Raw genomic sequence first — 144,179 nt, forward strand, 5'->3', positions numbered from 1 at the left:
GGGTCACTTTTGGGGGTTTCCACAGATTTGGTCCCACCGGGGCATTGCAAATGTAACAAGGCGCCACAAACCCTTTCAGCAAAATTTGAGCTCCAAAAGCCAAATGGTGCTCCTTCCCTTCTAAGCCATGTCATGGGTCCAAACAGCAGTTTATTGCCACATGTGGGGTATTGCTGTGCTCAGAAGAGGTTGCTTTTTCTCAATTATTTATTGTGAAAATGGAAAAATCCCAGCTAAACCGACATTTTATTAGAAAAAAAAGTTGATTTTCATTTTCACAGCCTAATTCTACTAAAATCAACAAAAAAAACTGTGGGATCAAAATGCTTACTATACCCCTCGATAAATTCCTTGAGGTTTTCCACTTTTTTGGTCCCAAAGGGGCTTTGCAAATGCGACATGGCACCCGAGAACCATTGCAGCAAAACTTGAGCTCCAAAAGCCAAATGGTGCTCCTTCCCTTCTGAGCTCTGCCGTGTGTCCAAGCAGCAGTTTATTACCGCATTATTGCTGGGCTATTGCCGTAATAGGGAAAAATTGCTTTTCAAATGTTGGGGTGTTTCTTGTCCATTATGCCTTGTAAAAATTGAACATTTCTACGTTTTATTGGAAAAAAATTTAGATTTTCATTTTCACGGCTTCATTCAACTAAATTCAACAAACAACCTGTTGGATCAATAAGCTCACTATACCCCTTGATAAATTCCTTGAGGGGTGTAGTTTGCCAAATGGTGTCTTTTTGGGAGTGTTTCCACTCTTTTGGCCCCAAAAGACCTCTCCAAACCTGACATGGTGCCTAAAATATATTCTAATAAAAAGAAGGCCCCAAACTCCTCTAGGTGCTCCTTTGCTTCTGAAGCCTGTGTTTCAGTCCATAAGCACACTAAGGCCACTTGTGGGATATCTGGGCAATAAATATTGGGTTGCGTTTCACTGGTAAAACCCTCTGTGTTACAGAAAAAAAAAGGATTAAATATTAATTTCTGCAAAAAAAAATAACATTTGTAAATTTCCCCCCTATATTGCTTTAATTCTTGTGAAACACCTAAAGGGTTAAGAAACTTTCTTAAACCTGTTTTGAATACATTGAGGGGTGCCGTTTTTAAAATGGGGTGATTTATGGGGGTTTATATTGTATGGACTCCTCAAAGCCACTTCACAACTGAACTGGTCCCTGAAAAAATAGCCTTTTGAAATGTTCTTGAATATGTGAGAAATTGCTGCTGAAGTTCTAAGCCTTGTAAGTTTTACGTCTCCAATTTCGCCTGAAAAGATGGCTCCAATATGTCTGCAAACATCTGCCCATTGCCTGCAATGGGTTTTACGATGTTCTGTGCAGACGAGGTGTAATTTTACGCGTCGCTGTCAAAAGATGGCGCGTAAAATTCCGCCTGCGTCAAAGAAGTGCAGGACACTTCTTGGGACGTATTTGGAGCCGTTTTTCATTGACTCCAATGAAGAACAGGTCCAATTACGTCCGTAAAAGACGCTGCGAAAAACGTGAGTACTTGCAATTACGTCTGAAATTCATGAGCTGTTTTTTGCGTATTTTGCGCTGTCGTGTGAACATAGCCTAACGTTCTAGAAAAAGAAAAGACCGTTCAAAAAAAACAAAACGATGCCAACATAAAGTAGACATATGGGCTATGTGAAATAGTAACTATTTTGTGTGGTATTACTATCTGTTTTACAAGCAGATGCATTTAAATTTAGAAAAGCGCTCATTTTTGCAAATTTTCTCTACATTTTGGTGTTTTTCACATATAAATATTGAACTTATCAGCCAAATTTTCACTATCATAAAGTACAATATGTCAGCCTTTAAAGAAAACTTCTTCTGTCTTTTAGATTGCATGTAATTTCCTGAGCTAATGAATTTCATGGCTAAGGCTTCATTCACATCTGCGTCAGGGTTCTGTTAGACCTCTCCGTCAGGGAAAGCAATGAACGGAAACCAAACGGAAACCATAGCTTTCTGTTTGCATTACCATTGATTTCAATGGTAATGCTGATTTCAATGGTAATGCTGATTTCAATGGTAATGCTTCCGTTGCTAATGGTTTAGTTCGACTCCGTTCCGTATGGTTTCCGATGTTTTTCCGGAATCAGTAGCGTAGTCGACTATTTATTCAGCTGAAAAAACGGTTGTGTGCATGGCCCTATAGGAATGAATGGGGCCGCAATTCTCCCGTGGATTTTCGGGGGAATTGCGTCCGCAAAGGGACGTTCGTGTGCATGGGGCCAATGGGGTGATTTGCGGTGAGATATTGGAGAACAAGGGGCCCTCATCTGTCTGTGGAAAATATGTGGGAGAACAATACTATTAACCTGCAGGAATCGGGGGCATTTATCCATTCTGAATTTTGTAGTGTCAGTGTGCGCTTCTAACATCCAGCTATCATATATCACATGATGATTTTGAAAGGATTTCCGTCAACACAATCCCGTCATTACCCGGCACTCCTGTGGAATGAAGCCCGTGATGTCCCTGCTGGGATGAGAATGGATTTTATGAATCACTTTGTTTATCATCCAGCCGGGTGAGAATGGCAGACGCCCGGCCAGCTCGTCCATGAGGGAGTGCTAGACGCCACAGATCTGCATATAAGGCAGGGATAGTGCGGCTGACGGGCGGCTCTGACTCGGGAGGCTGTCTCCATCGCTTCTTTCCTCCTCTTGCGGATTGGGGATAAACTGCAAGCAGGAGGGGCTGTGAGCAGCAACAGTAACACCCGGCTACCGGATCTCAGTAGCATGGCATCAAGGAGAATGGAGACCAAGCCAGTCATAACGTGTCTGAAGACCCTGCTCATCATCTACTCTTTCGTCTTCTGGGTGAGTAATACCCGCTCTCCGGTATATCGGAGGTGGCACTGCCAGTGCAGGTGCCCACTATGCCCTGTCAGGCGGCTGTAATAGTAATAATAACCTATAGATATATTCTGTGGCTATACCTCCCCTCCCCTCCTCAGCTGTCTTCCCTCCACTCCTTCTGCATTGCTCTAATGGTGTTTACTGCGCCAAATAACAGCCTGCCCATGCCAGGCTGGGGGCATGGGACAGCCACAGTGCCCTGTGGGGGAAATATGGGGCAAATCACTGCTGCTCACCCACCTGAAATGAGATTTATTAAAGACTGGATATCTTGCACTCTCTGCTATACATGGCTGTGCAAGGTTAACCCTTCTTGGTCGGAGAGGTGTAATGCTTTGCACCCACTCTTATGCCTTTAGAGCTGGCACACGTTACAGATTTTTTTTATGGAGAGAAATGCCATGACGGCATTGATTCTTGCACGGTTGTGCCGTTGTTGTTACAAGTATGGTGAATGAACAATCCTATCTGTGTAGTATCATTGCGCGGAAATCTGACAATTTTTATTGTTGTCGATTTAAAGGAAAATATATATATATATATATATATATATATATATATATATATATATTAGGGTTTTGTAACCAGTCCTAAAGCGACGTTATAGACCGCAGGCTTTTAATATGACATATTTTATCTATCATTTATATTATGTATGTTATATGTTTTATTGATTAAAATATAACTCTATGTCTGAACGCCTTTAATAATGGGGATCAGGCCCCTTCATTATATGGAGGCATGCCCCTATCTATCTATCTTATCTATCTATCTATCGATCGATCTATCTATGGCGTTGCTAGGGACACTGGATGTAATGAAGGAGACGGGAACTATAATGACGAGAGATAATCAACTACTGCAAAGGTTGGGCTTGTATCCGTGCTAGAAATGCAGTATTCCCAGCAATATACCGCTGCATGTCATAGATATATATATTTTATATGACAGGCTGGTGCTTAATGAGAGGATATAGTATGCGTACGGTGTGTCAGAATATTTCCATTATTTACAAGTCGCTGTATTTTAGATCAGGAAATGTTCTAATAATATAATGTTGCTTATATTGGTATTTATATTTACTTGCTGGTTATTGATATCAGGGGTTTGCTATCTGGGATTCTACTATGGACTTGTATATTATTCAGGGATACAAAATCATATATATATATATATATATATATATATATATACACGTCTGTTATAGTATTATAAGCTGTATGTCGTCTTTTGCTTCTAAAGGACATCTGATAACCATATAACGTCTTCAATATAAAGCTGTCCAGAGACTTTAGATTGAAATGTACAGACATTTTAGTAAACCTACACACATTGTCCGATGCCAGGTATGAAAATGCAACCCTGGAGGCAGAACAGCAAGTGACAATGGCATGTTTTATTATACCATCAAATTGTCTGTTTGTACAATAAACTTCAGATTGCAAACAAATTGCTCCCAAAAAGCCGGCACAGAAGATTAAATTTCAACCGATTATTTGTTGTACTGAGTAATGGGACAAAAAAATGCCCAACAGTCAGCAGACACTGCTGGAAATTCTTTCTAACTATCTTATGTCTGGTCATTCCAGTTAGGGTATGTTCACACGCTTTAAAAAAAAAAAAAAAAAAAAAAAAAAACCCATGAAAATACTGCATGTGAACATACCCTAAGAGACCAGTTGGAAATTCTCAGTGGTAGCTGGGTCCACTTCGACCACCAGTGACTGCGGCTGCCATTGACCTATTCGTTTTACTTGGGAGAGGAGAAGACAGACTATTAGGATATGTTGTGGTCTGCATGTTGGGGTCTCCCAGCTGTTGCACAACTACAACTCCATGTTATGACATGCTGGGAGTTGTAGTTTTGGAACAGCTGCAGAACCAGAGGTTGGAGACCACTGCATTATAGTTTGTGACCCGTCTTCCATTCCTCCTTGTGACGTCGACAGTGACTGACAAAAGACTGTCAGTTTTTACTAGCGAACGGACCTACACTGATGTGAATCTCCATCACGACTTTGATTGCTACGTTCTTGGAAGGAACACACAGCAGATCTGTTCTAGACATTTCTGCAACCATCACATTCATGTGAATGGGACTTTTAGAAATCCATGCGCATGCTGCATATATAACCCCATTAGCATGTATGGAATGGATTTCCCAGTCACAGAAATGTATGCAACAAATTTGCCGCTTTTGAATTTGCCATAAGGCCAGGATCACACACAGTCTTGATGTAGTTTTGGTGCAGTTTTTTTGAGCCAAAGCCAAAGTAGACACAAAAGGAAGGAAACTTTCCTTCCTTTTGGATCCACTTCTAGCAATAGCTAAAAAACTGCATCACAACTGCATGTGTGATCCTGGCCTTAGAGTTCTCTTATTTATGATCTGTCAGTGCAGTTTTTGCAATGTGCAATATTAAAATATAATTGTTACTACTAATCTACTAATTTTGAAGGGAATCTGGGAGAGCAGGGTAGTCACACCTGTGGTGATGATCAGGCAGGTTGCACGAACGAGAAATCTACGTGTTACTGTCCATGGCGCCGCAATCACAAGTACCGCTCTTTGCTTTGAGTGGCAGCTCTAGCAGTTTCCTGACTGGCTGTTAGAGCCGTCACTCAGAGCTGAGGGGAAGGTCTTTTGAGCGTTCAGTGCAGAGATCCTGGAACACTGAACATGAAGGTGCCGACCTCTGTGGCACTTGCAATCGGGGCATTAAAACGTAGGCTTGCTTCTCAGTCATGCAACCTGCATGATCATTACCAGAGGCAAGATTACGCTGCTCTCCCCGTCCTCCATATAGTTCTGTCAGCAGAATGTAAATCAGTATTCAGGTTATCCTGTGTGTTCAAGGCACTCGAGCCGCTGTGGGCCGAGACGTCAGTCCAGCAGACTCACCGATTCGGTTTACAGCGGCACTATGCTGCTTCTATGAAAAGTGTATACATAGAAGAAGTATCGCAAAAAGCAAAGAACATTTTTAAGAAGTGTTAACTTGAAAAATATTTTTAAACCTATTACACCTACATTTCATGGAGAAAAAAAAAGATACAAAGGTTAGCCTTTAATGATTTAAGAATAAATGAAAACCATTAAGATATTACTTAATACTCTTCTTGATGATATCTCCGTGCAATGTAAATCTGTTTTATATATTATCTGTTAAGGCTGTTTTACACGGGCAGATTTTTTTCCCATAACGAGCACCGATTGATGATATAACCAGTTGACCGGCGCTCATTAACAGGCCCTTTTACACGGGCTGATACTTTACTGTATGGAGACGAACAATTGTTATTATGATCGCAGGGTCCCCATCTGTTTACATCGTCGGCAGCACGTCCCCTGTTTACACAGGGAAATGTGCTGACCACGACGATTTTTATAGGCTGCATAAACCATGTGATCAGCCAACGAATAAGTGTTTGCTTGTTTGTCAGCTGATCGTTGCCGTGTTTACACAGGCTGATAAGGAACGAGCATTCGTAAGAATAAAGGGGTTGTATGGGCATGGGGCGGGTTTTCATACTGATTACCTATCCACTAGATAAGTGATTAGTATATGATCGGTGGGGGTCCGTCACCCAGGCCCCGCACCGATCAGCTTTTCCATTTGCCTCCGGCACTGGAACTATGCCGTGGTCCTTGCCAGAAGCAGAAGGCTCCGTACACAGTATAGTGCCCTCGCTGCAGTGTTGCAGCACAGCCGCTATACAGTGGTTAGAGCCACCTGCTTTCAGCACCGGAGGCAGCTGGAACAGCTGATTGGTCCGGGTGTCGGACCCCCACCGATCATATACTGATAACCTATCCTGTAGATAGGTCATCAGTATGAAAAATCTCCCCTTGTCTAGACAACCCCTTTTAGGAAGTCTCATTGAGAGGATAAGGATTATGTCCTTCAGCATTTTATATAAGACTATGGCGCCTAACTTATTCCGTAAAAGTTGCTGCCACTCTCGATTATAGTAAATGTATATAGGGCATGTGTTGCAATGTTCTTCACTATGAAATTCATTGTATGTAGTGAGTGGTTGCTGTGCACAGGTATTGCATCTTGAGGTCAGCGTGATGTGTTAATTGCATGTTGGCGCGCTGCCGTTTCTACCACTGCATGGTCCCTGTGGAATAGATGTGAACCTTCTATTAGATGTGTCAAATGCCAGGAGCTGATTTAGGAAGCTCTTCAACAAACAGGAAGTGGAAAGTGTGTCAAGTGGTAATTCTTTCAATTGTCTTCATCCTATTGTGTGCATTCATTTCTTTGCCAAATGTTCATTCATGGATTTGTTGACTCATTGGGGCTCTGTGGAAAGCACACTACAAAAACGCAGCACAAACTATGAGATCAAGATTTTGCTGCCAATGGCAGGAATTTTCTTTTGTTTTAGTAACAAAAAAGTTCCAACAAGATTGTTATGTGAATTAGGGCTATGTGTATCTGTGCTGTAGGATAGTAATTATTACTTATTATTAACGGTCATTGATCAGTAAATGAATAATCTATAATACTACTACAGTGCATAATTCTTTAAAATCCCATACAGGTTTGAGTTGGTTATTTTTGGTGACACCAATTAAGGCTTAAATGGACATTATCTATTCAAACAACGTATTCTGATCTAATAGTACACCTAATATAGATCAACTTTGTAATGTACTTACTGTTAAACTTCCGTTTTATTCATGCAAATTCTGTGTAAAATGACTGCCACTAGATGGCTCCCTTCCTGTAATCTGCTGTCCACCTCCTGTTGTGAAGCATTGGCCGTCCCTGGTTACAGAGTAGAAGTGACAGGCTGCAGAAGGTGGGGGGGGGGGGGGTGTCACTGCCTGGCTATAACAGTCTATGGAGAGGAGGGAGAGACGGAAAAACACATGCTGCACCTAAGGCCCCATGCACATGACCGTAGAATTTGTCTGCAAGTGTGGATCAGTTCACTTCTATTGACCACGGACACGTTCCTTTTTGTGGGAAGGTGTCCGGGCCTTTAGAAAGCCTCTGCAAAATACTTTGTACGGGAGCACAGGCTGAAAATGCGGGTGGCTGTCCGCAGTCGGCCATGCCCGCAATCACGGGCAGTGATTACGGGCATGGCCGTGTGCATGAGTCCTAAGTCTTTGAAGGGAAAAGTGATGAGCAGGGGGAGGAATCGGGAACAGAGAGAGAGACACTTGCTGGTAGGATTTCTACGACACCCCAGTGCTGGATTCTCAGCTACACTTCTCATTACTGCTGCATAATCTCCTCCGTGTGTGTATGTATGTGTATATATGTGTGTGTGTGTATATATGTATATATATATATATATATATATATAGCAGCAGCACTGAAAATGCAATTCCAAGATGGTCTCAGGTGCAAGCAGGTAATCCCGATCCAGGGGATATAGATCAATATTGAATAAAATAAAATAAAAATATATATATATATCATATATGGGTTCTGCTCTACAAAGTGTGCAGTGTATAGTATACATGATAGCCATTAGGCTCCGCCCACTAGCTTCTTACAACTGAGAATTCGAGAGAGAGCCTGCAGAGGTGAAAACTGTTAAATAATGCAGAATACAAGAAATACCAGAAATTAGAGTTATTCCTCATGTACACACATATGACAGCCTATTAAGAATAATTGGTCACGAGATTTTCAGAAGTTAAATACGCTTTAAGGCCATGAACTCTTAATTTAAAAAAAAAAGATATTAACAAGGTTAGTACCATGAATAGCCTTTGATATCATTTTCTAATCCAGTGTTAAAGTTTTGTTCGTAAGTCCCTAATACGGCATACGAGGGATCATAACACGATTTTTTTTTTTCTGTACAACTCAAACTTTATAATATGGCTATGTGCATGAGCCTTAAAACTGGCCATATTGATTGTTGGACCCTTATGATAGTTATTGAACATTTCTGATCCGACTTTTTCAATATTGAGTTTCCTAGGGTTTATTTTTCGATATTGGAACATCTTGCGATAAAGTGATCATGCTCTTCCTATAGGTGATACCGTAGGGGCCTGGGAAGTGGAGATATGTCTCTGATAAATCTACTCCAGTAAATGGACAGTCTGATGAGTGTTTTTCTGCTGTAAAACTGGAGTGAGAGACTCCTGAAAACTGTCCCATCTGACTTACGCCATGTGTATCAAATAACTGAGAGACATTTTGAAATCGCTTAAAGCAGAAATGAAGTCGGAATGATCTTCTGATGTGTCACAGATCAGATCCATGTCAGAATATTACATTGATAAATTCTGTGACTTTAAACCTACTCGTATTTACTGGTAAAACAACTGTATAGGGGTTAAACCCCTTAATAAATGCTCAGGGATTTCTGTTCCTGGAAATAAGGCACCGTATTCTGAGAAAAATGACATTTATATGAATAAACATTTGCTTTGAATGTTGTGATGTTTTTAGTAACAGAAAAATCTAATAATGTAGTATTCTGTGTTTGAATGTTGCTGGCTCTTCCTATTGTCCGTCTTCCTTCTCACTAGACCCCTGATGAAATCGGACATCCATAATATGAGGACATGATTTTCAGATCACCATAATGAAATGCAGGCTGGCATCATGGCCAAGCACTAGAACACTGACCTAACTACATAGAACAGTGCCAGTGTGGCATCTATTAGCACTAGACTAGGTCTTCCCCGGGTAATTATAGACCAGTAAGCTTAAAGAGGCTCTGTCACCAGATTTTGCAACCCCTATCTGCTATTGCAGCAGATCGGCGCTGCAATGTAGATTACAGTAACGTTTTTATTTTAAAAAAACCAGCATTTTTGGCCAAGTTATGACCATTTTTGTATTTATGCAAATGAGGCTTGCAAAAGTACAACTGGGCGTGTTTACAGTAAAAGTACAACTGGGCGTGTATTATGTGCGTACATCGGGGTGTTTTTACTTCTTTTACTAGCTGGGCGTTAGGAATGGGAGTGTATGATGCTGACAAATCAGCATCATCCACTTCTGTTCGTTAACACCCAGCTTCTGGCAGTGCAGACACACAGCGTGTTCTCGAGAGATCACGCTGTGACGTCACTCACTTCCTGCCCCAGTCGGCACCAGAGGCTACAGTTGATTCTGCATCAGCGTTTGCAGGTAAGTAGCTACATCGACTTACCTGCAAACGCCGATGCTGCTGCAGAATCAACTGTAGCCTCTGGTGCCGATGTGGCCGACACGATGCAGGACCTGGGGCAGGAAGTGAGTGACGACACAGCGTGATCTCTCGAGAACACGCTGTGTGTCTGCACTGCCAGAAGCTGGGCGTTCTGAAGAGAAGTGGATGATGCTTCTCGTCAGAACGCCCAGCTAGTAAAAGAAGTAAACACGCCCCGATGTACGCACATAATACACGCCCAGCTGGACTTTTGCTTTAAACACGCCCAGTTGGACTTTTGCAAGCCTCATTTACATAAATACAAAAATGGTCATAACTTGGCCAAAAATGCTAGTTTTTTAAAAATAAAACCGTTACTGTAATCTACATTGCAGCGCCGATCTGCTGCAATAGCAGATAGGGCTTGCAAAATCTGGTGACAGAGCCTCTTTAACATCCATCGTGGGGAAAATGTTTGAGGGGCTATTGAGGGACTATATACAGGATTATGTGACAAAAAATAGTATTATAAGTGACAGCCAGCACGGTTTTACTAAGGACAGAAGTTGTCAAACTAACCTAATCTGTTTTTATGAAGAGGTGAGCAGAAGTCTAGACAGAGGGGCCGCTGTGGATTTAGTGTTTTTGGACATTGCAAAGGCATTTGACACTGTCCCCCATAGACGCCTAATGGGTAAATTAAGGACTATAGGTTTAGAAAATATAGTTTGTAATTGGATTGAGAATTGGCTCAAGGACCGTATCCAGAGAGTTGTGGTAAATGATTCCTACTCTGAATGGTCCCCGGTAATAAGTGGTGTACCCCAGGGTTCAGTGCTGGGACCACCATTATTCAACTTATTTATTAATGATATAGAGGATGGGATTAATAACACTATTTCTATTTTTGCAGATGACACCAAGCTATGTAATATAGTTCAGTCTATGGAAGATGTTCGTGAATTGCAAGCAGATTTAAACAAACTAAGTGTTTGGGCGTCCAGTTGGCAGATGAAGTTTAATGTAGATAAATGTAAAGTTATGCATCTGGGTACCAGCAATCTGCATGCATCATATGTCCTAGGGGGAGCTACACTGGCGGATTCACTTGTTGAGAAGGATCTGGATGTACTTGTAAATAATAAACTAAATAACAGCATGCAATGTCAATCAGCTGCTTCAAAGGCCAGCAGGATATTGTCGTGTATTAAGAGGCATGGACTCGCGGGACAGGGATGTAATATTGCCACTTTACAAAGCATTAGTGAGGCCTCATCTAGAATATGCAGTTCAGTTCTGGGCTCCAGTTCATAGAAAGGATGCCCTGGAGTTGGAAAAAATACAAAGAAGAGCAACGAAGCTAATTAGGGACATGGAGAATTTAAGTTATGAGGAAAGATTAAAAGAATTAAACCTATTTAGTCTTGAAAAAAGACGACTAAGGGGGGACATGATTAATTTATATAAATATATTAATGGCACATACAAAAAATATGATGAAATCCTGTTCCATGTAAAACCCCCTCAAAAAACAAGGGGGCACTCCCTCCGTCTGGAGAAAAAAAGGTTCAAGCTGCAGAGGCGACAAGGCTTCTTTACTGTGAGAACTGTGAATCTATGGAATAGTCTACCGCAGGAGCTGGTCACAGCAGGGACAGTAGATGGCTTTAAAAAAGGGTTAGATAATTTCCTAGAACAAAAAAGTATTAGCTCCTATGTGTAGAGGTTTTTTCCTTCCCTTTTCCCGTCCCTTGGTTGAACTTGATGGACAGGTGTCTTTTTTCAGCCGTACTAACTATGTAACTACTGAAACATTAAATTGATGGGCAGGAGTTGTGGCATGAGGCTTTTGGCCAAATTTTCCAATTTATTCTATCTGGGTGGATATGACAAGGCAGGAAAATATTGAAAACCTTCTACTGGAGCTGGATATAATACTTGAAAATGAAGCCAAACTTGGAGTTGAATGCTATATAAGAATACATTATTAATACTTTTGAAAATCTTACAATGTCATAAAGGATTTGTGTGGTTTCGCGAACCTATTTTGGGGGGGTGTAATGGTGGGGGGGGGTAGGGAAACTGACAAGTGAGCCCTAATCTACCCGCCACTCTGTCCCTGCCTACTTGCAACGACCCGCCCTAGACGACGGGGTACAACTGGGCGGCGGTCCCTGCGCTCAGTAAGTGCATGACAAACACGACAAACAAACAAGGGAACACAAGCAAGGGAAATGGGCAGTTGCTCGCGGAAACACCGTGAGCAACAGAGTAGTGAACGAGCCGAGTCAAGCCAGGAGAGTGCGAGGTACAAAGCGAAAAGCAGAAGAGTAGTCGGTAAGCCAGGGTCTGTATGGAGCAGGATCAAAAAGTAGCAGGAGCTGTAGCTGGGCCAGGAAACCTCAAGGAAAGAATTCACAAGCACAGATGGACAGGAAGAGCAGGCTTAAATAGACCGAGGGCGGGAGCTAGCTGAGTCTGGCCAGGTTGCGATAGGCTCTCCCACTCCTAAGCCTGCCAGCCTGAGTGGAGGAAGCTGGTGTCTGTCTCAGGGATGTACACTCAGGTGTTGACTGATTAATTCTGGGAGTTAACCCTGAAGCAGTGCCTGGCAGATCCTTTACAGTACCCCCCCTTTTATGAGGGGCCACCGGACCCTTTCTAAGTGGACCTGGCTTACTGGGGAAACGCAGGTGGAACCTCCTGACCAATACCCCAGCGTGAACATCCCGGGCGGGTACCCAAGTCCTCTCCTCGGGCCCGTATCCTCTCCAATGGACCAGGTACTGGAGGGAGCCTTGGACCATCTTGCTGTCCACGATCCTGGCCACCTCAAATTCCACCCCCTCAGGGGTGAGGACGGGAACAGGAGGTTTCCTCGAGGGGGCCAAGGACGGGGAGCAGCGTTTCAGGAGGGAGGCATGAAACACGTTGTGTATACGAAAAGACGGGGGTAACTCCAGCCGGAAAGAGACAGGACTGAGGACCTCAATGACCTTATACGGCCCAATAAACCGGGGAGCAAACTTTTTGGACGGAACCTTGAGACGCAAGTTCCTGGATGACAACCACACCAGATCCCCGACCACAAACAGGGGGTTAGCAGAACGTCTTCTATCGGCCTGAGCCTTCTGTATGCTCTGGGACGCCTCTAGGTTCTTCTGAACCTGGGCCCAGACTGTGCACAGATCCCGATGAACGACCTCCACCTCGGGATTGTTGGAACAACCAGGTGAAACAGAGGAGAACCGTGGATTAAACCCAAAATTACAGAAAAAGGGAGAGACCCCTGACGAGTTACTGACCCGGTTATTAAGGGAAAATTCGGCGAGGGGAATGAAAGAAACCCAATCAAATTGACAGTCAGAGACAAAACATCTTAAGTATTGTTCTAGAGACTGATTAGTCCTCTCCGTTTGGCCATTGGTTTCAGGATGGAAGGCAGAGGAGAAGGACAGATCAATCCCCAACTTATTACAGAAGGCTCTCCAAAACAATGAAACAAATTGTACCCCTCTGTCAGAAACAATATTGACGGGGACCCCATGGAGACGCAGGATGTGTTTGATAAACAAGGTAGCCAACGTCTTGGCGTTGGGTAGTTTCTTGAGGGGCACAAAGTGGCACATTTTACTGAAGCGGTCTACCACCACCCACACCACCAAACGAGACCTGAAAGGGAAGCAATATCTTAGTACGTTTCATATTTACGGGAAATACCTGTGCGCCCAAGTGACCTCCCCGATGATCACTTAGACGCGGGAGCTCTCTGGCAGCATTCTTACGCTTGGGACAGTTGTTTACTTGATGCTTGACATCCCCACAGTAGAAGCAGAGACCATTCTTCCTGCGGAATTCTCTACGTTGTTGAGGGGACACGGAGGCCCCGAGTTGCATAGGTATTTCTGAGTCTTTAGGGGACAAACGAAGCAACGGGACTTCGGGAGGCATCATGGGGGAGTCGGAGGAAAAAACACATAAACGTTCACGTTGTCGTTCCCTGAGACGTCGGTCAAGTCGTACCACTAAAGCCATAACCTGGTCTAGGGAGTCAGAAGAGGGATAGCTAACTAGCAGGTCTTTCAGGGCGTTGGACAGACCCAACCTAAACTGGCACCTTAAGGCAGTGTCATTCCACCGAGAAGCTACGCACCACTTCCGAAAGTCAGAGCAATACTCCTCAACAGGTCTCTTACCCTGACGTAAGGTCACCAGCTGACTCTCGGCAAAGGCAGTTCTGTCAGTCTCGTCATAAATAAGTCCGAGGGCAGAAAAGAAACAATCAACGGAGGAAAGTTCAGGGGCGCCAGGAGCCAAGGAGAAGGCCCACTCTTGGGGCCCTTCCTGGAGCCGGGACATAATTATACCCACCCGCTGGCTCTCAGAACCTGAGGAGTGAGGCTTTAAGCGAAAGTAAAGCTTACAACTCTCCCGAAAGGAGAGAAAAGCCCTCCGGTCACCTGAGAACCGGTCGGGCAACTTGAGGTGGGGTTCAAGGGGTGCGGTGAGGGGAACTACCAAGGTAGCATCAGGCTGGTTGACCCTCTGAGCCAGGGCCTGGACCTGTAGGGAGAGACCCTGCATTTGCTGAGCCAGGGTTTCACGGGGTTCCATAATGGTGTCAGGGACCAGGGTAGACTAGGTATAGGGCTTGTGAATTTGTAATGGTGGGGGGGGGGTAGGGAAACGGACAAGTGAGCCCTAATCTACCCGCCACTCTGTCCCTGCCTACTTGCAACGACCCGCCCTAGACGACGGGGTACAACTGGGCGGCGGTCCCTGCGCTCAGTAAGTGCATGACAAACACGACAAACAAACAAGGGAACACAAGCAAGGGAAATGGGCAGTTGCTCGCGGAAACACCGTGAGCAACAGAGTAGTGAACGAGCCGAGTCAAGCCAGGAGAGTGCGAGGTACAAAGCGAAAAGCAGAAGAGTAGTCGGTAAGCCAGGGTCTGTATGGAGCAGGATCAAAAAGTAGCAGGAGCTGTAGCTGGGCCAGGAAACCTCAAGGAAAGAATTCACAAGCACAGATGGACAGGAAGAGCAGGCTTAAATAGACCGAGGGCGGGAGCTAGCTGAGTCTGGCCAGGTTGCGATAGGCTCTCCCACTCCTAAGCCTGCCAGCCTGAGTGGAGGAAGCTGGTGTCTGTCTCAGGGATGTACACTCAGGTGTTGACTGATTAATTCTGGGAGTTAACCCTGAAGCAGTGCCTGGCAGATCCTTTACAGGGGGGTTGAATAACCTCTATTCTGGCGTTCCATCGGAGCTTTCCATCAGAACGGAACCCTGACTAAACCACTGTAGTCGACTACGGTATTCATTCCGTCAAAACGACGGAACCTTTGCACAACTGAGACAAGCGGGAACCATGTGCACCGGATCCGTCACCTTTGAAATCAATGGTGATGCAAACTGAAACCCATGGTTTCTGTTTGTTTAGTCAGGGTTCCGTTCTGACGGAAAGTTCAGACGGGACGCCAGAACGGAGTCCTGACGTAGATGTGAACGAAGCCTAAGAGGAGCTGTTTGCTCAAACAGACATGTCTGGAAAGATTGCAGGTCCTGTTTCAGGTCCTAAAAGAGATGTCCATAAGGAAGGGCCCTTTTACATGGCCCAATTATTGGGCAAACAAGCTTTTACATTGCTCGTTCCGGATAATTACCCTGCGTAAACAGGGCAGCGATTAGCTGATGAACGAGCAAACGCTCATTCATCGGCTGATTGTATCATTTATGCAGCCGAAAATATTATAGCGTCGGCAGCACATCTCCCTGTGTAAACAGGGGGACGCGCTGCCGACATGATGATAATGTATGGGGATGAGTGATCCGAGTAATGAGCGCTCATCCCCATACTAGCTCCTTGTGAAAGTAGTAAATGAGCGCCGATCAACAAGCTGTCTCGTTGATCGGCGCTTGTTTAAACGGCCCACATCGGGCCATGCAAGAGAACCCTTAATGTATTATCCCAAATAGTTTAATGGGTAATAGGGGAATCTGCCTGCTTGGTATATCATAACTGTAAATTATTTAAACCCCCCCCAACTAGATTTCCTATCTGACATGTTTGACATCACCAGGGGGTGGGGGACACTGGGCACAAAGACCGTGGGTAGGACCCTTCTTTTCAGGGAAAGCAATCTAAAAATCTGTACTTGGTGAGGACTGGCTCCATCTTTGATTGGCTCCATCTTTGATAGACCCCCTGTGCAGCCGTTTCTCCCTGACAAGAAGTCTGTACATAGCTTTTAGGAGCTTTATGAGTTCTAGGCCATTTAAAGCAGGAGCATTGACTATGTGCCCAAAGGTTGATTTATTGAGCTGTAAAAATGTCACGTATATGTGTGTATAAATCCTTCCTATTTGATTGCTACCACAAGCTTTAGAAGCCATTTTCCACTAGTGCTGAGGAATATTGAAGGTTTTTCTATTGCAACTGTTCACTCCTTGTGTAAGCTGTATGAAGAAAATGAAAGCTGGAATTTGATTGGTTATCTTGGACACCAACGCTGCTTTTATTAGTCTTCATAACTGTTTATGTCCAACCTTCTATTGTTCCACAATAACCTTTGAGTTGTGCGCAATAGAGTTTTGGGTAAGATGCGTTTATTATTATTTTATTTTTTTTAATCACAAAAATAATATATATATTTTTAGTACTCTTCGAATTGAAGCTGATCCTTTCGTTCATTTAGCATATTGTTTCGGATAGAGTCCCAGTAATGACCATGAAAACTTCATAGCTTCAAACCTATTGAAGATAATTGGAGGGCCTTGTAAAATATCTTTTTCTTTAGCTAGAAGTCGAGTAATGTCATTTTCTCTTTGGAAAAATGAGTTGCATTAACAAAAGTTACTGCTTGACTTGTTTTTCATTCCCAGAAAACGCCATCTAACATGATTTTAATTAAGAAAACATCATCAAGCACTAAAAAGCAATATATACAAAGCCAATTGTGTTTAAAAATAATTACACAACAAAAAAGTTTTAACTCTACAGCAAAAAAAGCAAAAAAAATGTGGTGGTAATCCATTACAAAACATTAAACAATGTAAAGAAGTAAAAAAAACTAAAAAAAAAACTGACCCTATATAAAAAAAAGTCTACATATAAAAACATAATAGAAAGTAGTGAGGTATTCACAGGCCATAGCATATGTTCATGAAGCATAGATTTTTGGTGGAAAAGAAACTTAGGCTGGGATCCCAAGTGGCGTAAACGCTGCAAATTTTCCGCAATGGAATTTCCACAACGGAATTGTGTGTGGAAATTCTGCAGCATTACAGTAGCAGCAAAGTGAATGAGGTTTAGAAAAATCCCATGCCCACGCTGCGGAAAAAAAACGCACAAAAGTCGTGCGAAAAGTGTCCGTCAGTGCGTTTTTCAATTCCGCAGCATGTCAATTTATGCTGCATGTTCTGTGCGGAGATGCTGCGTGTTTGGCCCATAGACTTCAATGGGGAGCAGAAATTCCGCAACAGATTTATGTTTCGGTTTTTAGAGCGGAAACGCAGTAAAAACCTCCAGAAATCCGCTGGTGCACATATACTTTGCTATAACCAATGTTTAACACTAAATATGCAGGTAAAACCATTGCGGAAAACGCAGCATTATGAGCAGAAAAAATGCACTATTTGGTGCGGATTTTTGTGACCGATTTACCAGCGTTTTTCTAGATAGTCTGCTGCAGATTTTCTGTTGCAGAAAATCTGCAGCGTATCCTGTGTGTGGGAACGTACCCTTACAGGGTTTTTTCAGTTTTTCCAGGCTTTTTTTTTTTTTTAATCTATATTTTTTTTATTTAGCACGCTTATTCATAAATTATGGGCTTTCCCAATAGAAGTAAGTTACCAGTGCACGTCATTTTTTTTATTTTATTTTATGTGTAGCGTGTACATTGGGAATAGTCCTGAGGTACACGTTAAACGTGTCCATCGGGCACCATTAGCACAATGGAGGACAAAAGAGTGTCTCTTTGGCCTGTCAGGCTGGTATAAGTCGATATATCTTTTATTTGGGAGGATGAAATAACGTAGCAGATGACACTATTCCTTCTTGAGGGATCCTGCAGAAAAACATATATTGCGCAGTACACCACTGTATATAGCATCAGTCAGAGGTATACGTTAAACATTTACTTCGGGAATCTCCGGTCCTGGGGAAGCCCCTGATGTCACCGTCCATATATGGATAGTGATGTCAGGGAATTTCAACTACGAATTCCCCAGACAGAGAATCAGAAGCGCTCTGGCCGGGGACTCCGTGACAGGACAAGTGCCTGACGTCACTGTCTATCTATTGGAAGCTTTCCTTGGCACAGCGCTTCTAGTTGTGCTCTTCCTGTGGCGTTTGGGCAACGTTTCCAACTGTATGCTTACACCGTGGGATATGTCGCAACCTTCTGTTGGAAGTACACGTCGAGACTCCTCCCGAAGTATACCTGAGACAGAAGGAAAATATGTTTACAGGCCCTTATAAAAATAAAAAAAATGCTTTCCTAGCAGCGTCCACTGACCTACGTACTGCTGCATGTCAACATTGCAGCGGCGATCTCCCCTCCCTCACTGTGTGTGCACTGTCTAGGTGTACCGTTTATTGCACAGTTTGTCCCCGCTGTAGCCGGGACACATACTAAATGGGGGGTTATGTGACTAGAATAAATTCAACATTAGCTCCCCAAATGTAGCCCTTCCTTTTAAGCCTTAGTACACAGTAGGGATCTGTTTTTTTCTGTGTTTACCAATAAGAGGGATGGATCCCAGAAGAAGCAATGGTGGAAGACTTCCTAAAGGAAAGCTTCTGGAATCTGTTCGTGTTTTTGATGAAAAGGGCAGGAAGAATGTCTATAATACTAATGTAAAACTGGCCTTCCCTGTATAGTCAGTGCTGGTACTGTATGGGAGGGTAATCCTGACCAGACATTGAACTTCTGTAGTAAATTGGACATCAGCAGAAGATCTGGCCTGTTACACGCGCTCAAGGATTAGCGCTGCACAGCTCAGAGCACTGAGGATAACCACTCAATAAAACACTTAGGCAAATGGTCTTCTTAAATCCTCTAGATTTTCAACATCACTGAGCAGTGTCGCACTGTGGTTTCTAGGGCAACAATAACGTCTGGTGAAATATTTTGTATTGCAATATTCATAAGTGCGTGTCTAGCTCTGCTTTTCTTTTTCTATGGTGTGCAGAGTGAACTATATTAATGTATATCGGTGCAGGTAGGAGCTCGCGGCCTGGACTACCTAGATCAATGGTCCTCTACCGGAGTCATTGCAAAGATGGATCGTTATGTGATGATGGTACCGGCTCTATGTTACCGCTTGGAAACTCCTCAGACCCCGTGAACCAATATGTTGTAAAATATTCATTTGCTGGGTGAGCAGGGCTTCATTAAGGCTTTAGTTTCGGTATCCCAACCAGGAGAGCCACATTCCAGTAGAAGTGAAATGGAAGCGCCAAGCAACATTTGTGTGAATGAAGTCTTATAGCCTAGAATAGGTTTGAAGCCTCTGATGGCAAAGAATAAATGACTTAAAAAGATGAGGAATTAAAGCACATAGGTGCATGTAAATAAAAATAAATGTTATGTTGTTGACCATTTCTCATCTGCAAAAATGGTGCAATTTGTAGATGACGTGTGATAAATTAATAAAATTGTGGGCTGATGGGAATTTATTGCATGTACTGCCCTTTTAAAAAACCTTTCTACAGTGTCTGAATAGTCGTACGTGGCACATTTGTGACAATTGGATCACACCCCCAAACGAAAAACTTTAAAGCATGTGAAAATATGTCTTTATAACTATAGTGGTAGCGCCATATCTACTACAAAGGACAGCAACAGCTGTTAGAAGCTTTCTCCAAAAACTATTAGAAAGTTGCAAAATTTGTGTTTACCAAGGTGAACGTGATTGAAGGAACGGTAACTACATGGCCTCCCTGAAGTGCCACCAACTGCCATCTTGTCCCAAGGATTGTGTTTGCTTATGCATGGCTTTATTAAATGACCTCTCGTTTTTATCAGAAAATCTCAGTTAACTGGGAGATTAGATTATCAAAAAGATTTGATTAGCTCAGGCTGCGTGTGTACCCAGGCCGGCGAGGAACATATTTACTTAAGGCCCTATTACATCGGCCGATAACTTTGTTGATCGGCGCTCGTTTGCTCCTGTTACGCGAAGCTATGGATGTGGACGAGCGGTCGTTACTCCGATCGCTCATCCCCGTATGTTATTACCATGTCAGCAGCGCGTCTCCCTGTTTACACCGGGAGATGTGCTGCCGACAACGATAATATTTTAAGGGGGTTTTACACTGGGCGATTATCGGCCAGACAAGCGTTCATAGAACGTAAAATATTATCGTTGTCTGCAGCATATCTCCCTGTGTAAACAGGGAGACGCGCTGCCAACATGATAACGTATGGGGACAAGCAATTGGAGTAAAGACCGCTCGTCTCCATACATAGCTTCGTGTGATAGGAGCAAACAAGCGCCGATCAACGATGTCTTGTTTGTCGGTGCAATAGGGACTTTACTTTTTTAAAACGATATGAATGGGAGATGATCGAGCGTTTGCTCGTTCATCTGCTGATCGCTGCCCTGTTTACGCAGGGCAATTATCGGCAACGAGCGTTCTATGAACGCTTGTCTGCCCCATAATCACCCGGTGTAAAACCCCCTTAATTGCTCTGATGCAATGACTAGTGTCTTACACCAGGACCATGTGATGTGTTGTCACTTTAATTAACCCCTTCCCTTCATAAACAACTTTCAGATTTTAATTTTCGTTTTTTCCTCCCCACCTTCCAAAAGCCATAACGTCTTTATTTTTCCATCTATATAATCCTATAAGGGCTTGATTTTTGCAGGACGAGTTGTCGTTTTTCGTAGCACCATTTATTTTGCCGTATAATGTACTAGGAAACGGGGAAAAAAATTATATGTGGGGTAGAAAATGAAAAAAACAGTGATTTCTCCATGGTTCTTTGCGCAACATTTTTATGGAATTCACTGTGCAATTAAAATAACATGTTAACTTTATTCTGTGGGTCAATACGATTACGGCGATACCAAATATATATATATATATATATAGTTTTTTTTCTATATTTTACTATTTTTACAAGTAAAATCCTAAGTGTAAGAAAGAAAATTTATTTTGCGTCGCCAAATTCCGAGAGCCATAACTTTTTTTATTTTTCCATCGATTAAGTGGTATGAGGGCTTATTTTTTGCGGGATAATCTGTAGGTTTTACTAATACAATTTTGGTGTACATGCGACGGTTTCATCAGTTTTTATTTCATTTTTTGTGGAGGATTAGGTGACCAAAAAATAGAGATTCTGGCGTTTACAATTTATTTATTTTTTACGGCGTTCACCGTGCGGGTTAAATGATATATTGCAGACATTTACGGACGCGGCAATACCAATTATGTTTATTTTTTTACTATGCTCTAGGGGGAAAATGGGAAAAGGGGGGTTTTTTGAACTTATAATTAAAAAATTATTTTTTTACACAAAAAAAAACTTTAACTCATTATTACTTATTTATTATTTAGAGAGTCTCTCGAGTGGTATAGTGCCAAGGGACTGGCGCAGGGCAAATGTGGTGCCTATTTTCAAAAAGGGCACTAGGTCTTCGCCGGGTAATTATAGACCAGTAAGCTTAACATCAATTGTGGGGAAAATGTTTGAGGGGCTATTGAGGGACTATATACAGAATTATGTGACAATAAATAGTATTATAAGTGACAGCCAGCACGGTTTTACAAAGGACAGAAGCTGTCAAACTAACCTAATCTGTTTTTATGAAGAGGTAAGCAGAAGCCTAGACAGAGGGGCCGCTGTGGATATAGTGTTTTTGGACTTTGCAAAGGCATTTGACACTGTCCCCCATAGACGCCTAATGGGTAAATTAAGGACTATAGGTTTAGAAAATATAGTTTGTAATTGGATTGAGAATTGGCTCAAGGACCGTATCCAGAGAGTTGTGGTCAATGATTCCTACTCTGAATGGTCCCCAGTTATAAGTGGTGTACCCCAGGGTTCAGTGCTGGGACCACTATTATTCAACTTATTTATTAATGATATAGAGGATGGGATTAATAGCACTATTTCTATTTTTGCAGATGACACCAAGCTATGCAATATAGTTCAGACTATGGAAGATGTTTTTGAATTGCAGGCAGATTTAAACAAACTAAGTGTTTGGGCGTCCACTTGGCAAATGAAGTTTAATGTAGATAAATGTAAAGTTATGCATCTGGGTACGAAAAACCTGCAAGCATCATATGTCCTAGGGGGAGCTACACTGGGGGAGTCAATTGTTGAGAAGGATCTGGGTGTACTTGTAAATCATAAACTAAATTTCAGCATGCAGTGTCAATCAGCTGCTTCAAAGGCCAGCAAAATATTGTCGTGTATCAAAAGAGGCATGGACTCGCGGGACAGGGATGTAATATTACCACTTTACAAAGCATTAGTGAGGCCTCATCTAGAATATGCAGTTCAGTTCTGGGCTCCAGTTCATAGAAAGGATGCCCTGGAGTTGGAAAAAATACAAAGAAGAGCAACGAAGCTAATAAGGGGCATGGAGAATCTAAGTTATGAGGAAAGATTAAAAGAACTAAACCTATTTAGCCTTGAGAAAAGACGACTAAGGGGGGACATGATTAACTTATATAAATATATGAATGGCGCATACAAAAAATATGGTGAAATCCTGTTCCATGTAAAACCCCCTCAAAAAACAAGGGGGCACTCCCTCCGTCTGGAGAAAAAAAGGTTCAACCTGCAGAGGCGACAAGCCTTCTTTACTGTGAGAACTGTGAATCTATGGAATAGCCTACCGCAGGAGCTGGTCACAGCAGGGACAGTAGATGGCTTTAAAAAAGGCTTAGATAATTTCCTAGAACAAAAAAATATTAACTGCTATGTGTAGAAATTTTTTACTTCCCCTTTCCTATCCCACTTCCCCTTTCCCATCCCTTGGTTGAACTTGATGGACATGTGTCTTTTTTCAACCGTACAAACTATGTAATACTATGTACTTTTTTTTTTTTATTACTCCCCCTAGGGGACTTCAACCAGCGATCGTCAGATCGCTTGCACGATATACTGCAATACTAATGTATTGCAGTATATCGTGATTCTGACTGTCAACTATTTAGCCCTGCCGAAGGCAAGGCTTAATAGGTGTACAAAGATGGCGGACCTGGGGGCCTTCATTAGGCCCCCAGGCAGTCATAGCAACCATTGCCCCCTGCGATTGCGTTGCGGGGGGCACGATGAGCTGTTAGAGGGGGTCGCCCCCCTCTTTCTAATGATTTTAAATGCTGCGGTCGCTGTTGACCGCAGCATTTAACGAGTTAAACGAGCGGGATCGCGCTCGAGCACGATCCTGCTCGTTACTCTGAAGTGTGGGGAAGGGGTCATAAAGTGTCATATGTCGGGAAGGGGTTAAAGCTGGTGTGAACATGAGTATTTAACTATTTATATTAGGAAGGAACCATTAAAAAATGTTTCAGATTATAAGAGATCTGGGTGTCTATTTTTCTAGAAACAAGACAGCTGCTCATTGCCATTGACAAACACAACAAAAGGAGCCTTTGTAGGGTCCCGCAACCATCGTAGACCAGTACTAAATTGTGCATTTATGATCTGCCTAACTGCTGGACGTGACCCCATGACAGTCTGTCACAAGTTCAAGTTCCGTCACACTGTTATTGTCAGAAGTGCATAGGGAACCGCGGGCTTTAATTAAAGTCAGGCAAGACTATTATGTGGGCCCTCATGATTCTTCTATGGCTGAGAGGAATCCTTGCCAGCAGGGATGCAATATCTGCAAATGTGGTTTCTCTTTTTGGCCCATGACCAGCAGTTGGGGGGGGGGGGGGGGGCTGTTAGTTTACCTTAAATCAGGGTTCAGCAACCTGCCGCACTCCAGCTGTTGTAAATCTACAATTCCCAGCATGCCCTGACAGCCTTTGGCTCATATGATAAAGCCTTTGGCTGTCAGTGCATGCTGGGAGTTGTACCTTCACAACAGCTGGAGTGACAAAGGTTGGCTGGCACCTACCTGTAAAGGAGCACTCCAGATAAAATGAATAAAGTGTTTTATGCCTAGTGCAGGGCCACGTGGGTTGGAGCATTACTTATTTTTTGGTGTTCTTTGAATCCCTGGCTCAGTCAGTCATGCACCTCACCCTCTGGTATAACACCGTGCATAAGTTCTGAATGGAGAGATCCTTTAAATAAAGGGGACTGTTCCAGATGTAATAGTGTTGATAAACCTCAGGTAAGTAAACTTCTTTTGTGATCATAATGTTAAGATCTCTGTTTGCTGTCCATTGCTTGTGCCAGATCAGAACTGTTTTTTGCTTTCTCTGCTCTTCAGCAAAATTGTATGTATTATCACCTGTACGAATGTGTAACCCATACTAAAAATGGTGATGAGGCTTTGGAGTCCATTAATACAAATGTCAATACTCGCCGATGTATGGGGCCAAACCAGTGCCTATGGACCATAACTGATGTCATCCTTACTGATGAACTCCGGAAACTTTTCTATTTGTTATCTCTGATCACTAAATTGAAGACTTGGCTCTTTTTTTTTTTTTTTTCTTCTTGTTTGCAGTGCGTGTGAACAATGTAATGCTGCTGTAATATAGTCAGGCAGATGGTAAATACTCCATTGTATAACGGGGACAGAATGTATTTCAAAACTCCAGATCATAAAAGAAAGTAGAATGTATAAAGTGAGATGATGCAGTATTCTGTTGGCTAATGTTATTTAAAGGTTGGCAGCGCAGCTCATAAATATCCAATTTCTTCTCCTGCTCTAAAAAGTCAAGACGGAATGCACCGCTTTTTATTCACATCTATTCACATGAATCCTGCACGTCTCATTGTCTCTTATTAGAGGGCCTCTAATTCTCCTACACGCATTTAATAGGTTTTTTTTTAACCCCCAAAACAGTTAATTTATTATTTACAATAAAGCGTAAACCTGGGAAGCCACAGGAAAACAACATTTCCGTCGGCTTCCCTAACCGCCTGTATCTGCTGCGCCATATTCCAAATTGGATTGATCCAATAATAGATCAGGGATAAAAACAAATCCAATATAGCAAGGGCCCTACTGACAGGCACCCATTAAATATATGCATATGCCCACAGCCCAGTATTAGTATCTGCTTCTTACAAGGCTGTAGAAGTGCCAGAAAAATATAGTGACTATGGTAATTGGCAGTAGACTTCTTGAGTTTGCGGCATGTTCAAGGGAATGTCACTTTGAAAGATCTGATTTCTTGCACAGAGCTAAATCTAGGCCATGGATACATAACAGGATGATGTAAAGTCAAATACCCAGTGACCAGTTACCTAGGGGATTGAAACGCGTCACATTTTCCACCTGTCATTGTGCCCTATGACTTACATTAAGACAACCCTGTGTAGTCCCAATAAGATATTTTCTTTCAGAAGTTTTTTTTTTACTAAGATCTTATTTATTTTTTTTGTGAAAAAAAACAAAAAGCCCCCAACATCCTGCCAGAGGATCGTCACAAATGATCAGCGTGTTAGAATCCGCTATGTTCTATACAGCTGGGATCATTGCGATAGATAACTCTTGATATACAGATGACATTTAATATCCGAATGCAAGATACAATTTTATGAAGGTTATGTCCACACGTCCTGGTATGATTCGGTGCGGATCTTCCAGATTTTTGACAGATTTCTTCCGTGGATTCGCAAGGGGGTTAGCCCCATTGTAATTCTATGTTGCTAATCTTGGGCTTCTCCGCGTGGAATCCATGGTAAGGGTGTGTGCATACAAAATAAAAAATGTCTGAAAATACGATTTTCATATGTTTTTAAGCAAACGTGTTTTTTGCAACGTTCTTTACGGCTGTTTTTGGAGCTGTTTTTCTATAGTCAATGAAAAACGGATCAAGAAGTGACATGCACTTCTTTTTTGCGGGCGTTTTTTTACACTCTGTTTTTCGAAAATGAGGCATAAAAAGCGACCTGTCAGAACAGAACACCGTATTTCCCATTGAAATCAATGGGCAGATGTTTGGGGGCATTCTGTTTTCCGATTTTTTTACCGACTGTTTACGGCCCGAAAAACAGCCGAAAATAAGCCGTGTGAACATACCCTTATAATGAACATGCTGTAGGTTTTAAAATCCACTGTGCATTCATTTTTCCGCTCCGATGGTTATCTGAGCATGTTAATTGGGTATAAAATGACCAATTCACATACATTGCAGAATGTGATTGGATTCCACGTTTAAATCCTGTTTCCATCCTGAACGTTTTAACTGGTGTAGAAGGGTTAATACATTTTCTGGCATAGAAAAGTCACAAAAGGGCCCAAAAGTCATAGTTTTCTGCGGTGTTGCTATCAGTGTGTGAAGAGTGGGAGAAGAGGGTTGCATTGACAATCCAACACAATGGGCAGCACTTTGAACACATTTTATAAGTGGTCAGAAACTTGTAAATAACTCATGAAAGAATAAAGTAACGTTAAAACCAAGCACAGCATTGTTTTTCTTGTCAAATTCTCGATAAGTTTGATGTCACATGACCCTCTTCCCATTGAAAAAACGAAAGTTGGATACAAAATGGCCGACTTCAAAATGGCCGCCATGGTCAACACCCAGCTTGAAAAGTTTCCCCCTCCCATATACTAATGTGCCACAAACAGGAAGTTAATATCACCAACCATTCCCATTTTATTTAGGTGTATCCATATAAATGGCCCACCCTGTACTATTACATCAAATGCTTCTGAATGGTGAAAATCTATTCACGGCTATTGGGAGTCTCAAATTGTCCAGCACATAAGATGTGAAAAAATACAAAACTGTTTATTTAAGTCAAAATTAAAACAAGAAATTAAAAAATCATGGGAGAGAACGCCTACGCGTTTCAAAATTTTCAGTTCTTAATCATAGCTGCTCTCTGATGTATAGAGTCTGCTTTTATGGATCAGATATTGGGAAAAACAAGGAAGTGGGGGTGGTCAGAATTAACCCCTTCAAGTTGAATGGCTATTGGGTACAGTTTCTTTGCACATTTTTAGCAGCATACTAAACAGAATCACAGAAAAGGAGACAAAGTACAATGCAAACAAATGAATAAACCGTATAAGTGAAGCATTGTATTGTATTAGATGCATATGTACTCACCTCTTTAGATTAAAAGATACAAAAAATACAATCTATTTATCGGTCTCCTAGAAAGTTGTCTTTTCACAAATTAGTCCATTTATAAATCAGGTGCTTGGATAGTGAGGCAAAGGGTGAATGTGCTCCCAAATCAAGCAATTAACCCTTTATGGTACACAAACTTATTATTATATGGGCAATATAATTAAACTTTTTTTGAAACCACGTTTAAGGTATCTATGTGAATTGGAATAATAGGGAAAGGGAAGTTCATTAGATGAACGAATGTAAAACGCTATAGATGGTAATATTAGTTAGATTTGTGTCTAAGCAGGTCTCGCATCTATCTCTAGAACGGGGCCCCCTAAACCCCGTTTTAGCTTTCTGTGCTCTCCCAGCCACTTGATTACATGTGGAGTTACTGAAACAGCGTAACTCGCTGAGCTATGTTGTTTCCGTAACTCCCATAGAACTGAACAGTAGTTACGGAAACCGCGTAGCTCGCATGCTATGCTGCTTCCGTAACTGCCATTCACTACTATGGGAGTTAGGGAAACGGCGTAGTTACGCTGTTTCAGTGACGCCACATGTAACCAAGTAGCCGCTGGTTCAAGTCCCCTAGGGGAACTGATAAAATGTGTAAAAAAAAAAAAATGTTAGATACATTTTCAGGAGTGTAAAAAAAAAAAAATATATATTAAAAGTAAAAAAAAAAGCTTTTCCCAATTTTCCCCAAGCACAATGTAAAAAATAAAATAATTTGGTATCGCTGCGTCCGTAAAAGTCTGATCTATTACACTATACCATTATTTAACTCGCACGGTGAGTTTAAAAATGTAAAACATCAAAATAGTTTTGTGGTCACATTAGTGCTTAAAATATGAAATAACGAAAAAAGTGATCAAAAAAATCGTATGTACCAAGAAATGGTGCCAATAAAACTACAGCTTGTCCTGCAAAAATTAAGCCCTCACACCGCTCAATCGATGAAAAAAATATAAAAAAATGTTGGCTCTCAGAATGTGGTGAAACAGAATTAATTATTTTTTAACAAATTAATTTTTTTTCTATTTTCTGTTGTCTAAAACCTGGGCGCGTCTTATGGTCAGGTGCGTCTTATAGTCCGAAAAATACGGTACTTGTCTCTGGATCTTCTGTGCTTTATTCACATATAGGGATGTGTTTTCACAGTGTGGAGAAACGGTTTGGTATTTTTCTGTTTAATATATCTTTCCTAGGTGATTATACGCCCGTCACAACTTTCTTTCCAGAGGGTTGTATTCACACTTGCCATATAAAAACTAGTTAATCAACTCCCTAGCCTTATATTTCATTGGAAATAAATCGAACTAATATTACCATCTATAGCTTTTTACATTCGTTCATCTAATGAACTTCCCTTTCCCTATTATTCCAATTCACATAGATACCTTAAACGTGGTTTCAAAAAAAGTTTTAATTATATTGCCCATATAATAATAAGTTTGTGTACCATAAAGGGTTAATTGCTTGATTTGGGAGCACATTCACGCTTTGCCTCACTATCCAAGCAACTGATTTATAAATGGACTAATTTGTAAAAAGACAACTTTCTAGGAGACCGATAAATAGATTGTATTTTTTGTATCTTTTAATCTAAAGAGGTGAGTACATATGCATCTAATACAATACAATGCTTCACTTATACGGTTTATTCAATTGTTTGCATTGTACTTTGTCTCCTTTTCTGTGATTGTTTAGTATGCTGCTAAAAATGTGCAAAGAAACTGTGTACCCAATCAACTTGAAGGGGTTAATTCTAAGCACTCCCACTTCTTTGTTTTTCCCAATATCTGATCCATAAAAGCAGACTCTATACATCAGAGAGTAGCCATGACTAAGAACTGAAAAGTTTGAAACGCGTAGGCGTTCTCTCCATGATTTTTTAATTTCTTGTTTTAATTTTGACTTAAATAAACAGTTTTGTATTTTTTCACATCATATCGTGTGCTGGACCTTTTAACTTTTTTCCTTTGGATTTCTACCTACTCCCAACGTAGCTCTCTTGCCCGTGCACCGAATAATCATGGAATGTGGCATCTTTACTTCGAATGAGTGGTGAGCAGACCAATTTTTCTTGTATATTTTTTACTTACAGTCTCAAATTGTACGCCACCACTTAAAATGCTAAAACGGCATCACTTTTTATTTTTAAAAAATTTGAAAATTACTTAAATCCTATAGTCAGAAACATGCATGGCATGCTATAGAAAGAGTCCTTGCAGTTATAGGGATTGTGGAGAGGGGCCCAGATTAGGTGACGCCATTACTCTTGTGAACCTTAAGGGTATGTTCACACAGGCTATTTTCAGTCGTTTTTCGGTCCGTAAACGTCCCGAAAAATCCGAAGCAGAACGCCTACAAACATCTGCCCATTGATTTCAATGGGAAATACGGCGTTCTGTTTCGATGGGGCGTTTGTTTACGCCTCATTTTCAAAAAACGGCGCGTAAAAAGACGCTATTTTTCATTGACTCAATAGAAAAACAGCTCCAAAAACGACCGTAAAAAACACCACGAAAAAACGCTAGTTTGAATAAAAAACGTCTGAAAATCAGGAGCCGTTTTCCCTTGAAAACCGCTCCGTATTTTGTTAACCGTGTGAACCCTAAGGCTGGGTTCACACGACCTATTTTCAGACGTAAACGAGGCGTATTATGCCTCGTTTTACGTCTGAAAATACGGCTCCAATACGTCGGCAAACATCTGCCGATTCATTTGAATGGGTTTGCTGACGTACTGTGCCGACGACCTGTCATTTACTCGTTGTCGTTTGACAGCTGTCAAACGACGATGCGTAAATTGACTGCCTCGGCAAAGAAGTGCCGGACACTTCTTTGCAACGTAATTTGAGCCGTTCTTCATTGATGTCAATGAAGAGCAGCTCAAGATTACGGGCGTCAAAGACGCCTCGCCTAATGCGAGGGGGAGCTTTTACGTCTGAAACGACGCAGCTGTTTTCTCCTGAAAACAGTCTGTCTTTTCAGACGTAAAAGACAGTTCCCGTGTGCACATACCCTAACCGGTCTCCCGGCTCCACAGGAACTGCAGTGTTGCCTAACAACTGAGAGAGAATGGGCACAAACTTGCAACATGCCTTCCATTCCTGGGATACGGGGGTTGTGTTTGGGTGAACGAGCACCAGGCACAGGCCTCCTCTTCTGGTGCGAGGATAAACGCAACCATAACCACTTGTACTTTTGATATAATTACATTATTGGGGTGTTGTATAAATTGGCGTCGATTTTGTCTCCGCTAAGCTTTGCGCACATTGAAATGTTGCTGATGTTTTATGTCTACGTCCCACAGCAACTGACCGGTAAAGGTGTCTTAAGGTAAAGTTCCTAATCTAGTAAAGCACCTGCAGTGCCTCCTCCCCCAGTGTTACACAAGCGGCTGAGGGACCTGTCCCTGTGTCCTCCTTTATTAAAGACCAGATTAACCTTGACATCTTAGGCACAGAGAAAGCTGCTCTCAGATATCTCCTTGTATTTCTAAGCTTCTGAGTGGCCAGACAGGGAATGTTCTCGCACTTTCTATAGAAGTACCTGCTATATACTTCCAGAATGTCTCAGATGGTCCGTCAAGTTGTACTATAAATTCTCCTTGTTTATTTGAAGTCTATGGTATAACCTCACCGATTCCTTGGAGAAAGATATCATTTTGTTGGCAATGTTTACTAACGCAGCGGTTGTATTCCTGTTACTATATACCTTTACATTGCCATGGCAGCTCTCTCGTATAGTAAATCCTTGCACACATACACACTGAGGCATTTTGTAAGAATTTTTTAAAGGATTATTCTGGGTTACGCGATTAGTGGATTAGTACCCCCTTACTTGGGTGCTAGGCAAATTTTTGGGGGGCTTTTCCACTTCTCATAAACGGGTATATAGGTTTTGCTGACATCAGAATTGCCAGTATATAACATGAGTACAGTAATGTCTGTCAGACTGTTATGACTCGTCTCCCTGTATCCTATTTATGGACATCAGTGTTGCATAAGAAAAGTGTGGCTGCCTGTGTGGGGTTAATGGCAGATCTTGCTTAATTTATAATTGTTCATTCCATTTCATTGCAGGGAGGATGTTGCATAATCTGTTATGTTCTTTTTGTATGTGATTTTTATTGCTTGCTATTTTACATACACAGGAATAGACCTGCCAAACCCGGGCAGCAGGGCATGTGAGAACTGAGGGGAGCCGCCCATCGGACACTTCTCCCCTGCCCAAACTCAAAGGACCTGCCACTAACAGATGCAGTCTTCAGATAACGCAGCATAAACGTAACAGGTTCCCTTTAATTGATTAAATACTGACCAACTACAACTAGGGAGCGCATAGGAGCTTACTGAAGACGGATTTGTTGAGTTCAATGGGAGCAGTATGAATAAGGGCCTGTTCACATCACCGTTCATTTCCGTTCCAGAACACGCAAACGGTGATGTGAACAGTCCCGAAGTCTTCTTCAGTCAGTTTCCTATAGTGCCATCTGTAGATAGTAATATTTTTTATTATTTAAAGGCATTTTCTCATCAGAAATAAACCGTCTCAGATTAAGGCCTCATTTACACGAGCGTGTGCGTTTTGCGCACGCAAAAAAACGCAGCGTTTTGCATGCGCAAAAGGCACTTGACAGCTCCGTGTGTCATCAGTGTATGATGCGCGGCTGCGTGATTTTCGCGCAGCCGCCATCATAGAGATGAGGCTAGTCGACGTCAGTCACTTTCCAGGGTGCTGAAAGAGTTAACTGAACGGCAGTAACTCTTTCAGCACCCTCGACAGTGAATTCCGATCACAATATACATCAACCTGTGAATAAAAAAAGCCGTTCATACTTACCAAGAACTTCCTGCTTCCTCCAGTCCGGTCTCCCGGCCGTTGCCTTGGTGAAGCGTCCCTCTCTTGACATCCGGCCCCACCTCCCTGGATGACGCGGCAGTCCATGTCACCGCTGCAGCCTGTGATTGGCTGCAGCTGTCACTTGGACTGAATCGTCATCCCGGGAGGTCAGACTGGAGGAAGAAGCCGGGAGTTATCGGTAAGTCAGAACTTTTTTTTTTTTTTTTTTTACACGTTCATGTATATTGTGATCGGAAGTCACTGTCCAGGGTGCTGAACCAGTTTAACTCTTTCAGCACCCTGGACAGTGACTGTCTCCTGACGTCGCGTACCGTAACCTTTTTTGCCGGGTTCGGTCAAAACGAGTTCGGCCGAACCCGGTGAAGTTCGGTTCGGACGGTTCGCTCATCTCTAAGACACTCCATTTGGATGTTAGTAAACAGAAAAGCACGTGGTGCTTTTCTGTTTACATTCAGAGTTTGACAGCTCTTGCGCGAATCACGCAGTTCGCACGGAAGTGCTTCCGTGCGACCTGCGTGGTTTTCACGCACCCATTGACTTCAATGGGTGCGTGACGCGCGAAAAATGCACGATTATAGAACATGTCGTGAGTTTTACGCAACGCACTCGCGCTGCGCAAAATTCACGCATTGTCTGCACTGCCCCATAGAGTAATATAGGTGCGTACGACACGCGTGAAAAGCACGCGCGTCACACGCGCATATATTACGCTCGTGTAAATGAGGCCTAAAGTTGCGGGACTTGGAGCTGGATCCACAGCCAAACAGACGTTTCCCATGTAGTGGCCACAGAAAAAAAAAAAAACACATGCGTTATTTCTTTTTTTTTTTTATGGGACCTGTCTGTTTTCCCCACTCACCATAAGTGGGTCTAAGCTGACCGGTCCATTGTGAATCTTTTGACACTTCATAAAACTTTTTTGTGGGGAAAAATCTTGTATATTAAATGAGCACAGGAGGTGTTTAAGGTTTACTACGTACATTGTGGGGAATTTGTTAACTATTCTTAAAGTCGCAAATCCATCAAAAGTCGCAATTTGCAGTTATCAACATCAAAGCGCCAATTAGGTTAGTTAGGAGATAGGGCTTTAATAAATTAGTGACAGATCCTCTTTAACCTCAACCTTACATGAGTACGCAGTAGACTAGAACTTCAAATATAGCTGGGTTTATTGTAAATGGTTATTCCTGTGGCTGCTTTTTACGTGGCAATGACCAGGAGTAGATGCATGAATATTAACCCAACTGAGGGGTCATTTCACTTTGATATTTCAGGGTTTCAAGATTTAAAGTGTCAGTCCCGTTATACCCTCCTGCACTGAACTGACATCGGGCGTGGAGAAACGCTTCTGAACTGGGTGGTACTGTAAAGTTAATTAGAATTGGACCCGTGCACAATATTCTCCAGGCATCCTACGGTTGCCACGGCAACAGTACTGCCCAGCGTGCAGGAGCGTCTCTCCGTGCCCGTTGTTAGTTCAGGCAGGAGAGTATAACTGGACTGACACTTAAAGACCTAAAATTGACCTTGAGATTATTTACTGATGTGAAAACATTGCGGTCTCCTTCCTTCGCTTTATCTTGGAGGAAGATATTCGACAAAATATGTTTCCAAGAAACAAATATTTAGGTTTTATAGTAGGCCATACTTCGATATAACTAACCCGTAATATCCTTACTTTGTGGTTTACTAGGATGTCAGTTACTAAGAGTGAAACGTGATGTAGGTATTCCACGGTGCCTTGTAGATGACATTTTAATGGTTAATATATTTCATAATAACTACCTTAATAATTCTGTGATGGTTTTGAATTGGCCGATTCTTAGATTATATCTGTTGCCAGTAGAAGGTTGCAATTTTGTGTGTTGGAATTTTCACTATATAGGAAATGGTATGAAGGCTGCATGTTCCAGAATATTATTTTACAATTCAAAATGGCTGCCTTCTGCATTCAGCGATCAGCCAACTGTTTTGTACAACTTTCTTAAAAGATCTGATTTGAGGCCCCTTCATTGTTGTAATGGAGAATGAGATTATTAGGAGGCCCTTTATATAATGTAATTTTTGTCATTTGTCCCATTTACTAGTGTGAGTCATTCACTGATCCTGCAGGCACAGTCCGCACAATGCATTGCTTGCAGAGACTCTTGCACTGTTCAATGAGCACTTTTTCATGGTGTCTGTATGCTGCTTGCAGCGCCTCCCAGGCAGGACCATGGAATATTGAACAACTGGTGATAAAATTTACTGATCCTTATGATCGTGTTGTTATAAGGAATTGCTCCTAATCCCTAATTTGTAGTTATAATGGCCCCGGAAACAGATGTTATACAGAAAACAAGTCTATACATAAAGTATAGGAATACATAAATCCGTTTCTGATGACACATATTCTTCGTAGTGGCTTATCGCTGAAGACATTGATACAGTGCTATGTTATGTCTAGCTGATAACAAAAATGCACCAGCGGGCACCGCACATTTATTACCACATACCCAAAAACTACAATCGATAGGGACAGAGAACACACACACGGGTATGTATATGGCAAAAAAGTCTAAGAGAAAATTTCTTATGTCTAGCTGATCATCACACTGCAGAATAGAAACGTCATGCTACCAGTCAGAAAGCGTGTCACATTAGTCCACTGCTAACTGTTGGGGAAGGACCGACCTATACCATGTGCTCATTACTGTATGTAATGTCTGGATTATGACTTTGTATGGGAGAACGGCCCGAAAATGCGACCCGTGGCAGTTAGCGGCCGGCTGTGTCCGCAATCACGGGCCACGATTATGGGCACGGCCGTGTGCATGAAGCCTTACAGTTTGTGTGTATATATATAATATATATACACTACCGTTCAAAAGTTTGGGGTCACCCAGACAATTTTGTGTTTTCCATGAAAACTCACACTTATATTTATCAAATGTGTTGCAAAATGACTAGAAAATATAGTCAAGACATTGACAAGGTTAGAAATAATGATTTTTATTTCAAATAATAATTTTCTCCTTCAAACTTTGCTTTGGTCTTGGAATGCTCCATTTGCAGCAATTACAGCATTGCAGACCTTTGGCATTCTAGCTGTTAATTTGCTGAGGTAATCGGGAGAAATTTCACCCCATGCTTCCAGAAGCCCCTCGCACAAGATGGATTCGCTTGATGGGCACTTCTTGCGTACCATACGGTCAAGCTGCTCCCACAACAGCTCTATGGGGTTGAGATCTGGTGGCTGCGCTGGCCACTCCATTACAGATAGAATACCAGCTGCCTGCTTCTTCCCTAAATAGTTCTTGCATAATTTAGAGGTGTGCTTTGGGTCATTGCCCTGTTGTAGGATGAAATTGGCTCCAATCAAGTGCTGTCCACAGGGTATGGCATGGCGTTGCAAACTGGAGTGACAGCCTTCCTTATTCAAAATCCCTTTTACCTTGTACAAATCTCCCACTTTACCAGCACCAAAGCAACCCCAGACCATCACATTACCTCCACCATGCTTGACAGATGGCGTCAGGCACTCTTCCAGTATCTTTTCAGTTGTTCTGCGTCTTACAAATGTTCTTCTGTGTTATCCAAACACCTCAAACTTCGATTCGTCTGTCCATAACACTTTTTTCCAATCTTCCTCTTTCCAATGTCTGTGTGCTTTTGCCCATATTAATCTTTTCCTTTTATTAGCCAGTCTCAGATATGGCTTTTTCTTTGCCACTCTGCCCTGAAGGCCAGCATCCCGGAGTCGCCTCTTCACTGTAGACGTTGACACTGGCGTTTTGCAGGTACTATTTAATGAAGCTGCCAGTTGAGGACCTGTGAGGCGTCTATTTCTCAAACTAGAGACTCTAATGTACTTGTCTTGTTGCTCAGTTGTGCAGCGGGGCCTCCCACTTCACTTTCTACTCTGGTTAGAGTCTGTGTGTGCTGTCCTCTGAAGGGAGTAGTACACACCGTTGCAGGAAATCTTCAGTTTCTTGGCAATTTCTCGCATGGAATAGCCTTCATTTTTAAGAACAAGAATAGACTGTCGAGTTTCACATGAAAGCTCTCTTTTTCTAGCCATTTTGAGAGTTTAATCGAACCCACAAATGTAATGCTCCAGATTCTCAACTAGCTCAAAGGAAGGTCAGTTTTATAGCTCCTCTAAACAGCAAAACTGTTTACATCGGTGCTAACATAATTGCACAAGGGTTTTTTTTAAGTGTTTTCTAATCATCCATTAGCCTTCTAACACAGTTAGCAAACACAATGTACCATTAGAACACTGGAGTGATGGTTGCTAGAAATGGGCCTCTATACACCTATGTAGATGTTGCATTAAAAACCAGGCGTTTGCAGCTAGAATAGTCATTTAGTACATTAACAATGTATAGAGTGTATTTCTGATTAATTTATTGTTATCTTCATTGAAAAAAACTGTGCTTTTCTTGCAAAAATAAGGAAATTTCTAAGTGACCCTAAACTTTTGAACGGTAGTGTATATATTGTAAATAAATAGCATTACTTTTCTTGAAATTATTGAGTTTGTGTTTTAGTCCAGAGCTGTATTCAAAGTTCTGCTGGATATTATTGGAAACGGACAACCAGGTTATCATTGGACACATGTAACGTGTTTCTCATCTACGTACGGCATATGCATGTGGAAGGCTCCCTGCGCACACTATGAATGAGTGTCTTTGTAGTATATTCTGAGCAGGTATACATTTTTTTTATATTTTATTTAATGTATAAAATATATACTGCAAAGTATATGATTTTTTTTATTATTATGGGAAATACTCTTGCCTCAAATTAGTACCTGAATGCAAATCACCAAAGCAAGTTCCGTGCAAACATTAAGCCAGCAATGGAATACTGGGAGATTTCAGCTCTGGAGCCTGCACAATTTTGAATGTACTGTAGCTCTGGCATATAATATCGGTTATAACTCAGAATCAGATCAAGAGAAATAAGGTTAAGTGTTTACAAAATTTTCTCAACTTTTTATGTCGTTTTACTCTAAATGTACACCCTAGCATTATGGTCAGAAGTTGACATACACTTTAAAAGGTTCTGTCTTCATGACAGATTCTCTCATCTATTTAATGAGGCTCAACTGAGAATAGGAGACGGACTTGAATTCATTTTTCTCTTTACGTGTTGATTCTTGAGTGACTTGTAATGGCCCTCTGTGTGTACTGCCGTTTGTATCTAGGTCAGCTCTTGCTTGCCAGCTGTCTGAATAGCAGAATCGTGCTGGCAAAGCTGAAGATGGTCTCACTCTTTAATAATGTATCAAATGGAATCTCTCAAGCAAAATGAGACTGCATGAATTGTTTGCATATTGATCCAATACGCTTAGGGCTCACACACTCGTCTGAATATCACGTCCGTCACACGGACTCCTGTATTTCAATAGGGCCGTTCACACGCTTGTTGTTTGAACGGAGCATGTGAAGGGTCCATGAAAAAATACGACATTAACTATTTCACTGCGTGTCACGCATACCTACATAGACTCTAGTCTATTGGGGATCCGTGACAATACGTCTCGAACTCTCTGCCGATCCGTTACAAAGTGGAAAAAAATACATTCATCAAATGCCTTTTGTATAGGCAAATAATATACTTAAAGGCGGTACACGGTTATCGGCACTTTTAGGGCTCATTCAGACGAACGTGAATAACATCCGTGTGTTGTGCATGGAAATCACGCGCAGCTCACGGACCCATTGATTTCAATGTGGCCGTTCACACATGCAGAAGTTTTCACGCAGCGAGAGTCCGTTGCGTGAAACTCACTGCATGTCCCATATTGGTGCGTTTTCACGTACCTATGCGCCCATTGAAGTCAATGGGTGCGTGAAAACCACGCACCGCACAGGGATGCACATCCGTGTGCGGTGCATGATTTTCGCATCAATTCAATTGAAAATAATAATAAAAAAATGATGTGCTTTGCAAGTGCGTGAATAACGCATGCCACTCGCAAAGCACACTGATGCATAAAGCAACACATACACGGACCCGATTCACGCTCGTGAATCTTATACGCTTGTGTGAATGTAGTCTACCCTGTTCCCAAGGAATTTTGCGGCAGATTTTGACCTAGCTGCACTTTCTTGCGGCGGTTTTCGTCTGGCCATTGAGCGCCGCCTTTTCTGCCTCCCTATGATTTCAATGCGTGGTCAGAGGCAGAATTGCAGCAAGAAAAGACCTGCTGCAGCAAGAAAGGACAAGCGCCGACCAACCAGCTGTCTGGTTGATTGGCGCTTGTTTACACAGCCCTCGTCGGGCCAGGTAATAGGACCCTAATGCCCTCCTTATTTTTCTTGGATTGTGTCGTTTTTTTAATAAAATATTTTGAACCATAAAATGTACCCGTACAGTCTCATGTGTTTTTAGTTTATGGAATAGCATGCGCAAAAGTGACAATATTTCCTATTTGCTGGCAACTTAGGGCTACCTCTTGCATGTCAATTTAGGCAATGAATGTCTGAAGATCTCAGTGCACCTCAGCGGTAACAGCTAGCAGACTCCGTGCATTATAGGGGAGATTTATTAAGACTGGCGTTTCATACGGCAGTCTTAATCTAAAGATAGCTGGAGTAAGATGTGCCTAATTTAAGGCGCACCTCATTAAATTAGGCGCATATATTGCTGTTTGTGCGCTTGATAGAGAAATCTACGCCAGCTACGAGCTGGTGTAGATTTCCCCTATATTTTTCTACCAGTTTCTCTGCCTTGGATCAAGTATTATAAGGCTGTCGAAGGACCCAATGCTTTTGGGATGACATAATTGTTATCGGAAAAAACTATGAGATGCATCTTAAGAATCTTAAAACTGTCTTAAAGCATTTAGAGGAGTGTGGGCTCGGGGTCCATCATCCCTTGATAAGGTTCAAGCTGGGGTAATGAAGGATAAAATTCAATGGCCAGTAGGTTTTCGATCTCGCCCTCCTTGCTACTCATAATTAACCCCTGGTCTCTATTTTTAAGCCACAAAAGTGTATTCCATTAACAGCCGCTGCACGTATTCAAGATGGTCAATGTTATTTGGAGGACACAAATACAAAATTCAGTTTAATAGAACATATCTTCATGCCAGTGCTGATGAGTTATCAAGGCTGATACCTGGCACATCTACAGAAAAACCCTCAAATAATATGGTATCTCATTGGTTGTTTGCTCTAACGCAGTTTGCAAATCTTCTAGCAACTGCAGAACAGATTCAGAGGAAGACTAGAAGGACCCCATTCTTTCAAGCATAGGACCCGGTTATCTCTATTTTATCAGCGCCGCACAGATATTACACTGGACAGTGGTAGTAATGTGGAGCATTAAAGTCATTGCTCTATTTAGACTCCGAGCTCAAATATTAAGAGGGACATGTTGACCATATTGGAGTGGTAAAAATTAAAGTACTAGGGGCTTTGTATGGTGGCCTGGAATCGACCAACAAATTGTGTGTGTGTGTGTGTGTGTGTGTGTGTGTGTGTATAGATATGTATATAATATTATTATTATTATTATTATTATTATATATATATATATATATATATATATATATATATATATATATATATATATATATTATTTTTTTTACATTTATTATTTTTACATGCTTACCCTACCCCAATCCAGCAGTGTCTCCCTCTGTCAACCACTGACTCAATGAATGTCTAGGCAGGGATGTTGGGTGACACATGTGCATAGCACACGGCTGTTTAACCAGGCAGAATGCTAGGTTTGTTTCCCCATCTGGTTTATCTAGTGTCTAACTGTGCCTTCGGTTTTGACCTGATTTTGATTTATTTTTGTCCATGACTACTCTTTTGGATTATCCTCTATACCGTATACCCGATTTTGCTACATCACTCACTGTGCCAAACCTTGGATTCTCTGACTATCCTCCTTAACGCCGAAACTGTACCACGTACCAAACTGCTAAATTAATGTTGCTGATTACTTTTTACATGAGTCCTTCTTCTCTCCACTGGAACTTATTTGACTGTTACTCAAAATTTACTTATTGTTTTAAATTTAAGTTTTTATGAAATTTGTTAAGAAAGTTTTGTTACTTTTTATATTTAAAAACAATCCTGAAATCTTGCAGTTTTCACTCTGGCCACTGAGCCTCACAATAAGCTGACTCTTCCTGTTCTGTAGCGATCACTTCTCATTCTTCTCCGTATCATCACAAGCAATGTATGGTAACCGCTTTATTATAAAGCTGGAGACAGGTAACGCAGGATCCACCATTGTCAATACATGATGGACACCGCATCCCTTCCTGCACAGTGACCTCTGCACGCAGCATGCATAGAAAACCCTACCGTGGAAGTCATTGGATCATCTCCAGACGAATGTTTCCTGTAAAGCATATTTCTGTATGCAGTTAACAGCAGCTTGGGCAAGATGGCTGCCCAATATTAGCAAACTAATTGGAAACTGCCAGAGGCTCATGCCATCCTCCTCTCATTCACAAGACAGGATATGGAAAGGGCAAAGCGCAGCAGGGTGTCTACCCTTGGATGGTTGATGTGAACCAGCAGGGACCCGATCTGTTCTTTGTTCACCTAGGATTTTTTCCTACTATATTTTACACTTCTACAGTGGTCTTTGCTGGAATCATGACTGTAGTAGAAACTATTGATAACAATTTGAAGTGACTTGAGCTGTAAATTGCTTTATAAATAAAGTCCATTAGTACATTCGAAGTAGTCTTAATAAGAGCCATTTGTGACATTGCTTTAGTGTTCCTTTTAAGCAGATTCTTGCTGCGTAAGACCATCTTTTGAAGTGCACAGCCTGTGGTAGAGCCATAAAGTATACTCCATGCTGTGTAAAAACATTAGGTTCTGTATACTTACAGCAAAAAAAAGAAAAGTCCTGCTGGAGCGGAGTTTAATTTTTAAATGATGCTTTTGGTCACTGCGGTTGACATAATTGAACAAGCTCGTGAACCTATACTTTCAGTTATTTGAGTCCGTGATCTATGACTGGTCACCTTTTTAAAATTGCAAAAGTATGAAGTTATAAATAAGGGTCGATTCTGGGACTGAGAAGTTTGCCCTCTCTGCATTATTTGAGGGAAGCGATCAAATTAAATATTTGACAACTGTTGATGGGCAGTTAGGTATTAAAAAAATAAAATTCTATTGAGCTTAGTCCACATCAAGGACTGTCGCAGCAGCAGTTCATTACTGAAAATATGGGCTTGTAGTAGAAACGTAATCTAGCACCAGGAGTTGGAGCGTTGCCATTTTGATATTACTAAAGCTGGCCTAACACGTATGATTTTGATCACCCAGAATGCGCCCAATCAATCGTCTGTGGAATCGTTTGTACAAATGATCCCAGCACCAACATGCCAGACTAAACAGGCAGATCATGGAGAGATTTAAAAAAATAAAAAAAGACGCAGTGGGCTCACACAAAGTGGCAAACGATTGGCATGCTATACAATAGTTTTTTTTCAGCCGACCATGGTTAAAAAGATGAATCCAGACAGATCGCGTTTTAGCCAGACAATAGTCCGCTATTGCGAACAAATTTGTGTATAATTTTCAAATGATTATCAGCCGAAATGGACAGTCGCCCATTTCGGCTAACATTTATTTTGTGTATGGGCAGCTTAAAAAGGCTCTGTCACCACATTATAAGTGCCCTATCTCTTACATAATGAGATCCACAACGCCCACTTGGTCAAAAGTAAAAACACGCCCAGTTGGGCATTAAGAAAGTAATTTGCATAAAGCTAAAATCGCTCCTATCTTGGTGAAAATAGATAATTTTCTAAATTAAAAAACACTGCTGTTACCTACATTACAGCGTCCATCTCCTTATGTAGGATATAGGGCACTTATAATCTGGTGACAGAGCCTCTTTAAAGGGGTTTTCCACAGGATATCAAAACAAGAACTTGGCACTCTGGTATGCGGTGAAACAATTTTGTAATTCTTTATTTATGCAATCCATGTATCGATACGTATTTCCAAACGTTTTCGGCCCCATCAGGCCTTCCTCAGATAATTTGGATTGCCCAGGAACAAAACAAAAGGAAAAGGACTCTAAGGGTAAGTTCACACAGTGTGTTTTCGGACGTTTTTCTGGCCATAAACGCCCGAAAAATCGGAAGCAGAACGCCTCCAAACATCTGCCCATTGAAATCAATGGGAAAAACGGCATTCTGTTCCGATGGGCCGTTTTTTTACGCTGTTTGAAAAACAGCCGCGTATAAAAACGGCCGCGAAAAAGAAGTGCAGGACACTTCTTGGAACGTTTTTGGAGCTGTTTTTCATAGACTCTATTGAAAAAAGCTCCAAAAACGCAGCGAAAATCGCGAGTGGCTTAAAAAACGTCTGAAAATCAGGAGCTGTAACAGCACCGTATTTTCAGACATTTTTGAGTTTGCTTGTGAACATGCCCTAAGACTTAGTGTATCGCTCTCATACGCAACCTCTGCTGCTGTGATAAAAGGCGCCAATTATCACAGCAACGGAGTGCCGAGTTCTTGTTTTGACATTAAGGAGTGGAGTCCTACTCGAGCACCACCATTTATCGGAGTGCTGTACATTCCCTAAATATTAAAACCGAAACTAGAACAACGTGTAACTCAATTAAATAGAACCTATTGAGGACAAGACACGACCTTCAATGAACAATAAAAAGTACGTATTTTATTAATCCAATTAAAATATACAAACCTATACAAATGGATAAAATCTGATATGTAATCTTCACAATATAAGGGCTTATTCAGACGAATGGGATATACGTCCGTACAACGCGCGTGATTTTTACGCGCGTCGCACGGACCTATATTAGTCTATGGGGCCGTGCAGACATGTGCGTGATTTTTACGCAGCGTTGGTCCGCTGCGTAAAAGTCACGACATGTCCGTTCTTTGGGCGTTTTTCGCGCATCACGCACCCATTGAAGTCAATGGGTGTGTGAAAACCACGCATGCCACACTTCCGTGTGACCAGCGTGATTCGCGCAACAACTGTGAAAAGGATGAATGAAAACAGAAAAGCACCACGTGCTTTTCTGTTTACAAACATCCAAACGGAGTGTCATAATGATGGCGGCTGTGCGAAAAGCACGCAGCCGCGCATCATACGCTGAGGCCACACGGAGCTGTTAAGTTCCTTTTGCGCAGGCAAAACGCTGCGTTTTTTGCTTGCGCAAAAAAGCACACGCTCGTGGGAATCCGGCCTAACAGAGAAAGAAAAAAGTGCGGTGGGCATAACCACTATATAGACGGTGTCAAGGTCCTATACAGAAATCCGTACACAGTGGAATACAGTATTTGAGACATATAGTCAAACAAGTCAAAGAGCCAGCAGAGTACAACAGGATATAACCTGAATCAAAATAACAGTGTAAGTTAATTGATATACTAGGCCATAAAGATGAATATCTTAAATATAACACTCAGAAGAAGATAAGTTTAGAGAAACCTGATGTATATATTACCTGTAAATGCAGCGGAGACAGGACAAAAAAGAAGCCCAGACCGGACCGGTCACACACCACCGCCGCGTTTCTCTAAACTTATCTTGTTCTTAGTGTTATATTTAAGATATTCACCTTTATGGCCTAGTATATCAATTAACTTACACTGTTATTTTGATTCATGTTATATGTTTGTATATTTAAATTGGATTAATTTAATAAAATACCTACTTTTTATTGTTCATTGAAGGAAGTGTCTTGTCCTCAATAGGTTCTATTCCCTAAATATTGTATATCCACAGGATATGTCATAAATGGCAGATGCGGATCCCACCTCTGGGACCCGCACATCTCTCTAGAACGGGGCCCCTTAAACCCCGTTCTACTTTTTCTTCTCCCTCTGCCTCCCCGGCCATTTCCTGACTGCATGGTCGGGAGTTATGAAAACTGCGTAGCTCGCCGAGCTACGCTGTTTCCGTAACTCCCATAGTAGTGAATGGCCGTTATGGAAGCAGCGTAGCATGCGATCTACACTGTTTCCGTAGCTACCATTCAGTTATATGGGACTTACAGAAACCGCATAGCTCAGCGTTCTACGCTGTTTCCTAATTCCTGGTCAGAATTCACCTGCTTCTGCCGCAACAGAGAACAGGGTTTAGGGGGCCCCGTTCTAGAGATGGGTGCGGGTCCCAGAGGAGGGACCCGCATCTATCTGACATTTATGACATCCTGTGGATATGTCATAAAGGGGTTTTCACATGAGACACATTTAAGTGTCTCATGTAATTTTATTCATTGCATTTCATTAACAATAGGGGCTCCTGATGCACAGGTAGAAATACTTCTGCATGGGGCTATAATATTAGTCCTTTGGCCAAAATGCACACCATGCGTGTTACGTGCGGGTATGCGTGCATATTTTTCTGCAGCCAATCCTGTGATTGGCTGCAGCGGTCACATGGGATAAAACGTTATCCCAGGAGGCCAGACTGCAGGGAGTTCTGGGTAAATATGAATTTATTTATTTTTCTTTATTGCGATTTTTGTGGTGGAATCGCTGCGAATGTCACCACACTTGGCTTTCTGTTGCAGATTTTGCATCCCCATTGAATTCAATGGGGAAAACGCAGCATGAATTGGCATGCTGCGGATTTAAATTCCACACCGCAGGTCAATTCATTAACGTTTACACTGCGGTTTTTTTCCGTAGCATGGGCACGAGATTTTCTGAATCTGATCCATATCGCTGCTACTGTAAATGCTGCAGAATTTCCGCACAGAATTCGGTTACAGAAATTTCCCAGTGTTTACGCTATGTGGGAACTCGGCCTAAGGCCTCATGCACACAACCGTGCCGTAATCTCGGCCTGTGATTGCGGGCATGGACGGCCGCCGACTACTGCAGCCCACATTTTCGTCCTGTTATCCCATACAAAGTATGGGAGCACAGCCCGAAATGTAAGACATGCTCCATAATTCCTGGCACAGTTCTACGGCATGGACACCTATCCGTAGCGATACGGAAAGGTAATTGCAGACCATATTGCGGTCCGCAATTACAGAGATTTTTTTACGGTCGTTTGCATGGGGCATTAGTGTATGTTCCCACAGGCAGGAGACTCTGCAGATTTTCTGCAACGGAAAATCTCTGGCGGAATCTCAAAAAAATAACTCGGTCATCGAAATCCTCAGCAAATACTGCGTTATTGTTGTGGAAACCTGTGGATTTAGTGTGAAGCATTAATTATAATAATCTTTGTGTACCTGTGGAATTTCTGCGTTGTTTTTTTTAACTGCCATTCTGCTGCGGAATCGCTATACAATTTTTATGCTCCCCATTAAGGTTTATGGGTCAGACACGCAGCATCTTCACACACAATAAACAGTATAGATTGACATGCTGTGGATTTGAGTCGCACCGCAGAACACTATCCACACAACTTTTCTGCAATTTATTTCCACAGTGTGGGCCTGAGATTTGCAAAATCTCATCCACTGAAATTAAGTAAGATGTCTCTCGGCCTATAAAGTGAGTTTAAGACAGTAGCACTTTAAATGAAGGCATCTATAAGTTGCCCATATAGGGTTACAGCCGGAGTTTTGGGGTGCTGTGCACAACTTCTGTGCTTCATCTGAAAATGGATATGTGGGCCGGGCTGTAGCCATGAAGATCCCGATCAGTCAGCAGCTCCCCAATTAGTATTCCCAAACGCTTGGTTGGGTATATAAATCAATAGAGACTTGAGAAATTGTATTTATATGAATGGATCTATATACAGTATAACCCATGTATGTCAATAAAACGGCCTGATGATCCTTTTTCCTTTTTTTTCCTGATGGGAGGCATTCGGAGCAAATTAGAATCAATACAGAATCAGAATGGCAAGAAATATGGCGCACTTAGTGCATCTGCATTTGTACTGTATTTTCATACGTTCATGTGCAATGACCATGGCAACACGATCTCCTGGACTTGTGTCAAATATAATGAGGATGATGTAGAACGAGTGCAAAGGAGATGAACATGAGCCGCTGTCCAACCAATCTGACTACAGCTTACGTTTTTTAAGAAACATTGGAGTTTAATTTATCAGCAATGGGGTCACTATTGGCAACTTCTCCCGTTTTTCCCTTACACAGGTTTTTATTCATCTTTTTTTATTGTGTTCTGATTTTTGCTTCAAACGGAATATCAATGTGAATTTAATGTTTTCTTTCTGATGTACAACTGCGCAGCCCTCCAGGGCATTACTGTAAAGAAGCAATCGATTCTCCTCCGGCTGGCGGTGTGTTAATGTGCCTCTCGGTGTGATGTTTTATTAATTTTCTCTTTTCTATTCATCTCTGTCTTGGTCATTAATGTCGTCAGGCACCATCTTCTGCTTATAAAGTACTGGCTATATGGGCGCTCATGATATTATTTCTGGGATCGTTTTTTGCTGCTGATGCGTTATATCTCATTACATCTAGTATCACATCTGTGCAGACCAATTCACATTTTCATTTAGCAGGTTTTGATTGACTTTCTTTTTTTTTAAGAATTTCAGTGTAAATCCCTATTGGACAGTCCCTTAAATAACGAACATTATAGGTCGGTCACATTTTATATGGCAGTAAACTTTAAAGTGATCTCAAAGTTTTAAAAACATTGTTTATCTGTGTGCATAGCGTAATAACAGATCTGGCCGCAGATATCCAAGTATGTTTTCACAAGGTAATTTCCACTCAACAGTTCTCACTTGACTATAAAATTATGCTGGTTTGCTTCACTCTGACTGGTTGAATATAAGGGTGTCAGTACAAGGAAATCAATGTTACATAAATTTACTCCACCTTTTACGTAGATGATTTCTTTATGGCAGTATGGTGGCTCAGTTGTTAGCACTGTTGCTAATGGAGTTTGTATGTTCTCATGTTTGCTTGGGTTTTCTCTGTGTACTCCGTTTTTTCCTCCCACATAATCATATGAAATTGGTCTGTGTGTCTTTCTGAGATAAGGAAATTATATTATTAGGGACCGATGTGAGTGTTGACAGTCGGAGCTATATACTCAACAGGAAATAAATCCATAAATTTATGTCAACTGAAAAATTGTGTTTGAAGAAGGACATACTCAAGGGGTTATCTGGTGACCTAAAAATGATTGCCTATCCATAGGATAGGCCATCAATATCTGATAGGTGGCGGTTTGACTCTCTGCATCCCTTCCGATTAGCTGTTTGAAGGGCCCCCCGCACGACGGCAAACACTGCATCCCCTTTAACACACAGCTCCATACTGCACAACGCGTTCACATTCGTAGCGGTAGGGCACGGTATAGAGTTTTTTCCCATTCATGTGAATAAGAGGAAGATGTAATGCTGTGCTCCACCGCTACAGATGTGACTGCATTGTGCAGTGCTGAGCTGTGTACGTGTTTTACGAAAAACAATACTGGCCGGAGCTCCGCGACTCGGTCAAACATATAATAGTCTTTGTACATATTTACAATATAGAGCACTAGAAATGAATGATTCATCAATCATACTTTTTAAGAACAGTTGAGTGGACTTCTGAATACTGTTCTAAAGTTGGTCAGAATAGAACTATTTCTCTTCCTTGCGCCACCACAATTTACAATATTTTGTGCCCAAAAAATGGCACACTTTAATAAATTTGTCACATATTACGACTTACCCCCCCCCCCCCCTAGCTACACCTCTTTTCTAGGCACTTTTCAAAATGAACAAAAAAGTGTCCTAAACGCATAATAAATTTGGTGCACGCCATGTAGACCACCTTTTTGGCGCCATAATCATATATTCAATTGGCAGACACAGGTACCATATGTGCGGCCATGCAATATGTCGTCTCGTATATCATATTTCTGCATGGCAAGTCACCGGTATAAGTCTCTTTTCACAGTAGTTTATAACAGAAGCCATGACACTGTAGATTTCAAATGGATCCAAATTCACACTGACGAACCCCATTGACTTTAATGGGGTCAGTTGAGATTCTGTCTGGGTTCTGATATTTATGACCCGAAGAACAGCTGGGGAAAAATGAGACATGCTCTTTCTTCACGCAGTTCCGTCTCTGATCTCCCATTTAAATCAATGGGAGGCAGAGAAAGCGTTTTTCGCTGCAAAAAGTGCAGGCAGGTCAAATTCTGCCTTTAAAATTCCTGAAGGGATTTTGAGGCAGATTTCTCTGCCTGCAAAAAAAACTCTGTATGAACATATTGTGTTTTGGTGTAACTTTCTAAATAGTTTTTATTAAAAATAATTTTTTACTTTTCGAGATGCAGCTGCTTTGTATACTGTTCACACGTGTCAAATTTCTGCAGAAATTCATGCACATGCTGCAAAAACAACCCCATTTAGAAGTATGGGACAGATTTTCCATGGCAAAAATGTCTGCAACAAACCTGCAGTATTTTCAGGAGTTGTTTTTTTTTTTTGCAGTTTTTGCCACAATTTTCATAATTTTGGCAAAACATCACATTTTTGTAAAAACACCACAGATTATGAAAATTGTGGTTAAAAACTGCAACAAAAACCATAATAAACAACTTCTGTAAAATATACCCTAGGCCTTGTCTTGCCACTGGGGATAGAAACAAAATATTGAACTAAAAAACGAACATATAAAATAAGTTTTCGCATAATAAAGCTGAATTCCAGCTTAAGACAACATGTATAGTATGTTCGAGAATTAGAGATAATTAGTCGCACAAACATATTCCTCTAACACTTCACCGAAGCATTGCTTTATTGATCCCTTGTGCGGAAAACTATACTCCGCGTTCAAGCAGGAAACAGGTGTGATGGCACAATGAATGGTCAACAGGAGCCCTGTATATCTGACTCTGCAGAGCAGATGAATGAAAAATTCAGCAGAATGCTGCATCGGTTGTGTGACCAGAATTTTTTTAGATTTTTTGTTTTGTGTCTCTCAGACACGTCGGATCATATGCTTTTATTTATTGCTGTATGCATTATATTTTTACAGCAGGACAAAATTGTTACCTTGGCTTTTTACCTACAAGCAAGTGATATATGAAGGTTTGTGAATCGACCGCCATAATTTGCAATATTGGAAAATCCTCTAAAATCGCAAGAGCAAGGTAGTCTATGTAAGGGTGTGTTCACATCAGTGTTTGGGTTCAGTTGATGGGTTCCGCTAGACCTTTAAGTCGGAGGAACCCTTCTATGGAAAGGCAAACGGAAACCATAGATTCCATTTACATTACCGTTGATTTCAATGGTAATGCATCTGTTGCAAATGGTTTCCGTTTGTTTCCGTTCCGTAAGGTTTCCAGGTTTTTTTGACGGAAACAATAGTGTAGCCGATTGTGCTATTGTTTTCGCCAAAAAACGGAAACCTTACGGAACAGAAACAAACTGAAACCATTTGCATTAGAACTATTACCATTGAAATCAATGGTAATGTAAATGGAAGCTATGGTTTACGTTTGCCTTTCTGTTGATGGGTTCCTCTGACGAAAAGGTCTAACGGAACTGGCCCTAATGGTGTCACTGAGGTCTAAGTCCTCATGCATACTGGCACAGAGACCGTACAGCAGTCCGGCGGACTTAGTATATGGAGATATTCTTCCCTAGAAGCCATGCTTATAGAGAATGCCTCTATATACTATACAGAATCCGATAGAATAAACCTCTATATGAGTGTAGGAACTGGATTGTAAAGTCTTCAGTACGTTGTCCACCTCTATGCATGACCTTTCAGTTTACAAGCAATCTCGAAACTCCATAGATATTGCTATATCAGTAAATCAAGAAGTTAGGTGCCAGTGGCAAATTTGAAGACCTTCTTCAACAAATGTATTATTGCTATGTACATGTTCCGAGATGTACAGAGCCATAATGTGGTGGTAATGTTATCCTAATAAGTTTTCATTACCTTCCTGTGTCGTCATGGAGGTTTTTTTTGCATTCACTCCATAAGCCGCTGTATATAAAAAAAAAAAATACCATGTTCCCATCGGATGCTATATGGTTAATGGGTCAACAATACAGTACCATACCGATCTTCACAAGTGCAGTGTGTGCATATGTACAGAGTGCTGTATGGTACCAATTTTTCATATGGTCATGTGCATCTGGCCTTGGGTGCATTGGTTACCAGGGTTGTGGTATTTGCCCAGCCATGTACCAAATTATAGTATACAATAGTCCTGCTCATCAGAACGTCAACTATCTAAATCTATTCTATCTAGATGGTACAGGGTACTAATGACTAAGGCTATATTCACACAACTGTTAAAACGGTCACACGACCGTCTCCCGGACGTTTTCAGAATCACGAAGTTCTATGGCTGAAGTTCACACGGCCATTTTTTATTTATTTTTTTTAATGGCCCATGAATACTGGGCATGAAAAAATACAACATGCTCTATTTTAGGCTGTTTTCACGGCTCAACGGCCCCCATGGAAGTCAATGGATTAATTTTTAAGGGATATTTTTCAGAAATCAACCTTTGTGATGGTTTTATTTATGGACAGTGATGTCAGGGCTTTCAACTATGGAGCATTGCAAGCGCTTTGACTGTAGACTCCGGTCTTGGGGAAAGCTCTTGACGTCATTGTCCATATATGGATCGTGACATTAGGGGCTTTGTAATGTGAAAATCCGCGGCCAGAGCGTCGGAGTGGAAGCTCTTTTCCAGAGTGTTGCCGACGCTCTGACCAGGGATCCTGCTCCTAGAGGGAGCCCCTGACGTCATTGTCCATATATGTCAGGGGCTCCTCCAGGATTGGATTTCCCCATAGGGCAGGGGTGTGTGAGGCAGGATTTACAGGGGGGGGGGTGGCACTATCTACATAGGCACAGTGGTACTATTTGGTCACTATCTACAGGGGACACTGTGACACTCTATGTGGACACTAGCACTTGTGGGCACTATCTATGTGGGCACTATCTACAGTGAGCACTGTGGCACTATCTAACTATCTACAATAATTGCATTGTCTCACTATCTACGTGGGCACTGTGGTGTTTTTAGGGAGTTCGGACCAAGAAAAAACCCCCAATGATATTCATCCTTTTTTAACGGTCGTCAATCCATGTAACCACTATTAAAAACTGATCTGTAACAAGGGGATTCAATAGGCAATGGAACTATTGGTTCCCTTGCTGGCTATCGGCGGCGCGATTACGTTATAGCGCCACCTGCGCTGAAGACGCGAGACCACGCCTGAAGAACATGGCGCTGCATAGGTGAGTATACAGGGGCTTTCAGGTGCCATTTTAGGGATAAATACAGTGGTAGTGTTGCGCTAACTACAAGGGTAGTGTGGCGCTAGTACAGGGGGCATTGTGGTACTAGTACAGGGGGTAATGTGGAGCAAGTAAAGGGGGCATTGTGGCGCTAACTGCAGGGTCAGAGTGGAGCTAACTACAGGGCTAGTATGGCACTAACCATCTTCAGGGGGCACTTTAGCAATATCTACATTGGCACAATGTTCAGGTGGCGCTACCTACATGGGCACTGTTTTCACTATCTTCATCTGTTTTTTTAACGGCCATGAAAAACTGATGGCAACTGCCATTAAAAACGGACAGACAGGCTGGAAATGGATGAAAATCTGGAGACACACGGATGCAAAACGGCCATGAAAAACTGACTGTTTTCTTTTCACTGTCGTGTGAATCTAGGCTAAACTTTATTTCTACCCCCTCCCTGGCTTGCAGGCACTGTGAACAAATGAAGCATTGTATAGGTCAAATTTATTTGTCTAATATATCACTAAACAAGTCACAGGACTTCAAAAGTTCCCTTCCTTTTTCCTCTTGAATCCGAGCAGAGCAGATAGAAAAAAATTATCCTATTGTGAAAAGCCACTTTGTCTACTGCACTGACAGAGACTGTACAATTACTATCTTAGTTTCTTCATAATATACCTTGAAATGGAATACCCACCAAAGATCTTATGGTTCTTGCAATGAATCTTCTATCTTCTTTCCCTCCCTTCCTATTTCATGGCACATTCCCGCCAGTCTGAAAATTTGTTAAAATCTAGCCTACGACATTGACAACTAGCAGCAGATACACTATATGGCCAAAAGTATTGGGAGACATGTCTAAATCATTGAATTCAGGTGTTTCATTCAGTCCCATTACCACGGGTATATAAAATCCAGCACCTTGCCATGCAGTCTGCTTTACAAATATTTGTGAAAGAATGGGTCGTTCTAAAGAGATCACTGAATTTGAGTCTGTACTGCAATAAGATGCCTCCAGTGCAACAGCCAGTTTGTGAAATTTCTTCCCTCCTAGATATTTCACGATCAACTGTGAGTTGTATTATTGCAAAGTGGAAGCGTTTAGGAACCACAGCAACTCTGCCACAAAGTCACGCTGGGCATTCACCAAACTCAGACTCATCCATCAGACTGCCAGATAGAGAAGAGTAATAGGTCCCTCCACAAAACACGATTCCAGTGCTCTAGAGTCCGGTTGGTTGGTGTGTTTTACACCACCCCATCTAACGCTTGGCATTGTGCTTGGAGATGTAAGGCTTGCATGCATGTCAGCAGAGCGTTGGCGACTTTTATGTACTATGTGCCTTCGCACTCAGCGACCCCGCTCTGAAACTTTGTGGTCTGTCGCTTCGTGGCTTAATTGCTGTGGTTCCTAAATACTTCCACTTTGTAATAATACAACTCACAGTTGATTTGTGGAATATCTAGGAGGGAAGAAATTTCCCAGACTGACTTGTTGAAACGGTGCCATCCTATTACAGCACCACACTGGCATTCATTGAGCTCTTTAGAATGACCCATTCTTTCACAAATGTTTGAAATGGCAGACTGCATGGATAGGTGCTTGATTTTATATACCTGTGGCAATGGGACTGAATGAAACTCCTGAATAAAACTATTAAGGTTTGTCTCAATACTTTTGTCCCATATAGTGTACTTTGTCATTCTACACAGAAAAAAAATAATCTTAATATTTGTTATTGTTAAATGGGTTGGATGCTAATTCTCCATTGAGATTTTACATCCAGAACCACAATTTTTTTTATTCCTAACCTATTCTTCACAAGGTGCATATGTGGTTTACCAAACAGGAGGAATCGGGTGAATATTTTTTCTCCATATAAATAAAGGGTATTTTTTTGGATTGTTAAAGACAAAGAATTTATTCCAGAGATAATGTGTGTGTGTGTGTGCGCGCGCGCGCTATATGTTCATCTCCCTGTGTTAGGAGATTGACTTGTGATAAGAGAGCTCATGCAGGGCACCATGTAAAGGTGAATCTGCTCACCAGTTGCCAACATAACTATTCATTGGCTCGCATATTGCTCTATTTGACTCAATAAAATATACTTCATTCTCCTTTTACTAACAGAAGAAAAACCAATATAATTGTAAGAAAATAATAAAACTTCTAAGCAAACTTTCAAGGGTTTTGGGTTATCTTTCTAGAACTTATGTGAATTGTACCACATGAAAGGAACTTTCTACCTCTCATCTGTCTCGACGTTCGTAATAAGATGATTAACACCGAGGTCTGTGTGATTGAATGCTCGTCTTCCCTTCACATACGAGACTCTTTGTCTCTACATCAGATGGCATTAATCATATTCACGTCACTCTACAGTCAGCCTTTCTCGGAGAACTCATTCATCTTTAATGTGGCACATTCTCCGTCATTCACTTTTCCTGGTATTCTTATAGACATTCAATAGTTATTGAGATTATGATTAAATGATTCACAATCCGTCAAAATAGATTTTCATTTATTTGGGCTTTGCCCACACTTATTATAGAGATTCAATAAGGTATTCGACTGAGGACAGATGAGTAGAATTGTAAAAGTGGGGCGTCCCTGCTTTAACGGCGGGTCTCTATGCATCCCATCACAGGCAGGAAAGGTGAGGATGGTGGGGGGTTTTTTCGTAGAGGAAAATCCGCAACAATTTGGCACCAAATAACCACCATTTGGTGCGGCTTTGCTGCTGGGGATTTCCCTTTTAGGGTATGTTCACACGAGGGCATCCGTAACGGCTGAAATTACGGGGATGTTTCAGCCTGAAAACATCCCCGTAATTTCAGCCGTAACTGCATGTGCAGGCGCTTGAACGCCGCGTCCATTACAGACGTAATTGGCGCTGCTATTCATTGAAGTCAATGAATAACGGCTCCAATTACGGCCAAAGAAGTGACAGGTCACTTCTTTGACGCGGGCGTCTATTTACGCGCCGTCATTTGACAGCGGCGCGTAAATTACGCCTCGTGTGAACAGACAAAGGTCTGCCCATTGCTTTCAATGGGCAGATGTTTGTCAGCGCTATTGAGGCGCTATTTTTGGACGTAATTCGGGGCAAAAACGCCCGAATTACGTCCGTAATTAGTGCGTGTGAACATACCCTTAGGCTCTCTGCAGATTTTCTGTGGAAATTTTTTAGTTTTTTTATAAATAAACTACTGTTTTCTTGTAGAGGACATGTTTTTGCAATTGTATTTTGTTACATGTGATCACTGCACCCCTACCTGCAAGTGTGACCTTGGCCTAACTCAGAAGCCATATTGCACACCATGAAAAACCTCAGTGGATGTAGAAAAGATCAGAGTGACTAGCTTAGTCCCTTCATTGGGACACAGCGGGCCTAATGGAAAGTGCAGACAAAAATACAACATATTTTTAAGTTTCTAACCTGTGCTAGAAAAATTGAGGGTCAGTTCTGTTTTGTTTTTTGTTTTTTCTTTGTTTTGGTACTAGCTTTTATACATGATGCCTACTGGAGTTTGGTATGTTCATACAGAATGCTACGTAGGCTTATGCATTTGAAATTTATGCAATTAAAATGTTCATATCTGTGATCGGTTTGGCCAACCTCACGCTTGGCAGTGACGGTACAACCCAAAGCTGTGCCACAAAAAACCACTGCCAAAATTGCAAATCTATAAATCGTCCTAGGAAATTTGCCCAGAAGTGCCTCTTTGGGAAACTGCAATCACATTATTGTATGTAAAAAAAACAAAACTGTTTTACATGCAATTTCCCTCCCTGTTTTTTGTTTCTTTACATTGAAGTCATTAGGAAATCAAAACCGCACATATTGGGCGAGCAGTAGCTTCAATGCACATGGTATAACCAGAGGGTGTGAACGGGGCTTTGGTTGTGGACGCATATTCCTTAAAAAAAAAAAAGTTCAGTTTATTTTTTGTCATGCAAAAAACAGAAAATAGTATTTCATTTAAAGGGGCATTGCCACTATTAGGATTTTTCTTATTATTTATTATATTTTAGTTTAAAATATATAGAATTAAACTACGTGTTTACATAAAACTGCTTTCTTGTGCTTGCCTTTTTGTTTTTTCTCATTATTCAGTGCACGGAGATTTCTCTGATTTAGGAAAATAATCTATTTCGCAGGAAATGCTTCTCAGGAAAAGACAATGTTGATTTATCGGTATTGTGTTTGGCAATCTAAATATTGGCTCCATTACAAAAAAAAAGCAGAACCAAGAGAGGTGAATGCCATTTATTCTTTTCAATTTTCTTTTCTTTGCGGAGCATTAATGTGCAATTCAGATGCTTCTGCCGGCAGAAGACAACAGCTTGTGTTACGCGGGTCCGTTTGTTTTTAAGAACAGAATGTTTTCTCTAGAAATAGATCTTTTATCAGAACCCTCTTTACAGAAGCAATACAGCTATTACAGGTTTAATCAAATGGGGGAGGGGGTATTTTAGAAAATGACATCCACTATAATCTCGGGAACCCTGCATTGCATTGCTTCATTGCACAATGCTCTGAAGATCATTATCATTTGATGGTAGTCACTTGCTTATTATCTCTGGCAGTGGGCACTGCTCCACCCTGAGACTGTGCCCGCTAAAACACACTGGTAGTCTAGTTAATGAAATAAACCCCCTTAATAATTTAACCAACGACCCTTATCATCTTTGAATTTGGGGTTCGGCCACAGCTTTATTAATTTGAATAAATAAAATAACGTTTTGTTAACCTTATCAAAACTCTAAATGACCTTAACCAAAGGTCAATGAAAAATCCGTATGCCTGTCTATTCCAAGGACATGTAGGTAAATACACTTCTAATACCGCCAGTTGTGACCGGAAACAAAACATCATATAACAGAAGTACACCAGTCAAGACGCCACTGTGTCAGAAATGAAAGCGTGAAAGAAAATCTCGTCATGCAATAACCAAGATACCGTTTTTTTTTTTGTTTTTTTTTAAAGCAGTGTGCAGCAAACGCAAACCAAACCGTTACACAAATAGAGACATAAAATTACAAATGATAAACCACCACCACCACCACCACAACCATCGTGCTACCAGAGAGGGAGGGAGGGAAAAATTCTGCCAAAAGAGGCTGATGAGGGAGGGGAGGGGAACTATATACTACCGCCGTATTCACATAATCCTTCCCCCCTCACTACCCATATGCTCTCCTCCTCCTCCTAGAATAGCTGACTCACCAGAGCAAAGGAGCGAAGACTACCTAACTAAATTTAACCCCTTAGCCCGCAACAGTCCCGGGATCAGCGTTTATAGACCTGTGAGCCTCCAAGGCTCTCTTCACACCACACTTGTGGTGTATGCAACAGGAAATGAATATGCCGACTGTATCAATAGTTCGTTGGACCCGACTTATGCCAAAAGTGCGTCCTTTTGAAATGTGTGTTTTTTTCCCCACTCTATTGAGAAACATAGTCGATATGTTTTTCATTGCAGAGGTATCCCACATGTTAAAAATAGCAGTCACGACAGCACCATGTGAAATGCAGGAATGCCAACTTGAGGAAGACGCAATCCTCCGTTGTTAATATTCCCAAAAAGAATTCAAAGGCCTGCAGCATCCAAAAAATTTTTTTTTCGTTTTTTTACTGGTTACCCATGTGAAAGTTTCAACTGATACTCACACATGGGTGACCAATAAGAGGAACACTTTTATTTTCATGTTGCAGTCCTGTAACTTCTTTTTAGGTGTATGGAATACAGTTGCATACGTCAGGGCTATATATCGGCGTATACATCTGGAGATTTTCCCAGTATATACACTGGACAGTGCTGATACATTTTGTACATATTTGGATATGGCATAAAATACTTATCTCCAGTTTCAAAAAATGATATAGCTTCTTGCCTAGCATAACTGCTGTACGATACTGTGGATGAACTATCGAGGACAGCAGAAAATGAGACCATCAGTGCCCTTAGCAAATTACCTTTGCTGTTTAAAACAGCAGAAAGTAGAGGAATATTGTCCTGTCTTGTCCTGTCTCTGAGGTGTGTGAGCGCTTGCATCATAAAGGGCTGAGCGCTTGTAAGCAGTATGATGCATTTGTGTGCTGTCTTTACTTTAGGTGTGAGCCACGGTGCAGCAGAGTAACTACTTGATTTTGATGACCTGTCTCAACATGAATTAATGACAACTGATCGTATATCTAAAGTTGGGTCTACACATGCGGATGTCACCTCTTCATTGAAAGGGGTATAATCTGCTTTGAGTTTGACATGCTGTGGTTTTCAAAGCCGCACTGCAGGCCCATTTCTGTGGAGATCTCATCAACATTACTGATGCTGTAATCATCTCCGGGTATTCTGCGTGCAAACCCATAGCATTTCCGCTACGAGTGGGCCTGGCATTAGGCAGTTTTTGGATGTACGTTTAGGAAAGCTCTTGACGTACATGCAAAATGTTTCCATAGGGCTACATTAGCCTGACTGAGGGCAAAAGAGTGCAAAATGTGGACAGCATCCAAAGTGACAGTAGTATGTGTGGTGCAAGTCAAACCAGGGGTTCCGTCCAACTGACCACGACACAATATCCACCAACAAAGTAATAGATAGCAGTCCCGTCTTTATGTAAAAAATATATAGTAACGTTTAATCCGTTTGTGTACGAACTAAAAGTTGCTATATCAACTTTTTATCAAGATGAGTGCTGTCTTTTTGCTGGAGGGCAAAAGAGTGTACTTTTGTGCTGGTATATGTTGGTATACCATTTTTATCTTGACATGGGAGCCTATGGGTGGCCTATTCCACTCTGGCATTCGTCACAGGCATCCATTAAATAAGTATGTCATGAGCTTTTCAATAGCATTTCATGATGTATCCGTTAAACGGATTCTAATATAGCCTATAGGTGATGGATGTCAGGCACCTATAGACCATGGGATTCATTTAACGTATTTCTAATGAAAAGGTCGTTAAAGTTGATGACATATGTTAAAAGGATGCTACTGTCCGTCACAGCCTTCGTATAACGTATATGTTGGGAACTTTTCCCGGTGTATAACCACGATGTGAATTTGCCCCTACTGGTATAAGGAAAACGTGGAGTTCAGCAGAATTAGGATAGATATCTGAGATTGGTTTTTAAAAAATGTGTTCATTGTTTTTAGGTATTCTGTACCTTCAAATCTGCCTTTTTATTTTTCTGTCCTTTACTGCTGTTGTGACTGTCCTAGAGGGGGTACATATTTCGCTTTCTTGTTACTGCTCACTATGGAATGCACTAGAGGTGGCTATAAGCAAGAATATATCCCATCGGCCCGTATTTGCCTGTTTTTACTAAACCTGTGAGCCGCCGGCAAGATTTCATAGATCTCACCAGTCTCGCTATCGCTGCTGAGCGATATCAATGTGTAACGAAAGATTTTTCTCTTACAAAAATGGGGGACGGTTATGACTGGTCCGATCTGGCGCGGAGCTTGTGTTTGTCCTTGAGCTGTCTAGTATTGGAGGCATTCATCATGAGTCATATGACCGTCCCTTGCTTTGGTTGCTGTGTTCGCAGCGTGGACCTTAACCTCTAAAGTTGATGCCTGTAACATTGAGCAAAAGTCATGTATCCACAGTATTATGCAGATGTTAAATATTCCATCTTTTATTTTGCAGGACTGTAAAAGCTTTTGTTGCCTAGAAGGGTCTTAAAGGGCATGTCCCATCTGGACAACCTTTTCTCTAAATGAGAAGGCACCCACAGCGATCATCTGTTACTACTGGGGGAATCTGCAGGCAGCTGTAGAAAGTATTACTACAAAGCTGGTTCTTGACTCTGAAAAGTCCTGTTTTAAATATCTTGGGCCTCATGCACACAACATGTGAAGGGACTTGGACTGCAATTTTGGTCCTCAATGCAAACCTAGATGGAAGCGTTTGCGGGTCCACGTAATATTTCGGGCTGCATATTTATGATCTGTTCAAAACTGATCCCAAACACTCTTGTGTGCATAGGTCCTGAAACTCGTAGATCTCCTGTGTAGTATGTGGTAGATAATTCCCTGTGTCTATTTAAATGGTATCTCCACATTCATTAAAAAATGATTATAGTGCAGAAGTGTTCACTTTAATAGTTTTTCTAAATCAATTGTATTATCTATCTTGTTTCTAGCCGCAGCAGCACGGGCTGTGTAAAGTCAGTGCTGCCGGCTGCTCATAACTCTTCAGTGGGAGACAGAGCACCCTGTTAGTCTCCATGGCTCCCGTTTCCAGCACTCCGCCAGCGCTATAGAATCCTTTACATAGTCTGTGCTGCTGCTAGAAAAAAGATCGCTAATACAAGTGATTTAGAAAAACGATTACAGTGCGCATTCCTGCACTATATATAGTTGTTTTTCGCTGAAAGTGGAGGTACGCTTTAAGGCTTAACTCTACAAATGCCCACAGTCTTTTGACGGCAGGTGGTGCAGGTGCTTCGTCTACAGAGACGTCTTTTGGCGGCGCTGTAGAAGACGCTGATGAGCGCTCGTGTGTAACTTAGAGCTCCTGATCTTAGAGCAGCCTGCTAAATACAGCTGGGGTCGGAATACATTCCGACCACAGCTGTTTAACCCTTTGATCGCCGCGGTCTGGGACCTCGGCGTGATCAAAGGGAACTCCCCTCTTTAATCGCGTCATCGGAAACTCGGTGACGTGATCAAAAACTTGGGGAATCCCTCTGCAGTCAGCCCTGGTGACCTAGAAAGGACCCCAGGGCTCTCTGTTCAGTTTGCCTGCTGTTAGGGCATACTATGTGTTGCCCTAACAGCAGCATGTGTCAAGGTGACATAGTGTAATGTATTAGCATACATGAGTATGCGAATACATTACAAGTAAAAGATAAAGTTGTAAATAAAGTTCTCCCTTAATGGGATTAAAAAAAAAAAAATGTCCCCAAAAAAGTCATTATTTTGCATAAAATATGTTTCATTGCCCCTACATTACATAAAAACAAAAAACCCACACATATTGGATATCTACACGACCGTAATAACCTGAAGAATTAATTTAACAGGTTATTTAGCGTGAACGGGATAAAAAATAAACAAGAAAAACTATGTCAAGAGTCGCTTTTCCTATATTCACTATGTAAAAATTTATTTTTTCTACCCCCCCACCCCCCAAAATACTATTTCTCCTGCATAAAACAAGGCCTCATACAGCCACGTCAATGAAAAAATAAAAAAGTTATGGCTGCCTAAAAGCAGACAGGCAAAAAATGAGCTGCCCATTAAGGCCTTTTCAGGCCTGGTCATTAAGGGGTTAATTCAGACTGAGTTCAAGCCTTCCAAGGCTGAGTTTGGAATTTCCTGACTTCTACCTCCAACAGAAGGCTTCGACGCATGCCACTGTATAGGCATATTGTACAGTAGCATACGTCGGCCATAGGCTTACATGTGAAAAAATAATATATACCGCGCAGTATCCTTTTTTTTTTTTTTTTTTTTTACTGGTTGCTTCTGCATAGAAAAGCAAAATCAACTTTACTTATCTATACAGTAGAAAAAAATGTATACCAGCCTGACCCAGGCAAAAAAGACACACACCGTTGTCCTCAGTTAGGTGAATATGGGGCTATGGTTATGTTCAGCGTATGCCCTTGGAGCTTTGCTAACGCATATGCCGAATGTGTTCACAAAACGCAATGTGAACATAGCCTTATGAATTTAGTATAAGCTTCTAGTACTTTATGTACAATTATAGGCATGATGCCTTGCCTTACTAGTAAATATGACGTACTGGAGGTTTTCCATGTTGAAATTTCAAGCTTGAGAAGGTTTAAGAATTTCTCAAGGAGCTGATATTGACAGAGCACTTTATTGGGCAGCTGTACGTGTGTAAGGAGTCACATATGGTAAATATCGTATCTACACAAGAGTTTTAGGTATCCATTTAGAGCAAGTAAAGGTAATTTGTAGAAAATGCGGCCTACGTAAATATTTACCACAGTCAATCCCCAATCTGGTTTGTTTTTGTAGTTACTTGAGTCTCGGATTATCATGTGTAGATCCGTGCAGATTCCCAAACCACACCGTAACATTCGCACCTTTTTAAAATGGTTGTGGTCATGGAGTCTGCAGAAGCTGTTTCCAAACAGGCGCCTGCATTATGTAGACTGAATTCTGCATGGCAAGAAAAGCAATGTCATTTATTGCTTATGGAAAACGCAAAAATATAATAAAGAGCCAGGAAACACTGACTAATAATTACAAACCCTGGGTACTTTTTGGGCAATATGTAATAGTTGTTCTGCATGTATAAAGAGAAATTTTCTTTGTGTAGTATTTCAGCTTAAATTTATTGGTGTGGCAACTCCTGGAGTCTATTTTAGTGTATGTTAAAAGCCTTGTAACTACTAGGAAAGCAGGTAATTGCCTCTGTAATAGTAACCTCTATGTTGTTAAAATCTAAAAATAAGTATCACATTTCAGGACAGATATAATAAGACCTGATAGTCAGCTGAGAACGAACCTGCAGAAATAATGTTTGTTCCGTTTTAGGTTTAATACGGTGTTCTTAATTCATAAGAATCCTTACGCCGTCGCAGTAATGCTCAAGACAAAATTGACAACTTGTATAGTACATTTTCTAAGGCCATAACTATTTTGGATGTCAAAAATGTAAAGGCTTTAACTGTAAACTGGGTAATTGTTATAAAATTTTGGTGGGAATTTTGGGGTCCAAAATCTGTTTGGCATACAAGAAAGTCCATCCAGTTCAAGTCATGATGGTTGACAAAAGCAGAAAACGATCCTGGCACTTGGCAGTCTATTGAGTGCCCAAAGTTCTGGGTTTTGTTTTTAATGACCAAGCTATGAAAACTTTTATAGTCGGCAATAGAAATAAAACCAAAATTGTAGGCGCCAACAGAAAATTTCCTTCCAAATTGGCTTCTCTAAACCTGGGATTTGTCCTGTCTTGGCAGATCCCCTGATCTTCTGTTCCCAGCAAGTCCAATGTCATTTTTAAGTTTTTAGAGATGTTTTTATTGAGTATATTTTTGTAGGTGCATTATATTTCTAGCTTTGTGGGAACCCTACAGGTGCTTTATCAATGTAACACTGGCAGCGGGTGCTGTTCCTGCCAGCAGTCCCCACCGCAGGGTCGCTTTCCTGCCTCGCTGGTAGCCTTGTACTTCTGATGTTTGCGGCCGCCAGAGGTTGCTTAGGGCCTGCCTATTCATTCCAGGTTACACTATGCCTATTTAAAGCATCACCTGGTGCCTGAACAACTTTGGTGCAACTTAGTTGTTTCCTGCGAAGGTTCCTGTTTGCATCCTGATACCAGTCTGCACTTTGCTAGCCCGCTACCAGTCTGCACTTTGCTAGCCCGCTACCAGTCTGCACTTTGCTAGCCCGCTACCAGTCTGCACCTTGCTAGCCCGCTACCAGTCTGCACCTTGCTAGCCCGCTACCAGTCTGCACCTTGCTAGCCCGCTACCAGTCTGCACCTTGCTAGCCCGCTACCAGTCTGCACCTTGCTAGCCCGCTACCAGTCTGCACCTTGCTAGCCCGCTACCAGTCTGCACCTTGCTAGCCCGCTACCAGTCTGCACCTTGCTAGCCCGCTACCAGTCTGCACCTTGCTAGCCCGCTACCAGTCTGCACCTTGCTAGCCCGCTACCAGTCTGCACCTTGCTAGCCCGCTACCAGTCTGCACCTTGCTAGCCCGCTACCAGTCTGCACCTTGCTAGCCCGCTACCAGTCTGCACCGGTTAAGTAACACACTGGGTCCACAACCCGCTGGTCCTTACAATCCGATTACATATGCACCTTTTAGGTTCGCTGTTTGTAAAAAAAAAAAATTGATCTAAAGTTAAATCTGATAATTAATAGGAGGTAATAACATTTCATTTTGCTTTTGCACAGACTCAGGTCTCTGTTTTACCTAAATTACTGCCAATAAAATACATATCATTCATTGGAATAAGCTTTATAGTTTGTTACACCTTCCCACACATATTTATAAGAAAAACCAGTTCATGATTTTCATAAAATGTATTTCAATGCATCATAATGATGCCTGTTAAAGCCATACATGGATAGAAGGATGACGTCTATGCTGTGAGTGCCCCTTCTTTGCTTATGGTATATTCATGTCATAGTTGTATAGCCAACATAATTATTTATATGCAGGGATGGTTCATAGCATCTTCACCTTCTTTGTGCCTACGTAAAATATAGAATATGCATTTGAAGTCACATTATTAGTAATAAATCTTTCAATTCATTTTAACATGCATATATTTTTCGTAATATCCTGGGTAAAAGAAATCCGAGTTACTTGTAATGATTGAAGTTAATGTAAAGTAATGGTCTGTTGCATCACGTTGCAGTTTCCCTTTTTAGTACTGATACGTACTAATCTGACGTATTTAAGCGTGTTGTCCACTCGTTTGAGTAAGGGTTGTATTACATGGCCCGATATAGGCCGTAAAAACTAGTGTGATCAACAAGAGAGCTCGTTGATCGGTGCTCATTTGCTCCTTTCACAAGGAGCTATGGTCAGTAATGTATAGGGACGAGCAATTGTTACTATGATAGTTCATCCCCATACATATCTATCATTTCTATCGTGTCGGCAGCACATATCCCTGTTTACACAGGGAGATGTGCTCCTGAAAACGATAATTTTTAATGCTGCATAAACGATACGATCAGACGACGAACGCGTGTTTGCTCGTTCATCGGCTGATCGTTTCTCTGTTTACACAGGGCAATAATCGTTAACCCGATCATTGGCCCATGTGATAAGGTGCAGTCACACGTGGCAGATTTTGTTGCAGAAATTTTCTGCGACTGAAAATTTGTTCTGTTCATCTGAATGGAGTTGTTTCTTCTGCAGGTGCATTTCTAGAATTGCAATTTCTACACCAATTCTGCCATGTGTGACGGTGCCCTAATGCTGGACAATTGGAAGCCTATTTTCTCGTCCGGTATTTGTTGGTTAATTAGAGAAGGCTGTGTGATTCAGGAACAGCTGAGATTGTTGAGGGGGGAATGAGGGGCATTCTCACGTGCCGAATGGTACGGTGCCTTGCAGTCAATAACTGCGCATCAAATCCATGCAGGATTTCCTGCTGTTTTGTGTTGCATTTTTTGGGGCCGCATGACTTATACTGATGATATACATTAGAGTTGCTAAACTGGAATCATTTTGTGGAACCTGGAGTGAATTTTTTTAGGATGATTTTTCCTTGGAGGTTGTAGTTTAAGGTTAGTTGAGCGTGTTGGAGTTGCTTAATATTTTATTGAGGAAAAATGTTGAATTTTGATTGACTATGCTTCACCCATCCTTTTGAAGAGTATAGTTCTGGGTGTTTTTGATTAAAAATTTTAGTAGGCATCTTCAGAAGTAATTGGAAGCCATGACTAAGGACGCAGATCGTGTCTGAAACGCGTAGGCACCTGCCTATTCCCTCTAACTAGCCATTGTATCCTGGAGGAACACCGAATGTCTAACTTTTAAACCACTATTTTTGTCCTGTCAAATAAAACTTGGAAGAAGTTTCCAATTTTAAATCAATCTACCTGGTCTCAGCGCTGGATCCACTACTTTGCTTTTCCTGCTTCATCTTCAGAAGTACTGTACAAAAAAGTCTCAAAGTTATATCAGTCATTATGGAATGGCAATCTACTGGGCTTCTTTTTTTTATTTTATTTTATTTCGGTCAAGTAGTTCAGGGAACAGTGATTCAGAAAAAAAATATTTTAACGCTTCAATGCGCAGTAGTTCAAAGGATGTGAGCTTGCGGTGCTGCAGAAAATCATTCATGAAGACACTCGTGGGAGGTTATTTTATGCGTTTTTTTCAAATCCAGGAATAAAGAAATGTACTTTTGTCAAGGGAACAATTGAGAAAGAGCAAGGTGAACAATGAGGGTTTGACAAAGTGAATTTAACTTTTATCTCCGTTCATGTATCTTCCTGCAGCATTACGTCTCAATATCGTTCCAATTAATTAGCATTTTTATTTTAATTAAGTTTTATTACTGCCTAAAATAAAATCATTTTTTACTAATCTCTGCTCTTGCTCTGGCGGACCTTGTTCATCCATGTACTACATGGACGACCGTTCTTTTTAAAAGCCATATAATTTCCCTTTTACTACAAACTGCCGAGAAAATGAGCAGCCAACAGCAATATTCTCCCTTGTACAATCAGCTGTTTGCCGATAGTCTGGGGAGCCGGACTCGCGATATCAACTGGTTGCTGCAGCATATTTCTCTAAACTGGTTATTTAACGCCATCATGGCATCAGTACCTCTTGTAGACTTTAAGAAGATAATGAAGTGAATTGATAAAAATTTTATACACGTTTCACAGTAAATTAAGTCAATAGCCATTTAACGGTCATGTTTTTAGCCTCGTTTGTGTTTTTATACAATGTAGAATTTAAGATTCCTTTTTTTACTTTTTTTTTTTTTAAGTGACTATCAATAAGAACTTTCATAGACCCCAATAGAAAACCACAACAAAAAATATAGGGGCCATTTGCAAATTTCTAGGCACATTGATTGCTTGGATCCTGGGATTTGTGCAGCTGGGGGACAGTCACAGTTAGTATATGACTACTCTATTGGGTAGCTACTAAATTTCAAGGGAATCTGTTATGTTGCCGTCGGATTGGCAGGCTGCATGGTATAGAACAGGAGGAGCTGAGCAGATGCACTATATGGACACCTACACATTACTAGAGCTTTTAAAACCTCCCATTCTAAATCCATAAGTATTATTATGGAGTTGCTTCCCCTTTGCAGCTAAAAGAGCTTTCACTTTTCTGGGAAGACTTCTTACAAGATTTTGGAGTGTGTCTGTGGGTATTTTTGCCCATTCTTCCAGAAGAGCATTTGTGAGACCAGATATTTGATGTTGGACTAGAGACCCTGGCTTGCAATCTCCGTTCTAGTTCATCTCAAAGATGTTTGATGGGGTTGAGTTCAGGCCTCTGTGTGGGCCAGTCAAGTTCTTACACACCAAGCTCGCCCAACCATGCCTACCTGGACCTTTCTTTATGCACTGGGGCACAGTCATGTTCGAACAGAAAAGTTCATTCCCCAAACTGTTCCCACAAAGTTGGAAGCATACAATTGTACAAAATGTCTTGGTATGATTTAAGTATAAAAATTTCCCTTCAGTGGCACTAAGGGGCCTAGGCCAACCCCTGAAGAACAACCCCATAGCATTATGCCTCCTCCGCCAAACTTTACAGTTGGCACAATGCAGTCAGGCAGGTAACATTCTCCTGGCATTCGCCAATACCACACTCCTCCATCAAACTGCCAGAACATGTTTCTACTGATCCAGAGTCCAGTGGCGGCGTGCTTTACACCACTACATCTGACGCTTGGCATTGTACTTGGTGATGTAAGACTTGAATGCAGCTACACGACCATGGAAACCTATGCCATGAAGCTCCCAGCGCGCAGTTTTTGTGCAGATGTAAATGCCAGAGGAGGTTTGGAACTCTGCAGTTATTGAGTCAGGAGAGCGCTGGTGACTTTTATGCACTATGCACCTTTACGCTTGGCTCTAACTTTATGTAGTCTGCCACTACGTAGCGGAGTTGCTGTGGTTCCTCAACGCTTCCACATTGCAATATCACTCACAGTTGATTGTGGAATATCTAGGAGGGTAGAAATTTCCCAGACTGACTTGTTGCAACAATGGCACAAACTGACAGTGGCATCCTATTACAGTACCACGCTCAAATTCAGTGAGCTCTTTATAAAGACTCATTCTTTCAAAAACGTTTGTAAAGGCCGACTGCAAGTATTTGTTTTTATACAACTGTATATAATGGGGCTGAATGAAAATAAATATATGTATGTGTATGTATGTGTTATTAGTTTTGTAGGTAAGGATTTAGGATATATATTTAAATCACTTAGCAGATCCGTATTCCAGACATGATAGATCACCTAATCTATTGAGACCGTTTTCTATGGAATATACTTTGAGATTCTGTTATTTATATGTTTCTATTGCACACCTCACAGAAAGGAGCGCAGTTATAAATAATCCATAAATACATAATGAGATATGAAGTGCTCATTAGCATTGGGGTTTATACTGCTGGAACGGTTTCATACGCCAGCGTTTCTAGAACATCATTACGAAGTACAGCAGCCTTTTATGCGTCCTTATTTTTCATGTTTCCGTACAAAGAAAGTAAAACGGAATCGCAGTCTAGCAGATTGTCTCTTGGATTTTTTATATATATATATTATTTTTTTATTTTTTTTGGGTATACATTTGTATGTCTGAAATAAAGGTATCCGCAGGAAAGTGCAATTTTCTTCTTATTTCAAAGAAATACATGGGACATGTTGTCTAGCTTTCTCCCTGACCTGAACAGTGGCTCTCTATTCACTGTTTCTGGAAATTTGTTCTTTTTAAATAACTCTACTTATTCATACTGTACCAGTGAATATAAAGAGCTTGAAGTTGTGATAGGGAGTTTTCCTTTAAAATACTCTTAAACATGTGAATGGCAGTAAATTGTAAAATGCACAGTGTGCACTTTAAGTTATCGCTAATTGTATAACCTGTCTAGTGGATGGTGGCTTGGGGCATAACTAGAGTGTGCTGGGCCCCATGCCACATTTTTAAATTGGAAGATATGTGAAGGATAAAAAACAACGGCGCTCCTCTAAGGTGAGATTGTATGGAAAACGATTGAAGCAATGCAAGGTAAGTTGGTTTACTCACCTAATCGCATTGTGCACATGTAGGCACAACGCTACTGCTTCGCATATATAACGTAGAAGATCTCTTTTTGTGAAGTCGGCTGCCACCCGCTGCTATCCCACGGGTAGAGGCCTCTATACCCGGGGTAAACGAGAACTGGAGACTTGAAGAAAAAGGTTGCAGCTTCCGGAACACGGCGACAGACCGGTAAGTAGTCAAATCGATGTATAGATTTTTTTATATCTTTATTGTTACTAATACACTACGCGGTTCAGGATCGGACAGGTCCCTTCATCAGGTTGATACCTGTCCTGAAACGCGTAGTGTATTAGTAACAATAAAGATATCGAAAAATCCATACATCGATTTGACTACTTACCGGTCTGGTGCAGTGTCCCGGAAGCTGCAACCTTTTTCTTCAAATCTCCAGTTCACATTTTTAAATTGGGCCCCCATAGAACCCCCAGATCAGAAAAAAAAAACAGGCATTTTACTCTCCGATCCTCACTCCCGGCTTCTCTTGTCTTCAGTCCAATAAAATTAAAAATAGAGGCTCTAACGGGCACCACCAAATAGATTAGAAGAGCGAGGGATCATAAAACCATTTATGGCCCTACGTACGTAGGTCAACAAATGGTTTTATGATCTTATGATACCTCGCTCTTCTAACATGTAAGGTGGTGCCTGATAGGTCCTGCCTTTTTCGTTTTATTGAATTGTTTTCTCGTGGTCTCCTGTATGATATCGGCAGATGGAGCAGCAACCACACCAATCGGAAAACAGTCTCTGATCCACATGTGCATCCCAGAGTTGTGCCTGTTCATTGCACAACTCGGTCTGGTGAGTTCGGCTCCTTCCCCTCCCGCCAGAATATTATTGCCACCTACTCTCATTGATCTATTACACTATGTAGTTCTTTCTATTTTATTTTGTTCTCGTGTCTTTTATTGCCCAGCACACAAGGCCCCCTGTCACATCCGGCCCCAACACACACGGCCTGTGTTTCGGCTCATACAAGGTCCTGACGCCGGGCAGGACCATACAGTGAAGGATATAAGTATTTGATCCCTTGCTGATTTTGTAAGTTTGCCCACTGTCAAAGACATGAACAGTCTAGAATTTTTAGGCTAGGTTAATTTTACCAGTGAGAGATAGATTATATAAAAAAAAAAAAGAAAATCACATAGTCAAAATTATATATATTTATTTGCATTGTGCACAGAGAAATAAGTATTTGATCCCTTTGGCAAACAAGACTTAATACTTGGTGGCAAAACCCTTGTTGGCAAGCACAGCAGTCACACGTTTTTTTTAGTTGATGATGAGGTTTGCACACGTTAGATGGAATTTTGGCCCACTCCTCTTTGCAGATCATCTGTAAATCATTAAGATTTCGAGGCTGTCGCTTGGCAACTCGGATCTTCAGCTCCCTCCATAAGTTTTCGATGGGATTAAGGTCTGGAGACTGGCTAGGCCACTCCATGACCTTAATGTGCTTCTTTTTGAGCCACTCCTTTGTTGCCTTGGCTGTATGTTTCGGGTCATTGTTGGGCTGGAAGACCCAGCCACGAGCCATTTTTAATGTCCTGGTGGAGGGAAGGAGGTTGTCACTCAGTATTTGACGGTACATGGCTCCATCCATTCTCCCATTGATGCAGTGAAGTAGTCCTATGCCCTTAGCAGAGAAACACCCCCAAAACATAATGTTTCCACCTCCATGCTTTACAGTGGGGACGGTGTTCTTTGCACCTTCTCCCAATCACTCTCAGAATCATCCAGATGTTCATTTGCAAACTTCAGATGTGCCTTCTTGAGCAGGGGGACCTTGCGGGCACTGCAGGATTTTAATCCATTACGGCGTAATGTGTTACCAATGGTTTTCTTGGTGACTGTGGTCCCAGCTGCCTTGAGATCATTAACAAGTTCCCCCCGTGTAGTTTTCGGCTGAGCTCTCACCTTCCTCAGGATCAAGGATACCCCACGAGGTGAGATTTTGCATGGAGCCCCAGATCGATGTCGATTGACAGTCATTTTGTATGTCTTCCATTTTCTTACTATTGCACCAACAGTTGTCTCCTTCTCACCCAGCGTCTTACTTATGGTATTGTAGCCCATTCCAGCCTTGTGCAGGTCTATGATCTTGTCCCTGACATCCTTAGAAAGCTCTTTGGTCTTGCCCATGTTGTAGAGGTTAGAGTCAGACTGATTAATTGAGTCTGTGGACAGGAGTCTTTTATACAGGTGACCATTTAAGACAGCTGTCTTTAATGCAGGCACCAAGTTGATTTGGAGTGTGTAACTGGTCTGGAGGAGGCTGAACTCTTAATGGTTGGTAGGGGATCAAATACTTCTCTGTGCACAATGCAAATAAATATACAGGGTGGGCCATTTATATGGATACACCTAAATAAAATGGGAATGGTTGGTGATATTAACTTCCTGTTTGTGGCACATTAATATATGGGAGGGGGGAAACTTTTCAAGCTGGGTGTTGACCATGGCGGCCATTTTGAAGTCGGCCATTTTGTATCCAACTTTAGTTTTTTCAATGGGAAGAGGGTCATGTGACACATCAAACTAATCGAGAATTTCACAAGAAAAACAATGGTGTGCTTGGTTTTAACGTTACTTTATATGTGCCATGGCAAAGACCTTGTGTGGCAGTAGGGCCTATAAGGATTGGGGACGGGCCGGATTCCACTCTTAGCCTGGCTGCTATCATTTTTCCATTTGAGCTTGGGTCATGGTGATTCCCAGAATGATTTCTCTATCTTTCATATCTATTAGTCTAGGGCTCCACAGTGTTTGTTTGTTTTTTTTTTTTGCTAGTGAATCGCAGTAGAATTATGGCAAAACCGCAAACTCAATATTTTCCTAAGGGGAAAAATGCTGTGCAACAATCGATCATCACAAGTCTTCCTCAACTTTTTTCCATCATAGAGAAACATTTTGACCATGACTTGCAGACAACCGATGATCGTTATGTTTATTTAATAAAGATAACGGAGTCTCCCCATCGATTCTAAGGGTTCCCTCTCAATTTTATCATTTGCTCTATAGTGGAGTGCATCTTATACATTTTATAATTTTCACTTTCTGCAGTATGATATAAATGGCATTTGTAGTAAGACAAGACTTACTACACAATAAAAATTATACTTTAAAACTAGAAGTGTATGTGTCCTCTAAACAAAACTGGGGGTTACGTTTCTACACTCAACATTGAAATTGCAACAAGAAGGAAAAGTTTTGGAATAGTGGAAAACACAGGATCGATAGACGTGTTAATGATATGCAAATGACAAAATGTAAACAAAATATTCCAAACATCTTGATTCATTTAGTATAGAGTATGAAGAAAATTTCATGGCTGTGTTTGACTGAAGAAGTAAAGAGAGGGCTGTTTTCAGGCTTGAGCTATGGTTTGTTTGGCTGCAAAAAAACCAAAGGATCAGTTCTTTGCACTGTGGAATGTTTTTGATGTGCTGGTTAACAAGGTCCTCCCAGGGATTTTTGAAAAGGTTGAAATCAATGGTCATAAAAATTTAATTGTAGACCAGAATCTATATACGCTAGACTTTAGGTATCATCTTGGACTTTATAGGATGCTTCCAAAATAAAGGGTGTTCACGGAATTCCCAGCTCTGCTTTCCCAAATTCGATTCACATTAGTGTCCTACTCGATATTTAGTTCATTTGAAAAAAAAGTGACACGTCCTCTTTTAATTTGGATTCTCGAGTTATTGAAGCTTAATGTATACTGTCACTTTTTGTGGCCTAAGCTGCCTACTTTGCAGCCGCACTTATCCCGTACAGAGCGCTTACAGTTATTAAAAGCACAAGGGCAGTGGGAAGGGTCTATGCGACATGTGCCACATTCTTCTCCACTGCCGTCACAAAGCTGACATGCAAATCATTCTCCTCGTTCATATCGTGTCATTGCGTAGATCTGACAGAAGGCTGAGGTTTGTAGCAAGCAAGTGTTTTTGAAACCGCAAGGCCGCTCCAACCGGTGTGTTAGCGTGTAAACCATGATGCTACATTTATTGTGTACAGTAAATAGTATTAAAACCGCTTCTCAACATTCCACGCACGCTTCTTGTGTAAGTGAGAATTGATTCTAATTGTGAAGGTTTACCACGCGCTTAGTACGGATTCCAGTCATTCACATTAAGATGGTTAAGAATTGCACCTCTCCAAGTCAAATATACAATCCACCAACAAAACCCCTTGTAACTATATGGTATTCTTATTAATGAAATCCAAATATTTTCTAACCATTAGAAAATGTTAATATAGTGTAAAAATAAATAAAATAAAATGCAAAAACATTAAAAGAAAAAGTTTGTGCGACCTTTTTAAAATGTGCCATGTTTCTGACCATTCCTGAAGATTCGACACTGGGACACACGTTTTGTCATCGTTTTGTGCAACTATCATGAAAATTTGCTAGCAGGGGTGGATAAAGCATGGAACATTGTCCCGGACGTAACAATCATTCGTAACCATCCTTCCATTTATTTTTTTTATATATCACAAACATTACTATGTCTACTAACACAGTTTCAAAATATATCATTAAGGCCGGATTTACACGAGCGTGTGCGTTTTGCGCGCGCAAAAGGTACTTAACAGCTCCGTGTGTCCGCAGCGTATGATGCGTGGCTGCGTGATTTTCGCGCAGCCGCCATCATTATGACACTGTTTGTATGTTTGTAAACAGAAATGTCGTGAGTTTTACGCAGCGGACACACGCTGCGTAAAAATCACGGACTGTCTGAACGGCCCCATTGACTAACATAGGTCCGTGCGAGGCGCGTGAAAATCACGCGCGTTGCACGGACGTATATCACATTCGTCTAAATAAGCCCTAACTGTATTTATCAAAACTTCTTCTTTTTCCAAATCAACCTTCTTTGTTTTTGTCTTTTTCTTCAAAATTGACACATTTACCTTATAGAACAGAAATATTGGTTTTGGATTCTGTAGAATAATTAATTAGCTGAAAAGTATTGATTACTTTATTTGGAAAGATTAAAAAGTTTAATTAGCAAAAGTAAATTAATTAATTCATTGTCTTTTTGATTATGGTGGTGACATGGCATTCATTTTTTTTTTCATGGTGAGTACCTGGTGCCTTCCACAGTTACCATAATGTGACTACTATCAGTATGTGCTCATGTCCAGACAGTGAAAAAAAAAAACATGGACTAGAGATTGTTTGGCCATATATCGGACACCATTTCTTATGTGGCACTTTGAGATAATAGCAGTTAACATTAGTGTGGCTATATTATCCTACAAAGAACATTATTATTATTGGAAAGAAAACGACTGCTTTTGATTTTCAGTCACAATAAAATTTTATGTCCTGCTATAGATATCCAAAAAAACATTATGTACCAGAAGTCCCATTACATTAGCAGTAATATATTTATGAAGCAGAGCTGTATCTTGTGAACTTTATGGCACTTGGATTATCCCAGAATAAGGGTTCCCGTGTAAACGAGAGCCGATAAACGAGATGCCTCGTTGATCGGCGCTCGTTTGCTCCTTTCAGAAGGAGCAATGCATTGGGACGATCCATCGTTACTACGATCATTCATCTTCATACATTACCATCATGTCGGCAGCACATCTCCCTCTTTACACAGGGAGATGTGCTGCTGTCAACGATAATATTTCAAGCCAAATAAACTATATGATCAGTCGATGAACAAGCGATTGTTTGATCGTTGCCCTGGGCAATGATCGGGTACGAACGTCCATATGAACGCCCGATAATTGGCCCATGTAAAAGGGCCTTTAGGGTTCATGCACAGAACCATATTAGCACGTCGTACAACCTCTGAGTTGTATGGCATCCTAATACATCACCTATAGAATCTATGGGGCCCTACTCTACCTGATCTTTATATGAATCCCACAGAAAAATATTGGGCAATTTTCCATCAGTTGCTGTATTCGAGAGACCTTCTCCCTTCGAAGCATTGCTTCTAGAGAAGAATATCTGTCATATGGTGGTACCATGCCTCAAAACATGCAGTGCCTCACACCCGCCTCCGTCTTAATTGCATTGTAGTGTAGCATGTAGCAGAACCGCAGATGAAGAACCACATGTTAACGCAGTGTTTTTATTGTCTGTTTTTTATAAAACCATTCTAGGAACCATTTCCTAGAACGGTCTTATGGGAAAGATTCATCGTATTTAAAAAACATAATTGCCGTTTTTACATGCAGCTTTCAATGCTGCTGTATGAAGCAAAACAGGCAAGTCCTAATAATGTACAATCCTATCATTTTTGTCTCTAACTTTCCTTTGGCTGGGATTACACACAAGTTTTAGTCATGAGGCAGCCTCGATAGCAATTACTCCATGATAATTGCCGTCATATGACTTGCTCACAACTTGCGTATGACACTTATTCACCCCGTGTCTTTCTTATAAACCGTTTGATTCTAGACCGTTGAGTGAAAATTGACATGCAATTGCTCAGTACTCCATGGAGGAGATATATCAAAACTGGTGCAAATAAAAAGAGGAGTAGTTGCCCATGGCAACCAAACCGATTCCACCTGTCAATTTTCAGAGGCCCTTTGGAAAATTAAAGCAGCCACTTGATTGGAAACTACTCCGCAATATGTTCTTATGGACTACAACTATAGTAAAAAATGACTGTCGGTGTGTAGCCTCAGCCTTTTCGGGTTCCTCTTAATTTTCAGCTGTGACTGTCGTACCATCATTAATGGAAGGTTATTGATGATTCTTCTGCTATTCTCAACAGTCCCTCCATTTCTGCTTCCCTACATGAAAGTCTTTATGTGCTAAATCAACCCTAACTTTCCTTTTAGCCATGATATTGGCATTTTTACAGTTCATTAACTGCATGACCTCATTTAACCCCTTTTGTGTGATTTTAGAAAACTTGTCAGTCTAACACGTTTTAATCTTACGCCATTGATTGGGAGCGGTAATAATGTTAAACACTGTCGTTTTAGATGCGGGCTGCAGACAGTCATGTATCTGCATATATTCTATTCTGTAAAGTGCACAGGCACGCTTATTTTGTCACTCCGTATTCAAGGTGAGTTGTTAGGGCTAATCTTTGCATTCATGTTGTACATTAGGTATTGGAGCTAAATTATGTAGTACAGGATGAGATTGTCATGAATACAAAATTATAATTTGTTTCATGTATTGATTTTTGTAAATTTGAAAAAAAAATACAATTTGTTAGCTGATCATGAAGTTTTTCTGGCTTTGCATGAATTAATGTGTTTCCGGCTCACTTGGCTGCTTCCATATATTCCATAGACTATAATCGAGTGACAATGCATGCAATGCCACGTCTTTGCCAGGGACATGCAACCTTATTATCTGGATCAGTCGGGGTCAAGGCATTCGGGCCCCCCGTGATCTGACTTTTATGCATATTTAGTGAACATGCTAAAAAAAAAATAGTACTTCATAAAAGCCCTAAAGAGAAAATCTAGTTTAATTAAGTGGTTACTTTGAAGCCGGGCTGGCCATTTTATAAAGTGCTGGTCATCCCTCTTACCATTGATCTGTATTGACTAGACATTATGGTAGAATGAGCAATGATGGAGAGAAAAGGGGAGTTGGTTCCTACTCTAAGGCCTCATGCACACTTCAGTTTTTTCCTTCAGGGTGCTATCCATTTTTTGTCACTGATAGCACCCTGGACCCATTCATTTCAATGGGCCATGCACATTACAGTTTTTTTGACGGTCCGTTGCTCCGTTACGATCTAAAGTAGAGCATGTCCTACTTTGGACCGGGATTCCGTGACCGTGAGGCCCATGCAAGTTAATGGGGCCGTCAAAAAAACTGAAGGCACAAGGAAGGCATCCGTGTGCCGTCCGTTTGTGACGGAGCCGTTGCCTAGCAACCGCCGGGTGGGCAGAAAAACATTAGAAAAATATTACACTAATCTGCATCCACTTGTCTCTATCAATAACTGATAGAGAAAAGAGGCTGCTGATTAAAAATAAAATAAAAAGCATTTCATACTTACCCGGTCGTTGTCTTGGTGACGAGTCCCTCTTCTTCCTCCAGTCCGACCTTCTTTTGTGACGCGGCAGCCTGTGATTGGCTGCAGAGGCTGCTGCTGCCTGTGATTGGCTGCAGAGGCTGCTGCTGCCTGTGATTGGCTGCAGAGGCTGCTGCTGCCTGTGATTGGCTGCAGAGGCTGCTGCTGCCTGTGATTGGCTGCAGAGGCTGCTGCTGCCTGTGATTGGCTGCAGAGGCCGCTGCTGCCTGTGATTGGCTGCAGAGGCCGCTGCTGCCTGTGATTGGCTGCAGAGGCCGCTGCTGCCTGTGATTGGCTGCAGATGCGGTCACGTGGGATGAAGCGTCCTCACTGGAGGCCGGCCTTCTGATGTGCGTGACCGCCACTACAGCCTGTGATTGGCTGCAGCGGCGACATGGATTGAACGTCATCGCTGGAGGCCGGACAGGAGGAATGTAAGTAAGAACTTTTTTTAAAAAAAATTTTTATTACATTAAAATTGTATTTTCCGCGCACCGAGCATGGTACTGTCCAGGGTGCTGAAAGAGTTACCGCCGATCAGTGCAGCCCATTAACTCTTTCAGCACCCTGGACAGTACCATGCTCGGCGCACGGAAACGGAAACACGGAGTGCACACGGGATTGCACACGGCCGATAAAACGGACACACGGATCCGTCAAAAACGGCCGTGAAAACCGTGTCGGAAGTGTGCAGGAGGCCTAAGGCCAGAACGCAGTCAAAAATTTCTTCTCCACTTCCCCTTTCTGTCAGGGTCCCTCAGGGATCGGTCCTCTTCTCTTGTCTTTATACATAGTCCCTATTGGACAAACTATGAATAGATTTCGCTACCAATACCATCTCTATGCTGATGACTCCCAATTATATGCCTCTTCCCATGACCTCAAACCTACTCTAATACAAAACACCAGTGATTGTCTGTCCGCTGTCTCTAACATCAGGTCCTCTCTCTATCTGAAATTAATCTTTGAAAAACTGAGCTTCTTGTGTTCCCACCATCTACTAACCTACCTAAACCTGATGTCTCCATCTCGGTGTGTGGTACTACGATGACTCCTACGCAGCACGCCCGCTGTCATGGGGTTATTTTTTACTCCGATCTTTTCCTTTACTCTTTATATTCAATCACTTGCACACTGCTGTCACCTGCACCTCAATAACATCTCCAGAATCTGCCCTTTTCTTCTTTGGAAACAGCCAAAGCTCTTATTGTCGCTCTGATCCATTCTCGTCTTGACTACTGTAACTCATTACTAATCGGCCTTTCCCTCACTAAACTCTACTCTCCAATCTATACTGAATGCGGCAGCCTGGCACATCTTTCTGACCAACCGCTACACCATTGCCTCGACCCTGTGCCCGTGGCTGCACTGGTTGCCCATTCACTTTAGAATACAATTTAAATTTACTCATCTCACCGACAAAACTCTCCACAGTGCTAAACCTCCTTACATCTCCTCCTTCTCAGTCTACCACCCTACTCGGGCTCCATGTTCTGCCAACGACCTTAGATTAACATCCTCCATAATCTGAACCTCCCACTCCCGTCGCCAAGATTTTTCTTGTGCTGCACCAGTCCTCGGGAATGCGCTACACCGGACAATCAGATTATTCCCAACATCCACCGTTAAAGTGAGCCCTGAAAACACGCCTTTTTAGACCTTCCTTAATCTAACTTCTTTCCTTTGCCCCCCTAATACACTAGTCACCAGAACCTGACCCCTTCATACAGTATCCCCCAGACCCCTTGCAACTTAATGCACTTCATATATGTGCATATTCAGAGACTGACTGGTGAATCTATGTGTATAAAAGATGGCTGGACCATTGTACTTAACAAGCACTTTTTACATTTTGTGTCTCCCTTATTTCCTCATAGATTGTAAGGTCTTGTGAGCAGGGTCCTCACTCCTCTCATTTGAATTGTAAATTAGTTTAGTCACTATGTAATGTCTGATTATTGTCTGTACATGTTCCGTCTGAAATGTAAAGTGATGGGGAATATGTTGGCCTATATAGAGATTATTATAAGGATCAAAGGAGTGTTTTGTGATGTATGTGCTAATTCCATATGGGATCTGTTGAGGCCTAGAGATCACATGGGAAGATATATGTGCAAGACCAGTATAAGCGATCTCTCTGGTATTATTTGAGTTAGTGGGGAATCTCCTAAATGATTGTACTAATTTTGTATGTTCTCTATTTGTAATGTGAAACCGAATATATTGGCGCCATATAAATAAAGTTTTTATTTGTGAGCAGTTGTGGCTAGTCATATATTATTTTTTAAATGGTGAAAAAAGTTACATATATGTTCTCAAACTACGTACTGTTCTTAGTTAAAATTACTCTAAGCTGTTCTTCTCAATCTAATTCGCTAATGATTTAATGGATCCCGTTTTTGGATCTTTCACAAATAGTAACCTTTTCCTTGCCCATGTGAAAGTATGATTAAAATGTATTGATTGGTGAATGGAGAACGCGAAGCAAATGAGATGGATGATTTGAAGAGACGGAGCAATGGAAAAAGTGATTATTTTGATTAATAGCTATTTAGGGCATTCAGCTTTTTATGCGCGTCTGCCCTTTACGCCTAATGTCCTCCCTTTGGAGTTTCATGCTAATATCGCTTTCCATATTCATGTATGGCAAGTACTTGTAGGAAACTAGACATAGTTTCAATTAAATTTGCATATAAATTTTTAATTTTTTTTCTTGGTTTTGCAGCATAAAAAAATTTAATTGCAAAGCTTACTAGTATTTTACATGTATACCTTAAAGCATGATATGGATTTGTAACCTCCATTATGAATATCTACATAGATGTTCTATTTCAGCCAGCATTGACCTTTTGTGTGCAGTCACTCTCCATTGTAGAGGTCGCCGCACAAAGGCAACCTCTATTCAAATCAAAGACAAAGCAGTGATCAGCCGATTGTCACGAGCGTCCTGCATCTTACACCCCCAGCAAGCAGCTGATTTTGCCATGGGAAGCCATTGGCTATGCGGCTGCTGAAGGGGAAATGTAGTATTACATACGTCCCTTCGGATGAATTGCCAACTATGTAATACATGGATCGCTCGAGTCCACCAGATCCAAAGCTGCTGCTTGTTAGCGGCTCTCCATTCCAGCTCTTAAAGACAGGGTTCTAATTTCCACAAAACCCTGATTTTCCTTGGAACCTGACAATGTACCTATCCCTGTACACATGGATAAATGATTTCTACCTGCTAAAAGATGCTTGTCATGGGGAAAGGTAAAAATTTCAGCGTAGGTGAAAAATTGTGCAATGCATTCCCAGCTCTGACACCAATGTTGGGGATCCATTACTTTTGTTGGCAAGAATAGCAGAAATGCAGCGTTATTCTTGCCATCAAAACAATGGAACCCGGACAGACCCCCGTTATAAGTCAATGTGGCTAGTCGGTCGTACAATGGTTCCAGCACAGTATCATGGCTTTTGCTATAATTGGAAGCCATCACGCCAGTGTCAACATAGCCTAAGACTTTGTTTACATTTGTTATTGGGCTACCGTATTTGGATTCAGTCTGCAGTGCTATTCCTGCCATCGGAAATACTTGAAACCTGAAAGATCCCATTATAAGTTTAAAAAAACAACAACAATAATAATAATATAATTTGGCATAGTTGTCATGACTCCATGATTCTAATGTGAACAGAGCTTTCCCATTTTCATTGTTCCTGTAAAGTAAACAATTATGGGGGAAGCCATCTTGCCTGAGCAGCTGCTCTTCTCTGTTCATGACATTCAGAGATATGCTTTACAGCAACCACATGGGATCATAGGAAACCATAGTCTGGAGAAGATTCATTTACTTCTATAGGAGTGTCTTTTAGGCCTGCTCTGTGACCAGTGCAGAGGTCACTATCCAGGGAGGGCAGCTGTGACATCATCTATTGTCAATGGTGGATCCTGTGGGCTTTACATAGAGGTGTTACCTGTCATTGTAATCCTGCCTGTGATGATAATGAGATGATGGCTGAGAAGTGATCTCTACAGAACAGGACGATAGTGACATGGAAACTTAGAAAATACACAAAGGCCCTGTAACTTTTATGCATTAATAAACCATTCTTGGCATTTTGAAACTTATGGGACTGCTGCGATTTCTTCATAGTTTGTATATTTGGACCCTGGATTAAGAACAAGTTCACATAGCACCCTTTTTACAATTTACTTTACTTGGGGGCGCTTTATGTATGTGTGTGTGTGTGTGTGTGTGTGTGTGTGTGTATATCTATGTGTGTGTATATCTATGTGTGTGTGTGTGTATATATATATATATATATATATTCATTCGCACTAAATATTTTTCAGCCTATTTAGTATTAAATGGAGCAAATATATACTCCTCCGCTAAAAAAAAATCCGTAAAAAGCTAAGAAAATATTTAGTCTGAGCTTTGGATGGGATATACCCAGCATATTAGATCACTATCTTTTGCCGCTTTATTTATTATATTCCTTTTTGTTTATGCTGTACTCAGATGGGAAAGAAAGATGGATGCCAACATAGCCCAGGATACACTCTCTTTGAACTAATGCCATTTTTCTGGTAGAAACAATAATAGGAAATAGAGTTACACAATGTTCCTATGATAGAAGATGTCAATATATTTTGTCTCCTGTGCATTTTTCTGTGCGGCTACTTCCCTCCTACATTCAGCACTTTCTTATCTGGACCCAGCTTTCTGCAGAAGTGACTCGTAATAAGCAGCTAAGAATACTTCCTAAATAAACATGTGTATCAGGTCTAAATGTGGAAACCGGCCAGCACTGCCATATCTGATGACCTGCAGCACCTCCGTCTACTGAGCGGCGTACAAGCATAGGCTCTTCGTGAACCATCCAGCCATAGTATTCTGGTTTAGAAACAGAAGTTCTATTCTACAAAGTGATGAATGAATGTTTGTGATGCAAACATTGATCTTCATATAAGCACAGCTCTGTGGGCACAATTTTTTCAGAAGTTGCTATTGGTGAGATAAGATTTATTTAATCCTAGCAAGATCTCCTCAAGTTGCATCATACGAGTGCTATCTTCAGCAACCCCATAGAAATGAAGGGGGCGGTGGCCCAGCATGCGCCCTACCGCACCATTTATGTGGCGTTCCGAGGTATAGAAAGGTAAGCCTGTTCTCATGATCGGTGGAGGTCCCAGCGGTTGGACCCACGCTGATCAGATATTTATACATCATTTATCACCTATCCTGTGGATAAGTGATAAATGCTGGTTATGGAAAAAACCCTTTAATGGATTTATGAAGTTTTCTGGGGTTGTTTGTATTTCCATAAAAATAGAATGAAATAATAAAAGGAGAAGAGGGATGGTGTTCATGCTGTGCAAAATAGGATATGTTGTTCTTCAGAAACATTACAAGCAAAACCGATACACTGTATTATGCCTGAGGAGGCGTGCATTACACATGGCATCAAAGAACACTAAAAGACAATCCCTGTCATTGCCATGCCCTGTGCTAGGCATAATTCCGTGTATAACTTTTGCTTGAAGTGTTCCTTTTGGTGCTCTGCTCGAGCTAGGTTACTAATTTGCTGATTATGTTCTAACTTTAACTTGCTATTGACTATTCGATGGCATCATCACCCTCATTGTCAGCCCTTATAATATGAGTCCACCCAAGCACCCAGCTGGAAAACTGATTCTTCAACACATGCTTTCTGTAAAAGTTGTTACCAAAAACTTTCTCCTGACACCATAATTTTTTTTTCAAAACGAAACGTATATGTTGTATTTTATACCTTGTGACCTGTCAAGAGATTTGTTGCAGAAGATTTCTGTCTGCAGGAAATCTTCGTTTTTAACTAGCTTAGGCCCGGTTTGAAAAGTATTCAAATCTTTAGTGAATCTTTTGACTTTAACGGGCCAAACACTGTGCAAGAGAGTATACTCTTAAAAATGTTGGACCGCCTTTAATTGTGTGTGTGTGTGTGTGTGTATCTGTGTGTGTGTGTGTGTATATATGTGTATATATATATATATATATATATATAAAATGTGTCTGTGTATATACACACGTGTGTGTGTGTGTGTGTATATATATTATATTATAGTCAGTGGGTGATGTATACGGACGTAATGCTTTGTTTGCATACATATGTTAAATATCTAAAAAAAAATTACCTTTTTGGGAAAAGAAAAAAAGATGTTTGAATATTTAACGTATATGTTGAACGGACACAGAGGGATGCAAATATATGCCTATATGTTTAACGTATACGTCAAAAAAGTACACAAAGGCATTAGAATGGCATAAATTTGTCTAAGTTTGTAGCGCAGGCGTTAAACTTATACGCTAAACGTAGACTCAAAACACGATGTGAACAACCATTAAAATCTGGCTGCAATGCAAATGAATGTTTTGATCTAGGAAGCTGATTCATGGCGTGTTTCTCTTTAGAATCTCATTATGTTTATCGCTCTTTAGTAACGACGGTGCATTTTGTACACACGGCAGCCTGTAATTTGGCCTCCAGGATGGATTTCCTACAGAAAAAGCCAGTTTGTAGACCACATTACAGCTGCGGTTATAACAAGCTAAATGTCTACATACTTATCCGTCTGTTATACAATACCATGCCTATTTTCCTTATTGTGCGATTGGAAGTGTCCCTGTGACCACACGATCATTCTTGATCTCTATCCTAAACCCGTTCTGGTTTAGTTTTTCATGCCAGCATTTCATACTACTGAAGATTATATCAAAGCAGCTTAGTAAATGGCAATTTCTAGCTTGATCGTTCCATTTCATGACATTTAAAGGGGTTGAAAAGAATTAGAAAAACATGGCTGCTTTCTTAGAGAAACATCACCACACCTGTCCATGGGTTGTCTGGTATTGCAGCTCTGCTCCATTGAAAGGAATGGAGCTGAGCTGCAATATCACACAAAACCTGTGGACAAATGTGGCGCTGTTTTAGGGAGAAAAAAAACTGCAGTTTTTGTAATCCTGTATAAAGCCTCATGCACACGACCGTAGTGTTTTTCTGGTCCGCAAATTCCAGGACCGTGTTCCGTGAAATGTCCTCCGCAGTTCATCCGTATGTAATCCGCAGTTCATCCGTATGTAATCCACAAAATGCGGATAAAAAAAAAAAAGCCTAGGTAAAACAGGATGACGACAGAACTCATTCCTGGTCGTCGCCTAGCAACACTTCCGCAAACTGCGGTTGACACACGGAGGTGTACCCGCATTTTCCACGGGCCCATTGACTTCTATGGGCATGTCCGCATCGAATTTGCCGGCCGTAATAAGACATGTCCTGAGTTTCTGCGGCACGGATTTGCGGACATGCGGAGACCCGTGAAAATACGGATAGTGTGTATGGGCCCATAGAAATGAATGGGTCCGCAATCCTCCCGTGGATTTGCGGGGGAATTGCGGACGCAAAAACACGTTCGTGTGCATGGGGCCTAACCCTTTTTAATAAACAGATAAAAAGTACTTTGAACTTAACTTCACTGTTTACCAACTGCCCTACAGGCCACATCGTTGTTGGGAGGGATGGTGGACCAGTCAAAGGAGGTCCCCAGGCACAAGGGTTAACTCTGAGAAATTAGTTTGTTGCCGTAAATTGGGGAATGGAGAATTCATCATAGTTATAAATATTCTCCCAGAGGTGCCTAGTGGTTGTGTGTTATCTGCACTGGGGAAACCATGCATGGCCTGGTTCTTGCCTTTTCGGCATACAGTCAAGTCATCCGGTCAGAGCAACACAGAAGGACGACCCACCATTAATTTTTATTGTCCTGGTATAACTGCAGGGTAAAAAAGAAATGCATCCTACTATTCGAGTTAGGTTTGCGTGAATTATTTTTGTAACATGGATTGATCTGTTGGGGGATTTTGCGGTTTTTTTGTCCACTGCTTCATGCAGTAAATTCTTAGTTGATCTGTTGACTTTGCTAGTCAATACTGCCGCTATTGTAATCTAGAAAGAAATAATTCTACCGTATCCAATGAGCCGTCCAGACTATGGTAGATTATTATTGTTGTATTTATGGCCAGCTTTAGGTATGAAGAAGAGTAGCAGCGGACCCACAGAGATACAGAGGAAGGAAATTAGTACAGAAAACCCTGACCCGGAGGTGTAAAGGAAAAGAAGAATTGTAGTGTGATTCCTTTAGCAGGTGCGGAGTGGAAGTCAAATTTAACATGGTGTGAAGGATTTGTGTTTCATTGCTTCCTTCCTAAAGTGGGACTCCGTGCTTTAAGCAGATGACAGCTGCATTGGAGAGAGACCTATTCCCCCTACTTGTGAAATTGCCTGACAGGTTTGTTATGGGACACTTTGGTTGTGAAATCTTTAAAAGCAATGTCATGTAAAGTAAGACAATTAGTCATAACGCGTGAATTTACTTACTTCAAAGTTTGTCTAGGTGTAAAACAGTCTATACGAACCTGCCTGTTGGTGTGCCGCAATGCTCTGTAATCTTTTACGTTGTCTTTGCAGCTTTTCACACAAGTGAGTGGGGCTTAGTGGGAGGGCGGGGCCATCCACGGCCCAACAAATTTGTATCATTTATGCCCGTAATTGCCATAACTACAGCGCAAATCCATAGATCTGACTTCTGGGACTTGCATGGTCAGGGATCTGCCTAATTTATTAAGAGTCGAACGCATCCTAATAAATTAGGCGCATCTTCAGCGCTTTTTAGATTAAGACTGACTTATAAAACGCTAAATTCCTCCCATTGAGTTCAATTGTAGCTGTATATCCATATTCAGTAAGGGATTTGAAGCTCACTGGGGGAGATTTATTAATATATTCCCCTTTTTTTGGCATAAATAAGCTAGAAAATCTGGCGTTCGGGATGAACAACTAAATTTTGAAGTCCCTGTGCCACTTTTTTCTTTTCTTTTTTTGCGCAGGCGGAAAAATCTGCCTCAAAATTCCTTCAGGATGTTTGAGGTAGATTTTGACCTGCCGGCAGAACTTTTGCCGCATTTTTTGCAGCATTTTTCGCCCGCGGCCGTTGAGCTCCGAAAAACGTGATCTCTGCCTCCCATTGATGTCAATGGGAGGTCAGAGACGGAAGTGCCCGAAGAAACGGCATGCCACTTTATTCCCATGAGTGTTTTTTACCGATTGCGGGAAAAACCCGCCTCCCATTAAAATCAATGGGAGGCGATTTTGGGCGTTGGGGGGCATCTGACTCCTGGCACTCCTATGATCAGCTGACTTTAGGGGCTGCGGCAATGAACTCTGTGGCCTCCTAATGTTTACCTGGCACGTAGTCGTACATATCCGTAGCGGCTGTGCTTGGAATTGTAAGTCTGGTCCCATTCAAGTGACGCCACTACGGATATGTGCGGCACTGTGACTGGTAAGCTAGAAGGATGATGCGGCAACAAATGCTGTGACTCCTTAATTCAGCTGATCGTTGGGGTGCCGATAGTTAGACCTCCACCGATCAGATATTAATGACCTACCCTAAGGATAGACCATCATTTATAATTGTACCGGAAAACCCCTTTAAGAATATAATTCGCCTCCATGACTTTCTTTGTTAATGTTTGTACTTGGAAATTACTTGTAATATAAACATATTATTATGTCCATGTAGGAAGTCTAATTGGAAAAGCAGATGCTTTGATATTTGTTATTCTGCTTGTCTACGTTCTATTATCCTTGGAAGGTTGAATGGCTTTTCTCTGGTACAGTTTTCCAAAGTCAGCAGTCTCAAACTGTGATCCATTTATCAAGTTAGTTGCGCCAGTTAAAAAAAATAAAAAGTGTGGTTAAATAAAAATGGTGTTGACATTCTGCATTGTCAAGGTTCCTTGTATGTTCATTTTCTTGGAGCTCTGTTACTTATACCTTTATGTGTACTGTATGAAACTCCCCTGTAAATTACTCCATGGATGATTCACATCTTCTGGATCATTTGGGGCCTTGTTGGGAACATGAAGGTGATAAAGTGGTTAATTTTTACTATAGCTGGAGGGTGCATAGATGTGGCAATAATTCAGACAATACAGACAAGTTTTAGCAGTCCAAAGTGCAAATTCTTGTATCCATAGCATTCTCCCTACACAATGGTAGCAATGACCAATAATCAGCTGAAAATGTAAAAAAAAATATTATAAATAATCTTCAATGGGAACATCATTCAGATTATAACACGCCTTTGCTTTACGGTGTGGGAAATCTTTACTTTTTTTTTTATGTTCTAATTGTATAATCTTATAGGCCAATGTTCCCCCAACCAGTGGCTCTGGACCCCTGCATGTATCTCTCTAAATGTTGGCAAAAACTTTTGTGCACTACTAACACCAAGGATGTCATGGAATGTCTAGAACTTGGTACTAGGATCAAAACCATATCACTGGCAGAGAGTTCATAAAGATACAGTGCCTTGAAAAAGTATTACCCCTTCCCTCTTTATTGTTTTTTCCTGTTATATTCTTTATAACCTCAAATTGAAATAGATTTTTTTTTTACTGCGGCACGAACAAGAGTTCAGACCAAATACACAGAACTTTAATGTGAATAAAGGTGGCACATACGGTACTTTGTGGTGCCCCCTTTTGCTGTAATTACAGATACCCCAAAGACTTCTGTCACGGTTTGTGGGTATGTAGACCCACTAGCCCGCACCGCCGTAGCGGGGTGGCAGCTGGCCAAACAGAGCACCCCAGTAATACAAAGTCCCGCACTAGGGTACCTGGATAGTCCAGACAGTGGCCGCAGCTCTGGCACGGATAGAGGTGGGTGCAGCAGGTTACGCCAGACGTGGCGGATGACAGCAGGTGCCGCAGGTTGCGCCAGACGTGGCGAATCACGCTGGACGCGGAAGATGACACTGGACATGGCGGATGACACAGGACGCGGCAAACGACAGCAGGTGCAGTAGACACGACTCCAACACTAGTAGGCACAGGATCAAGAACACACAGGATACAGGAACAGGTAATAGGGCACGGGTAACAACTTGAACGGGAAACACTAAGGGACCATTTGCAAGACAGACTTGGAAAACACTAACAACGCTCAGGCAAGGATCAGAAGGGCAGCACCCTTCTTATAGTCCAGTAAATCATGTGAGTTGATGATTATTGTTTTCATGTGCGCGCTGGCTCTTTAAGACCGGGCACAAGCGCATGCGCATACGGGGCACAGCGGACCGGAGCGGAAGTGAGCGCTGGCGTCTCCTATGAAGGAGATGTGGACCAGCGCTCACTGATCCATGGCTGCGGGTGTCGGTAGGTGAGTAAACCTGATGGCCTGCAGCCATGGACTCTACAACTTGTATGTTTCTTTTACCTTAGCACATCTAGACACTGGGATTTTTGCAGATTCTTTCAGGCAAATCTGCTCCAACTCCAAGGTAGATGGGTTGTGTTGGTGCACATCAGTCTTCAAGTTATGCCACTATTATCAATTGGATTGACATCTGGGCTTTGACTCATTCTGAGCCATTCTGAGACATTTTAAGTGTTTCCCCATTTTAACTACTCCAGTGTAGCTTTAATAGTATGTTTAGGGTCACTTTCCTGCTGGAAGGTGAACCGCAATCCCAGTTTCCAATCTCTGGCAGACTGAAAGGTTTTGTTTTTTCAAGAATTGCTTTGTATTTACTGCCATCCATCTTTCCTTAAATCCTGACCAGTTTTCCAGTCCCTGCCGGTGAGAAGCATCCCCATAGTATGATGCTGCCACCACGCTTCACTGTGGGAATGATGTTCTTGGGGTGATGGGAAGTGTTGGGTTTGCATTTCCCATGATGGCGAAAAAGTTAAATTTTAGTCTTATCTGACCAGAGAACCTTCTTCCATGTGTTTGGGGAATCTGCCACATGCTGTTTGGCAAACTCATGACCGGTCCATTACATAAAATCAAGTATATCACTCGATCATATCTACAGTATAATAGGCTGTTTGCCTTCAAATATTAAGTGTGGCTTAACTCCATGTCATGTCAAAAATGTCAAAAAGTGATGCGCAACCGACCTACGTACCTACAAGCAGCCATTCTATCAGCCCTGATTATGCCAATTACATTCTCAGTAGGATTAGAGAGAAAAAAAATGTTCCTGTCCAACTTGTTACACTCTGACAAAAACCATGAGCAACAAACAGCATCCTAAGTTGTGTAGCGCACTTTACCAGTGCTGTACTGCAGTTATAGTCTCCCTTCATATCACGTTTATCGTAGCGCATAAACGTGAAGCCTTTTGGCCACCGTTGGGCTGGTATATGTCAGCATACTTTTTTTTTCGAAAGCTGAAATAGCGCAGTAGACTACGCTGTTCAATCCAGAGGGGATCCCGGAAGAAAACATATACCATGCGGTATGTGTTTTTTAACAGGAGAGCCGATGGATACGGCAGTACAACATTTGTTAAAAGTATATGTTGGAAAACTTCCACAGGACTGAAGCCCGGGTATTCCGGCACTGGGGAAGCTCCTGATGTCGCTGGGCCAGAGTTCCATGGCAGAGCGCTTCGGATTCTCTGCCCAGCGACTTTGGCATTGTAAAGCTGCTGACTTCACGGTCTATATATGGACAGTGACGTCAGGAGCTTCCCCGGGCACCGCGCTATACAGTGGGGTACTTTGCAGCCTTCCATCAAAAGTTAAAAAAGAACATGACGTGAAGGGGTCCTTAATACTATGCACAGTTATTGGTAGTCAGCTTGTGTATTTTTGTCTCAAAGGGAGGGGGAATTCCTGCACCAGAGCTCTGTGTTTTTAGTTCTCTGTGGCAGTATCCAATATACAAGTAAACTGTATATAGCCTTTAGATGCTACACCCAGTCCAAACTTGTGAAGCACTACACAAGTGAACATGCGGATATGTTATCCTACCATGCTGCCCTGTTTAAGAGGCGCATAGTTTGGGGACACGTCAGCCCAAACGGCAATAGAAAATATTGTGCGGCTTGGCTAATGGCGGCTAGCAAATAATACAGTGGACTGATAGGAGTCTGTATTTATAAGTGAAGCGCTACTCCCACATCTCCCCGCTCCTCTCAGAAGTGACTGACAGGCTGCCTTGTATCTGGCTTTATAAATGGCAACCATTAATCACTGCTGAGGGGATAGTTATGAATACAGCAGAAATAACTATCAGTCCTCAAACAGGGCAACATAGTATGATGGCAGGACCACTTTAAACACAGCCCAGGTTTTCAGGGTTTGGCACAGTAGTGGCAAGCTATAGTATAAATCAGGTGAGATGAGGATCCAGGCTTAATAGCCGGTTGCAGAGAACTGCTTACATGGCAAACACCATTGTGTAATCACTTCCAACAGAGCCTGGAAGGAATATTCAGATAACCTGTGTATAGTCTTCCTGCTGTAGATATACAGTAAATGTATGGTGCAAGAAATACTTCGGTGACCTGTTTACACCTATACACGTTTCTTGTTAGTATTCCATGGTGCTCGTATACCTCAGGAAGTGTTTATAGTACCAACACAGCAGAAGGTAGAGGTAACGTGGGGTAATTCCTATCCCTCCATCCTTCTGGCACCCAGCACGTGAGGCCTTGTGACTCCATAGAGTCTGCTTAACATAAACCACAGCAAACACTGCTTCTAGGTTCGTACAGGATGGTAATTACTGTTTTATGGCCACACTGTTTGTGTATGCTCCATTAAGTCTGTAATCCTGTGGCAGTGAAAAAAATAAATTTCCAGGTAATAATATATGAAAAGTAGGACTTTTTTTTTTTTTTTCCCCCAATACTCGCTTATCACTGAATGCACCAGAGGTGGGAAAATGCAAAAACATACCTATGTCTATTAAAACTAGAACTTTAGTACTTGTAAAAATGTGTGAAAAAAAAATAACACAAGTGTGAACCTTGCCCTCGAAGTTTTTTTTTTTATTACATAGTAATTTGCAATTGCATCTTTTTAGCTTGGTCATAGGTTCCCAAGCTGTGGTACACTTACCACCCCTGGGGGTTACATACAGTACCTCTAGATAGTGCTGCCATAGATCGTGCTGCTGGGACTTCCTCCTGTGATAAGGGAGTTAATGTGAGCAGCCTCTGATGGGCCGCTCTTGGTAACTTCCTATGGAAAGGACAGCGACGAGGGAGGTATGGTATTTATAGCATTTTGGTCTGGGGCCACTGTGGCTGCAAATTTAAGGGGCAGTCAGTGTAATGGGGCCACTGTGGCTACCTTTGTTCTTGTTTTATCTTAAATTTTATCCATATTTTTGATAGTTTAAGGTACTCGTACACATAAGACAAAGCATGCATGTTTATGGTGGGGACAGAAGAAATGGCTGTCAGCCGATTTGAGAGTTCGACCAACAGTTACTTCATGTGTTTGGCCACCTTTTAGGTTATTTATTGTACCCCCGTATCCTATTGGTCTATCTATAGCTGCAGTGTCTGCTGCTCTTTTGTAGATATTTTTGATAATTTGGCACCTGCTGAGTTGACTACAGTTTAATAACATTTAACATGTATCTTGTTTGGAGCTTATACTATGATCTATGTGATTAATGATACCCCAACACCCAAATTTGTTCAGCAGATTTTTAATTTTGTAATTCTGAACATTCAGCCTTTTTCAAGGGCAAAACAAAGATCATGTAACGATGAGAAGTGAAAGCTTATAAGTACATTGTATACGAGCACTAGGCAAGACACTGGCTGACAAAACATCAAATAAAAATCAACACAGGAGCAAAAAGTTAAGGTCCTTCGAAGATGTTCTGGTCACGTTACCAAGAAATAAATACAAAAATGAAATCGAAACACTAGGCAGGAATTGACTGAAGCTGAATATTATATTGTACATGACAAAGGAGTATTTCTAGTCATGGAAATTATTTCTATGCCTTTAATTATAGTTTTCATTTTAAATGTAATATTCTACTTTGTATTTGGCTCAAAGGTAATTCAAATAATGTGTCCACTGCTCTATTGGAGTTCAGCCTGTAAAAACTAGGTCAATGCTTTCAGTAGAGGCACAGCATAAAAGAGGTAGGAATGTTCCTTTTTCCAGAAACTGCTTGTTAAAGGGCATCTGTCGTAAACAAAGTCCCCATTGTTAGCACATATGAGTTACCCGACCGAGGTGAAGTCATTGGGTGCATCTTGCACACACCAAGTAACCTACTGATTCTCAAAGGCTATATGCCGATTAACACTTCTGAGCCCCTTTTGCCAGTCAGATGTGCCAAAAGGGCTGATGTGGCAGTAGGGTCGTGGACACATTCATTTCATAGATACCTTGACAACAAGGGCTCTGTCTGGTAACGGATGGTGTAAAGCAGTGGTGCACAAAATTTTTGGATGCGAGGGCCTTATAGTCAGTTTATACGGCTCCCGAGGGCCGCAATAAAATTTAAAAATCGTATTCCTATTAGAGACTTTTATAGCATATGTACAGTAAATGCCATGAATGTCTGATAGGTAGGGTTCCACTTCTTGGACTCCCACCTAACTGGAGAATGGGGGTTCTCTTCTCCCGTTTGGCATTCCAGAAGAGGAGTCATGACTTCATATTCACATGGCTATCTCCATTGTAGTTTATGGGAGTTACGGAAACAGCTGAGCATTTCATAACGCCCATAAACACAGTGGAGAGAGTTGTATGCCTGTGTGGCCTACTCTCCACATATGTTCAGCAATCCAGAATGGAGGGGCTATATGATAATTATGGTATATCCTGAAGGTATGTCTCCGATGGAAATACCCATTTAAAGGAGCAAAAAAAAGGTAAAAAAAAAAAGGTTAAAAAAAAAGGATGCCTAGTGCAGTTCCTGAGGGGGCGGTGTATGACAAAGGGATTCAAAGAGCACTAAAAGAATACCACTCGTGGTTTACACTAGACATAACATTCAAGTGTGAAGCATAGGGCATTGTCAGACATGACAGAAGGCATGGCTTTCTGGTATATACAAGCATATGTCAAAGGACTACCTTTTTGCTAGACCTTTTTAATGCATGTGAGATTTAAGGACCAGATGTCGTCCACACTGGCCATGGATCCGGTGGCATAAATGACAAAATAACTACGTCTTGGTACTCTTTGGATAAAATGATTCTGCCTCTAAGGAGGGAAGTGCATTTTACGTTTGTTTCAATTTTGTTTTTGATTTTTATATATTACAGATTACTGGAGTCATTCTTCTAGCTGTTGGAGTGTGGGGAAAACTTACATTAGGAACATATATTTCTCTCATTGCTGAAAACTCCACCAATGCTCCCTATGTCCTCATTGGAACTGGAACTACAATCATTGTCTTCGGACTCTTTGGATGCTTTGCCACTTGCCGTGGTAGCCCATGGATGCTGAAACTGGTAAGGAGCTTTAGGACTCTCAATTTAATTTCCTTTGATTCCATTTTGGATTGTTTAGTATAAATTGGGCTGTTTACCATATTTTAATGTTTTTTTAACTTTGCGTTAAACCTGCTTGAATGTGGCTTCAATTTCACTGATAAATGACGTCAATTTGTTTCCCGTCACTATAGCCCTAGTTTTAATCTGCCTCTTGACATCCATACACTTAAGGCCTCATGCATTTAAACTTACGCAAAGAAAAAAAAAATGACCTTGTTGCCCAATTGAACCAGTTCTCTCTGAAAAGATTAAATGTTTATTCTAATTGGTCTGCTGAGGCCAACTAGGACAGTTTTTTTGTATTTGCCGCCATTTTTTATTATAGCAGCAGCTATTTTACTTGCTTGGAAAAGACTCACACAGGATCTCTCTCGTTGTGTCTTCAATGCCGCACTGTCAATTCCTGACTGACCTAAAATTTTCACACTTCATGCATAAAGGGGTCCCCCGATCAGCTGATTACAGGGTGTCTGCTTCTGAGGCCCCCGTCAATGAGATGTTATTTGCGTAGGAACTATGAAAAAATCTGCAGCTTGGCGTATGTAAAATAGAGCTCAGTTTAGTACAATACATTTTACATATATATGTTTGGCACAGTTAGATAAAGCAGTGGGGGGAGTCATATTAAAATAAAAAGTTGCTGCAATCAATATTATTGAGTAAAAGTGATGCAAAAAAATGGCACATATATTTTCTTTTCCGTCTCTGAGTAGTACAGAGGTTTGTGAACAGATACATTAAGGTGTAGTTGTGACACTGTCTGTCCCTCTTTTACCTATTAAAGAAGTTATCCGGTGAACTAAAATTGCTGGCGTATCCTGAGGATAGGCCATCAATATCTGATCAGTGGGGGTCCAACTATTGGCAACCCCACTGATCAGCTATTACAAGAGGCAAGAGAGCGTTACTTCCCCTTCATCGCTTACACAGCTCCATACTACGCAACTCTGTGCAGAGTATTACAGCATCCTCCCATCCAAGCAAATGCGTTGTGCAGTATGGCTCCGAGATAGTTTTTCCCCATACAGTTTGCATCACTGTCGGCAGCACTCCCCGTTTACACAGGGAGATGTGCTGCCGACAACAATGATTTTTACAGCCACATAAAATATGCGATCAGCTGGCAAACAAATATTTGCTCGATTTGCCAGTTGATCTCAAGGCCCATTTACATGGGCCAATGATCGGGAACAAGCGTTCGATTAGGGAATGTTATAGGCCTGTCTAAAAATGTGTTTTCAAGGCACGTCTAAAACTGTGGAAGTTGTGAATTGATGCGGCACGAGAAAAATCTTGGAGACGGGAGTGGGAAGTTCGGATTATGGCGGATGTTAATCTGAGGTTGTTGGCAGAACGTAGAGCCCGGGTAGGGTGGTAGACAGAGATGAGGGAGGAGATGTAAGGAGGTGCAGCACTGTGGAGAGCTTTGTGGATTGAGAGTTAGGCTGGGTTCACACGAGCACATTAACGTCCGTAAGGGACGGACGTATTTCGGCCAGAAGTCCCGGACCGAACTCAGTGCAGGGAGCTGGGCTCCTAGCATCATAGTTATGTACGATGCTAGGAGCCCCTGTCTCTCCGTGGAACTACTGTCCCATACTGAAAATATGCTTACAGTACGGGACAGTTGTCCTGCAGCGAGGCAGGGACTCCTAGCATCGTACATAACTATGATGCTAGGAACCCGGCTCCCTGCACTAAGTTCGGTCCAGGACTTCCGGCCGAAATACGTCCGTCCATTACGGACGTTAATGTGCTCGTGTGAACCCAGCCTAATAAGTTTAAATTTAATTCTGAAGAGTATTGGCAACCAGTGCAGTGACTGGCAGAGCCATTGGTTCTAACTTGTCCCTATGGTATGCAAGAAGATCGAATTTTGCGCACATACACTTTAAAGGGTATATGAGGGAATTGTATTCTAAGCAGATTCCTAATATAATGTTATTATTTAAATTTGTATTATTCTAAAACATTTTCTTTACAAGCTACACAGATCCAATATTACCCTTGCAGGCCTGCCGGATTGTGAAATCTCCACTACTGCCCTGCCGGAACCATTTACCGCAGCTCTTGCCCTCTCGTTGCGGTTCTGACACATTCTATTGCATTGACCATTAGTACATCCCAACAGCCTATGTCAGCACTTCAGAGTGAGATTAAAAGCTGTTGTAAGCAGTGACTTTATTCTGATTTACAGATTAAAGGTTTTTTTTCTCTTTAATAAAAGAAATACTCTGTATAATGTATATTGTTGAGTATTTGATATAACATTAGCAGTGTCATGACATATAGTTTCTATTAAGTGAAGAAGTCATGGCTAGTAGATTTGTAGTTCACCAGCAGTAATGCATCATTAGCATTTGTGCCTTTGTAAATACATCAGACCACTAGTAGGTGCTGTTCCCATTCCACACATTGCACCGTAGGATCTAATGCAGAATTCTGCAGCTTTGTGGATCTCAGACTTGGCCTCATGGTTATCCAGTCAGGAAATCTGTATAGGCACAATTTACAGCTCTTCATGCTCAGGGAATACTAAAGCCATCGTATTCCGAGTATTTTTAATTTATTTTTTGTGTCGTGCAGCTCCCAGGAGAAATATATTTTTATAGTGTGCCAGAACAGCATGAGTACTGCGTTTTTTTTTTCCAGTGCTCATAGACCAATTAATTTGTGCAGCTTTTGTGAGTACGTTGTGTGGGAGCTGCTGTGATATTTTCATGCGTGGCTGATTACGAAGTAGACTTTAGACCTACATCTCATAGAATCAATAGAGAGATGCTGAAAAATTAAGATGAAGCTTTTTTTATAGCCTAAAGCCAGCCATAAAGCAGAGCGTTTTCACCCGAACATAGCGATCTCTCCTGAAACCCCATAAACATGCATGCTTTGATCAGCTGATCGTGCATGTTTAATTCAATAGGAAGAAGATAAGCGACTGCCAAACACCTCTGGCAGTTCTTATCTCATGAAGAAACAATGGATTGGGCATGTTGGAATCCAGTTACGGTGCCCATGAACATTAGAGGAGTCGGCCAAACCCACCAATTTCAGCAGATGTTGGAGGAAAGAAGGATTGGGCATGTTGGGGTCATGTGTGTGGGGGAATTGGAAGAAAAATAGATGTTGGCAGAAAAAGCGTATCTAAACAGTATGGCTACTTTTAGGCTGAGGCACAAAGTTTTTTTCTTTTTCTTTTTATCAATTCCTTGAGTATCTGCCAAGAAAGAAAAAAACACATTGTGCAGGATTCAATATGAATGGTTGGAGAAGTATGGCAAATGGTCCTCGAATATAATCAGATCTGTGAAATTCTGATATTTCTTTCTTCAAAATTATATAATCCTTATTTTAATATCCTTTGTGTCTTGCAGTATGCAATGTTTTTATCCTTGGTATTCTTGGCTGAACTGATTGCAGGAATCTCTGGCTTTGTGTTTCGACATGAGGTAAGTGAAAATTGTTATCGCGTGTAGGTTTGTAGTCCCCATAAACATTTAAAATGGGTGTTCCACCTAAAAAAAATAATAGATAAATAAAAGAAACACTTCCCATAGGAGTGCACGGTGAGAGAGCAGTATTTAACCCCCTATTTACGATCGGTCGTCTTATTGGCTGCTAAAAAGCAGGGCATGAATGCCGATGTGGTGGAAATGAATTCCAAGATACATGATGATGAATCTAGTTGTTAAAGAGGATCGGTCACTCGTTAGCTCACCTTTTTCCCTGACTCCAGCTATGTTTTTTGTTTTTTTTCTGGTCCCCAGTTCCAGAGATATGGCCCATTGTTGTTCTATCTCCCAAAATGCTAATTTGCTGTAGCTAGCCAACGGGGTGAAGCCAGTTTCCCTGCCTCTGATGCTGACCAATCTGTGCAAGGCAGCTTGAGGGTAGTTCACGCCTTGTTGGGTAACTGCTGCAAATTAACATATAGGGAGCCTATATGCAGGTTAAAAAAAACAAAAACGTGCTATTCAGGTCAGTAAACCATTTAAAGTTATATCACCTAGTGACAGGTTCTCTTTTAAAGGGAAAATCTAGAAGCACCAACCGCAATTATTATACTTTAGAGAGAATGACCGGACAAAAGGTGACTTATATACTATGAGATTCCTGAAGTATGAAGCAGTTCGCTAAAACAATGGATAATTCCATCCAAAATTTAAAAATGTCATTTTTTTCCGGTTTAGTTTTGGGGTTCAAATTCACCTTTTCCCTGTTGTGTCCTGATGGCGACATATTGTGTAGCACTGTACGGACAATATATTTATTCTCAATGGATGAAGAAATGGTTCTGATACTTAAAATGTACTTTTCTTGGTAAAGCAGGAGATATGCTTATCATTCCCTCAGAACTAGCTATTATAGTCATTCCTCGTGATTGAGATATGTAATTATTGGTACATAATGGTGCTCTGTGTTACTAGGGTCAGACAGAGCAGCTCTGTAATATGTACTCTTGACTATCTAATAGCACCGAAGTCAATAGACCAAACCATCTCATTATTGTATATTGATACTATATTTTCCTTTCTGTGCTGCAGGGCGCCCTCTATTGGGAGAGTATATCATGGGAGAACATTGGTCAATATTCATTTAAAGGCCATCTACTGTAAATGTAAATTTGATGTTAATTGTTATACCCTTGTCTTTTATATAGATCAAGGACACTTTTCTTAGAACTTACACCGAAGCGATCCAGAACTACGATGGGAATGATGAAAGGAGTCGTGCAGTTGATGATGTTCAAAAAAGTGTAAGTTACAAGATATATATATATTTATATATAATGTGTGTACACATACATATATATGTGTGTGTGTGTATCTGTATATACACAAAAGTGATTAAATAAAAAAGTATGAGGTAGGAGAGCGTAAGCTGGTCATTTATTGTACACATTAGAACAGCGCAGATAAAAAGCACTACTACTGTTTTCAGATCATAGTAGAAATTCCAGCAATGGAATGTTGCGTTACATACATCGTGAAATAGTGAATACATAGTGAATCTGTTTTATGATGCATTTGTCATTCCACATTCTTGTTTTTTAACACTATGATCACATAGTGTCCGTGTGCGGACGGTATACTTACCATTTGTCTCCTCGTTTGCAGTTGAGTTGCTGTGGAGTTCAGAGCTACACCAACTGGACTAGCAGCATTTATTTTCATGAACATGGTATCCCACCGAGCTGCTGCTCCAATATGAGCGATTGCAATCCATCAGATATGCGCAACATGACTATTGCTCCAACAAAAGTATATCAGAGGGTGAGTACTCTAGTTGTACTATGTTGTCCTCCTTGAAGTATCTAGTTGCAATAAAATACATTTAATGCCACATCTGTGGCAGCCGACAACTGCTAGATGTTTAAACATTCTGAATTTCAGATGAACCTACCAATCTTTTTTCTGCAGCAGGATACAGGCTGTGAATGGACAGAGCAGCGAGCCTGGCCCAATGACCATTGGTACATTGTGTGAGCCCCTGTACAATCCCTGTTAACCCCTTCCCGCATCTTAAGCAGTTAAGGCACCTGGACATACTATTACGTCAAGGTGATCACGCAGGCACTACAGGAGGATGGTTGTAATACACAGCCACACTACTGCCACATCTAAACCCTCTAAAGTTAAATTCAGTAGAATGTAAAACTAATGTACACATACTCCAAAATGGTGCACGTGAAAACTACAACTTGTCCTTCAAAAAAAACAAGACCTCATATTGATGCAAAAATAAAAAAGTTATTAGTTCCGGAATCCCAAGATTTATTCCACAATTTTGTGTGATTCAGAAGCCCAAAAATGGCTTGGCTCTGATGTATCTTGTATCCTGTTGATGGCGCTGAGAGATTAGTTTGGTTTAAAGAGGACCTGTCACTAGCTCCAAAAAGTCAGTTACTAGACTCATGTGATTGCCGCTGTTCTGTGAGTCCAGCTTGTTGCTTACTTCTACGTCCCCCTGTTGCTGAGATATTACCCCCTCTTTATTAATGAAACAAATTAGACTGACACGATGACACTGGCCTAGGAACGGATGATGCAAACGGCCTCACGCTGATAGGTCGGCGTCAGAGGCTCCCTGCTAGCTCCACCCATTGAGGATCGCTTTCGGCCAAACCCACTTGGCTTGCCAGCGGGTTATTTACAATGTTTAATAAATAAAGAGGGGGCAATATCTCAGCAACAGGGGGATGCAGAAGTAAGCAACAAACACCGCTGGACTCAGACACCGCAACAATCACAGGAGTCCAATAACTCACTTTGTAGGAGCTAGTGACAGGTCCTCTTTAAAGAGGCTCTGTCACCAGATTTTGCAACCCCTATCTGCTATTGCAGCAGATAGGCGCTGCAATGTAGATTACAGTAACGTTTTTATTTTTTAAAAACGAGCATTTTTGGCCAAGTTATGACCATTTTTGTAGTTATGCAAATGAGGCTTGCAAAAGTCCAAGTGGGTGTGTTTAAAAGTAAAAGTCCAAGTGGGCGTATATTATGTGCGTACATCGGGGCGTTTTTAATACTTTTACTAGCTGGGCGCTCTGAAGAGAAGTAACATCCTCTTCTCTTCAGAACGCCCAGCATCTGACAGTGCAGATCTGTGACGTCACTCACAGGTCCTGCATCGTGACGGCCACATCGGCACCAGAGGCTTCAGTTGATTCTGCAGCAGCCTCGGCGTTAGCAGGTAAGTCAATGTAGCTACATCGACTTACCTGCAAACGCTGATGCTGCTGCAGAATCAACTGTAGCCTCTGGTGCCGATGTGGCCGTCACGATGCAGGACCTGTGAGTGACGTCACAGATCTGCACTGTCAGAAGCTGGGCGTTCTGAAGAGAAGTGGATGATACTTCTCATCAGAACGCCCAGCTAGTAAAAGTATTAAAAACGCCCCGATGTACGCACATAATACACGCCCACTTGGACTTTTACTTTTAACCCCTTAATGACCGCCGATACGTCTTTTTACGGCGGTCATTAGTGGGCTTTATTCTAGAGCGCCGCCAAACTACGTCGCTGCATTAGAATAAAGTAAACAGAGCAGGGAGCCGTGAAATCTCCCTGCTCTCAGCTGCCAGAAGCAGCTGAGGGCTGGGAGCGTCCCTGCTCTGCCGGGTGAGATCGATATTAGTATCGATCTCACCTGTTTAACCCTTCAGATGCGGTGCACAATAGCGAGCACCGCATCTGAATGGTTTTGGAGAGAGGGAGGGAGCTCCCTCTCATCTCACTGACACCCGGCGATAAAATCGCCGAGTGTCTGTGTCTTCTATGGCAGCCGGGGGTCTAATAAAGACCCCCAGGTCTGCCTGCAGCGAATGCCTGCTAGATCATGCCGCAGGCATGACCTAGCAGATGCCTGTCCGTTTTAAACGGACAGGCAGTAATACACTGCAATACAAAAGTATTGCAGTGTATTATAATAGCGATCGGATGATAGGGAAGTCCCCTAGTGGGACTAGTAAAAAAGTAAAAAAAGTTTAATAAAGTTAATTTAAAAAAAAAGTGAAAAAAAAAAAAGGAAAAACCCAGCTTTTCCCCTTACAAAATGCTTTACTATTAAAAAAAACTACAATAAAGCAAAAAAGTTACACATATTTGGTATCGCCGCGTCCGTAACGACCCCGACTATAAAGCTGTTACATTATTTAACCCGCACTGTGAACGCCGTAAAAAATAAAATAAAAAACAATGGAAAAATTGCTGTTTTCTGTTAATCCTGACTTAAAAAAAATGTGATAGAAAGTGATCAAAAAGTCGCATCTACTCTCAAATGGTACCAATAAAAACTGCAAGTCGTCCCGCAAAAAACAAGACCTTATACAGCTATGCCGACGCAAAAATAAAAAAGTTACAGCTCTTCGAATGTGACAATGGAAAAATGTAAAAAATGGCTTGGACATTAGGGCCCAGAATGCCAGCAGGGGGAAGGGGTTAAACACACCCACTTGGACTTTTGCAAGCCTCATTTGCATAACTACAAAAATGGTCATAACTTGGCCAAAAATGCTCGTTTTTTAAAAATAAAAACGTTACTGTAATCTACATTGCAGCGCCGATCTGCTGCAATAGCAGATAGGGGTTGCAAAATCTGGTGACAGAGCCTCTTTAAGCATAGTCAAAATGTTCATCTCATGTCTTAAATTTTACATTTTCCCAGCATATTTGAGCTGATTTTATTGTAATGACTAAGAGTTCTAAGACCGTTGAGGAGTGTAATATGACCTTGTGATGTACAGTGTCGTGAGGAGTATTATTGAGGCCTGAGCGTGAGGAATAAAGTAGTTCTTATTACTGCCACCTTTAGTCTACTTGAAATGTTAAGGCCATTATTAAACCTTGTAATTCAAGTCATCGTTTTTGTCTGTGAAGCTTCTTTTTCATACAAAGCTTTTATTTGTTTTTTTCTAAATAAATCTCTTGCGTTTTCAGGGCTGCTATGAACTGGTCACTGACTTCATGGAAACTAACATGGGAATCATAGCCGGAGTGGCTTTTGGAATTGCATTTTCACAGGTAGGAATAAGTGATTTCACAGAAAGATAGGATGAGCTATTTCAAAATCTGTAACATGGCCCCCCAACTATTGCGTCACTCATACTTCTTGTCTCCTAATATGGGGTCCCCTGAAACTCCCTGAGCCCAGTTCGACCACTTCTTCTGCACACCCTATAGTTACACTTCTCGTGGCGTGTCTTGATTTTTGGTGTCCCAATGAGCAGCTAATATTGGTGGGAAAAGGGCAGTATACACAAAAAATAAAGGGTGCTTATTTGTGGAGGTTTCTACAAGCTCATGTAAAAAAAGCATCAGATACCCCTCAAGTAGGTTAACGGACATAGTAGCGGTCCCACTGATGTTACAGAGTTAGTATGGTTGAAAAAAAGACATATGTCCATCAAGTACAACCAAAGGATGGGAGAAAGAAAAGGGATGTAAGAAGCGATAGACCTTTGTTTTACCCCTGTTGATCCAGAGGAAGGTTAAAGCAAAAAAAAAGGAAAATATAAAAATTACCCATTTAAAAACCAATCTTCCCAAAAAAGAAAAAATTCCCTTCTGATCTCAAGTGGCAATCCGACTGGATCAACATTAAACAAGAATTCTACACTTCGACATAGAACAAAAAAAATATCCGATCCTAAGAAATGATCTAAGCCTTTTTTAAAGCCATCTACTGTCCCTGCTGTGACCAGCTCCTGCGGTGACTATGCCATAAATTCACAGTTCTCACAGTAAAGAAGACTTGTCACCTCCGGAGATTGAACCTGTTTTCTCCAGACGGAGGGAGTGCCCCCTTGACATTTTAAGGGGATTTTACATGGAACAGGTTTTCTCCATATTTTTTGTACCGGCCATTTATATACTTTTACAAGTTAATCATGCCCCTCCCCCTTAGTCGTCTTTTTTGAAGGCTAAATAAGTTTAATTCTTTTCATCTTTTCTCATAACTAAGATTCTCCATGTTAGTAGTAGAGACACATAAGCTGTAATGTTAGTAGTTACTGAATGTTGGTAGTCACTGAGGAGCACCCCCGCATATATAAACAAGCATACAAGAATCTCTATAAAGATAACCGTTACCAAAATTACGGACATATTAGAAAACTAAATATAAAGATTATAACCAAAATAAACAATGATTATAAGTAGCATATTACAATAACAACTAATATGAACACTTTATCAGAGTTTACTGTGAACTATAAAATGATAATTTGAATCCTAAAAATCTCAAGAAGCTTAAAAAAAACATACATTTCTATTTTTTTATTATGGATCCTGACCAAAAGTCCCCTAGATTTATTACATGCATGTGAAGTGGTAGAGATGTCAACAAGTGGAAATGGATTAATCAGTATACCATGCACACAAGGTTTACGTTTACAGAAATTGGGCTACCATCAGAAATATCAGGGCACCATACGGGCCCTATTATGTCCATTAACCCTCATCTTGTACCTATTGCATACATTTGGTGGGCTCTAAAGAGGCTGGTATACAGTACTTCTTAAGCACAGTGACCACTGATTTTGAATTGAAGCGGAATAATATGATTTTTATTCAGCCTCAGGCCCATACCAATTCAGTGGGTCCATGGCGGAGGGTAACAGAATAGCAGTACAGCCCTGATAATGGCCCTGTCTGAATTTATAATCATTCGCTTAGACAAATTGAACTTTTTCCCAGAGACACTTTTATTTCTATCTTTTAGATATTTTCCTGTTAATGAAGGTATAATGAGATGTATTAGAAGACAAGTTTGTCTTTAATTTGATTCTGCTTGTTACCATTAATTTGTGGCTGCCGATTGAATATAAAAGCCTCAGGTAGTTAATTGCATTTAGCTAATAAATCACTGCCACTCAATTATACATAAAAAGTTAATTCCATATAGATTCGTACAGTGTATTTAAATATAGCGACTTTTGTATGCAATGATCTGTTAGTTGGACTGTAGTGAGGGAAACACAAAGGAAATTAAATCACAATGCATTTAAGTCTCCCATGAGACAGATTAATATTAATCCCCTAAGGATCTTGTAAGTTAAATGTAGACCTGGAACAGACTTATTTGATTTTTATTTCAGCTGAAGTGACTTCCTAGCTATGTGGAAAAAGGAACAGTCCCTCTATGTGCAAACATTACCTTGAACCTTTCTGCTTTCATTTGTTGACAGTCCATCTAGACAAGTATTCTAATTCTAATATAATACAAAATGTAATGAAAAAGTATAAATTTGTATCATTCAACAATTAAAATACAAGTCCAAAAATGATCATTCGCAAATGATCATTCAACAAGGATGGCTCATACAGTTATTGACCAGACACAGAGCAGTCAAACAAGTTACAATAACCTAACATGGATATATATATATATATATATATATATATATATATATATATACATACATACATACATACATACATACATACAGTGAAGCGCAGGGACGCAGGTCCTCAATGGTTCAAACAGGGGGCAAGTACGAAAAAGAGAAAGATGTATCAGACAAGTGAATATCAATAATATATGGGTTACACTCCTACAAGTAAGAGACTGACACACACTATACAAAATTGCTTATCCATGAGTGAAAAATGTTATGTTGACTGACTCGTGCGTTTCGTCTGGAGGTAAGTATTATAATTATTATAGTAGACTACCACAGTATATGCCATAAATGCTGATAGGTGGCGTTCCCATGTCTGGGACACTCCCCTACTGGGAAATCTGGGCCCCCTGACCCCTTTTCTGCAAGCAAAAAAGCCAGACGGTGACTGCATCCATTAGGAGACTAAATGGAGGGGCGACCACGCATATGGCTCTCTCCATTGAAGTCTTAAAGATTTTCGAAAACGGCTGAGCAAGAACCTCTTGGACACCCCTACCTATCTGGCAGGAACTTGTCATATCCTGTGAATATGACATTGGTGTCTTTAGTGGGAAGACCCCTAGATAGAATAAATCTTTGACCTTCGAATAAATAGAAGAAATCAGGTTTAATTTTGCTTTCTACATGCGTACATTTATTTTACACAACCGAGATATAGTTTAGGTTTGAGCCATGGAGAGTTAAAGAATGAGGAGAATTAGGACGGTAGATAGAAATGTTCCTAGAAGTATACAATGAAAATCTGGCCCTTGTCCTTGGATCATAAGGGGACTGGGACCTTTCACATCATTTGTATTTAAAGAAGCACTCCACCTTTCTTTTTTTGCCCCTTTCATTTGTACATTGGTGTTTCCATGGGGGTGCTGTGTGCAGAACGTTTTACCAATCCCTGTATCATGTATTTGGGTGCGACGCTGCCCTCGTGATATTTACAAGACCGATAAAATACCAACACATAGGATGCAATGGAAAATAGTGCTAGAAAGTATCAACAAAATGAACTATGAGACAACATTACTGGCCATAATAGATGCACTATATATTGAATCCTACGAAGTAACCAAGATATACTTGGTGCGTCGATCAGAAATTGACAGAAAACCAACACAAGAAAATATGATCGACTACAGCACAAATGTAGAGAAAAATACAAATGATTCTTTATTGGAATAAAAACATGAGACAGATAAAAATGGAACTAGGGGATGAGTCACACAGTAAAAAAGGACGTCTGATCAGTCAAACATGCCAGGTATGGATATTGTGTCCACGTATTGTGTAATAGCAAAATAGGAGTAAATGCATGTAGTCATATAAAGAGCCGTGTCTAATGGAAAACAGCACGGATATAATCAAGGTACATCAGATGACAACAGCACAAATCGCAGAGAGGTAAAAAGCAGATGCCGATAGCTGTGGTAATTACAAAATACGTATATACCATCAATAATAATTACAACTAGTTACCAATGTAATGTGCACCAAGTAGTGCCAGAAAGTGCTTGAAATCAGAAGATGACCATAAATGATGAACATAATGGAGCTATGCTTGCTACACAGGACAGAAAAGATAACACTACATACCAGTGGACATGATGGAAACAGGGATGAAACGTCCTGACCCGACGCGCGTTTCGGGTTACAGCTCTTGCTTAGAGGATGAGCGCTCACACGAGCGCTCATCCACCTCATCTACAGTGACACCAAAAGATGTCGTCGTAGACTGAGGACCTGCACCGCCTGACGTCAAGACGGTGGGCAGTCGGGAAGGAGTTTAAGTGTTTTTACAAATTGCTGCATGGCTCCCACCAATATTACTTATCTGCCGAAGGTCACCAGCCCTGTCACTAACTCCTGCTGCTTTCAGATAAGGTAACCGGTTCTCTTTAAGATTAGTAATTTATTTATTTTTTTAAATTCAATGAATAACACAAGGCAGATAAAGTACATCTAAAGGGATGTTTTACACGGGGCGATTATCTTGTAAAAAAAACAAAAACGGTAATATCTAGTAAATGTTTTGCAATTGTTATCCTCTGTAAACAAGGGCAACAATTGCACAATCATCTAAAAAAATTGCTTGTTTGTCGTTAATTGAATCTTTTATGATTTAAAAATTGTTTGTCGGCAGGACGTCCCCTTGTGTAAACAGGCATCTGCTAGTTGTTAACAGATGAGACCGAAGGTGCAGAATTGTGTTGGCGGATAGACAAGCGACCTTAAAAGTTATGAAATTAGTGAAAAAACATCTGATTCCTGTAACATATAAATTAATGTCTTTCGAATGTTAACTACTCCCTATATTGTAAATCGGCACGCGTTTTTACATATGTATCTTCATTTGTAAAGGACCCTAAGGGTTGAATGTAGATTTGGAGTGCTTCAGCCACCAGAGTGCAAAAGCACCAATTTTGTATCTCCCTGCAGGACAGGTTCTCAGACTTCTCCACAGGGGCCAAAATAAACCAAGAAAAAACATTGACTTGAAGAATAAACTATGCTTCATCTGTGCAGACAGCATTGATCACTGAACAAGCTGAGGACATAATGAAGGGCCTGTGGTGTCCACATTATCTGTCATGAGAATGGAAAATGACCCTTGTTTCTCTCTGGAATTGTTTAACAGCCTTACGGTAGACCGCTGTGGCAGTTATTTATGAATGAAATTCTACATTACCTTCCATTGTCTTTTACGTCTCTCCAGCCGATATAATTGACCAATCTGAATCACAAGTAACAATTAACCCGAAGGTTGCAAGTCAGCCCTGTCGTCCGTTTCTGTCTTTACGTTCTACTGTGTCCCGATATAGTTTTTTGTGCAGTTACATGGGAAGAGGTTTAATACTCTAATATGTTAAATCATTATAAGGATCGGTTAATAAGAAAATCATTAAATGTACCGTATTTTTCAGACTATAAGACGCACCCAGGTTTTAGACAACCGAAAATAGGAAAAAAATTTCATATTTTACTTCTTTTACAAAGAAAAAACTATTGGTTAAAAAAAATAAAAAATTGTTCAGTTTCACCAAATTCTGAAAGCCATAACTTATATTTTTCCATCATTTGAGCGGTATGAGGGCGTATTTTTTGCGGGACGAGCTGTAGTTTTTATTAGCACCATTTTTTTGGTACATACGATTTTTTTTATCACTTTTTATGTAATTCTTTTTAACGCTATGGTGACCAAAACACAACGATTCTGGGGTTTTAAATTAATTTTTTTTACACCGTTCACTGTGTGAGTCAAGTAATGCTATATTGTAATAGTTTTAGACTTTTAACAATTTTTTTATTTTTACATTGTGCTTGGGGAAAAATGGGAAAAGTGTTTTTTCTTTAACTTTTAAAAAAATGTTACACTCCTGAAAATGTATCTAATTTTTTTTTGTTTTTAACACATTTTATTAGTTCTTTAGGGGACTTGAACCAGCAATTATTAGATTGCTGGTACAATATACTGCAATACATGGATGAGTTACGGAAACTGCGTAACTCAATGAGCTACAGTGTTTCCGTAACTCCCATAGCAGTGAATGGCAGTTACAGAAGCAGCGTAGCATGCTACGCTGTTTCTATAACTACTATTCAGTTCTATGGGAGTTACGGAAACTGCGTGGCTCAGCGAGCACTTGGCTGTTTCCGTAACTCGACCATGTAACCAGGAAGTGGCCGGAAGACACTGGAGCCGGGTAAGATAGAACGGGGTTTAGGGGGCCCCGTTCTAGTGATAGATGCGAGTCCCAGAGGTGGGTCTGGTGATTTATTGAAATCATTGTCAGGATCCCGGCCTAAAGCTTTTTTGTTTTTACATGACTGCAGATATATTAAGGGATCCACTTTCCAGGTTGGACCATGGTTCAGATGATTGCAATAGCAAGTATAGTATAAATTTCACACCGGAGGCACTTACGAATTTATCATACTACAGCTAAGGTTATTTTTGGCTGATAACCGCAGTGAATTTAGTTACTGGATTTCAGATATTGGTATTCGAGAAAAATTGCAGAACAGTGGTCGTATGTGCAAGTATGTTGGGGCCATAGGAAAACCTAAATAGGCACACACATTCTATATTTGTTTTCATAATTCCATTGAGTTTGACATTTGATTAACTAAACTGAATCCCATAAAATTATACTCTCTAAACACCAGAAAGGATATCCATTTTGAAGCATTCTTCTCTGTGGCCATTCCGTCTTGCTGCTTGGCATATTCATTCTGTCTTGTGTATAACCTGGTTAAGGCCATAAAATACTGTTTAGTGGTATATAATATGTCTCTAGAATATTACCTGTATAAATAAAGCTATATCAGAACTTTTTTCCATCTTTAAGTTGACCTTGCAACTAAAGTCATGACACTCAAATATTTTTTTTTAAATGGTAGTTAATATAAACCCATTGAATATTACAATGTATTTGTAGAATAGTAAACTTAGCTATGTTGGATCTATATTCATCTTGAGCGTTGCCTTTTTTTTATTAAAGAACTCTATATAAACTTTGCACACCTCCAATTGTTTTTACAATTTTTGTGTCTCACTCCGGGTCTAGTTCTGTTAAATTGCAGGGATATCCTTTGAGATAAAAGTAAAAAAAAACAACAACAATTTTTTTCACTTGGATTTTGTTGTTAAAGAAGCACTCCCAGTATTTTATTTTTTTTATTGCTAAGGCTGCCTGTCATCTTGTTACAGCCTTGTGTTTTGTATCGCTAGCAATATACATTTTTGTATTACCTATGTTACCGCTCTGCCGCCATCTTTTTATTTCATTTTCTCCTTCCCTCTCGTCTGGATGTGGCTGCTGCAGCGTGAGACTTGTGTCCCCACATAAGTCTCTCCTTCCTACAACTCTCATGATGCCTCCTACAGAGGAGAGACCGCTAGAGGCATGTCTCTAGTTCAGTTCCTCCTCCCATTCTCCCAGGGACGTGACCATTCCACATAATACTTTCAGGGAAGCCCATCAACCCCCGACTAAAATAAGCAATTGGCCCCTTTAGATAGTGCCCATATAGCGCCACCCTGCCCCAGTAGAAATCGCCGCCTTGCCCCTGTAAAAAATCACCACCCTGCCTTGTAGAAATCGCCAACCTGCCCCTGTAGATAGTAGTTTGGCGCTATTTAGAGGTGGAGAGTGGTGCTATCTATAGGGGCAGGATGTCAGCTCATTCATAGGGCTGGTATGAAGCGCTGGTCCAGGTGGGAGGAATGGAGCGACCATGGGGGTGGGGCAGGCACCGGAGTGGAAGGGGAGTGGCCTCTCACCGTCACAATATAGTTCACATTGGCCCAACATTGCATGAAACTGCCTTCCGGTATGGCCACGAAGTATAGAAGTTTTTGGTGAGTCTCATTGCAGTCACGTGGTGCTGGACACGCGACAATACAGGGGGAATTACACGATTAAACCGGACAAAAGTAAACATGATAGATAAAAGGGTGATCTATGCATGCACGGTCTTATATAATAATCGAAAAGAAAAAAGCTTGGGAGTTCTTTAATGAAGCACTGACCGCTATGCTGGATCCATGCTTTGTCTCTGACAGGAAGGCAACCTGGAGCAACAAAAAACCTCCTCGATTGAGCCATCTTTAATACAGAGTGCTCAGCCCAGTCCCAACATTGAGCCATACCTAAAGAGAACCAGGAGATGAAAGGCCCCTTGTCCTCTGCCAGATATCTAAAAATTTGTATCAAGAGTTTGAAGAAGCCCTTGCAGAATGACAAATAGACAGGGCTATTTTTCTAGCTATTCCAGTACTTTGATCTACTTGTTTTAAAGCTATTTCATTGATGACTTGGTTTTGTGCTTTGGATTGTAATCTGATTGGAAGCAGAGCCAGCCTTGGTTTATATGGTGCCCTGTGTGGGACTCTCTATTGCTGCTCCCTACTCCATATATGGTGTACTCTTGCGCTCTTGTCCGGGTGTCTATTGGCAAGAATGTCTTACGGCTATTACACTTGCTGCACCAAATAAATTATACAAATAAAAGAATGTTTAACTTCGTAGGGAGGGGGGAAGATATTTCACACGCTTCTAAGGACGATCCTGATTGGTAGGTCAAATTCCTCTGTATTTCATTATCCCTTCTATCTTAACTATACTTCCTGTCCCATCTAAAATGTGCAAAATATCCTCAAGCTCCGCTATGCTTACTGCAGGTCTTTTGGTAGCCTTTCTCATTTCTATCTGTTTTGGAGGGAAGTCCTCGTGTTCGCAGCAACACAGTCCTGATGTATTGGTGAAATTCTTCGGAGTCTTACATGGTACATACTATGCCTGAAATTCTCTTATACTCCTTTTTTTATCAGTACCTTTCAACAATTAGAAAGTAGGTTATATTATAGGCTACAACTGCAAAATTGTCATGGAAATCCTTTGGGACTAGCTGAATTTGTGTTAAGGTACCCATATACAGTGATTTGTTTGATGCAACCTGAAAAGTCAATCATTAAGGATTAGCATTCTGTGTTTGTTATTAAATCGATTAGTTCCAACCGATAGAAATTAGTTCCATCTGTTGTAACAGATTAAAGATTTGCTTTGAATTTTTTTTCTCAGTCATACTGATTAAACACTACGGTCAAAGAATTTAATCCGCTGTCATGCAAAAAAAATACATGTGAAGCAGTGCACTTAAAAGCTACTTGCAAAAGAAAAAAGGAAAGGAATATAAGAGCATTTTCTTACGGAGAACTCTTTTTCCAGTGCTTTCGGTGTGTATTAATGCACAGGCCCTTAGTGGCATGTGTACCATGGTTTCAACCCCCCACTGCTTATTGATTGCCTACCTAGGCAAGGTAAAGTTCCCAACGGTCCGAATTGACATGCAAAATAAGTTATTTTTTTCATAAGTACAGACTTTATTTTAAATGGGTGTTCATACTAATGGGGGGGACGGGGACTATATCCTGAAGTATGGAAGAAAGAGCGGTAGGATCCAGCGAAGTATAATAATAAAAGAAAAACTAGGTTTCCACTTTATTGAAAAATGAGCATAAATTGACGAACACTGGAGAAGGAATGCAATACAAGGTGGTCTAGATGGCAAAAAGAGAGCCTACGCGTTTCGAACACAATCTGTGTTCTTATTCATGACTAATTCAGCCATGAATAAGAACAGATTGTGTTTAAAACGCGTAGTTCTCTTATTTTGCCATCTAGACCACCTTGTATTGCGTTCCTTCTCCAGTGTTCGTCAATTTATGCTCATTTTTCAATAAAGTGGAAACCTAGTTTTCTTTTTATTATTATACTTCGCTGGATCCTACCTCTCTTTCTTCCATGCTGTTTCTTGTGTGCCGTCGCGGAGATGCGGGCGAAACCTGAACACACAACGCAAAGCTGGTGAGGTGGAGGTTTCCTCCTTCCCCTACTTTCCTCAAGTTTTTATATATCATGAAGTACTTTTCTTAAGATCTTTCACTTAAATTAAATCGTTTGTAAGAACATTTAGGCCGGGTTCACATGTAGCGTAAATAAACTGATTTTGTTGCGGAACATCCGCAGCATAATACAGTAGCAGAAACAACTTGTATAGAACCAAGAAGTCAAAAAGCCATACAGATAATGAAAAAGTACAAATTTTATTAGAACATACAACAATAATCACAGAAATTAAAACTTCAAGGAGATCTAAAAGAACAGTATGGGTATTTGAAAACAATTATTCAGGGTATCCTATAAGGAATGAAATCCATGACATAATGAAAAGACAGTATATCTGTCAAGATGAAGGTAAGGTGTTACAATACTATTAAGGACACATCTGGTCGGTGTATCGTAAGTAACACCTGTCTCTGAACGTAAATGCATTCACTACCAATTGTAATAAATATTTGTAAATGTCCAGGATCAAGGGGTCCCTAACTCGCCAAGACAATGTTAGATAGAATTGACAACCGATAGTATTGAAGTCAGGGAAAAGGAAAGAGGCATGGAGGACATCCCAAGTCATGTAAATCCAGAGGGATCTACTCAGAGAGCAGATCACTTATATAGCAGGCTTACCCATGTTGGTGATGGTATGTGCGGTCCCACACTGCGGCCCAAAGTGATAGCGCCCCGACGCGCGTTTCGCCGAAATTGCTTCCTCAGGGGGTAATGTGACACGCGCGTCGGGGCGCTATCACAAAGTAAAAACACGCCCAGTTGTCTACTAAGAAAGTCATTAGCATAAAGCTAAAATCGCTCATAACTTGAAAATAGATCGTTTTTCTAAATAAAAACCACCGTTATCTACATTACAGTGCTGATCTCATTATGTAGGAGATAGGGCACTTATAATCTAGTGACAGAGCCTCTTTAAATAAAAGGAATTTTACGGAGTTTTCCCATGTGAAGCAGCATTACATGTTGTGTTTTTCTTAAACAATGTAATGAGACGTATATTGGAAAATGGATGAAATTTATTAATATAAAATAGTACACGAATGCCATGTAATGTATGTATTACTCCTTTGTCTTGCAGCTGATTGGTATGCTGTTGGCGTGCTGTCTTTCCCGGTTTATCACTGCAAATCAGTACGAGATGGTGTAACATGGTAAATTTCTTTTTTTTCTCTCTTTGTCGTTGTCCAGTGATAGGCCACTAGCATCCTCCTTAATTTACAAGCCTTGAATTGTATTTGCTTTTAAATTGCTGAAGCAAATGCTGTGATTTAAAACGAATCAATTCAGTTGGTAATAATGTGTCTGGCGTTTTGTGTATGAGAGACGCTTGCATATTCTGTTCATACAATTTAACAGTTAATGCTTTTTTCATCTATAAGATAGGAAGCTGAGTGAATGCAATTTTCTTAATACAATATTAGTGGGTCGGTAAAACGGCAGGATATTGTTGTTTGACAAACTATTTCCCCCATTTCTATGAAATCCAGTTAAATCTACATTTACTTTAATTATCAGTTCAGTTTTCATTAACCTATAGAGAACGCCTTTTGTCAGACTTAAAGGGGTATTCAGAACGTAATATGTAAAGGCCCTTCAACGTCTCCACTTCAAAATGGCTCAATTCAAGTGAATGAGGTTGTGTTGACGTTCTTTGCACCACATCTGCATGGGTCCGCCGCAGTCGAGTCAAGAGGATCAAGAAGTGATGACGTATTCTAGCATTATGCATCAGTTGTTTTGAGGGGAATATCTCTTTAACCATAGATGGGTAGCAGGGAGTGTGAATTGTCTAGGCAGCCCTGCATGTTATTATTTTATCTCTCATGCCTGTCCATTAGCAGCATATCAGATTATTTCTTCTTACTGTATAAGAGGTCCATTTTGTTCAGACGTGAATGGATATATGTATACATCAAATCATATTCCCCAAGACTGCAGCCCCTCGATCTTTCTGTAATTTAAAAAAGGGCAAAAACATTGTCCGGAAGTGTGCCATTGTAGACCGCTCACGCTAAAGCTCTCAAAGCCTCAATTATAACAAACCAACTACAGATACTAGTTATTCTTGTGTATGTTAAACAAGTATCCAGATATAAAGGGGCTACCCAGTTCAGAAAACCCATTTTCAGATACCCTAATAGAAAACTTTGTGAGTTGAGAATGGTTGGAAAGAGCGTGTCTCAATTTGAAGGTGCTGTCCTGTCCTGCTTTAAACAAGCAACTTATAGAATGGGTACTATGTATTGCTTAATTGGAAAATTGAATACTTACTGCCAAGTTTTCCCACAGAAAATTGCTGGGGGTCCTTACAGGGTGACACTTTGTGATCTGCTTAATGTCAAGGGATCCTTTTCACAAATAGGGAGTGTTCAAAGCGGGCGACCCCTTTAAGGCACCCTGCACAGGAGATGGAATTTCTATCCAGAATTTCGGTTTGTAGTTTACGCAAGATAAATAGACATGACGTAGATTGAGAAATTCATACCGCAGGACAATTTCTGCATGTGTTTTCTAATTTTTTTCCTGCAGTTTGCTACTTAGCTGCTACTGTAATACGTTACGGAAGTGTCGCACAAAAATTATGCACGGAAATTCCACAGCCTTTCCGTCCCCTGAGCAGGAGACCTAATTGTGCCCACCATATTATACAATTCTGTGCATAATTATTTATTTAAAATGGTACCATCTTCATATTGTTTAAGCTAATTTATGATGGCAAAATTTTACTAATTAATGGATTTTTTACTATTAGATTATTATTTCAGAATTTTATACTTTGTAGTAAAGAATAGCAAGTACAGCAGTCAATTACTGTAACCGATAGGTGACATTACCAACCCTCCACAGATGCCCTTCATCCTCATTAGGCTCTATGTCCACAATCAACCCTTTGCTACTGTCTGTGTGAAAGCTGCTTGTCTTGGCTCAAGCATTGCAGTGTTTGTCATTCTAATTTCTGGTGGCTAATGTGAAAACTGTAATATTTTCATTTTTTTTCACATGTACAGTATACACGTGTATCGATCAAGGGCAATTCATTGTGTCAAAGACATCAGAGACTATGGATTCTGACAGAGCCTGCATGGCAGCACAGTTCTGTGCTAAGGAATAATTATTACTACTATTGATTATTTTCCCTTTTTAACCGTAATAAAAGTTTTATTAAGTTTATTTATTTTTTTTCTCTAGGATCCACCCATTACTACATCTGGAGATGAAGGATTCAAGAAGGAATTTACAGAATGTTAGAGCACACAACACATTTACCAAGCACTCCGTGTTCCCATTTTGTAGTGTAACCATCCGTTCCAGTAAAGTTGTGCCATGAAGAGTAGCCTATATAGTGTCTAACTGCACACTTCCTTCTGGGAAGGCTTTTCGTATGATGGCACTCTATGTGTGTTCTTTAGTCATACTGTAGTTGTATTGTTACTATGATAATCCATTAACTGCCTCGACCTGGCTGTGCATGCGGTGGCTGATACAAACAAAGGGACTAAGACGTCCTTACCAACGGTTTATTAAATGTTCCAAACATTTATATAAATCAGTACATGAAAAACAATTATAGCCTATCTAATCTTTTTTATATATATCTATATATATATTTATTTACAAGACATACTTCTTTTTTTATTTTGCCATATACCACATTAATTAAAATAAATCTGTGATATTACAATACTTGAAGAGTCATGTTAAACTATGTTGTGCTTTGAATGGCATCCAGTAGGCCTAAAGCTAGGCTGCACCCTGGATTCTTACTCTGTTCTGTATGCCTAATGCTAATGATCATCGTCTAGTGAATTTTTTGCTTGAAATTCCAAGATCTTGTGTTTCACTGTTACTATACTGTTGTTGCTTATTGTGAAGGCAATATATTTATGCTTTTTTAACCTTTAGTGCACAGCTAACCTCAATTGTGCTGTCATGCCTATTTGTTTCTTCCTAGCTAATGTTCCCTCTTGTTTTGTTCTCCACATGTTGCTTCGGAAGTACAGCAACCAAATGATACGTTTTCACACTTTTCTGAAAAAAAAGGAAAGGTAAAAACATACATTGGAAATGTTCAGACCTTTTTAAAGATAAAATTGGAAAATATGATAATTTTTTTCTTATGTCTCCATCTAGCATGCTGAGGAAAATGCTTTGATATTGTGAGCATTTGTGATATATATTAATAAACTGAACCACGAAAAGATATTTGTGTGACTTTGTTGCATTCATTTGGGTATTTACCTACCATCTAAATCAATTGCTGCAAATAATCTGAGTTATGTTCTGTATTCTTTGAGTGGCCTCTTAAAACTGTCAACATGTGTTCAACTAATTACACCGTTTTAAGAATCCGCATGCAAATGTATTCAGAATAGTACACAAAACAACAAATAAACAAGTTAAAGAGAAATAATCATACAAAAATGACAATATTTGAACTCGGTTTTTATTAGAATTATTTTTTTTTCTTTCAAGTTTTAGTTTTTCCATGTTTTATGTCACGAACCATATATGAAAATCTTAAAGTATTCCATTTTTCACACTGGCCACTAGAGCAAACACAACACGCTGATGCTTCCTGTAGCTCACTTGTCAGCTTTGCTGTAGAGATGGGGATATAATGAGAAGAGTCATCACATTATCATTGGAAGTTGGGCAGGTTATTGATCGCTCTATTGTACTGCTGGAGGCCTAAATAAGGCAGGATAGTACACAAATCAGGCTCTGTATGAATCTCGCCTGGTATTGCCTGATCTCTGAGGAAGATGCTGTACTGTATGACATTTCTCTCTCAATTGACTCTTTAATTTCATCTGCCATAAAACATACACACCTTGCTGTACTGTCTTTACAGGAAGGAAGTGTGCGTCTACAACAGGGCCAGGCAACCTTTTTTGTATGGTGTGCTGAATAAAAAAACAATGATGAAGTACGGATGTAGCCATCTTTATCTTGACTGAACTCGCTGCAGCTTGATATCACACAACAAAAGACATTGAAAAGTCATTGAAAAAGCCAAGATAAAGGATCTTGCCACTGTTTATGGCGTTAAGTCAAGATAAAGACGGCTACATCTGTACTCGGTGTGCCATGCAAGCATGAAAGTCATATAAGACAAACTGTTACTACGTATGTGACGTATCAGTTAATCAAACTTACATTTCATTGGAACACTTGTCCCTGACTTTCCTTGCAAAGATGATTCATTGTGGTGCATACGAGGCTACTGAACTCAAGCTTGAGGGGGGTTCACACAGGAGAGTTCACGGCTACCGAACACCAGTTTGGGGAGGGTGCACATAGGAGAGACCATGGCTACTGAACACCAGCTTGGGGAAGTACACCTAGGAGAGAGAGCTGCCAACTTTTGAAAATGTTTTTTTTTTTTTACAGAGCAGTTACTGAATTCTGTCCTTGTGGTTCTGAGGACCAGGAGAGAGCAGCACAGCATATGCGCTTGGGGACGCTGAACACCAGGAGAGAGAGAGAGCTACATTTGTGTGCTTGCCAAGTGTTCAGCAGCGACAAACACAATGAAGCACTACTCTCTCTCCTGGTGTTCAGCACCACCAAGCGCATAATGAAGCTCCACTCTCTCCCTGTGTTCAGCGCCGCCAAGCACACATCGGTGCTGGACATCGAGAGAGGAGTGTGCCAGCCAGCCAACCATGCCACAGGTTGCTGACCCCTGGTCTACAATATGACCACCCCAGGAAAGTTATCAGAAATAAATCGCTACAACATTTAAAAAAGAACAAACGTGTGTTCTCTTCTACAGACTTCGTTAATAAAACGAACATCAAATATGTGAAACATTTCCGTAAGTATCGTGCAAGCTATTAATCAACAAATGGGCAAGATAAATAACCTCTAAATACAGTAATGATAGGGAAAAATTAAGCAATTCAAGTTTTTGCTAATGTATCAATATGGAGAATGATTCACTGTAATTCATATCACAAGGGATATATTAAATTATTACCATCTAACCATGGTTCATTCATTTATAATCTTGGCATGAACAGATAATCACCCCAATGTGTCCTTATTTCTAGTTCCTGTGCACTTTACATTGACACCATAAATGTAGTAAGGTAGATCAAAAAGTTTCAATTTCTGCCTGTTTGAATAATAAAGTCTCTGTATATTTTTATGTGTGTATGTATGTGTATATATATATTTTATATATATCTCTTTTTATTATCTATTGATAAATTGAATGTGCTTACTAGTTCACACTGTTTTAAGCTCCTAGCACCTAAATCAGGAGGTCAGGGGATATAGCACCAGTGCAGTCAAACGGCGCTGTTTAAATATCTACTACCAGCCCTACGCGTTTCTTTACTAGATTATGTCTCTGCCGTAAATCATCAGGGGCTTGCAGAGTCCGAATATTATAACTTCTAGGAGTGTGCAATGTATTAAACCAGAATAGTTTGTAGCGTGGATATCAATGCCAGCCGCCATCAGCGGCAACCAACTCCATCTTATAAAGGTGGAGTCCCCACCGCCTACCGGGATTGCCATGTGCTTCAGCCAATCAGGGACGCCGCATTGGAAGTATGTCCCGCCCCTTTGGAAAAGGAGGGGGGCCTGTCCAGCTCAGCGAATAGAAGACCTACTTTCGACCGGCCTTCCCTCAATGACGTGAGGGATGTAAACTCAAAGACCATCAATGCACTGTGAAGCAGTGCATGATTCCTGTGTCATCCGCAAACTGATACACACCCTGTAAACCATCTTCACCCCTAAGTAGAATGATCTAATTACCTAAATTACTTGGAATGTGATTTCCATCTCTTTATTGTTGTGTATTTCTCGCATGTCTCGCTAGACAAGTGTCCTCCTCTCTTCTGATGTTTCCTATATGCTCCAGAATTCTTCTCTGAAATTCCCTCATAGTCTTGCCCACATAATGTAGTGGGCAAGTGCATGTGGCTATGTATATAACCCCTTTTGATTTACAGTTTGCAAATTCTCTATTTCTGAAATCTTGCCCTGTCATTGCACTTTGAAAGGTTTTGCTTTTAATTACATGTTTAAATTGTGGGCAAGACTATGAGGAAATTTCGGAGAAGAATTCTGGAGCATATAGGAAACATCAGAAGAGAGGAGGACACTTGTCTAGCGAGAAATACACAACAATACAGACATGGAAATCACATTCCAAGTAATTGAGGTAATTAGATCGTCGAATCGTGCGGGCAATCTGGATAGACTGCTGCTTCAAAAGGAGTGCAGATGGATTTACCGACTCAAAACATTATACCCGAACGGTATCCATGACAATATGTCATTTATGAGCTTCATATGAATTCCCCCTGAAATTCCCACTTAATTACGGCGTGTCTCATGTCAATCACTAACATCAATCTTAGAGTATCTATCTCATGTCTAATTTACTGGATATGTGGTCTAAAGAGAGGATAGATACATCTATATTTATCGAAATAGACCCCTTCTTAAACCACCTAGGCATTGGTTATCAGATTCAACTATAACCTGCTCACACTGACTAAGTTTTAATTATATCTATCACCTCCTAATAGGACACCGAGATGGTAACTCCAGCCATGGGAGTCGTATCGTGTATTATCATAGATATGTCTAGACACCATCCCATTTTCTCCTATGTAGGGGTGAAGATGGGTTACAGGGTGTGTATCAGTTTGCGGATGACACAGGAATCATGCACTGCTTCACAGTGCATCGATAGTCTTTGTGTTTACATCCCTCACGTCATCGAGGGAAGGCCGGTCCAAAACAGGTCTCCACTGAGCTGGACGAGCCCCCCTTTTCCAACGGGGTGGGACATACCTCCAATCTGGCCTCCCTGATTGGCTGAAGCAGATGGTGATCCTGAAGGGGGTGGGGACTCCACCTTTATAAGATGGAGTTGTTTGCGGCTGGCATTGATATCCACGCTACAAACGATTCTGGTTTAATACATTGCACAATACTAGAATGCTAGAAGTTCTAATACTCTGACTCTGCAAGCCCCTGATGATTTACCGCAGAGTATATCTAGTAAAGAAACTCCTAGGGCTGGTAGTAGATATTTAAACAGTGCCGTCTGACTGCACTGGTGCTATATCCCCTGACCTGCAACCTCTCTGATTTAGGTGCTAGGAGCTTGAAAACCGAATGGAATAGTAAGCACATTCAATTTATTAATAAATTCTATATATATATATATAAAAAATATATTATTCAGACAGGCAGAAATTGAAACTTTTTGATCTACCTTACTACATTTATGGTGTCAATGTAAAGTGCACAGGAACTAGAAATAAGGACACATTGGTGTCATTATCTGTTCATGCCAAGATGATAAATGAATGAACCATGGTTAGATGGTAATAATTTAATATATCCCTTGTGATACGAAATACAGTGAATTTTAGATTTAAACTCAAGAGAAAACTACATGGAAACCAATATTTACAGTGAATTAATATGGAGAATTATAATGTATATTTTAGGAGAACAGAAGCTATACTGATTCTATTGTGTGAGTTAACAGACAGGGAGTGACAGGAATTCCATCTGTTCAACTAACCATTGTATATAATAAATTAACCTTATCTCTGCCGCATTATATTATGTAGACGTACCACTTTGTATATAGTAAATTAACTTTATCGTAGCCACATTGTGTAATGTAAATATATACTATTGTATGCTAATTCTCTCGGTCCCCTGGTGCACAAGTCACACATATATACATTGCTATATAAACTGCTGTAATTAATTATGTCCGTTCTGAATAGGAATTCAGAGCTCTGTGTACACACAATAAACCTTCTTTTACCCTTACCCACACGAGTAAGTAACTGTACGTCGTTGCGGGAGGTTACTTCGGCTGGTCCTGATAGGCTTCCTGTCAGAGTGACAGGAAGTCACTGTGTCGTTCCTGATGCACACTGTCGGCGACAAAGTGTGCATCGTGAACTGGGAGATCAGCTGTCCCCGACAGCTGACACTCCAGTGTTGCCGATCAGCGGCTCATCGCTGCTGATTTCGGCAATTAACCCGATAAATGTGGTGCTCGATTGCGATCACCACATTTGGGAGATTTGTAGCACATCAGCAGTCCCCATGCAATTGTGGGGGCTGCTGATGCTTGTGATGGCATCCGGAAGTCAGGCAACTGCCTCCGGGTCTGCCATGTATAGAAGCCTATGAGGACCAGCCTCTTGGCTGGTCCTCGTAGACTTACTGTCAGAGTGACTGTGATGTCACACTGACAGTTAGAATACATTACACTACCTAGGTAGTGTAACGTATTCCAACAGCGATCAGAGCTGCAGGTAAAAAAAAATAAAGTGTAAAAAGTAAAAAAAAGTTAATAAAAATGTTTTATAAAAGTGTAAAAATAAAAGTTTTTGTTTTCCTATAATAAGTCATTTATTATAGGGAAAAAATGAAACCGTTAAAAAAAAAAAAAAAAAAAAAAAAAAAAAAGTGCACATATTTTGTATCACCGTGTTCGTAACAACCCAAACTATGAAACTATTATGTTATTTTTTCCGCACGGTGAACACCGCAAACAAAATAAACTGAAAACTATGTCAGCATCGCTATTTTTTGGTCACCACACCTCCCAAGTTATAGAATAAAAAGTGATCAAAAAGTCGCATTTACCCCAAAATAGTACCAATAAAAACTACAACCCGTCCAGCAAAAAACAAGACCTCCCACAGCTTTTTTGACGAAAAAGTTACGGCTCAGAATAGCGAGTCTCAGAAAATAAATTATTTTATAGAAACGTAATTTTATTGTGCAAACGCTGCAAAACTTTAAAAAAAACTATACACATATGGTATCGCCGTAATCGTACCGACCTGCAGAATAAAGTAAAACTTAATTTATTGCGCACGGTGAACGCTGTCAGAAATAAAGAATTTAAAGCGCCAAAATCGCTTTTTTTTGGTCACCTTAGCTCTAAAAAATATCCTGTGGGGTCAAAATGCTCACTATACCCCCTAGAAAAATTCCTTGAGGGGTGTAGTTTCCAAAATAGGGTCACTTTTGGGGGGTTTCCACTGTTTTGGTCCCTCCGGGGCGTTGCAAACCCGACATGGCACTGAAAACCAATCCAACAAAATCTGCACTCCAAAATCCAAAAGGTGCTCCTTCCCTCCTGAGCCCTGCTGTGGGTCCAAACATCAGTTTATGACCACATATGGGGTATTGCCGCAATCGGGAGAAATTGCTTTACAAATGTTGGGGTGCTTTTTCTCCTTTTATTCCTTGTAAAAATGAAAAACATCTATGTTTCCAAAGAAAAAAAGGTAATTTTCATCTTCACAGACTAATTCCACTAAATTCTGCAAAAAAACTGTGTGGTCAAAATGCTAACTATACCCCTAGAAAAATGCCTTGAGGGTGTAGTTTCTAAAATGGGGTCACTTTCGGGGGGTTTCGACTGTTTAGGTACCACAAGACCTCTTCAAACCTGACATGGTGCCTAAAATATATTCCTAAAAAAAGGAGGCCCCAAAATCCACAGGTGCTCCTTTGCTTCTGAGGCCGGTGTTTCAGTACATTAGGACACTAGGGCCACATGTGGGATATTTCTAAAATCTGCAGAATCTGGGCAATAAATATTGAGTTGCGTTTCTCTGGTAAAACCTTCTGTGTTACAGATTTTTTTTTATTAGAAATGAATTTCGGCAAAAAAAATGAAATTTGTAAATTTCACCTCTGCTTTGCCTTTAATTCCTGTGAAATGCCTAAAGGGTTAAAATACTTTCTGAATGTGGTTTTGAATACCTTGAGCGGTGCAGTTTTCAAAATGGGGTGATTTATGGGCACTTTTTAATATAGAAGGCCCTCAAAGCCACTTCAGAACTGAACTGGTCCCTGAAAAAATGGCCTATTGAAGTTTTCTTGTAAATATGAGAAATTGCTGCTAAAGTTCTAAGCCTTGTAACGTCCTAGAAAAATAAAAGGACGTGAAAAAAAATGATGCAGACGTATGGGAAATGTTAACTAGTAACTTAAATTTAGAAAAATGCTAATTCTTGCAAATGTTTGCTAAAATTTGACGTTTTTCACAAATAAATATATTGAATTTATGGACCAAATTTTTTCACTAACAAAGTACAATATGTCACGAGAAAACAATCTCGGAATCGCTTGGATAGGCAAACGCATTCCGGAGTTATTACCACATAAAGTGACACATGTCAGATTTGCAAAAATCATCTGTGTCCACGAGGCCAAAACAGGCTGCGTCCTAAAGGGGTTAACCTAAAGTAGCCGGCATCCATGTGTGTCCCTACTGGAGATTGAGAGTTACTACACTGCTGTAAGGCTACATTCACACGAGCGTGACAGATTTACGTGTGTTAAATGTGTGCGTTGCGTTCTGCATCAGTGTGTTTGCGAGTGGCATGTATTTTCAACGCACTCAAGTACTTTTTTTTTTTTTTCAATGTAAGTGATGCGTAAAGCACGGACAGCACACGGCCGTGTACTAATCTTGGTTTTCATGCACCCATTGACTTTAATGGGCTGCTAGGTGCGTGAGTGTGTGCGTCACGCACCAATATAGGACATGCAGTGAGTTTCACGCAATGGACACTTGCTGCGTGAAAACTCACGAATGTGAGAATAGCCCCATTGAAATAAATGCGGGCGTGTGCTGTGCATTGTTCCAATGCACAGCACACGGACAAGATTCACGTTCGTGTGAACGAGCCCTAACACTAGTGCTGTGGTAAGGCCCATGCATTCCTTGTTGGTCCTTGGTAAGGATTGGTATAAGCATATTTGTTGTCCTACAGAAACAAGGCAGCTCAGCTCCCATAAGCACAATCCTAAATTAAGACTGGAAAGAAAGTCACCTGGTCTAACAAATCCTAGTTCCAGTTGATTTGGCTCAGTCAGCATGAGTCTATGGACTCATAGGGTATGTTCACACGTAGAATCCAAAACGTCTCAAAATACGGAGCTGTTTTCAAGAGAAAACAGCTCCTGATTTTCAGAAGTTTTTTGTGCCAATCGCGATTTTTACGGCCGTTTTTGGAGCTTTTTTTTTTATAGAGTCTATCGAAAACGGCTCCAAAAATTTGTCAAGAAGTGTCCTGCACTTCTTTTTCGCGGCCCTTTTTTTGCGCGTAAAAAAAACGCAGCTCCGTCTGCTTCCGGTTTACGGCCCGAAAAACGGCTGAAAATAGGCCGTGTGAACATACCCATACTGAGTAGGCGTTAATATTTTAAGGTCATGTTAATTATGTAATGATGGCAGTTTTCTCCTAGAACAGACTACACAGGCTCCACTGTCGCAAGGGTCATGCAATCGGAAAAACTGTTCCAGGGGCATAACAAAGGGATAAGCTTAGAGAAGTTAGATAAGCCAAAGTGTACCTCTAGTGAAAAATAAAAACTTCACAGTGCTCTTAGATCTTCATGTACACTACCTTTTGTGAATCTGTTCCCGTCAAATCTCAGCTGTTTGTTCTGCAGAGCTCTACTTGTCTGCCATGTTACTAATACAGAAGTGCTGCAGCCCAGTGAAGCAGATTTACTAAGCTATCTAATATTTAGGCAAAATAAACTTAGACCAGGCAGTCTGAAGATGCGACAAATTGATCACAGTGGTGCACGCTGTGTAGTAAATTTGGCGGATCTTACTAGACACTTTTCACTTCATTTTACCGACTCTTGGTTGGCTTAGTCTTCGATGCATTTTAAGCTACGCTTCTTCCCCCACTAAGCCACTTTCCTTTTCTAGACACTTTTAAAATGTGCAGTCAGGCAGAAACATCTCTTAAATTAGTTTAGAATTAAGTGTGCCAAATCTTGACGCATTTTTTGACATTCTAGACTCAGACACTAGTGAATCTGCCCCAGTGTGTCTGCAAGCCTGTTGGCTCTCTTTACACTTTGAACCCCTTCTCCCCACCTTCACTTCTCCCACATTGCACAGCGAGAGACTACCTACTTGAATCCGTGCCGAGGCTGCTGTAATCACAGGACTTTAGGTCTGTTTGGGTATGGCATTCAAGTTATTCTAACTATACTTCCTTCTTGCTGAGAGAGAAAGATAACGTGTATGTGTATATACACCGTGTTCCAAATTATTATGCACATTGGATTTAAGTGTCATAAACATTTAATTATTAGTTTTTCAATGAAACTCGTGGATGATATTGTGTCTTAAGGCTCTTTGGATCATTGTAATCAATCTCAGACACCTGTGATAGTTTGCCAGGTGTGCCCAATCAAAGCAAAACTACTTAAGAAGGACGTTCCACATTATTAAGCAGGCCACAGGTTTTAAGCAAAATGGGAAAGAAAAAGGATCTCTCTGCTGCCGAAAAGCGTGAAATAGTGCAATACCTTGGACAAGGTATGAAAACATTGGATATTTCAAGAAAACTTAATCATGATCATCATACTGTGAAAAGATTTGTGGCTGATTCAGAGCACAGACGGGTTCGTTCAGATAAAGGCATAATGAGGAAGGTTTCTGCCAGACAAATTAATAGGATTAGGAGAGCAGCTGCTAAAATGCCATTGCAAAGCAGCAAACAGGTATTTGAAGCCGCTGGTGCCTCTGGAGTCCCGCGAACCTCAAGGTGTAGGATCCTCCAGAGGTTTGCAAGTGTGCATAAAGCTATTATTCGGCCACCCCTAAACAATGCTCACAAGCAGAAACGGTTGCAGTGGGCTCAGAAATACATGAAGACTAATTTTCAAACCGTGTTGTTTACTGATGAGTGCCGTGCAACCCTGGATGGTCCAGATGGATGGAGTAGTGGATGGTTGGTGAATGGCCAAAATGTCAAAACAAGGCTGCGACGTCAGCAAGGAGGTGGCGGAGTCATGTTTTGGGCTGGAATCATGGGGAGAGAGCTGGTAGGCCCCTTTAGGGTCCCTGACGGTGTTAAAATGACCTGCAAAGTATGTAGAGTTTATGACTGACCACTTTATTCCGTGATACAAAAAGAACCATGCCTTCCGTAGCAAAATTATCTTCATGAATGACAATGCACCATCTCATGCTGAAAAGGGGCATAAAAGGAGAGAAACTCATGGTGTGGCCCCCATGTTCCCCTGACCTCAACCCTATTGAGAACCTTTGGAGCATCCTCAAGCAAAATATCTATGAGGGTGGGAGGCAGTTCACATCAAAACAGAAGCTCTGGGAGGCTATTCTGACAACCTGCAAAGATATTCAAGCAGAAACTGTCCAAATACTCACAAATTCAATGGATGCAAGAATTGTGAAGGTGATATCAAAGAAGGGGTCCTATGTTAACATGTAACTTGGCCTGCTAAGTTTTTTTTGATTGAAAGAGCTTTTGATTTCTGTAAATATGACCTCCTGATGCTGCAAATTCAACAAATTACCATTTTAGTTCTCTTTACAACCTTTAAAATGTTTTGATCTCTGTTGTGCATAATAATTTGAAACCGTGCATTTTGAGTTTTTTTACTTCTAAAAAAAAAATCTGTTATCATTATCAGATTTGTTCAATAAAATTTGCATTCTACTCCAACGGTTGATGGCTTGAAGATTATACTGACTGTCATTTGCATCGACTATTTAGGAAAATCAGCGAAAAATAACATTTGCATAATAATTTGGAATGCGGTATGTATGTATGTATGTATACATGGGGCTGCAGTAATTAAAGTTTCTTACTACTCTGTCAGATGCTCAATAGAATGGAGTCGCTTATACATCTGTATATAGCACAATTTTAGGAACTCTACTTTACAACCACATAAGTGGATCACTAGGTATGCTCTAATTGGTCAAAGTTAGTTATCTAAATGAGATAAGGAAATGTTAAAATGAACCTCTCCAAACAAAACCACTTGTAATCACAGTACGGCGGCCACACTCTCCCATAGAAACCATACCAGAAACATTTCCTAATACTACTCCTTTAACTGATTACCGACAAAGGACGAGAATACTTGTCCTGAGCGGCAGGTGCCTGCTGCATTAGGACGAGCATTAACATCCGGTGTATTACACAGTGCGCCGGTGTGATCAGGAGCAGCAGCAGCCCCGCTCTTAACGACGGAGAGAAGAGAAACTTAATCTTTCCGCTGTTAACCCCTTGAATGCTGCGAACAAAGCTGACCGCAGCATTCAAAGTGAAAATGAGAAGGGGGGATCCCCCTTGTGTGGATCCAAACGACCAAATACAAGTATAACTGCAAGCTGGCTGGAATGTGTGCATATTTAGTGATAAACATTGTATTTCCTCATGGGGCTAAGTTGCAATACCAAACACAGCCCATGTACAAAAATGGTACTGTTTTTGGAGGAAAAAAAGTATAAAACCTCATAAACCCATTTAAAAAAAATTTCCCTTTTGATGCACCAGGTTACCCTTTACCTGTTTCGTGTGAAGGCCTAAATTGGATTTAGCGTCTAGCCATTATTAAAGATGCCGGGTTAGACGAGTGAATGTGAATAATTAGAAATGAGCGTGTGATTCAGTATTATTGCGCTATAGTTTTTTAGCCACACTCTCTGCTTACTAACTTCATATGCGTACTGTTGTATAATAGACTCCTGGCAGGACTTGTCAAAAGCATTAGACAAATCCCTTAATCTGAACTTCCAAGATGCGGCTGACATGTCCACATGTTAAAGTGGGTGTCAGGCCTGTGGTATGCCTTATACCAGTCTGACTCAGACAAGCGCTAAGAATCAAATGTCAATGAGAATTCCAAGCCTCAAAATAGACTACTGGAATTGGAAAGTATCAAGTAATATGGAACATAATAATAACATGATAGTGTAGCAAAACTAAGGTAAACTGCCAGTACCCATGTATAACAAACCCTGCTTGAATAAGACTGGGCCCAACACACAAAGCTTATGTTTTTATTTATATATATATATATATATATATATATATATATATATATATATATATACACTACCGTTCAAAAGTTTAGGGTCACTCAGAAATTTCCTTATTTTTGAAAGAAAAGCACAGTTTTTTTCAATGAAGATAACATTAAATTAATCAGAAATACACTCTATACATTGTTAATGTGCTAAATGACTATTCTAGCTGCAAACGTCTGGTTTTTAATGCAATATCTACATAGGTGTATAGAGGCCGATTTCCAGCAACCATCACTCCAGTGTTCTAATGGTACATTGTGTTTGCTAACTGTGTTAGAAGGCTAATGGATGATTAGAAAACACTTGAAAACCCTTGTGCAATTATGTTAGCACGGCTGTAAACAGTTTTGCTGTTTAGAGGAGCTATAAAACTGACCTTCCTTTGAGCTAGTTGAGAATCTGGAGCATTACATTTGTGGGTTCGATTAAACTCTCAAAATGGCTGGAAAAAGAGAGCTTTCATGTGAAACTCGACAGTCTATTCTTGTTCTTAGGAATGAAGGCTATTCCATGCGAGAAATTGCCAAGAAACTGAAGATTTCCTACAACGGTGTGTACTACTCCCTTCAGAGGACAGCACACACAGGCTCTAACCAGACTAGAAAGAGAAGTGGGAGGCCCCGCTGCACAACTGAGCAACAAGACAAGTACATTAGAGTCTCTAGTTTGAGAAATAGACGCCTCACAGGTCCACAACTGGCAGCTTCATTAAATAGTACCCGCAAAATGCCAGTGTCAACGTCTACAGTGAAGAGGCGACTCCGGGATGCTTGCCTTAAGGGCAGAGTGGCAAAGAAAAAGCCATATCTGAGACTGGCTAATAAAAGGAAAAGATTAATATGGGCAAAAGCACACAGACATTGGACAGAGGAAGATTGGAAAAAAGTGTTATGGACAGACGAATCGAAGTTTGAGGTGTTTGGATCACACAGAAGAACATTTGTGAGACGCAGAACAACTGAAAAGATGCTGGAAGAGTGCCTGACGCCATCTGTCAAGCATGGTGGAGGTAATGTGATGGTCTGGGGTTGCTTTGGTGCTGGTAAAGTGGGAGATTTGTACAAGGTAAAAGGGATTTTGAATAAGGAAGGCTATCACTCCATTTTGCAACGCCATGCCATACCCTGTGGACAGCGCTTGATTGGAGCCAATTTCATCCTACAACAGGACAATGACCCAAAGCACACCTCCAAATTATGCAAGAACTATTTAGGGAAGAAGCAGGCAGCTGGTATTCTATCTGTAATGGAGTGGCCAGCGCAGTCACCAGATCTCAACCCCATAGAGCTGTTGTGGGAGCAGCTTGACTGTATGGTATGCAAGAAGTGCCCATCAAGCCAATCCAACTTGTGGGAGGGGCTTCTGGAAGCATGGGGTGAAATTTCTCCTGATTACCTCAGCAAATTAACAGCTAGCATGCCAAAGGTCTGAAATGCTATAATTGCTGCAAATAGAGCATTCTTTGACGAAAGCAAAGTTTGAAGGAGAAAATTATTATTTCAAATAAAAATCATTATTTCTAACCTTGTCAATGTCTTGACTATATTTTCTAGTCATTTTGCAACTCATTTGATAAATATAAGTGTGAGTTTTCATGGAAAACACAAAATTGTCTGGGTGACCCCAAACTTTTGAACAGTAGTGTGTGTGTATATATATATATATATATATATATATATATATATATATATAGCACATTGCTTCCTGCAGGTGTTGAATTTTAAGCCTCACAAGTTTACGTAATGTGTACGCATATCTACACATATTGTCTTGACCAGTATCATCTATAAATAATATATCCTTAATGCAGTATCTAGTGTAGTCATAGTCATGGGCTCACTCACTGCCTCACGGTGTGAGGTCCAAATTTATACAGATGTGTGTGTCCAGGCTGGTCCTAAATACTTTACAACGTCTACCAATGTGATGTAAAAAGTCTTTCAACTACATGCAACCTAATCCCACAACATTACATAAGGGGGCTATGCCTTGGAATTCAACTGATACCAGAGTATTAGACATTTAAAATTTACTTATGGCTAAATCTGACAATTTTTGTGGGATCCACTAACAGTCTAATGTGTAGGGTGGCAGCTTGACAAGTGTGCAATGTTTATGGTGAAGTCGGGAAAGATTGTTGTTACCCAACAGCTATCTCATGTTTTTGGCCAGCTTTTGTTTCCCTAGCAAGTGCACCTTCATATAAATGGGGATATACTGTATATGGTCATCCCAGATATATACCGTGTTGCTATGAACATGAACAACTTTCTCTCTTCTCCACAATATACACACAGTGTCTGTTAGAGGAGGTATTGTAATAACTGTCTTATTCTGGTCCCTATTCCTTGACTTTTTGGATCTCCTCAAACTTTCCTTCAAGAAAGCATGTTGGTTAAGAGTCACAAGCACAAAACGCGTCACCCAAGACCTGAAGCTTTTTTTTAGGAGAAGGGTATCTAGAAAGCTAGAGGGCCCCTCTTTACTTGACATTTTCCTCAGCATCCTTAAATGTATTATACGGGTCTTTTTCCACAGTTGGACTCGCATTCAAGTTTTATTTACAATAGGCACACACAGCAAGGCCAATATTATACGAAGTGTGGAAGTACGTAGCCTTAGGGTATGTTCACACGCATACAAAAAAAACGTCTGAAAATACAGAGCTGTTTTCAGAGAAAGGGTTTATTTGGACTAGTGGCCCCAGTCTTTTAAGACAGCAGCATTAACCCCTTCCCACCCAATCACGTTACTGTACGTGACAATCGGCGGTGCTTTCCTACATTCTCACGTACAGTAACGTCCCTAGAATAAACTGTCACCATGTCATTTGACATAGTGACAACGGGCAGATTGCGGCAGCGAGTAGCAACAAACACTTACTGCTCGTCGGCACAGGACCAATCAAAGCGGTCCTGTGACGTCGATGGCTGTGATTGGTCATTCAAAACTGAATGACCAATCACAGCATATGTAAACAAAAGACACAGGATTCTTCTCATCGCCGGCTCTGACCAGCTCATTTCTGTCAGGGAGCTTGTGAGAGTCGGTGTGTGAAGCCCTGTCAGAGATAAAAAGTGAAAAAAAAGTAAATAAACATCTCTTCTAGATCTCCCCAGATCTAACCAGATCCTCCCAGATCTCCTCAGATCTCTCCTGTCCCAGTAGTTCTAAAATAATCCCCAAATCGCCCACCCATTACCCCAGTGAAATTACTGCGCCATATTACTTTAGGCGATACCCTAAATACCCCCAGATCGCCCCCTCACTGCCCAGTGAGAGAACATTGATCCGTGTCAGTGTCCAGTCCGATCCACACAGATCGCCACCATTCACTGTTGCCGTGCCACATACAGTGACAGTTTTACGCAGTGATCCAGTCAGTTCCATCCCGCTCCTACGTTTTTGAGTGCGCCAGTTTGTTTCCAGTTAATAAAAAAAATATATATAAAATAAAATAATCTTTTTTTCTTAGGGACAGTTACGTTTTAGTGTTACGATAAACTTAGATCTGTTACATTGTAGTGTACATTACTGCAATATGGCACAGAAATTTTATAGCCCAGAGGAGGCATACGCTATGCTGTGCTCGGATACAGACTCTGACGCTGACATCATCTTTGTCTAGCGAGTCTGATGAGCCCCCCCAGCAACGCAGAAGAGTTGCTGATTCTGACCAGCCCCCCGATAGTGAGGCGATATGGATGCCTGCTACAAGTTATGCCCCCAGGTTCCCGACTTCACCGCATCCTCGGGAATCCAAGTGGAGACCACGGGGTTCGAAGAGTTCGATTTTTTTAAATAATTTTTCTCCGCTGAATATATAAATGTAATGGTCAAACAGACAAATTTATATGCGGAACAATTTCTCGCCCACAATCCCACATCCTACTATGCCAAAGGCCAAATTTGAACCCCCACAAACTCAGAGGAGCTTTGGAAATTTTGGGGCATGTTACTGAATATGGGCCTCATAAAGAAACCCAGCATTAGGGACTACTGGTCATCTGATGTCCTATATAATACCCCCCTTTATGCCATCATTATGACCAGAAAAAGATTTGAGGTCATCCTCAAATTTCTGCATTACGCAGATAATACCCGCTGCCCACCCCCCGATGATCCAAATTATGACCGTTTATTTAAAATAAGGCCTGTCATAATTCATTTTAATTTAAAATTTGCCCAAATTTACACCCCAGGTAAAAATATTGCCGTCGACGAGTCTCTCATCAGTTTTAAGGGAAGACTCCACTTCCGTCAATACCTCCCAAATAAAAGGGCCCGGTATGGAATAAAGCTGTATAAGATCTGCCAAAGTTCCACCGGGTACACACATTGTTTCCAGAATTATGAGGGAAGGGATTCCAAAATTTATCACCCAGAGTGCCCCCCTTCCCTTAGTGTCAGCGGAAAAATTGTGTGGGATCTTATAAACCCGCTACTTGGCCAGGGATATAATGACTATATAGACAATTTCTATAATAGCATCCCTCTCCAAAAGTGCCTTTTGGCAAGACCGACAGTGGCCTGTGGCACGATCAAAAAAAATTCTAAGAGCCTCCCCAAAACCCTCCTGGGCCAGACATTGCCAAAAGGAGAAAGCAAAGCAATGTGCAGTGACAACATGTTGCTAGTGAAATATAGGGACAAGAAAGATGTCCATATTCTATCAAGCATCCATAAGGATAGCAGCATCAATGTTCCAGTTCGTGGCTCCAGCACCACAACTTCCAAGCCTGCCTGCGTACTGGATTATAACCGCTTTATGGGTGGGGTGGATCTATCTGATCAGGTCATAAAGCCGTATAGTGCCATGCGGAAAAGTAAGAACTGGTACAAGAAGCTGGCATTTACCCCTAGATGAATACCTTGAAGGGTAGAGTTTTCAAAATAAGGTCAGTTGGAATCACTGAAATAGCATATTTGAGATAAAAATTTAATTTTTTATTTGACAGCATAATTTCATATAAATGTAATATTCCTTCAATACATATTTTTTTTTATAACTTTACTGAGTTTGCCTATTATTATAACTATGTCCTGCCATATAAAGCTGTTATATTAATTCTTATAAACTGTTTGGTGATATGGGCATAGTTCTTTATATTTGGAGGTTACTCAATTTAAAGGGATGGTGTTGCCAGAAAAACATGTTTTTTTTTTAAAAATTAAACATTTAGTGTGTGGGTGATTAAACATTGTTCAAATTTTTTTTTTTTTTTTGGCACGAGCCAGGAAATATTATAAATTATTTCTAATTTATAATACTACCCATTTTTGGTCACTAGATGGGGCTGTTCCCAAAATTGCAGCATTGCAACATTGGGTTAAAAGCCCTCGCTCTAGTGAGCTCTCAGCATCCCCCCCTCCTTTATCCTGGCTAGTGCCGGGATAAACGAGGGGTTTGAAAGGTTTAACCTCCTACACTGTGTGTCGCCATTTTTTGAGGTAACCCACAGTGTAGTAGGTTTACATACAGTAGTAAACACACACAAACACTTACATACATTGAAATCTCTTACCTGCTCCTGCCGCCGCGGCTCCCTCCGGCCCGTCCGCTCCGTTTGCTGCCGCTGTTCCATGTGCACAAGTCCGGAAGCCGCGACCGGAAGTAGTAATATTACTGTCCGGCCGCGACTTCCGGTCCACAGGAAAATGGCGCCGGACGGCGCCAATTTCGAATAGGACTGTGTGGGAGCGGCGCATGCGCAGTTCCCACACAGACGCCGTACACGGCAGTCAATGGGACGGGAGCCGTTCGCAGTCCCTATGGGACTGTGGCTGCCGTATTCCATGTCTGTGTGTGTCGTTAATCGACACACACAGAAATGGAACAAAAAATGGCAGCCCCCATAGGGAAGAAAAAGTGTAAAAATAAGAAACAGTAAAACACAAACACACAAATGAATATAAACGTTTTTATTAAAGCACTAACATCTTTAACATATAAAAAAATTATTTGCGATGACACTGTTCCTTTAAGAGCTGTTCCTGATCAATACGTTATGGGCTTTTTTGTTGTTCAGGCTTTTGCACAACCTGTTAAACCCGAAAATACTTCCAGGAAAACTGACAATATCTTAGGGGATTAGTGATCCTTTACTGTCCATAAAGATGGTGTTGGACACTGCCCTTTTATATATTCTGTAGGTGATTGGTTGTTTTGCGCATATTACGGTTCCTACTTTTCCGGGCAGGTACCTGTAATGGTGTGCCAACGTCCATTGGCACGTTCGTCTCTGATATAGAGAATGATGGGGGCTAAAGAGATGTTGTATGACCAGTCCCTTTGAAAAAAAGAAGTGACATTATAAGGCCCTGTTCTTTCATCCTGTGAACATGCTCAAGTTCTAAATTATTTTCCTCCAGTTCTCAAATATATTGCCCTTCAGTCCAATACAGTTCTAATTTAAATTCTCCCTGCTTTTAGGCCCCATGCACACGACCGTATTTTTGTCCACCCGTAAATACTGGCGTAAATACGGGTCCTTGGTCACACGTATTCAACCTGTATTCCACCCGTATTTACGGGCACGTTTTCGCTGCAAAATTACACTGCAGTAATCGGCAGCCCTTCTCTCTATCAGTGCAGGATAAGGGGCAGCCCTTTCCGTAATTAAAGTAAAAGAAATTCATACTTACCCGGCCGTTGTCTTGGTGACGCGTCCCTCTCTTGACATCCAGTCCGACCTCCCTGGATGACGCACAGTCCATGTGACCGCTGCAGCCAGTGATTGGCCTGTGATTGGCTGCAGCGGTCACATGGACTGTAACGTCATCCCAGGAGGCCGAACTGGAGGAAGAAGCCGGGAGTTCTGGGTAAGTATGAACGTCTTTTTTTTTTTTTTACCGCTTTATCTATATTGTGATCGGTAGCCACTGTCCAGGGTGCTGAAAGAGTTACTGCCGATCGTTTAACTCTTTCAGCACCCTGGACAGTGACTATAGACTGAAGTCGCCTAGCAACACTCCCGTAATTACGGGTGCACATACGTAGTCACCCATAATTACGGGAGCCCCATAGACTTCTATGGGCCTGCCCGTGCCGTAATTACGGCCTGAAATAGGACATGTTCTATATTTTTCAACGGCACGGGCACCTTCCCGTAAGCATACGGGGAGGTACCCGTGGCCAATAGAAGTCTATGGGCCCGTAATTACGGGCCGTAATTATGGCCCGTGATTATGGGCGTTTTTATGTTCGTGTGCATGGGGCCTAACTGTTGTTAACAGCTGTGGACTGACACATTTGTTGGTCATCTGCTTTGTTAGCATGACATAGTTACATACACTGGCAAATGCACGTCTACGGGTTAATATGCTGTGGAAAGCAACCATGCCCCAAAAATAATAGATTTAGTAAAAAAAAATTACCACCTAAATATCATGATTCCGGCTATGAAAACCTAGCAGTACAAACACTCATTAAACCACTAGGTGAATACCTTAGGGGTGCAGTTTTCAAAATGGGGTCACTTCTAGGGGTGTCAGATCGTTCTGCCAGCTTAAATCCTTTACAGGCATGGAGTGGGGCCTATCAACTCATTCAAGCTAAAATTATGTTCTGAAAAGCCAAAGGGTGCTTCTTTGCTTTGGGGTCACACTGTGGGCATGCAGCAGATTACGGCCTAAGTGGGGGTATTTCTTGACACAGGAGAAACTAGGTAATAAATGTTGGGGTGTGTTTCATCAGTTTCATGTACTATTTCGGAAAAATATGTCCTAGAAATGACGCATTTGTGAAAAAAATTAAAATGTTATTCTTGAGGGGTGTAGTTTCCAAAATGGGGTCACTTTTGGGGGTTTATACTGTTTTTTGTCCCTCCAGGGCATTGAAAACACGACATGGCACCGAAAACCATTCCAACAATATCTGCGCTCCAAATGGCCCTCCTTCCCTTCTGAGCCCTGCCGTAGGTCTAAACAGCCGTTTATTTCCATATATGGGGTATTGCCGTAATCAGGAGAAATTGCTTTACAAATGTTGGGGTGCTTTTTCTCCTTTATTCCTTGTAAAAATTAGAAAATTCTATGTTTTTTCAGAAACAAAGTAGATTTTCATCTTCACAAACTAATTCCAATAAATTCAGCAAAAAACCTGTGGGGTCAAAATGCTAACTATACCCCTAGAAAAATTCCTTGAGGGGTGTAGTTTCCAAAATGGGGTCACTTTTGGATGTTTTTACTGTTTTGGTACCTCCAGTGCGTTGCAAACGCGACATGGCACTGAAAACCATTCCAGCAAAATCTGCGCTTCAAAATCCAAATGTCGCTCTTTCCCTTCTGAGCTCTGGCGTGGGTTTAAACAGCCGTTTATTACCACATATGAGGTATTGCCGTAATCGGGAGAAATTTCTTTACAAATGTTGGGGTGCTTTTTCTCCTTTATTCCTTGTAAAAATTAGAAAACGATGTTTTTTCAGAAAACAAGTATATTTTTATCTTCACAGACTAATTCCATTAAATTTAGCAAACAAACTGTTGGGTCAAAATGCTAACTATACCACTAGATAAATTCCTTGAGGGGTGTAGCTTCCAAAATGTGGTCACTTTTTGGGGATTTCCACTTTTTTGGCACCACAAGACCTCTTCAACCTGGACATGGTGCCTAAAATATATTCTACAAAAAGGAGGCCCCAAAATCCCCTGGGTGCTCCTTTGCTTCTGAGGCCTTTGCTTCAGTCCAGTAGCGCAGTAGGGCCACATGTGGGATATTTCTAAAAACTGCAGAATCTGGGCAATAAATATTCAGTTGTGTTTCTTGGGTAAAACCTTCTGTGTTACAGATTTTTTTTTATTACATATGAATTTTGGCAAAAAATATGAAATTTGTAAATTTCACCTCTACTTCGTTTTAATTCCTGTGAAATGGTTAAAGGGGTTAAAACACTTTCTGAATGCTGTTTTGAATACTTTGAGGGGTGCAGTTTTCAAAATGGGGTGATTTATGGGGACTTTCTAATATTTAAGGCCCTCAAAGCCACTTCAGAACTGAACTGGTCCCTGAAAAAATAGCCTTTTGAAATTTTCTTGAAAATGTAGAAAATTGCTGCGAAAGTTCTATGTCTTGTAACATCCTAGAAAAATAAAAGGACGTTCAAAAAACAATGCAAACATAAAGTAGACAAATGGGATATATGAAATAGTAGCTATTTTGTGTGGTATGAGTATCTGTTTTACAAGCAGATACATTTAAATTTAGAAAAATGCAAATTTTTGCAAATTTTCTCTAAATATTGGTGTTTTTCACAAATAAATATTGAATTTATCGACCAAATTTTTTCACTAACATAAAGTGCAATATGTCACGAGAAAACAATCTCAGAATCGCTTGGATAGGTAAAAGCATTCCAGAGCTATTACCACATAAAGTAAAACATGTCAGATTTTGAAAAAATGGGGCTGGTCCTGAAGGCCAAAATGAGCTCGGTCCTGAAGGGGTTAACGTCAGAGATGTCATCGCATGGTCAATAATTCAGTTATGTACTTCTGTTTATTAAAACTGTATTGTATGTTTTATGGATGCATTGTGTTGAACATTAGGCAAGTTAATCATAGAGCTGGAGTCCAACGTGTAAACTACTCGTAAATCACGCAATATACAAAGAGCAGTCAGCCAAGTAATTACCCATGTGTGAGATAAAGGAAGAAAACAAAACGCTACACAAGTGTCTGGGAAGGTCATACAATAAAATTATGAAAGTATTCACAGATTTTTAAAAAGCAAGTAACAAAACTGACAACATCTGATTGTAAATGCTAGGAGTGAGGCCCCATGGGCATGGCCGCCACAAACAGCCGTCCGCATTTGCAAGCCGTGCTCCCATTATAAAGTATGGGAGCACGGTCAGTAAAATAAAAAAACAGGACGTCCTATTTTTTATGGAAGGTTTCTACGGCCCGGACTCCTTCCTGTAAATATAGGGGAAGGTGTCCGTCGGCCATAAAAATGAATGGGTCCATAATTGCGGATTGCAATTACAGAGGAAATCTATAGTAGTGTGAATGGAGCCTAAGATGCTAATAACTCTAGATTTATAATCAGGAATAATAACCCAAATTTTTTTCTCCCGAGTTTGCATGTTTATTTCAATTGGGAGAGGGCAATAAGCCTATGCCAGATCTCCTGGAACAAATGATCAAGCATATTGAAATAAAAATACTTATTTTTTCAAATAGAATTAAAAACTGAAAAATGCTACTTGCGTAAGTATTCAACCCATATGCTGTAGCAGCTCCAAGTTTACACATATAAAGCCCTTACAATTGGCATCTACCTGTGAATCATTAACCCCTTAAGGACGCAGCCTAATTTTGGCCTTAAGGCTCAGAGCCCATTTTTCAAATCTGACATATTTCACTTTATGTGGTAATAACGTCGGAATGCTTAAACCTATCCAAGCGATTCTGAGATTGTTTTCTCGTGACACATTGGGCTTCATGTTTGTGGTAAAATTTGGTCGATATATTCAGTGTTTATTGGTGAAAAATTGCAAAATTTAGAGAAAATTTAGAAAAAATAGCATTTTTCAGAATTTAAATGCATCTGCTTGTAAAACAGATGGTTATACCACCCAAAATAGTTACTAGTCCACATTTCCCATATGTCTACTTTAGATTGGCATAGTTTTTTGAACATTCTTTTATTTTTCTTGGACGTTACAAGACTTAGAACATAAACAGCAATTTCTCATATTTTTAAGAAAATGTCAAAAGCCTTTTTTTTAAGGTACCTCTTGAGTTCTGAAGTGGCTTTGAGGGGCCTATGTATTAGAAACCCTGACAAAACACCCCATTTTAAAAACTAGACCCCTCAAAGTATTCAAAACAGCATTTAGAAAGTTTTTTTAACCCTTCAGGCATTTCACAGGAATTAAAGCAAAGTGGAGGTGAAATTTGCAAATTTCATTTTTCTTGCTGAATTTCAATTTTATTCAATTTTTTTTGTGTAACACAGAAGGTTTTACCAGAGAAACACTACTAAATATGTATTGTCCAGATTCTGCAGTTTTTATAAATGTCCCACATGTGGCCCTACTGCGCTCGTGGAATAAAACACAAGCCCTAGAAGCAAGGAAGCACCTAGTGCATTTTGAGTCCTCTTTTTTATTAGAATATATTTTAGGCAGCATGCCAGGTTTGAAAAGGTGTTGAGATGCCAAAACAGTAGGAATCCCCCAATAGTGACCCCATTTTGGAAACTACACCCCTCAAGGAATTTATTTATGGTTGTTGTTACCATTTTGACTGCACAGTTTTTTCACAGCACGTATTTGAATTGGGCTGTGAAATGAAAAAAAATTCATTTTTTCCAATAAAATGTCATTTGTGATCAAAATGTCTTATTTTCACAGGGAACAAAATACCCCATTTTGTTGCCCAATTTATCCTTAGTGCGGCAATACCCCATTTGTGGTGATAAACTGCCGTTTGGGCCCATGGGAGGGCTCAGAAGGAAAGGAGTGCTATGTGTTTGTTGGAGTCCAGATTTTGCTGGATTGGTTTTCGGGTGCCATGTCGCATTTGTAGAGCCTCAGAGGTATCAAAGCAAATGGAAACCCACCAAAAGTGATCCCATTTTGGAAACTACACCCCTCAAGGAATTCAAATATGGTTGTTGTTACAATTTTGGCAGCACAGTTTTTTCACAGCACCTATTTGAATTGGGCTGCGAAATGAAATAAATGTCATTTTTTCCAATAAGATGTCATTTTTTATCAAAATGTCTTATTTTCACAGGGAACAAAATACCCCATTTTGTTGCCCAATTTCTCCTGAGTGCAGCAATACCCCATTTGTGGCAATAAACTGCCGTTTGGGCCCATGGGAGGCTTCAGAACGGAAGGAGCGCTGTGTGTTCTTTGGAGTGCAGATTTTGCTGGTTTGGTTTTCGGGTGCCGTGTCGCATTTGCAGAGCCCCAGAGGTATCAAAGCAATGGAAACCCACCAGAAGTGACCCCATTTTGGAAACTACACCCCTCAAGGAATTCATTTATGGGTAATGTGACCATTTAGACTCCATAGTTTCTTCACAGAACTTATTTTAATTGGGCTGGGAATTTAAAAAAAAATATTTTTTCCAATAATATGGCGTTTTAGCTCAAAAATTCTTAGTTTCACAAGAAATAAAATACTCCATTTTGTTGCCCAATTTGTCCTGAGTGCGGCAATACCCCATTTGTGGTGATAAACTACCATTTGGGCCCATGGGAGGCCTCAGAACGGAAGGAGCGCTGTGTGTTCTCTGGAGTCCAGATTTTGCTGGATTGATTTTCAGGTGCCGTGTCGCATTTGTAGAGCCCCGGAGGTATCAAAGCAATAGAAACCTACCACAAATGACTCCATTTTGGAAACTACACCCCTCAAGGAATTCATTTATGGGTGTTGTGACCATTTTGACCCCATAGTTTTTTCACAGAACTTATTTGAAGTGGGCTGGGAATTAAAACAAAATTATTTTTTTCAAATAATATGTAGATTTGGCTGAAAATTTCTTATTTTCACAAGAAACAAAATACCCCATTCTGTTGCGCAATTTGTTCTGAGTGCCGCAATACCCCATTTGTGGTGATAAACTGCCGTTTGGGCCCATGGGAGGGCTCAGAAGGAAAGGACCACCATTTGGCCTACTGGGGATTTTCTAGTGCGAAGTCATGTATGCAGAAGCCCCTGAGGTACCAGTACAGTTGAAACCCGCAAGAAGTGACCCCGTTTTAAAAACGACACCCTTAAGGCATTCATCTAGAGGTGTAGTGAGCATTTTGACCGGAGACCTACACCCCATAAACTGTAATGTGGGTTCTCCCGGGTATGGCAATACCCTACATGTGGCTGTTATCAGCTGCCTGGGCACACAGCAGGGCCCAGAGGGGAAAGACGAGGGGGGATAAGCTGTGCGGAGTGCATCAGGGTAAGTAAAATTGGGGTAAATTATAAACCAAGGGATGTATGATAAATTTTAAAACACTCTTTCATACGGAGCTCTGGTTATTCGGGACACGTGTCACATTGATATATTGTGTCATCCCTTATCCCCCTCTTATAGCAGACTTTGCACCTCTTTTGACTTTTTCCCTTCTTGCCAGTTTGGGGAACTTCTCCTGAAAAGTGTTGCCGTCCTGGTACGATGCGTGTGACCCCGCTTCCAGAAGTACTGGGTGCCCCCCCTTCTTGGTCCCTAAAGATTAGCTTCTTGATAATCACCTCTTGAAATTCCAGGAAAGTTCCCCTCTGGCCTGCACATCGATGTAGCACGTACGCATTGTACAATGCCATCTGTATGATGTGCATGGCCAGCTTCTTATACAAACGGTCAAAACTGGGGTCATCTCGGGGTGGGCACGGCTCATTATCAGTATAATGTAAGAAGCGAAGTATTGCCTAATTTATTTATTTCTGAAGTTGCTTTGAGGTGCCCATATATTAGAAACCCCTATCAAACACCCCATTTTAGAAACTAGACCCCTCAAAGTATTCACAACAGCATATAGAAAGTTTATGAACCCTTTAGGTGTTTCACAGAAATTTAGAGCAAAGTAGAGGTGAAATTTACATTTTTTTTTTTGTCAGAAAATCCTCTTTATACCATTTTTTTTATAACACAAAAGGATTTATCAGAGAAACGCAACTTAATACGTATTGCCCAGATTCTGCAGTTTTGAGAAATATCCCACATGTGGCCCTAGTGCGGTAATGGACTGAAGCACCGGCCTCCGAAGCAAAGGAGCACCTAGTGGATTTTGAGGCCTCTTTTTTATTAGGCACCATGTCCGGTTTGAAGAGGTCTTGTGGTGCCAAAACAATGGAAACCCCCCAAAAGTGACCCCAATTTGGAAACTAGACCCCTTGAGGAATCCATTGTAGTTTTCTTGGGGTACATGCGGCTTTTTGATCAGTTTTTATTGTATTTTTAGGTGGCGTGGTGACTAAAAAACTTCAATTCTACTATTGTTTTTTTATTCTATTTTTTTACAGCGTTCACCGTGCGCTATAAATGACATATTCACTTTATTCTGCGGGGCGATACGATTATGGCGATACCCTATGTTTATAGTTTTTTTTAATATCTTATGGCGTTTATACAATAAAATACGTTTTGTAAAAAATCATTCACTTTTTGTGTTACCGCCAGAACTTTTTTATTTTTCAATCAATAAAGCCGTGCGAGGACTTATTTTTTGCGTAACGAACTGTAGTTTCGATCAGTACCATTTTTAGGTACATGCAACCTTTTGATCTATTTTTATTCCATTTTTTGGGAGGTGAAGTGACCAAACAATTGTGATTGTGGTACGGTTTATTATTATTTTCTTTTACGGCGTTCACCGCGCGGGATAAATAACTAAATAATTTTGTAGTTCAGGCCGTTACGGACGCGGCGATACCAATTATGTATAGTTTATTTGTTTGTTTATATATTTTTATTAATAATAAATGACTGATAAGGTAAAAAGGGGGATTTTTACTTTTAATACTTTTAAAACTTTTATTTTCTTATTTTTACACATTTTTTTTAACTTTTTTTTAACTTTATTACCACTAGGGGACTTGAGGGCAGGAGGCCCTGATCGCAATTCTAATACACTGCACTACATGCGTAGTGCAGTGTATTAGAACTGTCAGCTACTCACTGACAGCAAGCATAGTGGTCCTGACTTTGTCAGGACCCACTAGGCTTCCGTCTATGGCATAGCCGGACGCCATTGTTTGGTGTCCGGTTGCCATAGTCACCATCGCCGGCCGCTATCGTGTAGCAGGCCGGCGATGGCAGCTTAACCCCTAAAAAGCCGCGATCTCTATAGAACGCGGCTTTTAAGGGGTTAATCAGCGGGGACACAGCGATCGGTCCGCGCTGTAGGAGCTGTGACAGCTGCTGTACGAGACAGCAGCGTCACAGCTCCTGTATGTGTCGGGAGGACGGCCGAAACGGCCGTTACTCCCGAGACGTACTATTAGGTCATGGAGCGCGAGCGATACAGCTGCCTTGACCTAATAGTACGTCCAGGAGCGGGAAGGGGTTAAAGCCGGGATCACACATACAGTTTTGAATGCCGTTTTTTAGTCAAAGCCAGGAGTGGATTTAAAAGGAAGGAAACGTATAAAGAAATAACGGAGCCACAAACTGCATCAAAAACTGCATCAACTCCTGTGTGTTTGGCCCATAAACTTCAAGGGGGAGCATATATTCTGCAACAGATTTGTTTTGATGCGGTTTTTACAGTGTTTACACAACGGAAGTGCAGTAAAAACCGCTGGAAATACACAGGCGCACATATACTTTGCTATAACCAATGTTATGGCCGGGTTCCCATGTAGCGTAAACGCTGCGGATTTTTAGTAAAATTCCTCAATATTTACAGTAGCAGCAAAGTGAATGAGAGTTAGAAAATGTCACACTGCGTAAACGTTAATAAATTGACTTGCGGTGCGGAATTTAAATCTGCAGCATATCAATTTAAGCGGCGTTTTTGTTGCTTTTCTGTGGTGCGGTTTTATGGACAGAATATACAGCGGGTTCCAGGATACGCTGCATAGTTTTTACCTCAAAATTCCTGAAGGAATTCTGAGGTAGATTTCTTCTGCCTGCAAAAAAACTCAGTGTGAACAGGGCCTAAGTCTGTATGTGTATATATATATATATATATATATATATATATATATATATATATATACTTACACCGATAGATATACACAGATAGATATATATCTATATATAGATATATATACATATACACTTATACAGATAGATAGATAGATAGATAGATAGATAGATAGATAGATAGATAGATAGATAGATAGATAGATACATTTACACAGATAGATATATATATATATACACAGATAGATATATATCTATATGTAGATATATATCTACATATCTAGATATAGATCTGTATATAGATATATATATGTATATATATATATATATATATATATATATATATATACTGTATATATATATATATATATATACACTACCGTTCAAAAGTTTGGGGTCACCCAGACAATTTTGTGTTTTCCATGAAAACTCACACTTATATTTATCGAATGAGTTGCAAAATTACTAGAAAATATAGTCAAGACATTGACAAGGTTAGAAATAATGATTTTTATTTGAAATAATAATTTTCTCCTTCAAACTTTGCTTTCGTCAAAGAATGCTCCATTTGTAGCAATTACAGCATTGCAGACCTTTGGCATTATAGCTGTTAATTTGCTGAGGTAATCGGGAGAAATTTCACCCCATGCTTCCAGAAGCCCCTCCAACAAGTTGGATTGGCTTGATGGGCACTTCTTGCGTACCATACGGTCAAGCTGCTCCCACAACAGCTCTATGGGGTTGAGATCTGGTGACTGCGCTGGCCACTCTATTACAGATAGAATACCAGCTGCCTGCTTCTTCCCTAAATAGTTCTTGCAGAATTTGGAGGAGTGCTTTGGGTCATTGTCCTGTTGTAGGATGAAATTGGCTCCAATCAAGCGCTGTCCACAGGGTATGGCATGGCGTTGCAAAATGGAGTGATAGCCTTCCTTATTCAAAATTCCTTTTACCCTGTACAAATCTCGCACTTTACCAGCACCAAAGCAACCCCAGACCATCACATTACCTCCACCATGCTTGACAGATGGCGTCAGGCACTCTTCCAGCATCTTTTCAGTTGTTCTGCGTCTCACAAATGTTCTTCTGTGTGATCCAAACACCTCAAACTTCGATTCGTCTTTCCATAACACTTTTTTACAATCTTCCTCTGTCCAATGTCTGTGTGCTTTTGCCCATATTAATCTTTTCCTTTTATTAGCCAGTCTCAGATATGGCTTTTTCTTTGCCACTCTGCCCTGAAGGCCAGCATCCCGGAGTCGCCTCTTCACTGTAGACGTTGACACTGGCGTTTTGCGGGTACTATTTAATGAAGCTGCCAGTTGTGGACCTGTGAGGCGTCTATTTCTCAAACTAGAGACTCTAATGTACTTGTCTTGTTGCTCAGTTGTGCAGCGGGGCCTCCCACTTCTCTTTCTACTCTGGTTAGAGCCTGTTTGTGCTGTCCTCTGAAGGGAGTAGTACACACCGTTGTAGGAAATCTTCAGTTTCTTGGCAATTTCTCGCATGGAATAGCCTTCATTTCTAAGAACAAGAATAGACTGTCGAGTTTCACATGAAAGCTCTCTTTTTCTAGCCATTTTGAGATTTAATCGAACCCACAAATGTAATGCTCCAGATTCTCAACTGTCTCAAAGGAAGGTTAGTTTTATAGCTTTATATAATCATCCATTAGCCTTCTAACACAGTTAGCAAACACAATGTACCATTAGAACACTGGAGTGATGGTTGCTGGAAATGGGCCTCTATACACATATGTAGATATTGCATTAAAAACCAGACGTTTGCAGCTAGAATAGTCATTTAGCACATTAACAATGTATAGAGTGTATTTCTGATTAATTTAATGTTCTCTTCATTGAAAAAAACTGTGCTTTTCTTTCAAAAATAAGGAAATTTCTAAGTGACCCTAAACTTTTGAACGGTAGTGTATAACAAAATTATTGTTATTATAAAATATATGTGTGTGTGTCTCTGTGTGTATGCATATGTTGCATATTATTGTGTATATTACTACGAGTATTTTACATTAGG

At 40.9% G+C, this 144,179-nt stretch overlaps 1 protein-coding gene across 1 annotated transcript; it reads left to right on the forward strand.

Moving 5' to 3' along the window:
* Window positions 1-2,522: 2,522 nt before the first annotated feature.
* On the forward strand, window positions 2,523-114,862 carry TSPAN7 (tetraspanin 7). Its single transcript, XM_075853957.1, has 8 exons — window positions 2,523-2,835; window positions 92,124-92,312; window positions 95,729-95,803; window positions 97,015-97,110; window positions 97,472-97,627; window positions 100,794-100,877; window positions 111,740-111,812; window positions 113,851-114,862. Exons 1-7 carry the CDS (start codon window positions 2,755-2,757, stop codon window positions 111,806-111,808), a joined length of 750 nt encoding a protein of 249 aa, XP_075710072.1. The 5' UTR covers window positions 2,523-2,754; the 3' UTR covers window positions 111,809-111,812; window positions 113,851-114,862.
* Window positions 114,863-144,179: the final 29,317 nt, after the last annotated feature.

Source organism: Rhinoderma darwinii, chromosome 2 (assembly GCF_050947455.1).
Source record: "Rhinoderma darwinii isolate aRhiDar2 chromosome 2, aRhiDar2.hap1, whole genome shotgun sequence".
NCBI classification, from domain to species: Eukaryota; Metazoa; Chordata; class Amphibia; order Anura; family Rhinodermatidae; genus Rhinoderma; species Rhinoderma darwinii.

Bases quoted from the DNA above. Each gene is read 5' to 3' on its own strand.
- TSPAN7 (XM_075853957.1), top strand. From the start codon at position 2,755: ATGGCATCAAGGAGAATGGAGACCAAGCCAGTCATAACGTGTCTGAAG. The intron at 92,313-95,728 runs GTAAGGAGCTTT...TGTGTCTTGCAG, and splicing joins GCCCATGGATGCTGAAACTG to TATGCAATGTTTTTATCCTT. The intron at 95,804-97,014 runs GTAAGTGAAAAT...TCTTTTATATAG, and splicing joins GCTTTGTGTTTCGACATGAG to ATCAAGGACACTTTTCTTAG.